Here is a 121,896-nt window from a genome sequence, read left to right as displayed (position 1 = left end):
GTGTCTCAGGCCTGCAACCCCAGGATCCAGGAGGTAGAGTCAACGTGATCAGAAGTTCAAGGCCAAGGTCATTTTTGGCTTCTTAAGGAGTTTGAGACAAGTCAGCCTGGCATACATGAGACCCTGTCCCCAAAATTGTTGATTTTAAATATGATACATTGTGTTTTCAGATAAGGAAATATTAGTGTTACCAGGACAGTCCTAAGCTACTTATCACTCAGAATTCAGTATCAGGGACCCAAGAGTTGGTAGGAAAGGATCAGATTTATTCATGGGCTCATAGAAGCTGAGTCTAGGAGCTGGAGAGATGGCTCAGCAGTTAAGAGCACAGGCTGCTTTTCCAGAGGTCCTGGGTTCAATTCCCGGCACATGACAACTCACAATTGCCTGTTACTTCAGTTCCAGAGGATCTGATACCTTCCCACCAATGCACATAAAGTTAACTAAACTTAAAGAAGAAGAAGAAGAAGAAGAAGAAGAAGAAGAAGAAGAAGAAGAAGAAGAAGAAGAAGAAGAAGAAGAAGAAGAAGAAGAAGAAACTGAGTCTATTGACTTCAAAGACCCATCTTGGGAGCTTGGAGGCTCAATGCATCTTGACAGTCAGGGAAAGGAGGGGCAGAGTGGGAAGAGGCTGTTGAGCAGGGCTTTGCCGCTCAGGACACAACTGCTTTCCACTTTCCTTTTTTCTACCCACTCCAAAATCTTCTCTTCTCTTCTCTCTCTCTCTCTCTCTCTCTCTCTCTCTCTCTCTCTCTCTCTCTCTCTCTCTCTCCTATTCATTTGTTTATTCACTTAGGAATTTTTTTACATACATACATACATTTGCTTGTTTTGGGGAGAGGGGCATGTGTATGCCACAGTCTACTTGTGATGGCAGAGGAGCACCTGTGGAAGTGGCGCTAGCCCGAGCCTAGAAGACAAGCTGTGAGTGCTGCAGAGGGCAGAGCCGGAGAAGTGACCCAAGCCTTTGGAGGAGCCCAGAGGATCCTAAGTGAATCCCACATAATTGGACATCTACTGGAAGCCTCCATAAAACCCCAAATCTGAAAGGATAGAGTTCATATTATCAGACACCTGGAGGATTATGGACCAAGAGAAGACTTGGAAGCTGCAGTCTTGTCCTGTGCAAATCTTTATCTGTATATTTTGTATTCTGCTCTACAATGAAGCAGCAGACGTAAGTAAAAATGTTTCTGAGTTCTTGTAACAACACTGTAGCAAATTAGAAGAGCGCTCTAGTTAACAGTTGGTCCATTCAGAGGCACAGACACAACACTCTGGGGCTTCCATTTGGCCCTGGAAGTGGAGGGCCAGATTGGATAGAGCCTCTGGATCTGATGCTACTACCTTGGAGTTGATAAGGTCAGAACTGAATCGAATTAAAGTACACCCAGCTAGTGCCCACCATGGAACTGAATGCTTACTCAGTATCAATATGAGTGAAGAACTCCCACACACCTGCTATCAGCGTGTTGTGAAAGTACAGGAGGAAGAAACTGTTTATTTCCTACAGTCTCAGAACAGGTTAGGAGATTAACACATTAATTGGGTATTCAGTTAAGCAGAACAGTCATTTGATTATGGTTGCTTGAGGTCCAGAACCTAGCATTAACCATTATCACAGCAGCCAGAAGATTGTCTTATACTACATATTGGTACCCTAGGGGCCTGGCCCAAAACAAAGTCAGACTTGCTTCTCTTTGGGCCTCTGTTAATCGTGAGCAGCCAGGAAAGAGGGAAAGATGCTGGGAGCGCATGACTGCCAGGGTTCCTGGAGAGGCTGAGAGGCCCGTCTGTCTCGCAGCTCTCCGGCTTGTGTTTTGGGTTAGTCCTATGACCTTTCTTGGCTGAGTCCTGGACAGAATCTGGTAGGGCAGCTGGCTCTGGCACTGGCCTCTGTTCATCTAGGGGCATTTCAGAGACCCAAAGGCCGATGCCAGTTGCAGGGGTGGAAGGAGTGAGCTGCAATTAGTTGATCTGGTTTAAGTTTAATTGCAGGTCTCCAAATTCCCAATGTTCGCAGGAACCAGGCAAGGCATATTCCTGGGGAAAGCTTCTGGGTTGGAACTGTAGTGCCTGGAGAGCCAGAGTCTGCCCAGTTCTTGGTGGTGATTTCCATAAGAAATGAGGACCAGCTGCCAGATATCCAAATTTCTCAAAGAAGCCAGGCATCTAGGTTTCTATGTAACATTCTTAGTTGTTTTTTCTTTGCTTGCTTATTTATTTATTTATTTATTTATTTATTTATTTATTTATTTATTTATTTATTTATTTTTGGTTTTTCGAGACAGGGTTTCTCTGTGTAGCTTTGCGCCTTTCCTGGGACTCACTTGGTAGCCCAGGCTGGCCTCGAACTCACAGAGATCCGCCTGGCTCTGCCTCCCGAGTGCTGGGATTAAAGGCGTGCGCCACCACTGCCTGGCCTACTTGCTTATTTTTGTTTGTCTCTTGCTTTGTTTGGTTTTGTTTTGTTGAGACAGGGTCTCACTATGTAGCCTGGGCTGTCCTGGAAATCACTATGTAGACCAGACTGGTCTCAAACTCAGAGATCTGCCTGCCTCTGCTTCCTAAGTGCTGGAATTAGAGGCATGTGCCACGTGTCTGGCTTGGTTTTTTCATTCTTCTAAGGCTGGTTTTGAACTTGTGATCCTCTTGCCTCGGCCTCCCATGTTCAGAGATTACTGGTTTATATCACTATTCCCTGTTTTTTTTTTTAATTTTCATTTCTATTTTTCTTCATATAGGTCTCACTGTATAGGCCATGCTGACCTCAAACACTTGGACTCCGGAGGCCCTTCGGCCTCAGCCTCCCGAGTAGCTAGGCAATGCCTTTTCATTTTCCAATGCTTCTTTATCATCCACCTTTCCCCACTTTTGTTCTCAAAGTGCAGGGACAGGAGGGCTTCTACTCACAAGGTCTGTGATAAAGACCTGGGAGACAACACTAAGGACAATAGAATCTGTCAGACGGAGGAGGACAGCTCAAGTTCCGATGGAGTCACTGACTGCAGAGGTCAAGGGACAGAGTAATCGCTATAGTTACAACGTGTCAGTGTTGGAAGACGCTAGGAGGCTCTTTCTTGCCTTTCAATGACTGTCTTACCCTGTTTCTTAATCATATCTTCCTTACAATTCTTCAAGGAAAGTTTGCTAGATCCTATGGGCGCCTCAGCTGTCTAGCGTCTTGAAGAGCAGTGGCCTCAGGAATGTGGGCTGTGTGCATCTTATCTCCTTCATGTAGGCTGGCAAGAGTTGCAGCCCAGTGGATCTAAAGAGAACACAGACAAAGTGTCTGTGCTGATTAACAACGCTTGAGTCTGGTTTTTGTTTTGGTCAGCATTTCTGGCTAGCACCCTTCCAGGTGTGACCTTGTCCTGTAGCTTGGGACTAGGGAGGGCTCAGGAAAGGAGGTTTCATGTATTCCTAGCTGACTTCAATGGGCAGTTAATCTCTAAAAGACAGACTTTAGTGGCCCGCTAATCCTTAGCAGACAGAGCGAAGAGGAACTTCTGAGAACTTTGTCTTCGCAAGGACGGGAGGAGTCTATGTATTTTCCGAAGGAACCATGGAATCTCACCGTCTTATTTCACTGATGAGGGACCTTCCCAGGGTCATGGAGGTCAGTGCTGGAGTCAGCACTGGGAGCTAGGGCTCTGTCCAGGAAGAACTTTGGTCCCAGTGGTCAAATTAGAGAAAGATTTGCTGCAAAAATTGGAGGTCCTTTTGTGGAAGTCCCCTGGCAGTGGGGGTGTGGGACTGCTTCTCGGTAGCCTTCCTTCATGGAAACACTATTCCACTCCCACAGAATTCTCAACTGTCTGCTCTATCTGGCACTCAGTTCTTGGGGGTAATCCTAGGACACTTTAGGAATTTGATTTGGTGAATCTGGCAGTGTTTGTGCGGGCGAGCGTGGGCGCGTGCCCAGTACATCATGTTGTAAGCTAAGGAAGCATTCTACCACTGAGCTAATTCTCATTGCCCCCTCCTCGCCTCTCTCTCTATATTACATTTTATACTACACGTATGGGTGTTTTGTCTCATGTATGTCTATGTACCACATGTGTGCCTGCTGCCTAGGGAAGTCAGTAGAGAGATCAGATCCCCTGGAACTGGGGCTACAGATGATTGTGAGCCATCAAGTAGGTGTTAGAAACCAAACCTAGGTCCCCTGAAGGAGCAGCAAGCCCTCTTAAAGACTGAGCCATCTTTCCAGCCCCTCCCTGCCCTTCTTTTGAAGGAATCTCGTTCCCTAGATGAGCGTGGCTCTCCGAGCAAGGAGAGTGTGGCAGAAGTTCCAGAATGCAGTGCGGCTTTCCGTGGTGAGTGACTGTGTGAGTTCAGTGATAAGAATGAGTTCAGTGATAAGAGTTCATTATTGTGTGATCCTTAGAGAATGCAGTGAGTGCCTTTGATGAGGGTCACAGGCTCCCCGGAGAGTCCTATCTTCCCCTTGAGTCTTTTTCCCACGACCACAATCCAAGCTGGGGAGACTGGGGAGTAGAAGAGGGATGGATTTTACGATGGGCTGCCAAGGATAGACAGCTTGTACTCTGTGTTGTGCTTTTTCTCAAAATTTGTTCCCTGACAAATTTCTTTTACTTTCTCTCCCTCCCTCTCTCTCTCTCTCTCTCTCTCTCTCTCTCTCTCTCTCTCTCTCTCTCTCTCTCTCTCTAAGACAGGGTTTCTCTGTGTAGCTCTGGCCTCTGCCTCCCGGATGCTGGGATTAAAGGTGTATGACACCACTGCCCAGCTCAAATTTCTGTTGAGGAGAAAAAAAAATAACAGGGGTGGGTGGATCCTAGGGCTCCCCATGTCCCAACCCCTGAAATGATCAGAAGAGGAGAAAGAGACTCAAAAGTGAGTATCGAGGTGTCAGAGAAGGTAAAAATTTGAACTGCAGGTCTGAAGGCTTGGCTGCCAGGCTGCCAGTAACTGCTGGTGACCTTGGTAAGTTACCTTCAGTTGCCTTTCATTTTAAGAGTGTTGGGTTAGGAGCCTGGAGAGATGGCTCAGCGGTTAAGAGCATTAGCTGCTCTTCCAGAGGCCCCAGGTTCAATTCCCAGCACCCATATGGCAGCTCACAACTGCCTGTAACTCCAGTTCCAGGGGATCTGACACCCTCACACAGACATACATGCAGGCGAAACACCAATGCACATAAAATTAAAAAATAGATAAAAATAAAGAATGTTCGGTTAGATTAGGTTCTCAGGAATGTTTTCATCATCACCAACACAAAATGGTCAAGGAGAAAGGAAAGTAAACTGCAGAGGAAGAAATGGTGTCTGTATGAGGGGCTCGCTGCAGCTGGCCTGACTAAAGCTTTTCACAGTCTGTACACACTCGGGAATTTCACAAGGCCCCACCTCAAAGGGCACGCCACTGTTTGTCTGTGTCCAGTCTCCCCTCCACCCTCAACTTCTCTCAGTCCTTCAGGCCAGTTAGGGTCAGCTTTGTTCCCGTTCCAGAATGAAGCTCCTGTATAAAAAAACATGCATTTGAGATGTGTCTCTCTGAGATTGAGATCTGAAAGAAATACCTCACCACATCTCTGTGACATGAGAAAAGGCTCATAACACTTACATAAGAGACTTGACCCAGCCTGGCAGTGGTGGCACATGCCTTTAATGCCAGCATTTGGGAGGCAGAGGCAAGTGGATCTGTGTGAGTTCGAGGCCAGCCTGGTCTACAGAATGAGTTCCAGGACAGCCAGGGCTGCACAAAGGAACTTTGTCCAGGAAAAAAAAAAAAGACTTGGCCTCTGACTTCACTGCTGGTCAATTTTAATTTTTGAAATTATGTTTGTGTGTGTAAAATGGGGAGGATGGGTGACATGTGTATGAGAGGATAACTTTGTGGAGTCAGTTCTCTCTTTTACCTTTGCACAGGTTCAGGGATTAAACTCAGACCATCTGGCTTGTATGGTCAGTGCTGTATCTTTTGAGCCACTTCATCAAACCTGAATTCTACTTTTTGACCCTGTGGTGGTTTGAATAGGAATGGCCCTAGCGGACTCATGTGTTTGAATGCTTGGCCTATAGGGAGCAGCACTATTAGGCAATGTGGCCTTGTTGGAGGAAGTGTGTCACTGTGGGGGTGGGTTCTGAGGTCTCATATATGCACAAGCTCATATATGCCCAGTGTGGCAGACAGTTCACTTCCTGTTGCCTGCAGACCAAGATGCAGAACTCTCAGCTTCTTCTCCAGCACCATGTCTGACTACACACCACCATGTCCCACCATGATGATAATGGACTAAACATATGAAACTGTGAACTAATCCCAATTCAGTGTTTTCCTTTATAAGAGTAGCCGTGGTCATGGTATCTTTTCACAGCAATAGAACCCCTAACTAAGACAGACCCAGAAGTAAATTCATCTCTGAGCTGAGGAGGTCTTGTTTTTCTTTGTCAGCAATGTCATTCTGCCCACCAGGGCCACAATGGATCACCTATGCCACCAAGAACACATCTTTCTATATGTGACTGTCTTAGTTACTTTTCTGCTTCTGTAAAGAGACACCATGGCTAAGACAACTTATAAAAGAAAGCATTTAATCTGAGAGCTTATGGTTTCGGAGGGTTAGAGTCCATGACCATCATGGTGGGAAGCATGGCAGCAAGCAGGCAGCCATGACACTGGAGTTCACATCCTGGCTTGAGAGAACTGGGAACGGCCTGGGATTTTGAAACCTCAAACAAGCCCATCCCCAGTGACACATTTTCTCCAACAAGGCCACACCCTCTAATCCTTCCTGTTTTAGTTAGGGTTTTTATTACTGTGAAGAGACACCACGACCTCAGCAACTCTCATAAAGAAAATATTTAATTGAGGGTGGCTTACAGTTTCAGAGGTTCAGTCCATTATCATCATGGCAGGGAGCATGGCAGAGAGATGAGGTGCTGGAGCTGAGAGTGCTACATCTTGCAGGCAACGGGAAATCAACGACGGACTGTCACACTGAGGGAGGTTTGAGAAAAAGAGACCTCCCCCACAGCGACCCACTTCCTCCAATAAGACCACATCTCCCAATAGTGTCACTCCCTTTGGGGACCGTTTTCTTTCAAGCCACCACACTTCCCAAACAGTTCCACCAGCTGGGACCAAGCATTCAAACATGTGAGCCTACGGGGGCCGTTCTCATTCAAACCACCACAGCCAATGGTGACTCAGTTATCCGCTGCCTGTGAAGCGGCTCTCTCTGAGGCGGGACATGTACAAAGAGAAATCATGCTCCTTCCTTGACCCCCTACTTTAACCTCAAACATCTCCCTTCCTCTGGACCTGTGCGTCTTAATGTTCGAGGCTTTCTCTCCAGCCTCCCTTAGCAGGCGGGGGAACGGTGGACATGGCCTCTGGTATCTCTTCCTTTGTCTTGCATTCTTACTCGGCTTTAGCCTGCCTATCTAGCTCTGTCACCTCCAACGATTATTTCATTTTCTATTTTCTTTCTTATTGACCCAGAGGCCGGGAACCCCCAAATCCTTTCCTTTCACTGCCTTTGTGTGTGGGTAGCTGGGTGGCCTATCAAATGCACACTTGTGTGTGGAGGCCAGAGGGCAGCAGCATTAAGTGTCTCCCTCAATAGCTCTCCACCTTGTATTTTGCGTTAGGGTCTCTCATGGAACCTGGTGTTCACTGGCTAGACTGGCGGGCCAGTAAGCTCCGAGAATCTCCCGTCCCTGCACCCACTGTGCTAAGTTCCAGACATGTGTGATCAAACCTGTTTTTACACGGATGCTAGGGACTTGAACTCAGGTACTCATGCTTGCACACAGTACTTCACCCACTAAGTTGCCTCCCCAGTCTCTCGCTGTCTTTTCTGAAGGGGAGGGTGTAGATGGAAAGGACTGACACTATGGGGGAAGGCAGGAAGCACAGCAATAAAGAGGAAACCCCAAGCTAGATGGGAGTGGGGCGAAGAAGAAGAAGAAGAAGAAGAAGAAGAAGAAGAAGAAGAAGAAGAAGAAGAAGAAGAAGAAGAAGAAGAAGGAAGAAAAGGAGCCTGGTGTAGCGATCCAAGCCTTTAGTCTCAGCACCCAGGAAGCAGAGGCAGGAGGATTTTCGTGAGTTCAAGTAAAGACTGATCTACATAGTAAGGCCCTGCCTCACAAAACAACAACAAAAGGCCGGGAGGAAAGGGAACAGGACAAAGGTGATAAAAAATGGTACTTCTTAGTACCATTGAGGGCACTGGAGAGATGGCCCAACAGTTAAGAGCACTGGCTGCTTTTCTAGAGGACCTGGGTTTGATTCACAGACCCCACATAGTGGCTCACAGCAATATCTAATTCCAGTTTTAGGAGACCCGACACCCTCTTCTGGCCTCCATGGACCCCAACCAGGCATGCACAGGGTGAATAGGCATTCATGCAGGCAAATTACCCATACATATTAAAAAAAACAAAACAAAAAAATGAGCTGGGTGTGGTGGTGCACTCAGGAGGCAGAGACAGGTGGATCTCTGAGTTCGAGGCCAGTCTGGTCTACAGAGTGAGTTGCAAGACAGCCAGAGCTACACAGAGAAACCCAGTCTCGAAAAACCAAAAAAGAAATAAATATAAAAAATAAGGAGTTTTAAAGACGTCATGGAGAGAAACCCGCCCCTGGTCCCAGCTCTGCTCCCCCTCACCCCTAGTCCTTGCCCTTCCTGTTAGTGTATTGTTTCTCCTAGCTTTTCCGGCACTCCACACCGCATCAGACTTCTGGGCCAGTTGCCCACTGCCCATTCTTTCTTCTGAAGTTGATCCTTGCTTCTGGATACTTTCCATTCCTTTCTTTTGTAGCTCCATTTGGTTGAAGCTCATCCTTCACTGACTCTCTAAGAAAGGTTGCTCAGAATGCATATTTATTTGCCCTTTGATTACCTGAACATGTTTTTATTTTGATTTCATATTTATCAAGGGTCTGGTTGCACACTGCAACCTAATTCAAATTTTTTTTTCATTTAAAAATTTCAAGCAGGGGGTTGTGAGATGGCTCATTGGATAATGGTGCTCGCTGCCAAGTCTCACAGGTTGAGTTGATCCCTGAGATTCATATGGTAGAAGGAGAGATCTAACCCCTGGAAGTTGTCCTCTGACCTCCACACAGGCGCTGTGGCATGACCTCCCCCCCAATAAATAAGTAGATGTAATTAAATGGAATTAAAATTGATTTGATTACACATATTAATTTCTGGGAACAGAGGCATGTGGAGGTCAGAAGACAATCTGTGGGAGTCAATTCTCTCCTTCCATCATGGGGATCAAACTCAGGTCATCAACCTTGGCAGCAAGCCCCTGTACCTGCTGAGCCATCTCATCGGCCCTAATAAAAAACGCCTTCTGAAGCGGCTTGCGGTGGTGATGAGAACTCCCTTTCTACTCACTCTCCTGATGTCATCCACTTTTCAGAAAATTGACCCTTTTTCCTTTATTTCCAATGTGTGGAATACGTTCTCTCAGCTCTTGGGAGTCTTAGGAGGAGGATTGTGAGTTACAGGCCATGCTGGACTCCATATACACACCCTATCTGGATAAACAAATAAGCACACAGGTGCTTTTTTGTCTCCTTGCCATTTCCAACTTTTGTTCTACAATAATTAATTATTGGGGCAAGAGAGATGGCTCACTGGTTAAGAGTACTTGCTGCTCTTGCAGAAGACTCAGGTTCGGTTCCCAGTACCCACATGATGGTTCATAGCCATCCATAACTCCAGCTCCAGGGGATCTGACACCCTCTTCTGATCTCTGTGGGCACCAGGTACACATGTGGTGCATATACATTCATGCAGGTGAAACACCTATACACATCAGAATTAAAAATAAACCTTTTTTTTTCGAAACAGGGTTTCTCTGTGTAGCCCTGGCTGTCCTGGAACTTGTTCTATACACCAGGCTGGCCTCAAACTCACAGGGATTTGCCTGCCTCTGCCTCCTAAGTGCTGGGATTAAAGGTATGTTCTACCATGCCTGATAATAAATCTTTTTAAAAAATAATAATTATTTTTGAGATGTGTCTTCCTATATAGCTCAGGCTAGCCTTGAACTTGTAACTATACTGCCTTAGTCTCCCAGAGCTGGGATTATAGATATACACCACTATGCCTGGATTGATTATTATAATTTTAATTTTGAGGTGTTATTCATTATTTTGTTCACTTTAAGAGCATCTTTTATTTTAGTTTATGATTATAATACCTTCATGACTCTGTGTATTAGTGATAGGTTGTCATCTCTCTGTCTCTCTATACTTTCTTTAGCTTATCATTATTTTTATTTGTATTTTATATTATTATTATCTAATAAATAAATATTTAGCATTATATATTTATTTATTATTTGGCTTTTTAAGACAAGGCCTTGCTATGTAGCTCTGGCTGTCATAGAACTCACACTGCCATCACCACACCAGTCCCTTCTGTCTATGTTAAAGCTGTCCCCTCTAAATTCCTTTCATCTGTAGCTAGAGTTTTCCTGCCTGGCCCACAGTCAGAACAAATCTCTGTCACCTGCCAGTCCCACAGCCGCTCAGACCCAACCAAGTAAACACAGAGACTTATATTGCTTACAAACTGTATGGCCGTGGCAGGCTTCTTGCTAACTGTTCTTATGTCTTAAACTAATCCATTTCTATAAATCTATACCTTGCCACATGGCTCGTGGCTTACTGGTATCTTCACATGCCGCTTGTCATGGTGGTGGCTGGCAGTGTCTCTCTGACTCAGCCTTCCACTTCCCAGAATTCTCTTCTCAGCTTGTCCCGCCTATCCTTCCTGCCTGGCTACTGGCCAATCAGTGTTTTATTTACTAACCAATCAGAGCAACATATTTGACATACAGAACATCCCACAGCATTCATCTGTGTTGGAGCTCTTCCCTACACTCTCTGCAGAGCTAGGGTTGTTCAGCCTTAGCCAGGCAGAAAGCCTACATACCTTGCTTTGAATTATTTGCCAGCTGAAGCCATCACTGTAGGCCATTGGGTAGGGACCCACTCCTCCCACGAAGCTATCTGGAGGCCTTTTGGCGATTCATTTGGCTTCCCTATCTCCTACCTCCTGTATGTTTATAAACCCGGCTTGCCAGCTTTTCAGAGCTGTGAACGAGGGACAGACAGAGGTCCGGCCAGTTCAGGGTGAAATTCCATATACCTATCCTGGTTTGAGCGCCTTACCTCTTCCCACCCTCTGCAAACCTCGGGAGCCACATTCTAGGAGTCTAGATTGTGCCTGGAATAAGAAGGAGGGAGTTCAGAGCCCGGGTGGACTAGAAGTAGGGTCTGAGATGGGGCTTCTTGCGAACTTGACTTACCGGAAGTGTGGGGAAAGCCAGACAAGGCGGTGAGGAGTGATGTAAAAGTGCGCTCTCAGCCAGGTGTGGCGCTGTGTGACTGCAGTCCTAGCACTTGGAGAACTGACTGGGACTGCCTTGTCGGGGTCAGCCTGGGCTGCAGCATAAGACCCCCCAAACCTCCAAACCACACAACAACATACCCCGCTCTCAACGGAGCCTGGCTCCCATCTGATCATAGAGGTGCTTCAGATGTCCAAAGTTAGTCCTCCTTTGAGGCCAGAGCTGGGGTGGGGGCCTGGGGCTCCCCTCAGCCAGTCAGTCTGTGCCTGTGTCCTCCTGAGAAGAAACTGAGAAACCACATTACACCTACACAAGGAGAATTGTTTGAGTGTCTGATTTCCACATCAGACTGGAGGCTGTGGCTTTGAGGTGGCCCTGCCCTAGCATAAGGGTGTCACTCAGATGTACCAGAGTGACTCAGAGACCTGGCGTTTCCTCGGAGAGGGCCAACTCTCCAACTCCATAAACAGAAATTATGCAAGGGAGCCCTCTATCTTCTGAAAGGGAAACTGCAGTTGCTTATTTTTTTTCCATGCAGAGAAACACCCAACACGGTATCTATTTACCAGGCACTCCATATTAATTAGTCTCTCGTAGATCTCCAATGTCTTATTTATAAGGTGGCACCACTGCCCCCTCCCATAGCTCAGAAAAAGGAGGCTCAGACTAGTAAATCAAGTCAGTACCCAGAGCCTTGTAAGGGCTCTGCGGAGGCAGGACAACCCCAGCCCTCGAGCACTGTCTTTGTGACTCAGCTTTGCCCAGCGAGTTATGCAAATGAGGTCAGTGACTATGTTCCTTTCAGATAAACAGGCCTGGTGAGGTGAAGATTGCTCGGTCTCCTAGCCAGCAGGCACTGACCACTTGATGTGGATTGGCTGAGAGAGGCGGAGAGGGCTCTGAGATCTGATGTGCGTGTCTGAATGGGGACTGTGAGTCCCTGGCTTGCCCTGTGGTGTCAGAGGTCATCGTGCTGGCTGACAGTGCTCTCTGGTCCTTGTTGACTTCTACATGATAAGAGTGCTGTCTGGCTCCATTGATGTGACCTGTGCAACCCGGTTAACTGTTTAACTTCTCTTGCTGACCCTTGGCTTTCTTCAGAGTTGTGCACCCAGATGGAGTTGATGTAAAAAAGTGTTAGCAAAATGTGAGAGTCCAGCAGGTGCTGCCTCCACTCAGCTGCTGAGCACCTGGCTCCTATGGCTGATGCCTGATCCATGAGAAGACGACGCCCTGCTGCCGTGGAGCTTATGGTCTCATGGGCAGACATTGATCCTTAATGGTGTGGCACATTAAGATGGGGGCAGTTCCAGTTCGAGGCATGGATGGGTGAGTTGGGCTGCTAGGCATGCATGTCACCTTTCCACCCGTGTTTGTAGGGAGACAGGGAAACTCATTCTTTAGTGCATGGCCTCCCAGTCAAGACAGAGTGAAGGCCCAAGGCTGTTCTGCCTCCCTAGCCCATTTGAAGAGCTTCCTCTTTGGAGGCTGAGCTCCCTTCCTCGTTGAGTATTTCTGGAGCAGCAAAGGGAGTTGCAGGAAGCATGGTGTCTAGACTGATCCCAAAGGGGAGCCAGAGGTGCATCCCGAGTATTCTAGTTTCACCTTGGCCGCTCTCCCACACGCAGGCAAGGTTCACCTACACTAGCCACTTCTTAGCTCTTTAAGGCATATTTCTCCCGCTTCAGGACCTCCACACATAGAGTGCTCACTGCTTGGAAAATTCTCCCCACCTTCCTCTACTCAGTTAATCCCTACTCAAGAGTCAGGGGGCCAGCTCAAACATCACCTCCTCCAGCAAGCCCTCCTGAACTCCTCAGACAGATCCTAAGGCCTCTGCTGTAATTTTGACCCAGAATGTCCCCACTTTTGTTAAAGATTTCTTCTCCACCCTGTGGAGCTGAAGACAGACCATTAAGATAAGAAGTGGAAGAAAGTTTGGTCCTGGGGTATGCCTTTGAAGAGTATATCAGGACTCTAGACCTTTTCTGTTTATATTTTCAGGCAGGATTACAATATGTGTTGCTCTAATTGCTAAATGGACTTTTTATAAAAACAAACAAACAAACAAACAAAACAAAAAACAAAAACAAAAAGAACAACCAGTACCAGATACTGGTGTAAATGCTGAAAGATCAGAGACAAAGGAACAAGCCACCTCTTACCTCTAGGACTCCTCAGCCTGAAAAAGCTTTCCTCAGCCGAAAGAATTTAGTTCCTGTCTCCTCACGCCTTATATAGCTTTCTCCGCCACATCATTTCATGTCTCAACTTTTCTAGTGCTGGGATTAAAGGCGTGTGACTCCTGAGTACTGGGATTAAAGGTGTGTGCCACCACTGCCTGGCTTCCACGTTTAATCTAGTGGCTTGTTCTGCTCTCTACTCTTCAGGCAAATTTATTAGGGTACACAATATATCACATTATTGAGACCTTCCCCAAGCACCTGATGCTAGAATTACAAGTGTGCCACAACTGTCTTCATGTCTTTTTTTCCCTTTTAGCCACGATGATGTCCCCTCAGCTGCATGCTCCTGCTATGACATAATTTGCCATCTTGGATCCAGAGCAACAAAGCCAAGTGGTCAAGGACCCAAATAAACTTTTCCTCCTTCTAAGTTGGCGATCTCAAGCATTTTGTTCCAGTGACAGAGTTTATACTGCCCAATCCCAACACTCAATTTTCCCTCCTTGGGACTTCCATCAGCTTTCAATTAGACCTGTACTGACGGCTCAGCATTTAGCCTACCCTGCTAGCCTGTCATCTTGAGTGCAGTGACTCTGTCCCCAGCCAAGGCAGGGCCTCTTCTGCCTCTTATAGACCCAGTGGATGCGGAGGAGACTGATGGCCGTTCCGAGATTGCAGTCAAGCGGGGAGGACATGCATCAGAGGGACTGGCTGATGTCATCAAGAAGCAGGGGACAGAGGGAAAGCTTGAGTTAGGACAGAAGCAGAGCCCAGAAAGGACATTCTCCAGTCAGCAGGGAAAGATTCAGGGGAGGAAGCGGGAAAGGGAGGTGTCCAGAACCTCCTGCAGACGCTTGCCTGGTGCCATTCCTGGTTGTACACAGTCAAGTGTCATCGACTCATCCCACCCCAGGCCCCCTTCCTGCCAATTTTGGGCTAGTCTCTGTTCCAAGCACACGACAAAAGACACAGTTCAGCAGTGCGAGCTCCTTTATTAGCCATCTCCACTTCTCCAAGTGTGCTCAAGTAGAAAAGAACCAGCAAGACACTGGCTGAGGACAAGGGGCAGGACGGGGCGGGGTCCTGAGATCAAGCTGAAGCTGGGTTCCGGTCAACTGTCTCAGCTGGCCTGTGTCTATGCCAGGCCCCCAGCTTTATGCCTGGCTGCCCCTGAGAGGCAGCACTTGGAGGCTGAGGGAAATGAGCATAGGGGGACCAGAGGGGATGGGTGCCAGGAATGGATGAGAAAGAGCAGCAATTCAGCTAGTCTGGATGCCAAGCCTCTGCCACCTCAGCTGGACTGACTTGAGAAGAGGGGCTGCTGGGAAGGCCTCCACTCACATCTAGGATAGTTGTTTTAGGCAGAACAGATGGAGAGAAGTATGAGGAGAGAGACCACTTCTGTACCTGGGACTTACAAAAGTGAGCAGGGGTAGCTGAGAGGGTAAGGTAGTGAAAATACAAAGTATCCGGCACGGCCTCATTTGGGGTAGGTATGACTCAGAGGGATTCCCCGGGCACTGAGGCCAGGCATGACAGATGTGTGCAGCTGGGTAAGCTGATGTGACAGGGTATGGTGCCATCCCCTCCCCTGCCAAATAACAAAACCCACCCATAAATGAAAGAGAAGAGACAGGGTATTGGGTTGGGGGTGGGGTGGGGGTGGGACAGAAGGAACAGCAGGGTGGAGATAGTAAAGGAAATGCCCAGGGTCTCCAGGCTAACTTCCTTCTGGGTTCCCGGGCCAGGTTTAGCTGGGTAGGAAGAGGACAAGTTTGGGAGAGTGAAGTATTGGTGCTGCAGCTTCCAGACCTTGGGCAGCCCAGCCTGGAAGGAAGGTCCAAAAGTCCCAAGCCTCTCCTGTGACCCACCCTGAGCCTCTGAAAAACCACACACAGTCCCTCTGTCCACGTGGAAAGTTAACGGAAGAGTGCCCACAGCACCGTGGCAATGGCAGCCCCTAGCCTGGAGCCAGGCTGGCACCATTTGTAAACATTAGACTTAGTGATGTCTGGGGACACAGGAGAAGGATACCCAATCTGGACCATTAGGTTTGGACAAAGTCAGGGCAGGGACCCTAAAGACTTGGGAGGCTACCAGAGGCTCACGGGGGGCCCACAGGGGAATGGACATTTATATGCTATCAGCGTCTCCTTTGGAAGTTGCCAGGTCCCAGGAGAAGCCATCATTGGCTTCTGAGGGACATGGGCAGGCACTAAACCCCGAGGTACTGGGCACAGTCCTGACAAGCTCTGTGGAGGATACAAGCTCTATGCACATGGTTTTGTTTTTTTTTTTTTGTTTTTTTCCAGAGGGAAGTCAGAATGGACTCTTCTTCTGAGACTTACTGACCCTCTCCATTCACAGGTCCTAAAGGCTTGACGTTGAGACCTGGGTGAAGGGGAATCTCCTGTGATATGGGACTTCCTGTCACCATCCATGACAAGGCCAAGACTGGGGAGCAGGAAGGCAGCTGGGTGGGAGCTGCCCACAGATTCGAGGCCAATTCTATCCCACGACTGTCCCTGGAAAACTGTGTCCGGGTGTCACCAGCTGGAACAGGATGTGGGACTTGGGGTAGCTCCACAGCTCTGAGAGATGGCTCTTGGTCACGTTTTCTGGGAGGCAGTGTTTATGCCAAGAGGTCCACAAAGATGGCATTGGCTGTGGTTTGACCAAAGATGAAGGCTCCCAAGGTGACCAGAAGGACTCCATAACTGACCAGTGCCCACCAGCTGTAGGGCAGAAGACAAGAGATTTCAGTCATTTTTTTTCCAAGTCTCTGCAGACTCCTATCTGTAACAGCCAATATAATCAGTCACCCCACTTCTGTAAACAGAACACCTCAGGCTTCCCAAGGACTTTCACATGCAAAGCTTTGCGACCCTAGTTCAGTTAAGGAGACCAAGACCTAGAGGAACTAATGCTCAAGGAAGGGCCCTGGGAAGACACTGAGGAAAAGCAGGAGACAGGGAATGAGATCTGGTTCATTCAAAGCAACAACAAAAAAGGCAGGGGGCTGAGAGATGGCTCAGTGGTTAAGGTCACACTGTGTTTTTCCAGGGGATCTACATCAAGAGGCTCACAACTACCTGTAACTCCAGCTCCAGGGAGATTGAGATTGGATAGCCTCTGTGGACACACGGACGGACACGGACACACACACACACACACACACACACACACACACACACACACACACACATGCAGTCAAATAGAGAATTTAAAATAAAAAAAGAAATTAAAAAAAGAAAAGAAACAGAAGGCAGACATCTTTAACCACATGTAACAAAAATGCCAGGGGTTATCACTGGCATTGAGATGAAGGGTAATTTTATTTTCTTAAGATATCTTTTTTTTTTTTTTTTGGTAAGATTTATTTATTTATTATGTATACAGTGTTCTGACTACATGCCAGAAGAGGGCACCAGATCTCATTACAGATGGTTGTGAACCATCATGTGGTTGCTGGGAATTGAACTCAGGACCTCTGGAAGAGCAGCCATTGCTCTTAACCACTGAACCATCTCTCCAGCACCCAAGATATGTCTGTCTAAATTCTATAATAACTTTTTGCTTTGTATTTTTAGGGAAGGTCTCACTGTATCATCTTGGCTGGCCTGGAACTCACTGCCTTTCTGTCTCAGTCTCCCAAGTACTGAAATACAAATACTGCCATGGAATAAATTCATTTTCTCTCCCTTCCTTCCTCCCCTTTTTCTCTTTCTCTATCCCTCTCTATCCCTCCCTGCCCCTCACTCACTCTCTTCCTTGTCATGGTAGGGATCGAACCCAGGGCCTTGTATATTTTAGGCAAGCACTATCCCACTGAACTACCTTCCCAACTCTGGAATAATTTTTCTTAAAGCATGAAACCTTTTTTTCAACTATTACTCAGAGAAACATACATATAAGGAAACAATGTGTTTTTCCTTCACCAGATGACTTTTTGGTGGTGTCAAATGTTTGAGTCAAAGTCTCGCTCTGAAGTCCAGGCTGGTCTTAAACTCATGGAAATCTTCCAGTCTCAAACAACAAAATCATATACAAACTCCTATGTCTGTGTACACTGTACAGTTCTGTGTGCTCAGACACATATATGTACAGAAACAGTTTAGGTCATAGCCTATAGGGAAAACATGTCTTAGGAGAGGGGTAAGATGGGCTGTGAGAGAGGCACATACCCCACATTCCTTTTTTGGTTGAGACAAGCTAGCCCAGGCTAGCTTGAAATCATGTAGCCCAGGCTGACTCTGAACTCTAGAAATATTCTTGTCTCAGGCTTCCAGGTCCTGGGATTAGGGGATATGCCTGGCATGGGACTCTCACCTTTTCTTCTAAAGCCTTTCAGTAGTACATGAATTGTTATAAGTAGTTCAGGTTTACCTACTCAAAAATATACATTAAAGCTCCGTAATTTGGGGAGTGATACTAGGGAATTGAACCCAGGGTTTCACACAGGATGAGCACATGGTTTGCTACTAAGTTATACTTCCAAGCACCGAGAACTTTTTGTTTGTGTGTGTGTGTCTGTGTGAGTGTATGTGCACACATGTAGATGCATGCGTGGAGGCCAGAAGAACCCATCAGAGCCGGAGTTACAGGCATTTGGGGGATGCCTGGTTTGCTACATGGATGCTGGGATCTGAACTCTGGCCTTTAGGACTGAACAGCAAGCATTCTTCGCTGAGCTGTTCCTCCAGTTCCCTCCCTCTTTGGGACGGAGTCTGGCTATGTAGCTCTGGCTGGCTCTCACTACGTAGCGTGATGCTTCATTTTTCATTGTCAATTTGACTGGATTTGGAATCACCTAGGGTGTGTCTGTAAAGGTGTTTCCAGAGAGGTTTAACACAGACCCACCCTGAACAGGGGGCCATGAAATTCTATGGGCTGAGGTCCCAGACGGAGTAAGAAAGAACAGAGAAGGTAAGCCGAGCATCACTGTCTGCTTCCTGACTATGGACACATGACCAAATGCCACACACTCCCGGCACCACAACAGACTGTGCCCTCAGGAGCCCAAAACTCTTCTCTCTTTGAGCTGTTCCAAACTCCAGCAATCACCTTAGCCTCTGTGTGTGGAGGTGGCACCATGTGCCCCTGCCCTGAAAGCCCCACAATTTTAAGTGTTCAGGTCTCTTGACCCCTTGCCTATTTTAAGGCCCCCCTTTTATCTCTCTAAAAGGCTGCTCGGCTGGCCCTGCTTTACCTGGCTGGTTTGACCTCCTCCATCTCTGACAGTTTGGCTTGAATGAGGCACAGCCCTAGAAGAGAAGAGGTAACCCTGAGTTTGGAGGAGACAGGAGTTCCCTCCCTCAGCCCAGTCCCCCCCGCCCCAGGAGGCTGTGGTGGTGATGGAGAAAGGCCTGTTTACTCTACTCGAAATTCTGAAATCCAGATCCTCCACCCCAACCCACACCCAGCAGGACACCTGGCCTCTGCTCTCCCAAGACAGGCCAGCAGCTAACAAGCACCCTTCGGGCTACATTCAGGACTCAGTGGTAGCTCACACCATCTTGCCTACTCCAGAGCGGGCATGGCTCCCTTGCTCCATGTCCAGTGGGAAGGGCTTTTGAGGAGGAGGCCCGGGGATGGAAACAGGCTGGGTACAGTAGATCTCTGAGCTAGGCAGACAGGATGTATTTCTGTGGATCTGCAGCTGACCTGTGTCTAGACCTTGAGTCTCATGACTTTAGTCTCAAGGTGCCACCACTGGGTTTCCTTCCCTCTGGATTGGAATAAGCTAGCCAGATCCAGGGAGCCAAGGGTGCCGCACTTGAATGAAGGGTGAGAGTAGAGAGACCTTGGACCTGAGCCTATTGGGCTTCAAATGGGCTGTTGACAGCTGGGCTTGTTAGCCTCTGGGCAAGTTTGTACTCTCTAGTCCCAATCTCATCAGTAGAAGAGATCACAACCTTCCCACCAGGAGGTAATGTTGACTTGGTAGCACGTAGCTGAGCCACGTCAGTGAGCAACAGAGGCTGGTGGTTACTCCCGCCGGCAGGTTTTGAGTCCCTGGCTGAGGTTAGGGAGGTCCTGCTGCGTGGGGGGAGATGGGGGTCCCTGGGGTGCGCACCTGGGAAGACGAAGATGAAGCAGGCTGCCAGGCCTCCGATGACCGAGATGACCTTGCCGATGTCAGGGATAAAGAGTGCTAGCAGCAGGGTGAGCAGGAACCACACCAGCGTCTGCAGGACACGGCGCCGCCGCTCCCGCCCCACGTCCTCCTCCACTGGCATCCCCTTGTAGCGCAGCCATAGGCCTTCCACCACAGCCCTGCTCACATGAGGAGGGGCTCAGGGTGCTTTGGCTAGTGCATGGAGGGTGGGGGAAGATTCTGAATGGGCACGTATGAGCCTGGCTCCTCATCTGTGACCATCACGGTCCTTGGTTGCTATGGGCTACAGGTTAAGTTTATGAAGGGCTTTGCCTCTTTTCCTGGACACAGACACCATAATTCCCTTTATAAAAGGAATGAATTGGGGTATCCAAAAGGCTGGCTGGGTCCACACAAAAGCTCAGGAAAGGATCTGGACTGGAGATCCTTACAGGGCTCACAGAATGTTCTGGAACCAGTAAGACCTGGCATGGAGTATGGGTGAGGGCATCCTGGACACAGATTCTTTCTGTGGGCTTCAATTTTCCTTGCCACAAAATAGGTTCCCCATAAGGCCGTGTATCTTGCTGGCTCCCGGGGGCTCTGGACAGGATGGGGAAAGGGCTCACCGCCCACAGAAGTGGAGGATGGGGTAGGAAGTGAGCACGCTAAGGATGATGAAGGCTCGGGCCACGGCCACAGCCACGTCCTCCGAGGGGTAGGACCGGAGCACGTCAGGATCCACAGCAGCTCCGAAAGTCAGGAAGCCACAGATGCCTGTGGGCGAGGACAAGGGTGATGTCAGGGCGATCCTAGGAGGGTTGAGGTGGACTGTCTTCTGATGGGGCGGGGGGGGGGGGGGGGGGGGGGAACGACGACATCTTTCAGAAGGAATGTTGTAGCAGCTTGGGAGGTGAGGACTGAGCCTCGGAAAGGGAGCCAGGCAAGAGCAGCCGCCCCACTTCCCGCCTTCTCAGATGTGGCTTGCACCAGCACACACACACACTGCTGCTTTTCGGCAACTGTCTCAACTTCTACACTACCCATTACATCTGCTCAAACCGTACGCTGCCACCTCATCACTCAGGTCTCAGTTCAGATGTCCCCTCCTCAGAGAACGCTGTCCTGCCGATCCAGTCACCCCCACCGCAGTCATTTGTCCTACTCTCCTTGTATCATTCACCTCTCTCTAAATCACCTGTCACCCCGTCAGAACATGCAACCCACGGCAAAAGGGCCTTTAGCCTGTTTGCCTCTTGTGTTTCTTTCTTTCTTTCTTTTTTTTAAAAGATTTATTTATTTATTATGTATACAGTGTTCTGCCTGCATGTATACCTGCAGGCTAGAAGAGGGCACCAGATCTCATTACAGATGGTGGTGAGCCACCATGTGGGTGCTGGGAATTGAACTCAGGACCTCTGGAAGAGCAGCCAGTGCTCTTAACCCTAAGCCATCTCTCCAGCCCGCCTCTCGTGTTTCATGCTGTAGCTTCAGAGGCTAGGACAAGCCTAGTCCAGGTAGCTCCCGCCCTCATCTCCTACCGCAGGAGGATGGTAACTCCCAGTTCATCTCTGACCCCTTGCCCGAATTAACCCACGCAACAGCCAGAGATTTCTCTGCCTGGTCATTTCCCACCCAAGACATGCATCCTCTCGGGCTCCTGGCAGCACCCATCGCTGTCCCCTTGGCCGCCCAGCCTCACAGGAACTTCTTGCACCCCAGCAATGCAGACCTCCGTCCCATTCCTGCCACAGATGCCCTGCATTTGCCATTTCTCTCTGGAGCACTCTTCTTCAGTCTGGCTTTTCCCTCATGGGCCTCTCCAGGGGCCACATCCTCAGAGAGGAGCCTTCTGTGAATGCCACCCCTAGTCAGTCCCATCCCCCAACTCCTGGCTTCATCAGCCCCCTGCCGGGAATCCCTTTTTCATTATTATTACTTAAATACAACTGTTTCTCCAAGACTGTCAGTCCCGCCAGGGCTGGGGCCAGTTCCATGCATCCCTGTAGCAACCCTGCACTGGGAACAGCTTCCGATAGTCACTTAGCATCAGTTTAGAACCAGGGAGCCAATGGAACACACTCACCTTGATGAGGGGTGGCAGCCTTGGGCAGCCTAATTCTTTCTAATCAATGTCTGCAGAAGTGTTTATTGAGCTAAGAGTGCAGAGTTTCCCTGGGAAAGCTGGACCAGAAACCGCCGGGACTCAAGCGCGAGTGCGAGCACTCCAAGCCTGGCCTCTGGAAGAGAGCACTCACCTGTGCCCATGTAGACAGCCAGGGCTATGACCATGGCAGCTGTCACCACTCCACCCCAGGTCTTTATTTCCGGCTGCCGCATGCTGTTGAAGACGGGTACACTGCTCACGTGGCACTGTCCAGGTGAAGGGTATGGTCATGGTGGGGAAGTGACCTCATCTCCAGGTTTCAAAGGGAGGTACCTTGGGGGCTAAGGCCCCAGGGATAGGGGCAAGCTAGGGGGGCCTTGGTTCATCCATCCTCCCAGGAATCCCACCATCCTGTCTACAGTCTGGAGTCCTTCCCAGGGTGGGGGAGTAGGCTAAAGGGACAGCGGGGACCCTGGTGCTGGCACCTGAAATCCAAAGCAGATGGTGGGCATAGCATTGAACACAGCCATCCAGGAAGCTGGTCTGTGGGCAAACACAAAGTGGACCTGCCTGGGAATCCCACAGAGCCACCAACTGTCCCCATCACCCCCTTCTCCACTCTTCCATCAACCTCCAACTACCAGCACCCTACACCCTGAACACACATGTGCAGAGGACCCATGTCTATTTAAAATTCAGAGGACAGGCTCTGAAAGGTCATTCGAGGACCAGAGTCCAGAACTCCTGGCTCTTAAACTGGGACTCTGCTTTTCTGAATTGTTCTTTTAAAAAAAAAAAAAAATCAAAGGGGGACTGAAAAGCTAGATATTGTGGTGTGTATCTGTCACTCCAGCACTTGGGAGGTGGAGGCAGGAGGATCAGGAGGGTCAAGACCAGGCTACATAGTGAGTTTGAGCCTAGCCTGGGCTACATGAGTCCCAATCTGATAAATCCAAAAAGAGTAATTGGGAAAATGTGCAATTTTCCCTCTGGTAGTTCCCCTAGGTTGGGACCTTGCAATAGCACTGTGGCAGCTGCCAGATGTTGAACAGGCCCTCTCATCTCCTTCCTACAGTGATTGATGGGTAAGTGTCAAAGAGCTAATGAGCCTCAGGAGAGGCACCCATGTGACCTTTAGATGCCCGATCTGGGTAGCAGCTTCTACCCCATGTATTTCCCAGGGACCCTCACCTACCTGGTCAGGATGTCCCCTGGACGCATCTCTTTATCTGGCCAGATGTATTTGATGATTATAATGGCGGTGACGTACCAGGTGCCCACAACACTCAGGAAACTGCCAAGAAGGAGAGACTGACTTCCTACTTCCCAGCCCCAGCCACCCCTTGTCCAATCCCATCCCCAGATCTGCCACAGGGAGGAGCTTGTCAGCACTTCAGCCAGGGGACATGCATTGGCTCGGAGACCACATTGAGGAACTGGGCTCCAAAGCACAGCCACAAGCTCAGCCTGAGCAGCCCAGGCGTGGCAAGGGCTCACAGCTGGCCGTCCTGTGGGCCTGGCCCCAGAGAACTGGGAGATTCTGGGGTAAAGGGGGGAGTGCAGATACTGGGGTGCTAACACTTAAGGAAACACACTTGGAGATGGCCAAGTATGAAACAACCCCAACCCCCACAGCTTTTCAGATATGGGGCTAGGAAGCCAGACTCCTCTCTCTGAGCTCCATGGAAGACCCTACCACGCAGACAACATTAAGATCACCAACTCCCAGATTCTAGGAAAGCCAAAGCCCAGGCCAGGGTCTGCTCTTCCACTGCCAGCCATCACCAATCCCTTCTTTGACAAGGACATTTAGATGACACCTTTCAATGTTGCAAAGGGCCACTATCTTCCTTGCTATAAATGGAAAAGGAAAGTCCTGGGCCCAGGATTCTGCAGCTCTGGTCTGCCCTGGCTTGCCTGTTCTTGCTCCCCAAGGAAGATGCCATGGGAGAGGGGCTCCCCACCAGAAATAGCTCTCCAGTTGCCTTTGATCAGAGCCTCTGTCTGGCCCAGGCTGGGTTGGGACCTCCAAACCTGGCATATTTCTGGAAGCCGATCTCCCTGGGGATAGACAGGGGCAGGATGAAGAGGAAGGCCGTGAGGCTGATGGTGAACTTGCGGTCTGTGTACCAGGGGCCGCCGCTGGCCCCTTCAGGCTCCTTCGCCATCACAGCTATAACTGCACAGGGAGGAAGGAGGGAATGTCAGGCCAGGCCATTCAGGGCCTGGCCCTCCTGCTTTGGCAGGTCCTAAGACTTCCCTCTAAGAAGCAGCACTCGAAAAGCGGGCAAGGCCTAGTGTGTAGCACTCTTTCCCTCTACCCCAGGACCCTCAGGCCAAGGAGAAAGAGATGAGAACTGGGGGAGAACCTCACTCTTGTCCTGCTGGTCCCCAATGATGATGAGGAAGGCGATGCAGGTGCCGAAGGTGTAGACCGCGATGGCCACCTCACACAGCACGCCTGTCAGCTTGCCGCACACGGCCCACACCACCTCCTGGTAGGTCCTCTCATTGCTGGCCTGGGAGCAGTAGGCCAGAATGACGAGCCCACTGATGATGAAAACCAGCATGCCCTGCAGGCAGGAACAGATGAGAGGGTGTGGGAGAGGCATCCTGAGCTCATTTTGGGCATCTCTTACACCAGTGTCCAAAGCGGGTTTACAAATGGGTTTTATCTTGCAGGACAATTTTAACAGATAACTGGAGGTTACCAAGTTGAAATTTTCTTTAAAAGTGAGTTTCAGGTGCTAAAGAGATGGCTCAGTGGTTAAGAGCACTGGCTGCTCTTTCAGAGGACCTGGGGTTCAATTCCCAGCATCTATATGGGGGCTCACAGCCACCTCTAACGCCATTCTGTAGGGATCTACCACCCTCTTCTGGCCTCCGCTGGCATTGCGTGGCTCACAATCACACAAGCAGGCAAAATACACACATACACACGAAATAATTAAAAAAACAAAGGCAAACAACAACAAAAAGAGTTTCATTCAAAATTTCAAACATGCAAAGAAACTGAGAACAGGATGGACCTCAAACAGCTTCAAAACAATTTATAATTTTCTTTGCTTTCCTTTTTTTTTTTTTTCTTTTTTTTTGTCTGTTGAGATAGTCTCACTTGGTAGCCCAGGCTGGAGGCTGGATTATAATTTACTATATGTGGTACAAGCTGGCCTTGATCTCATGAAGGTTCTTCTGTCTCAACCTCTTGAGTGCTGAAATTATAGGCATGCACCACTACAGTAGCTCTTGTGACAGATTTTTTTTCCCCGATTTTATTACCTTTCCATTGTATTTTTGAGTCAATACAATGTTTAACCACAAAATCAATATAACACCTAAAGACCTAAATATGCAGGGGCTGGGCATGTAGCTCCATTGGTAGAGTGCTTGTCTAGCAGGCATGAACTCCTGGGTTTGACCCCAAGTAGTGCATAAAGCCAAGAGTGGAGGCACTTATCTGTAATCCCAGCACTCAGGATGTGGAAGAAGGAAGATCAGAAGTTAAAGGTCATCCTTGGCTCCATAGAAAATTCAAGGTCAGCCTGGGCTACGTGAGCCCCGTCTCAAAAAGCAAAAAATTAAATATGCAGATACTGTTCAAACCTCTGATTGTTAGGAAGGCTTTTGAAATCTTAACTGGCTTTAACGGGGACTATGGGGGTCCAACCCCTCGATAGTCCTCTCCCAGGGTCCGGAAAGAATCTACAACCAATTGATATTAATCTCTGATGATAGGAAATGAATCTATGTACACGAAACTCCTTAGTCCACACACTTTATTATTCTGTGTCAGTTCTCTCTCTACAAGCTTCTATTCTTTTCTTGCCTGATTTCTCTCTACCTTTATCTGCTGTCTCCTCTAAGCTTTATATTAATTCTCTCATCTTAATTCTGCTTCATCTAGGTCCTTCTCATCTCATACTTACTCATCTAGTACTTTCTATCTTAATTCTCTCATATTAGTTCTGCCCCATCTAGGTTCTTATCCATCTAGTTCCTTTCCATCTTAGCTCCTCTCCCATCTCCTTTCTCAACTTGTTCTTCCCCATCTGGCTCTTCCTCATCTTCCATCTTGTTCCTCTAGTACTCTCTTCTAGCCCTTCAATCTAGTTCCTCTCCAGTTCTTATCCATCTAGTTCTTCCATTCTCTTTTCTCTTTTCCGTCTCGTCCTTAAGTCCTCTCTCTCAGATGCCTCCTCTGAATCTCCTCATACCCCTCAGTTCTTCTCCCCCCCCAGTTCTCTAGGGTATCCAGTTATATACTCAAGCAATAGCAATCCTCCCTCCAGCCAGGTCACCAGGCTTGAATCCCTACAGGGTCATACAAGCAGGTAAGAATTTTCCTCAAGCACTGACTGTCAGGCTTTCTTTCACAACCCAAAAGGAGAGTGGTAAAGGAGAAGGTCAACCAAGAACTAATGATCGGTTAGTATATTAGAAAAAGGGAATTTGTGTGCTCAACTACATTCCTAGAAGTGGTTAGGTAAGAAGTTGGGAGTCTAGAATGTTAGTAAGGCTGTATAAGAAAGGAGGGTCTCAAGCCGGGCGGTGGTGGCACACGCCTTTAATCCCAGCACTCGGGAGGCAGAGCCAGGCGGATCTCTGTGGGTTCGAGGCTAGCCTGGACTACCAAGTGAGTTCCAGGAAAGGCGCAAAGCTACACAGAGAAACCCTGTCTCGAAAAACCAAAAAAAAAAAAAAAAAAAAAAAAAGAAAGGAGGGTCTCACCTTAAACTGCACAAGAAATAAAGCTATCCTGACCTAGGAGACAGGTGTTGTTTTGTTTGGCCTTGGATGCTAGATAGGTATTTTAGATAAATACACTGTTAGGAGTTCTTGGAAGCACACAAGAAAGTCATTTTAGGATACAAAAGCTAAAATATCACCAAGGCTTCTTAAGCCATGGCTTGACCTTCGGAAAAGTCCTTGACTTTTCCAAGTAGTAGCTTTTGGGTTAGTAGCTGGATTCCATTTCATTTTCCTGCAGCTCGCTGCATGGGCTCAGTGGGAAGAGTTCTGATACCTGACTTAGACTTCATTCTCTTCCCCTCTTCTACGCTCCTCTTTCCTCTGTCCATACTCTTGTATTGGTTCTGAATGGTAGCTTTAAAAGAAGGTTCTGGAATAGATTGGTAATGTCTATCTGTTATAAGGGAGGGAAGAATGACAGCGTAAGTCCTCTATCACTCAGCTCTGACTCAAAGCCTCCCTTGAAAATCAAAGGGCCCGCCCACGGGCACTGCCCACCTCTGCTGCCAGTGCACTCACCATCTGCAGGGCGATGCCAGCTGCCACGCCCCCGGCCGTGCTGAAGGCTGCTGGGAAGTTGAGCAGTCCTGCACCCAGGCAGGCGTTGACAACGATGAAGACAGCCCCAAGCGTCGAAGTGGTGCCTCTGTCTGGCTCTCCGGGAGATGCCTCCCCCTCACTCTTGGGGGCCATGTCCACACAGGGGCTTTGCAGCAAACGGGCCCGCTCCCCAGCATCAGTGCTGGAGCCCCACTCGCTGTAGTCGCTGTTGATGCTGACCTGGGCCATGGTCCAGGACTATAGTCTTCTGAAAGCTGTGGGTTCTGCCTCACGACCACATTCCTGGGGTAGCTGAGAGAATATCTGCCCCTTTAGGGCCACTACTCTAGGGGACCTGGGCAAGGCAAAGAAAGGCAGACATTATGTTTATCCTGGGACAGTGAATCTGGGGCACAAAAACATGATGCAGCTTTCCCAAGATCACACGGCTAGGATCCATATAAGTGCCAAGCACTAGTTAACTGCATGGCAGGAGCTCCACATGGCGCTGCTCTGTGCAGAACACGATACTGAGGTCACCGTGTAGGTGACAGACACAGAAACACGTCAGCCACACACTCAATTTGTTTTACTCTTATAGGCTAGAAAGGTAAATAAGACCTAAACATAAAAGAGTGGGGGCTGGGTGGTGGCGGCACACGCCTTTAACCCCAGCACTCCAGAGGCAGGCGGATCTCTATGTGTTCGAGGCCAGCCTGGTCTACAGAGCAAGTTCTAGGACAGCCAGGGCTACATAGAGAAACCTTGTCTTGAAAAACCAAAACCAAACAAAGAGTGGGAGAGGCCGGGGACACTGAGAGGCTCAGTGATGGAGCACTTGTCTACCAATGCCCAGTACTGCCAAGCCAATAAAGGACACAGAAGAGAGGGGTACTAAAATGTCAGCACCTGGGGAGGCCCCAGGGGACAGGTGTGTCACTCAGGTCTTAGATCACCTGCTCCCTGTGATCAGAAAGTTCAGAGAAACAGAAGCCCTGACCCAGGATGGTCCGGGAGTAAGCTACAACACAGTCTGGACCTAGATCCATCCGGCTTCCCAGCCTGTCTGACCACCACACAGTTCCAATAGGAGCTGATATCAAGAACTACGGAGTTTCAGTGCATCAGCCCAGCATGCGTTCCTGCCACCCACACATTAAACTGCATGGCTTTCAGGTCCTTCAAAATTCAGGTCAACCCTGTCATCTTTCACATGGCAATTCCTGCCATATGGATCCTCAGGATTTTTTTTTTTTTTTTAGTCTCTCTCTACGTAGTCCTGGTTGTTCTCAAACTCAGAGAATCTCTGCCTTTGCCTGAGTGCTGAGATTAAAGGAGTCTGCCACTAGTAGGAAAATGTTTTTTTTCACCCTCAAGACGGGGTTTCTCTGTGTAGCCCTGGCTGTCCTGGAACCTGCTCTGAAGACCAGGCTGGCCTCCAACTCACAGAGATCTGCCTGCCGCTGCCCCCAAAGTGCTTAAAGGTATGTGTCACCACTACTCAGTGCTAGGAAATCATCTCTAAAACTGTGTTTTATTTGTTTTGTGTATGTGTGAAGTTTGGGTTTCCTTTATTTGGGGTGTGGTGTGTGTGTGTGTGTGTGTGTGTGTGTGTGTGTGTGTGTGTGTGTGTGTGGGCTTGTGTGGAGGTCAGAAGGTAACTTTTGGGAATCAGCGCTCTCTTTTCACAATGTGGGCCCAGGGGATTGAACTCAGCTCATGTAGCTTGGCAGCAGATTCTTTTACACACTAAACTATCTCACTGGTCCAGAAAGATAATTCTTTTTTTCCCCCCTGAGATAGGGTTTCTCTGTGTGGCTTTGCACCTTTCCTGGAACTCACTCTGTAGACCAGGCTGGCCTCGAACTCACAGAGATCCGCCTGCCTCTGGCTCCTGAGTGCTGGGATTAAAGGCGTGCACCACCACTGCCCGGTGAAAGATAATTCTTGTGTGTTTGGAATATTCCCAGCCCCACTGCTGGCCACTCACAGGTTCTCTCTCTTCCCCACTTCTCGGCCACTCACTGAGTTCTTGGAGCCATTACAGAGCCCAGCACTACTCAGGCCCATTTCCTTCGATCATTTGTGTGCTAACCCTGTGCGCTCTAGGCTTGCTTTCTCAAGCTAGACTGCAAGGCTCCAAGGACAGACATGTGGTGTTTATGGTTACTACGAGCCACAACCGAGTAGACCGGACTGACACCAAAGATACCGATGTCAGGCATTGTGCATGCCACCCTTGGTCAAGCTGCAGTCACCGGTGGCTGGGATTCAAAACCAGGCTTGCTGAGACGGCTTAGCAGGTAAAGGTGGCTGTTGCCAAGCTTGATGACCTGAGTGTGGCTCCTGGGACCCACATGGTGGAAAGAGGGAAATAACTCCCACAAGTTTACACACACACACACACACACACACACACACACACACACACACACACCCCCCGGCGGCTGCACACGCCTTTAATCCAGCACTTGGGAGGCAGAGGCTGGCGGATCTCTGTGAGTTCGAGGCCAGCCTGGTCTACAGAGTGAGTTCCAGGTCAGCCAGGTCTACACAGAGAAAAAACTAAAAAACAAACAAAAAAACAGACACAGAAACACACACACACAGAGACACTGAATGAATGAACAAAAATCAACTAATAACAACATTCCCAGGACATTCTTCTGTGACCTAGAGCATTCATCCGTTTGCCTCTGCCTCCTTCCTGGGCCTGCTGCTGAGGACAGGCTTGGCACCTTCTCACTCTGGGTAAGCACAACCCAACTGCAGGCTTTCCTTTAGCCTTGCTCCTTCCTTGAAAACCAGGAGGTTCACTCTTCTCCAAATCTTGAAGTGCTTTCAGGAGCCCAGCTCTGAAAACCGAGAGGTTCTCCTCCCTCAGTGCCAGTCTGAACCTCCAAGAGGAATAATCTTTCATCTTTCTTTTTTTTGGTTTTTCGAGACAGGGTTTCTCTGTGTAGCTTTGCGCCTTTCCTGCATCTCACTCTGTAGACCAGGCTGGCCTCGAACTCACAGAGATCCGACTGCCTCTGCCTCCCAAGTGCTGGGATTAAAGGCGTGCACCACCACCGCCCAGCCTTCATCTTTCTTTTTTAAGATGTATTTATTATGTATACAGTGTTCTGTCTGCATGTATGTCTGCAGGCCAGAAGAGGGCACCAGATCTCACTACAGATGGTTGTGAGCCACCATGTGGTTGCTACGAATTGAACTCAGGACCTCTGGAAGGGCAGCCATCTGGTTAACTCTTAACCTCTGAGCCATCTCTCCAGCCCTTGAGTAATGTTTCTTATATTTTTGCTTGTGAGCCTAGCCTTTAACGGCTGAGCTATCCCTCCAGCCCCGAATAATGTTTCTTAAAGAGTCAAAGCTAAGCCCACACTAAGAGCAACCCAAAGGTGGGCACTGTGGCTCATGCCTATAATCTCAGTAATTGAGAGGCAGAGGCAGGTGGATCTCTGTGAGTTCGAGGCCAGCCTGGTCTACCAAGTGAGTTCCAGGACAGGCTCCAAAAGCTACACAGAGACACCCTGTCTCGGAAAACCAAACAACAACAAAACATATCTGAGTTGGGAGGGGCTGTGCTTTCATCTTAGACTCAGAGGGCTGAAGCCGAACCTCAACACTTCCTAAGTGCACGGCCTTGGGTGAGTCACGGTAGCCTGCTGAGCCTTTTCATGGCATAAATTCTCGTGAAGAGCATGCTGATATCAGTAAGCTGATATCAGTTACCAGGCAGGGATGGTGGGTGGTAGAGTCTGTGCTTACCATAAATGAGGCTCGGGAGTCAATTCCTAACAGTCACCACTTTGGGGCTGGTGAGATGGCTGAATGGGTAAAGGCGCTTGCAATCAAGACTCATGACTGGAGTTCGATCCCTGGAATCCACATGGTGGATAGAATGAACTCCTGCAGGTTGTTCTCTGACCATACAGGAACCATGGCACCACATTCATTCATTCATTCATTCATTCATTCATACATTCATTCATATTCTTATTCTCTATAATTAAAAAAAAAATCCCATTTCCTCTCCGCAAAGGCAATGATTCAGCCACAACTGTCCCTCTTGATAAGGTCAGCCCACTGGGGGGGGTCTAGAACAGACAGAGGCCCCCAGGAGTGTTTCCCAGGTGTTCCTTCTGATGGTGAACAAAGCTGGGGACATTACCCCAAGAAGAAAGGGAAAAGTGCAGGTGGTCTGAGACACCTGCCATCGAGTAACTAAGGGACACGGTCCTAGTGCACACACTTCTGCTGGAGCCAGAGTCAAGAAACACGTCTAGCCACAGACTTTTCCCTCTTACGCAATCTGCCCCTCAGCCAGCAACTCAGCAAAATCTCACAGTGGTGAGTAGTGAAGGCAGTCTGGGGACTCCCCAGGTCCAGGCAAAGCTCCAGAGAGGTCGAAGGCCATCCGTTCCACACTGCTAACCCCACAGAAACAGACATTAAGGTCGCACGGTCCCAAGCCTCTCTCTAAGAAGCAGGCTTCCCTTTGGCACCCTTGTCCCAGACCTGTGCCATGTGCCCAGCCTCTCCGGCAACCACACAAAAGCTCAGGCCGAGTGACTGCACCCCGTGAACTCTCACTGGTCTGAGAGCTCTCACCCCTACCCCAATTAATCAACCCCACTGTTTCCAACTTACCTGCTATCCTAGAAGAGGGCTGTTCTCTCTGCCTAAGGTATGGGGTCCGAGTCTTCTCACATCCCCTTTCTCAAGGCTTTACCTAAAATCTGCAGTCAGCACATGGAAGAGTCTGGCCTTTTGCAGCTGGCTGGGGGGACGCAGAGGCTGGGGTAAGGAGCTACACTGAATAGTTCTGAATAACCCATAGTACGGAGTGGAGTGCCAGATCGAACAGGGCAATGACCCATGGAGGGAAGAGATGAAGCTAAGGTCACAGTGAGCAGTTAGCGGGGTCAGAACTATAAGCACAACACACACATGCTTAGGTCAGTGATGGAACAGATTTTACCCGCTTCCCAGTCCAGCCTGGGGCCAGCACCGAAACACGAGGTTTGGTTGAATGGGAGGTGGGGAAGGGAGCACGCGGCTAGGGTGGGCTTGGGTGAGCCCCAGGCATGACGTAAAATCGGTGGGTTGCGTGTGTAACTCGGGAGCTGACTCGATCCTGGCCTAGGACCGAGTGGAGAGCCGCCAGACTAAGGCGTGGCTGGGCTGGTGCAACGGAGGACAACAGAGAAGACGGCCCTGGAGCCTTGCAGGGACCCGGCCACGGCACTGATCGGGGACTCCAAGGACCCGGAAACCCTACAGCCCCACCTGGCACCGCCCGTACCTCCCTTCACAAACCTCGTAGGTGTCTTGCCCGAGCCGACTCTAGAAACACGTGAGCTTGAATCACATGACCGCCCGGCTAGCACAAGCAGCAGGACACTCTGGGTATTGTAGTTTTTTAAGCTAGCGTCACCCTCGGACCGCAGCAGCTTCTCAAACCTACAACACTGTTCTGAGCCAGCTTGGCTCCCTGCCAACACGTTTATCCAGTTATTTTTAGGAATGGTCCCTTGGCCAAACCAAACATTGTTCCTTCCTCCTGGAAAGAGCGTTAAGAGGTTTGGCATCTTTGTGCTCGGGGACAGTGGGCCAAAGCCATTTGGCCTCATTTTCTTTGTTCCTGCATTCATTTCCCCACCAAATGACTCCAGAGTTTCTTTGACCGAAGAGTGTGAGGGACCATTGAACAAAAGAGAAAGAGTTTGAGCATTCATTAATCCTTGGCTACAACCTCAAGGCTAGATTTCAGAAGTGTTTGAGGCGTTGCAGGCTCTCAATTTATTGAATGAAGGTGAGACTGCTCAGAGCCTTGGCTTCTGTACTTGGCTGTATGCCGTTTACAAATAAAGCCAGTTTCTGCCTCTTTATTTGTGGTACTAGAGCTTGAAACCCGGACTCTAGGGAAGAGCTATATTTTTCAGTTACATCCTTAGTCTAGTTTAGTTATTTTTTTTCTTTTACACTTAGTTATGTGTGTGTGTGTGTGTGTGTGTGTGTGTGTGTGTGTGTGTGTGTACTCCACAGTGCGCATGTGGAGTTCCTAGAGCAACTTTTCATGAGTTGATTCTCTCGTTTCACCCTGTGATTCCTAGGGATTGAATTTAGATTCTCAGGGTTGGTACCAAATGCCTTTACGTGTTGAACCTTGCATTGGCCGTAAGTCTCATTTTAAAAATACAGAAAATACCAAGTTGGATGTGGAACTGTAAGCCCCAGAATTCAAGAGGCTGAGGCAGAAGGGTTGTGAGTTTGAAGCTAGCCTGGCTACACAGCGAAAACAAAACACACACACCACAACCCCGTCCACCCAAAAAAGATAAAAAAGAGATAATATTACTGAGATTACCAGAGTCAAGGGCAGTTGTAAAAAAAATAGTATAAAGAGATCCTGTGTGCCAGTTTGCCTCAATGAACATATTTTGCAGAACTCTAGCTACAGTATCATACAACCAGAATATTGACATTGACACAATCTGCTGATAATGTTATTATTTTTTAATTTATTTATTTTAATGTATGTGGGTATATGTTTGTATGTGTGTATGTATGTATATGTGTGTATGTATGTATGTATGTGTGCAGGGCATGCACGGCTGATGTGTCTACTGCCTATGGAGACCAGAAGAGGGCATTGGATCCCCTGAAACTGGAGTTACAGAAAGTCATCAACTGTCATGCTGGTGCTGAGAATTGAACTTGGGACCTCTGGAAGACCAATCAGTGCTCTTAATTCCTGAGCCATCTCCCACAGCCCCTGCTGATATTCTTTAAATCTCTCATTTTATTTGGCTGTATTTGTTCTATATAATTTCATCACACCTTAGTGAGATTGGATCTGAGTTCAGTTCCCACTACTCACAACCACTTGCATCTCCAGCTCCAGAGGATCTAACATCCTCTTCTGGCCTCTGAGGTCACACACACACATACACACACACACACACACACACACACACACACACACACACACACACACACATGCCCCACATGAATAAAAACAAATAAAAATGTTTATCATGAGAGTAAGGATTGTATATCCATATCACATGCAAGAGACCAAGCATTTCTATCAACACAGAGTTCAGTCCTTTAAAAAAAAAATAATAAAATAAAATACAGTGAGATAAAACAAAACTAACACATTGGAATCGGACAAAACATACAAAGAGAAGGAAAAGAACCCCCAAGAAGGCACAAGAAACAGAGACCCACTCATTCACACACTCAGGAATCCCAGAAAAACATTAAACTAGAAGCCATAAGATGTATGTATGCAAAGGACCTGGTGCAGACCAGTGCAGGCCCTGTGCATGCTGCCTCAGTCTCTGCAAGTTCAAATGAGCTTTGATCACGTTGATTTAGAGGACCATGTTTTCTTGATGTCCTCCAACCCCTCTGGCTCGTACTCTGCCTCTTACATCTTTCCATCTCTTCTTTGGGATTCCCTGAGACCCGAGGGGAGGGATTTGATAGACACATCCCATTAAGGGCTAAGTGTTCGAAGGTCTCCAACTCTCTGTACAATGTCTGGATGTAGGTCTCAATATTTGTTCTCATCTGCTGCAGGAGGAAGCTTCTCTGATGATGGCTGAGCAAGGCACTGATCTATCAATAGATAGAATAATAAAAAATATCTTTTTTTTTTTTTTAACAACAGTAGTATTTGGTTTTACTACAGGTCCCTGGTCTCTAGTCTCTAGTTCTCGGTCTCAGGTTCTCGGTCACCCATGCAGTGTCGGGTGTGGGTTCCATCTCATGGGCGGGCCTTCAACCAAATGATACCTTGGTTGACTGCTCCCACAAGCTTTGTGCCACCATCGCACTAGCATATCTTGCAGGTAGTAACCATTTTAGGTCAAGGTTTCGTGGCTGGGTTGGTGTTTACGTTTCTTCTTTAGTAGCGTCAGAGTACCTTCCTGTACCAAAGATACTAACATGTAAGGGGGAAGGCTCTATGCAGGTACTGTGTCAGCTTCTCCATGTTCAATGAGTAGTGTAGGTGTCGTCTTCAGTATGTGAATATGTATGTATATATATGTATGTATATATATGAATATATATATATTTGCATTCATTCTATAAGTTCTGTTACTCTAGAGAACCCTGACTAATGAAGTCTGGTAGAATTCTGTGCTAAAACCATCTGAGCTTTTTTTGAGAGGAGCATTTTTAATTACAGTTTCTATTTCATTAGGGTCTATAAATCTATTTAAATTGTTTATATGATCTTGATTTAACTTTGGTAAGTGGTATGCATCAATCAAAAAGTATCCATTTCTCTTAGATTTTCCAATTAGATGGAGTACAGGTTTTTAAAGTATGTCCTTATGGTTATTTGGATTTCTTCGGTGTCTGTTATGATGTCCCTTCATTTCTAATTTTGTTAATTTGGATTCTCTCTCTCTCTCTCTCTCTCTCTCTCTCTCTCTCTCTCTCTCTCTCTCTGTTTTTTGAGACAGGGTTTCTCTGTGTAGTCCTTGCTGTCCTGGAACTCACTCTGCAAACTAGGTTGGCCTTGAATTCAGAGATCCGCCTGCCTCTGCTTTCTGATTTCATAGATTTCTTTAAGGGATTTTATTCATTTTCCCTTTAAGGACCTCTATTATATTTATAAAGGCTTTTTGTTTTGTTTTGAGACAGCGTTTCTCTGTGTAATAGCCCTAGCTGTCCTGGAACTCACTCTGTAGACTAGACTGGCTTCAGAGTGCTGGGATTAAATGCGTGCACTACCACGGCCTGGCCAATAGAGGCTGTTTTAAGATCTTTTTCTTGTGCTTCAGCTATGTTGGAACACTCAGTGCCTGCTGCGGTAGGGTTACTGGGCACTAGTGGAGACATACTGTCCTGGCTGTTATTGATTGTGTTTTTATGTTGGCGTCTAGGCATCTGTGTTTGGGAGAATTGTAATTCTAGGTGCTGATATCTGGCCTTGTCCTTTTTAGGTGGTGTTTTGTTTCTTGGTTTCTCTTGCACTTTCTGGTTCTTAGGAGAGTGTAGTGGCTGTGTGCTGCCGGGTAGGAAATTCTTCTGGGATCCTGACGGGTAGGGCTACTGGGAGGTTCCAGGTAAAAAGTGTTCCTAGGTATTGGGAGCTGACACTTAGGGGTTGGGATGGGTTAAAAGGTGTTGTAGGAGTCCAGAAGAGTTACTGTATCAAGGGCAGACATTGGAACAGAATAGTTGTTTTCGTTTCTAAGGTAAACATCACAATGAATACTTGTTTTCGGAGTACTTTGACATTGAAGAAATCTCAGTGGAAAGATTGTTTTCTTTCATTCAAACAGTGATTGTTTTCTGTCCTTTTTAGAGTTGTTTTTCTGAAGCAGCTTTACGGCCTTTGCGTGACTTTGTCACAAGATGTTCCTGGTCCACCTGGAGCTCTTGAATTATTGGGTACTGCAAATAGTAGCCAATAAAGGCTAAAGTGTGGGGTGTGCATGTGATCCTTTTCTTCAGAAAAACATATAGATCAAGGACTTTGGTATGATGAACTTGTTTATCCAAAAAACCAACTTTGTGTAACCATCAATAAACATGCCTTTGAATGACTGTTTGGAGATCAGTCCATCAGAGGCTTCATGTTCCTGCTGCCACAGGGGCCTAAACTTCATCTTGGAGTGACCTCCTTCTTTGATCATCTCATACAACACAGAACATCTGGCATGGAGGAGGGGCTGGGGGTGGGGCACAGGAGGGAGGAAAGCAGGGTGTTCATCAGGATCTGCTTAGTCCCCTAGGCAGAGAGCCAGGAGAGGCCAAAGTTGATGGTCTGCTACAGAGCTGGGGATGAGACTGGTGGATTGGTGTGACAGGGCTAGACAACACAGAGGTTCCTCCATCTTGTACTCTTGCTGAGGCCATTTTAGGTTTAAGTGGAATTTGATCTCCTTGATGGAGAATCCCATGGAAAATTACCCAGCTCTATTCTAGGAACCCGAGGTCAAGATGCTCCAGCTAACTTATCTCAACTTCTAGTAACCTGCTTGCTTCCCAAAACCTCCCTCTGTAGCTGCTGAATGAGATGCCAGGATGTGGTTTTTGCCTCTAAAAGCCCCTTGCTCTAAATGCTCGAAACTACTCTTGGGTCCTGAGTACCTGAGTGTAGTTCTAGCTGGCTGTAATAAAGACTTTCAGTTGGCTATAAACTGTATCTGAGCGGTCATCTCTGGTGGGCTCCACGTAAAATGGGACTTGGAAGAATGGAGGAAGAGGTGAAGATCGGCAGTTAGCTTACCTGCTTTCCTCCTGGCCAGAGTGGCCTGCAGGTTCCCAGGGAATGCCTCTTGGAGTTAGGGGCTGGGATAAAGCAATGTGTAAAGTTTAGAGAGGGGAGGAAAGATCTGTGTAATCTGCTGGAGGTGGGGGTGGGGGAGGAGGAAGGCCGCAGCAGGTGTTCTGCTACAGAACTAGAGGTAAGGCTGGGGGACTGGATTTGAAGGAGAGGGAGAGTGAAGATTGAGGGTTAGCCCCCTTGCTTCCCTGATCAGAGTGGCCTGTGGGTTCTCGGGGAGTGCTGTTGGAGTTGGGGGCTGGGATAAAGCAGTTAAGTCGGGGGTGGGGGTGGGGAATGGAGGTTAGGAGGGGAAGATCTGTGTGATCCACTGGAGAGGGGAGTGGGGTGGGGGGAAGGCTGAATCAGGACTACAGAGATGGGGATGAGACTGGGGGATTGGATTTGGAGGAGGGGAGGGAGAGGTGAAGATCTGCAGTTAGCCTACCTGCTTCCCTGGCTGGAGTAGTCTTCTTTTCATTTTTACACTTACCCCCCCCCCCCCCCCCACCAGACGCCTCCTAGAATCTCAAATCCACCCCCTATTTCCTTAGGTATGCGTGTGTTGTGTGTGGTGTATGGAGGTGTGCACATGTATGTGGGTACACGTGCCTGTGGGCAGAATGTGGAGGCTAGAGGACACTGGGTGTCTTCCTTCATTGTTTCCTGCCTGTGACTGACCTGGAAGCTGGTCGTTTGGAGTAGACTAGCTGGCCAGAGAGCTCCAAGGACCTGCCAGTCTCCACTTCCTCATGGGTTCTGGGGATTCAGACTCAGGTCCTCATGCTCACAGAAGTGCTTAGTGACTGAACCCCCTCCCCGGACCTTTGTTCTCTATTCCTAAAGGCTTTTCACTTTAAAAAGGTTAGAGTAGGACATGGTGTCCTAAACCTTTAATCCTAGCACTTGGGAAGCAGGTGCATCTCTGGCAATTTGAGGCCAGCCTGGTCTACACAGAGTCCCAGGGCAGCCAGAGCTACATAGTGAGACCCTGTCTTTAAAAAAAAAAAAAAAAAGTTATTGAAATCATACATTCTCCATTCGGGTTGCTGTAACTGGATGCTGAGCTGGGTAGGTTAAACAATGGAAGCGGTAAGTCGAGTGTATTTGTTCTAGAAAGATTTATCCCATGACTCCAGTCTGGTTCTGGAGAGACATTCATAGGTTAAGAGCACTTGCTGCTCCAGGAGCTGGGAAGTCTGGGATTGGGTGCCAGCAGGGAAGCTTCTGGTGTGGGCCTCCTGCTCTGCTCCATTCTGTTTCCTATGTAGAGAGCAGAGGGAAGAAGCAGGCTGACTCCAGCCTCTTATGAGGTCCCTGACACCATTAGAGGGTTCGATACATCTCCAAACGGCATCACAATGAGGATTTGAGTTTTCAGAAAGTTCTTGCCCATTCCTATATCACAAATGTTTCCCTATGCTTTCCTCTGGCAGTTTACAATTAATGTCTTCGGTTTACTACGTATTGAGGGTGTCTGTGTGAGAGGACATCTCACTGTGTAGCCATGGCTGGCCTTGAACTCAGACAGTCTGCTTCCTGAGTGCTGGGACTAAAGCTGTGTGCCACTGTGCCAAGTTTATGATTTTTTGGGGCAGAGGAGATGCAGATTTCATTTCATTCTCTTTTCCAGATTTATGTGTGTTGCATGCAATGTGAATTAAGTGGGTTCCTAGGGCCCTTGTCAGAAGAGTATACCGGATACCCTGGAACTGGAGTTACAGACGGTTGTGAGCCGCCCTGTGGGTGCTGGGAACCCACCCTGGGTCCTCGGCAAGAGCAAGTGCTGTGAACACTTGTACCATCTCTCTGTCCTTATTTCATTGTTCCATCTTGCCAGGCAGTGTAGGTTTTCATATCTTTGTTAAAAACTGGATGTTTAAGCCAGGCAGTTGCGGCACAAACCCTTAATCCCAGCTCTCCAGAGGTAGTGGCAGGCAGATCTCTGAGTTTGAGGCCAGCCTGATCTACAGAGGGAGTTCCAGGAGAGCCTGGGCTACACAGAGAAACCCTGTATTGAACTCCCTCCCCCCAAAAAACCCACTAGATGTCTGTAGCTGTGTGGATTGATTTCTGACCCTCTGTTCGTTCCCTTGGCCTGTCCTTGTGTCCACATGGTGCTGCCCTTGTTGCTATAGCATACCATGTAGCACAGTCTGAGATCAGTATTATGATACAGCTGGTAGTTGTTTTTCCGCTAAGGATTTGATATCTGTGGTCTTTAGTGTTTCAATGTAAATTTGGTTAATTTTTTCCAGTTTTGTGAGGAATGTCAGTATTTTTTCCTTTGTTACACTCTACCCTCTCATCTCCTGAGGTCTGAGGAATTACACCCATCTGGTCAACACCTTTGGACCAGACCGCCTGAAAGGCAGGATGAAGAGCCAGATGCATTTCTAGTTGGGACTGGAAAGCTGATCCATCTTTTGGCTTCCGTCAGCTGGACATGACTCCAGACTTTAGAATGTACATCCACCCCTCCCCCTTCTTCCCATTAAGTAGAAGAGTGGACAGTGGCTGGGTCTACAGCAACTTTATTGTAACAGAGAAACCAGGCGGCAGCCAGTCTACAGGATTCGAGCAGATGGTGGTCAGCTTTCCAAAGGGTGGAGTCTGAGGCGGGCTGGCAGCACACAAACCCCAGAATATCTCCTGATCCTACCCTGCACTGTCTGACTCATGTGAGGAGACAGGCTGTGTAGCCAGGATGCAGGAAGAGGTCCAGCTGGGCAGAGGCCCCATCCAGTAGGAGCCAATCACTGACAGGGACTGAAAAAGTACAGGTTCCCACTCCCCACTGTCCTTTGCTGAGAAAGGGGGGCTGGCATGAGCCATTCTTACAGAAATCCTGACAGGATGAAGTTAATGGTCAGTCAAGCAGAACGGGACGAGACGCCAGAGAAGCGCAATGACAAGAGACAGGCTGACGAGACAACATTTACTGTCCTCGCTGAACGGGCGACAGACTTGGTGGTTTTGGTAAAGCATGGTTTCTGTATTGGGATCTGCTGACACAGTCACTCCACACTGGGACAGCACACACACACACACACACACACACACACACACACACACACACACACACACACACACACACACACTGGGACAACACACACACACACACACACACACACGGACATCTGCTAACATCAGAACTAGGTGTTTTCCTCTCACAACCTCTAATATGGCGGTCTCAGGCGGGTCCCCGGGGGAGCCCCTGGCACCATCTGATGCTTCAGTAAAGCCATGGCTGACAGGTTTTTGGTGCTGCGATGTTCTTGCATGTGTAAACTCTTTCAGAAAAGTTGGAGACAAAAGGACGAGGGAGTTTGGTTTGGAGCCGACGAAGCTGCAGACACCAGCCGTGGAGGCCTCTGCCCGACCTCTTTTCCGAGGAACACATTCCTTATGCACTGCGGTTGAAAACATGATCTACTCACCACCATCCACCCCCCCCCCATCCCGCACGTGACTCTCACGAGAGCAAAGGCTGAAGGGAAAGGTGGTCTCTGCTCCTCTGCACCCTGGTCATTACTTGGTGACCTGGTGAATGGCATGGGCAAGGTAGCCCACGTTGCCAGAGGTGACCCCTGCCACGGAGATGCGGCCATCCTTCGTCATGTAGACTGAGAACTCCTTGGTCAGCCGCTCCACCTGTAGAGGGAAGAGACACTGACAATTCCCGGCGGGCAAACTTTTCCAGCCCCGACAGGGCACACAATAGCCAACTTGTTAAAAAAAAAAAAATAACAAAACCTTAACTTCCTCACTTGAAACAGAACTCGGTGTGTTTTAGTAAAAGAGGAATAAAAAGCTATTTTAAAGTGGAATGATGGCCTGTGAGGCGGCTGAGCAGGTAAGGGGCTCGCTGTCAAGCCTGACGACCGAGTTCATCCCCAGGACTTATGTGGTAGGAGGAGAGAACCGACTGACTCCTGAAGGCTCTCTTCTGACCTACCCGCATGCCATGGTGTGTGCATTCACACAGACAAGAAAAATAAATGTTAAAGTAAGATTGTGATTTCCAAGGCATAAACAGGTAAGAATGAAATCCCAAACTAAGCAGCCTTAGGATTCAGTTATGGTAAGCTAACTTCCCTTTCCCTTTTGATGTACCAGCAGTCAGCATAGACACAGCAAACAAGCTATCACATGCCACACGCGAAGCCCTGGGTTTGTTCCCCAGCACCACAAAAAACCGAAACACAAAACCCCCACAAAAGTCCCCTCCACCCCAACAAACTAGAAAAACAACAAAACCCAAAACCAAAAAAATAAAGAAACAAACAACCCCCCCCCCCCCCCCCCCCCCCCCCCCCCCGGCCCAGGTATGTACTTCAGAAGACTGCAGCATCATGGGAGATTCAGAGAGAAAAACAAACAGTGGAGAGAACACGCTGGGGGAGGTGGGGGGTGGGGGGGTGGCACACAGCCCTCATCAGTGACAAGGACTGCAGTCCCAGGTACGGGGGGAGGTGGGGATGCTGGAGCCTGAGTGACCGGCCTGGGCGACACTAGTGAACCCTCATCTCACAACACAGCGGCACCACCAAACCCAGGACCACCACGGGCCACCTGTACCTAAATGGGCTCTAATTAAGGAAATGATTTCGTAGGTGACCACTGACAGATTCTGGCCTGCCTTCAATGGAGAGGTCTACTGTCTACCGGCCGGCTGTGACAAACAGCCCGCTCACCTGCTCAGGCTTCAGGCCAGTGAAACAAAACATGCCGATCTGGTCGGTGATGTGCTGCCAGTTGTGAGCCGAGCCCTCTTTCTTCAGGTTGGAGACCAACTGGGTCCTCATGCTAATGATGCGGTCGGCCATGCCTTTCACTTCTTGCAACCTGTTAGGAAGCAGACAGGCGTCTTGCTCTGGCCAAGCATTGTGTTACACTTGAGTTCATCTTCGGAATGCCTGAATCCCTAGTCCTTAACCGGGCCACAGCCAGTGCCTGGTGGACAAACATTTTAAGTGTTTTTTTTTTTTTTTTTTTTTGGTTTTTCGAGACAGGGTTTCTCTGTGTAGCTTTGCGCCTTTCCTGGAACTCGCTCTGTAGACCAGGCTGGCCTCGAACTCAGAGAGATCCGCCTGGCTCTGCCTCCCGAGTGCTGGGATTAAAGGCGTGCGCCACCACCGCCCGGCAGTGTTTTTTTTTTTTTTTTTTTTTTTTACTGTAAGTACTTTGCTTGGCAACTTTAGAAAAATAAGTGTAAGGGTATTGTGCCTGCAGTGTATATATCACTTGTGTGCTTGGTGCCACTGGAGGCCAGAAGAGAGTGCTGAATCTCCTGGAGCAAGAGTTACAGGGGGTTGTGAGCCACCTTTTAGATGCTGCAAATTGAACCCAGGTCCTCTGGCACAGAAGCCAATGCTTTTTTTTTTTTTTTTTTTTTTTTTTTTTTTTTTTTTTTTTTTTTTTTTTTGAGACAGGGTTTCTCTGTAGCTTTGAAGCCTGTTGTGAAACTCGCTCTGTAGACCAGGTTAGCCTTGAACTCACAGAGATCTGCCTACCTCTGCCTCCTGAGTGCTGGGATTAAAGGCGTACACCACCAGAGCCTGGCTAATGTGACACTTTTTTTTTTTTTTTTTTTATTTATTTATTTATTATGTATACAGTATTCTGCCTGCATGTGTCCCTGCAGGCCAGAAGAGGGCACCAGATCTCATTACGGATGGTTGTGAGCCACCATGTGGTTGCTGGGAACCGAACTCAGGACCTCTGGAAGAGCAGTCGGTGCTCTTAACCACTGAGCCATCTCTCCAGCCCTAATGTGACACTTTTAAACTTGGAACAAACATTCTTGTCTTCATAATAAAGACAACAAACTGTAAGTCTACATGGTCTATGCCATACAGTGGGTGCTGAGGACTGAGATGTGGTCACAGCCCTTAAAAGGTTATAATGGAGGTTAAAGACCAAACTTGTAAAAAGCCAATGGTGGCACAAGGCAGCATGGTATGAAACAGAGCAGTGCTGGATAACGGAGGGCCATGGAGAAGAGAGGGCTATTCTCACTGGGGACTGGAGAAGACAGTCCTGTGTGCAGACAGCCCCGCTTGCTTGATTCCCAAGTCTTCCCTCTTCTCAGAACTGCTCTTAACTGCTAAGCCATGTTTCCAGTCCAAAGAAAATAAATCTTTTAAAAATTATTTTTAAAAGATTAACATTAGAGAATGGGTATTGAGACTGAGTATAGATAATAAAAACCCAAAGTATGCAGAAACACTGATTCAGTGTTAGCCAGTGAGAAAAAGGCACAGGGCCAGGGACATAGCACAGCGGGGTGCTTGTCCACAGGCACGACACCCTGGGTCTGACCTCCAGCACCACAAACAGAAGTATCTTCTGGAGGAAGTTTCCTATGCCAGGTACTTCAGCTGAACTCAATTTTAAGGGAAGGCAGGTTTTACTAAATGCAGAGATTATAGAATAAAAAAGGCTGCCATTTCTGAATTTATGGGGAAATACCAAGCTTAGTTGTGCCAACAAAATGCACACCTCCTCTTCATCTTCCACACGTGGAACCGTAAGGTACAGCATGGAACAGCAAGGAATCATTACCATTGCTTTCTCAAGTCTGGGGAGGTCAGGATGGTCGCTGCGATCCTGGCGCCATTGAGAGGTGGGTTGGAATACATGGGACGGATCAGGATCTTCAGCTGCGACTCCACCCTTTTGGCTTCATCTGCGTCTTTGCAGATCACAGTGAAGGCTCCCACACGCTCACCTGAAAAGACAGTGGATACCGTCTTCTAGCATGTTAAAACAAGCAGTGATAAAATTTGCTACATGGTGTCTGTTCTGTCAGAAGAACCACAGCATTAATGTATGTTTGAGACAGAGTATCACTTTGTACCCCAGGTTTGGAGATAGGCGATTCTCCTGTCTCAGCCTCCAGAGTGATGAAATTACAGGTATGAGCTACCACATCTGGCCTAATAGTTCCTTATTTTTTTTTGGATTTTCAAGACAGGGTTTCTCATGTAGTTTTGGTGCCTGTTCTGGATCTCGCTCTGTAGACCAGGCTGGCCTCAAACTCAGAGATCCGCTTGCCTCTGCCTCCCGAGTGCTAGGATTAAGGGTGTGTGCCACTGCTGCCCAGCTAGTTCCTTATTATAAATAGTCTTTACTGTTTAGAATGGTGAGTTGTGAACTGAAGCACAACAGAAAATATCTTCTCAAAAAAAAAAAAAAAAAAAATTTTTTTTTTCTTGTGACAAAGTTTCTGTGTGTAGCCCTCGCTGACCTGGAACTGGCTCTATAGACCAGGCTGGCCTCGAACTCACGGATGTCCTCCTGCCTCTGCCTCCCAAGTACTGGATTAAAGTGTGCGCCACCATGCCTGACATTATCATTTCTTTTTTTACTATTTCTGGGGTTGGAGCGGTGCACGACTGCACATGTGAAGGTCAGAGGGCAATGTGTGGGAGTCAGTTCTCTCCTTCAGCCATGTGAGTTGAACTCCAGCCATCAGACTTGGTGGCAAGCCCCTTTACCTACTGAGCCCCACTGCTGGTCCAGGATGTCTTTTTTTTTTTTTTAAGTTTATTTATTTATTATGTATACAGTGTTCTGCCTGCATGTGTCCCTGCACTCCACAAGAGGGCATCAGGTCTCATTACAGATGGTTGTGAGCCACCATGTGGTTGCTGGGAATTGCACTCAGGACCTCTGGAAGAGCAGCCAGTGCTCTTAACCGCTGAGCCATCTCCAGCCCCCCAGGATGTCTTTTTAATGTATTTATCCTCTTGGCTCCTGTATCAGTTACTTTGCATACAGAAAGAATCAGTTGTTCTTTTTGCTACAGGAATTTAAGGAGACTGAAGATATGGCTTAGAAAATCGACAGTACTTTTTCTGTCTTAGGAAGACTACGTATAACCAACACACAAGTGTGAGCACATACAAACCTCCCCATTCAGGGACTACCTTGTCCCTCTAAATTTTCTGCTTTGGGGCATTCTCCCCAAGCTCTCCTTTGAGCTCATCAGAATACACCTGGGTCCTCTAGCTTACCATATAGGCCCATGTTCTTGGCATATGACTGACAGACGCAAACATTAATGCCCTGCTCGATGAAGTAGCGCACAGCCCAGGCATCCTTATCACCGTCACCACTGGCAAAGCCTTGGTAGGCCATATCAAAGAATGCAAACAGATTCTTTTTCTGGGAAGGAACAAGACCAGAGTTTGAGACAGGCACCTGCATATGCCCAATGATTACATGTGCTGTCATAGACCACATTTGTTTCACCCAAACACAGTCAACAGTTTCTCCACACATGGAGGAAGGGAAGATGTCTGAATTCCAGAGTTAATTTATCAACATACTTCAAAGTATTATTATTATTATTATTATTTGGTTTTTCGAGACAGGGTTTCTCTGTATAGCTTTGCGCCTTTCCTGGATCTTGCTCTGTAGACCAGGCTGGCCTCGAACTCACAAAGATCCACCTGCCTCTGCCTCCCAAGTGGTGGGATTAAAGCCATGCGCCACCACCCGGCTACTATTATTTTTTAAATACTTTGATGCTATGGTTCCTCAACAAACACTGACAAAAGAGAACCTTTAACATCCAGTGCAGGAGGCATTTCTAAGGCCTACGGTAGTCTGGGATATTATTTTTGGGCAGGACTAGCAGGACTTTCTGATGAAGCACTATCCTATACCTGGGCTCATAGATGACCCTATGAAAGCGCTCTCTGCAGGCTCCTTCTGTGTCTCACTCTATTGGAAGCTGAGATTTGATAAATCTGCTAAGAATGGGGGTAGGGGATGACAGGGTATTTTTCTCTCTAGGAATTCTGATTAGTGTCTTCCATCACAGCCAGCTCTTCTGAAAGAGAAGTCAATGCTGAGCAGAGTAGCAAGAAAAGAAGGGGATATGAAGACGTGCTTAAAAGGATGAGCAAGTAGCCGCTGACCGGGACAAACGGAGGCGCCACCAGCAGGCCTCTTGGACCAGAACAGCCCTTGTGCCAAAGGTAAGTTTTTGACAGTTTTATTACTACATCTGGGCTGAAGGATGAAAATCATTTTCAAACTGTTCACATATCGTCTATTACGGAACCACTAATTTTGCAAAGGAGGAACCCCTTCCTGGCAGCTTATCCATGTGTAGGTTTGGGGCAGGCTCAAGGCTAAGCAATGAGTTACTGACAATTCATCCCGCTCACCTTCACCACCGCCGCGATCTCCTTCCACTGCTCTGGACGCGGGTCCACGCCTGTGGGGTTGTGTGCGCAGGCATGCAGGAGGACGACGCTCTGCTCTGGGATTTTCTAAGGGAAACAATGGAGATTTTGCTGCACAGCTTTAAAGGAAATAGCCGGCACGCTACGGGTCACTGTTAGCTGAGAGGTGACAGAGGACCTGAGACCTGGGAGTCAGGTGGTCCCCTCTAAGTCAGATGATGAGAGCAGCTGGGAGATGCCAGGCTGGAAAGGCACACTTACTGAAATGTCTTCCATGGCTCCTGTGAAGTCAAATCCACAAGTCTTGGGGTCATAGTATCGATAGCCTTGTAGCTGCATGCCGGCATCCCTGAAGATGGGCGTGTGGTTTCCCCAGGATGGTTTGGGCAGAAAGACATCTCGGCTGAACTTAAAAAACCTTTGCTGAAAGATGGGAGGAAAGGAAATGAAGAAAGAGGGCAAAATGCCAGGGTTTTTCTGAGAGGAAGTTTTTTTCTACTGACAGTAGCAAGATGGCCTGGGTGGGGCTCCAGGCTCTGACAGTTAACATGGCTATGTGGTGAAACACCTATGCAGGCCTCACGGACTGAATTTCCTTTATAGGGACTGCGCTGGCTAGTCTTAACGTCAACTTGACACAGAAGCTAGAGTTATCCGAAAGGAGGGAACCTTAATTGAGAGGAGGCCCCTATAAGATCCAGCTGTAAGGCATTTTCTTAATTAGTGATTGATGGGTGTGAACCCAACCTTTTGAGGGTGGTTCCACAGACAGAGCAAACCATGGGAAGCAAGCCAGTAAGCAGCACTCCTCCATAGCCTTTGCATCAGTTCCTGCCCTGTTTGAGTTCTTGTCCCGACTGCCTTTGAAAATGAAGAGCAATATGGAAGTGTAAGCCAAATAAACCCTTTCCTCCCCAACTTGCTTTTTAGTCATGGTGTTTTTGATGCAGCAATAGAAACCTTAACTAAGACAGGGACTGAGTAAGTTAAAACACATGCTTCCTACTAACGCTACATGCTGTGCAGGGCACAGTGGCTCATTTTTAATCCCAGAACGCAGGAGGCAGAGGCAGCCGGATCCCTTTGAGTTCGTAGCCAGCTTGGTCTACATAGCGAGTTTCAGGACAGATAGAGATACATAGTAAGACCCTGTTAGAAAAGAATAAAAAAAACCAAAACCAAACCCAAAGACCTCCCCCCGCCCCCCCACAACCATATGCTCAATACACTGACTCATTAGTACTTGACTCCTTATAATTTCTCCACAGTACTTTCTTTTTTTCCACCAGAGAACAGAAAACCTGCCAGTTCTGTGGAAAGAGGAAGGCTGATGTGGGTGAGTAGCCACACATAGGCTAGAAAGTCCTGTTAACCTTTAACTTAATGTCCTTTCTTGAGGGAGTTCCACTCACCAGGAAGCTGGCTCCGATTCTTAAGGCTCCCGTCCCGGAAATGGTCTGCACAGTGACAAACTGTGGGGAGACAGAGGGTCCGTCACTCTTCCCTCTGCACTTCAGAGCTTAATTCTTTCATCTACTGACTTGATTATTTATACAGGGATACTTATTTACTCTCTATACATGAATATCTTGTCTGCATGTTTATATGTGCACCATGCTCACGCCCAGTGCCCTAGGAGGTCAGGAGGAGGTGTCAGATCCCCAGCAACTTAGGATCTGGGGTTACACATGCTTGTGAGCTGCCACACAGGTGCTGGGAATCAAACCCAGGCTCTCTAGAAGAGCAACAAGTGCTCTAAAGCACTGAGCCAGCTCTCCAGCTCCATTTAGTTACCCGTACCGTGTGTGTATGGGGGATGGGAACATGCCATGGCGTGGATATACAAAGTCACCACATTCAAACATCATTTTAGAAATATGCAAAATCCAACAACCCTCTGACCAAGGTTCTTTAAACAATTAGATCATCACCAAGTATATTGGGATAGTGTTGGTATAATTTGTTTTTATTTTCTGTGGTGCTGGGATTGAACCCAGGGCTCTTGCACATGTCAGGCCAGCATTCCACCATTGAGCTATTAATACACACTACCCTCTATGTTTTTACGTCTTAGGTAGAAAAGTAAATATGGGAGTGTATCCATTAAGATTCCTTCCTTTTTCTTACAAAAGAAGGTAGGCCAGTCTGCACGTGTGTCTTTTGGGATCTTCTTCTCTTTGTCTGTGCCCACCTGGGCTGTGACAGTGCAGTAGGGGACACCACACCTGTCCCCTTCCCTGCCCCCAGTCTGCTCATGGCTAGTTCCCTGGTGTTTCTTCTGTCCCAGCTGGAAGCTTAACACATGATTGTGGGAACTAATTATAGGCCTAAAACTAGGCACAGGGAGGCATTTCTAATTCCTAGTCAATATAAACAGATGAAACTCATCAGCACCAACAGCAAACTGGGCCAGAGCTATCAGCCAAATTCTGTCAAATTTTCAAGATAACCGATAGAGTTAAACTTCCTCTCTAGAAAGTAGTTATCAGTAAGTGTGGCCGCCTCAGGCATTACACACATAGACACTGAGTTACAATCGCTAGGTATTTACACGGAGCCTGCGTGAAGCTCAGGCCCGCCTGGCTTACCCGGCCACTTTTCAGCACTTCACTGTTCTCACCCAGGGCCAGTTCTGCAGAAGCCTTACAGAACTCTGCCAGCCCCCCGATGGGCAGGTACTCTTTGTCCAAATTTTTTGCAGCAATCTGGGCCTCTGCCTAGAGAAGAGAAAATATGTTTTAGTTTCTTTTCCCTCCTTCCACCTACATACAATAAATGTTTTATGAGGTAAATTTCCGAAGCAAATCCATCCACATCCCTCTTCCACTCTGAGACGTTTCTGTTTGGGCGGACTATGAACTCCTGGGCCTTTGTGATCTTTCTGCTCAGCTGGCAGGCCTTCTAATTCATTTGAAGTTATTGTTTAAGAAGAAGAATAAGCCTGGCGGTGGCGGCGCACGCCTTTGATCCCAGCACTTGGGAGGCAGTCAGGTGGATCTCTGTGAGTTCAAGGCCAGCCTGGGCTACAAAGTGAGTTCCAGGACAGGCACAAAGCTACACAGAGAAACCCTGTCTCAAAAAAAAAAAAAAAAAAAAAAAAAAAAAAAAAAAGAAACGAAACAAAAAAAAAATAAAGTGAAATATTTGATATTTTGTACATCAAATTTTTGTATATATTTGTATTATATATATATAAATATATATATATATAGTATTATATTATATATATATATATATATATATATATATAAAAATCTTGGGAAATAAAAATTCTACTATTATAGATCAGGTTTCCTTATATGGACCAGGGTGGTGGTTTGAATGAGAATGCTTCCCATAGGCTCATATGCTTGAATACTTGGTCCCAGTTGGTGGAACTGTTTGGAAGGATGAGGAGGTGTGGCACTAGAGGCAGGCTGTGAGGTTTCAAAAGACTCCCGCCATGCCTGGTGTGCCCCCCCCCCCCCACCCCTCTTACTTGCAGATCAAGGTGTGAGCTCTCAGGTGCTCTCCCACCATGACCCTGCTCTGCTGTCATGGACTGAAACCATAGCTCAATTAAACACTTTCTTTTATGATTTGCCTTGGTCAGGGTGTTTTGTTAACAGTACCAGAAAAGTAGCCAAGACACGCAGGTTGGCTTGGAACCTATTTTGTTTTGAGACAGGTTTGTCTATGCAGCCCTGGGTGTCCTGGAACTTGCTACATGGAACAGGCTGGCCTTGAACTCAGATCTTCTTGCCCTTGACTCCTGAGGGCTGGGATTAAAGATGTGCTATGCCCGGCACAAGTATGTGTGTGTCATCAAGAGAGGTTTTTACATGGAAAGATATTATGGTAGTTTGAATGTAATTGGCCTCCATACACTCACAAGGAGTGGCACTATTAGGAGCTGTGGTTTTGTTGGAGTAGGTGTGCCTTTGGAGGAAGTGTGTCACTGTGGGGATGGGCTTTGAGGTCTCCTATGTTCAAGCTATGCCCAGTGACACAGTTCACTTCCTGTTGCCTGGGGATCAAGATGTAGAACTCTTCTCCAGCACCATGTCTGCCGCACATGGCCATGTTTCCTGCCATGATGATAATGGACTAAACCTCTGAAACTGTAAGCCAGCTCCAACTAAATGTTTTCCTTTATAAGAGTTACTGTGGTCATGGTGTCTCTTCACAGAATTAGAAACCCTAACTAAGGTATAGACTTTCCTGGTTACCACTTAACATAATAGGGCTCTCTTGAATGCATAAGAATAAAACTTGGGGTTGGGGATTTAGTTCAGTGGTAGAGCGCTTGCCTAGCAAGTGAAAGGCCCTGGGTTCAATCCTCAGCTCCAAAAATAAAAAATAAAAAAATAAAAATAAAACTTACAAGCAACATGTTAGGTATATGTGAGATGACAAAATCAAATTAAATGTATAAAAGGAATGCATTTCAGGATATATGTTAGTCCAAGAACTTTCACTATTTGTGTGACTGTGGGCAAAAAATAGTCACCCTTCCCAAGTCATAGGGTTGTGGTGAAGTGTGCATGAGATAATGGACAATAGTGTTTGATTGTGGTGCAGCCTGCAACAATAGCTTATCAGTCACTGAATACAGTTTTAGGATTTTTCTTGTGATGTTGAGCATCAAACACAGAACCTTTTGCATGTCAGGAAACACTCTACCACTCACATCTAGTATCTCCAGCCCTGAATAACTTTAAAACCAATAGAAATAAAAATGTGACAAAAGTAGAGAATGAAAGAAGTTATCATGTAGTTCAGCAGGAAGGGTGGACAGCACATGCCTCTATACATGGATTTCACCCCAGCAATCAAAATGAGAGGAATGGAAAATAACAACGGCAGCCTCATCCACAGGTGGCTGTTCCTCTTGTTAAGAGATGATGTTAAAATTCTAGCCCTCTTGTACCCTCTTAGGATTAGGCACCAGGCCCGACTTTTGATCTTGGAGAAGACCATGTGGCTGTGATCCATGTTCACAGCTAAGAAAGATCATAGCCTAGAAAACCTGGGTGATTGACAAAACCAGTGCTAGGACCAGAACCTGGGGCTCCTGAGTCCTGGTTCAGCACTGCCTTCATTCCTTTCGGCTCCCTTCAGGTTCCACACCCTATGCAAACAGGACAGGTGCCAAGCTCACCTTCCGGACACTGGGGAGCACGTAAGGCTTCCCATTATCATCTCGGTAGGCACCAACTCCCAGGTTCATCTTTTTGCTGTTGGTATCTCTCTTGAAGGCTTCAGTAACTCCCAGGATGGGATCTGGGGGTCCCATTTCTACATGGGCCCACCAGGAGCTGAAATGAGAAATATTTTGTCAGCCACATGAGCTAGATTCCTATGGCCAGATAGGTCTCCAATCTGCCAAGGATCCATTTTGCCACATGTGTTACACAGAGGTTACAGAAACAGGGACCAGTCATCCAATAGCATAAAAGCCTTTAGAGACAAGAAAGAGATCAGTATCTTCAACACAGATATGACAAGGTACAGAAAGGGAGCACCCAGGTTATTTTGGATAGGATAAGGTTTAAAAGAAAAATTTCTGGCTGGGCGTTGGTGGCGCACGCCTTTAATCCCAGGACTTGGGAGGCAGAGCCAGGCGGATCTCTGTGAGTTCGAGGCCAGCCTAGTCTCCAAAGTGAGTTCCAGGAAAGGTGCAAAGCTACACAGAGAAAACCTGTCTGGAAAAACAAACAAACAAACAAAAAAAAGGAAAAAGAAAATTTTCCTTCAACCGATTAACGAATAACGAAATCATGAAATTTGCAGGTAAATGGGCAGAACTAAGAAAAATATAAGTGGGGTAACCCAGACCCAGAGAGACAAATGTGGCCTGTTCTCTCATCTGTGACTCCTAGCTCGAAATCTTTAGATGTAAGTACGTAACCTGGAGTCGCCACATAAAACAGGGAAGACAAAAGGGACCATGTGGGCGAAGGAGAACAGATACTCTAGAGAGGGGGATGGGACACAGGTGCCATGAAGGGGGAAATGGGGAAAAAATGGGGATTTAATTGGGAAGTGGAGATGGAAGAGGGATAAGTAACATTAAGAATGTTTGAATATTTTACGTACACACACACATATACACAGAATGAATCTATGCCACTTGGGCGACAATGTTCCCCAAGAGAATCAGACTAGCCAAGAGCATTAGACTAGCCAACAAAAGTCCCAGTGCCAGGCATGGGAAACTTCCTTCAGGCTGTTGGTCAAGGGAGTCTAAGAGACTCTCAAAATAATATGGCTATTGCTGTTGTCCTTGATTGCTTCCCAGAAATTGAAGGGAAGGCCCTATTGCTGGAAATACCACATGTCAGGCATATGGCTTGGAGAAATCGGGCTGGAACTGATCTGGAAGCCTCCTCCTGTGGACTAGCTCTCATAGTATCCTAAAATGCTAGGCAAGCCGTCAAGGGACAGGAGCAGTCCTACAGTAGCCCTACCCAGCTGTCAAACCTACAAACCACAACAATGACCACCATGGCAAGGTGGCGCCACGGATGCAGTCCTGGCACTGTATCCTGGAGGCAATCAACAGCGGTCCAGTCGGACTGAAGGTCCACTCCACAGGAGGGAATTCGTGCTTGGCACTGTAAGTCCAGCCTACTATCTGTGCCGTGTAAGATCAAGGACCCTAGAGGAGAACTTATTACCGTCACTTTCCTAAATCAGTACACTTTTTAACTGAGTTCTAAATCTTTACCCTTCTGCCCAGAGCTAAGTGGCTTATGCTTTCTTCATTAGGCTTGAAGTCAGCAAGCTCCAACAATCCTTCAGTCTGCACCCTCCCAAGAACTAGGGTTCCAGGGTGTGCAGGATGGCCAGCTGGGTCGGCGCTGGGATCAGAATTCCTAATGATTGCGAAGCATGTCCTCTTAACCCTGGACTGTCTCTTCAGCCCGACTCCTCCTTATTTTGGAGACAAGGTTTCTTACCAGAGCTGGAGCTCGCCATTTTGGCTCGACTGGCTGGCTAGTGACCCCCAGGTTCTACCTGTCTCCACACACATCCCACGGTTACACACATCTACCACTGTATCCAGCTTTTACATGGGTGCTGGCAATCTGCACTCAGATCCTCATGCCAGCCTGGCAAGGACCTCACCCACTGAACCACTTCCTCAGCCTCTTCAACAGTCATCCACCGATGCCCACCGGTTACCTGAGCCAGGCGACTCCACTGCTAGAGCAGTGCCCCTCATCTTCCCTTGTTTCCTGGTAAATCACAGGATGCAACATTCAGTACCCACTTCTCAGCTTTCTTATATAGCCTCTTTTGATTTTATTTAGTTCACATGTGGCCAACAGGCTAGTGGCCACAATCAATGACTGGGTTGGTTTTATGTGCTATGTATTCTACAGAGTTCTACAGAAGGATTGGCAGAAGTTTACTGTTTATTAGGTAAGAGTTGACAATCTCTCTCATGTGCGTGCGTGCATGCGTGCGTGTACACACACACACACACACACACACATACACACAGAATGAACAACCGCACCGCCATGTCTGGCGTATGTAGTCGCTGGGGCTTTGCGCATGCCGGGCAAGCACTCCTCCAACTGAGCTGCACGCCTAACTCCTTGGTTTGTTTTTAAACCTTCGGTTCAGGGACTTCTGTCAATCAGGAGCTTATACTAGGATCTCTGCAGCTTAAAAAAAGAGAAAAACAAACCTCACCATGTGTCAATAATGTGGAAAGACTAAGAACCAAACTGACATGTTTTCCACCTCTCGACAGTACTGATGGACTAGATTACAAAATCCTCAAATAAAAGGCTTTTGTTAGACTTCTCAATACTTAGAGCAATCAATTCATACATTTCTGGGCAAATGAGAAACCACATCTCTATACTCTGAATGCACTATTCTACAATTTGTTTTTCAGCTTGTTTCATCCTCACCAGTGTTAAGTTTAGGAAAAACAAAGGCTGCATTAGATAAATACTTAACACAAGTGAAAGGCTTAGCTGTCTTGAATAAAAATTAAATTACTGTTACCTACCAAAGACTTAGTTACATAAACTCAAATTCCTAAAATTTTTCTAAGTTCATTTAAAAAAATCAGTGGGGTGGGGACATGGGAAGAGGGAAGGTTGGAGAGAGAGAAATTCAGTGTACTCATGCATGAGATTCTCAAGAAATTAAAAGAAAAACAGTAATGAAAATTAGTAAAAATCAAACTTATATGAAATGGGATGAATTATTATTTGGGAAAACTTTAATTTCAATAGTAATTATTTATTCCTAAATTTCATTAATATATTTTATTTTTGAATTATTTGCTAGTGAAGGGTTCCACTGCTGAGCCATACCCTAGTCTAGATTTTATTCTTTATATGTTTAGACTTAGAGGAGTTGAAGAGGTCCTATTTTGTACGCGTCCTACCCCCAACTGCTAGCACCGGGAGTTACTATGGCATATACAGTTACAGAGCCCTAGGACACCCGGCCATTTTCCTTGTTTAGTTTTTGCTTGTTTCTCTTCACTACTTTCTCTGGGACACCACACCACACTTCGTTCTCTATCTCCTTAGGCTTCTCCTGGCTGTGAGCTTTCCTTCCCTTGTCTTTGATGACTTGGATGCTTTGGGTGAACTCTAGCCAAGTACATGCCACTGGCCCCGTGGTAGAATCTTGCTTTAACTAGGCAAAGGTGTGATATGTTTGTTTCTGCTACAGAATATTACTTTAACTGTGTAAAGGTGTGTTACTTTTGTTTATGCTGCATTTGTTTAATTATGTAAAGATGTGATACGTTTGTTTCTGCTGCAGAATATTAATTACTTTAACTGTGTAAGGGTGTGTTACTTTTGTTCATGCTGCACTTGTTTAATTATGTAAAGATGTGTTACATTTGTTTCACCTTGCCTGACTAAAGCACCTGATTGGCCTAATAAAACTCTGACCAGCCAACAGCTAGGCAGAGAAAGGGTAGGCGGGGCTGCCAGGCAGAGAGACTAAATAGGAGGAGAACTCTAGGCTCAAGAGAGAAAAAAGAATGAGAGCGGAGGAGGAGGAGGAGGAGGAGGAGGAGGAGGAGGAGCAGCAGCAAGGGAGATGGCCGGGGCCAGCCTGCAGACATGAGAAGCAGTGAAAGTAAGATATACAGAAGGAAAGAAAGGTAAAAAGCCCCCTAAGTTAAAAGAGCTGGCCAGAAAAAAGCTAAGCTAAGGCTGAGCATTCAAAACTAATAATTCTCCGTGTCATGATTTGGGAGCTGGCTGGTGGCCCGAAAGAAGCAGCCTGGCACGGGCCCCTTTTGAGGCTTTCACATGAACAGGTTTTAAGAACAACAAATATATTTCATTATATGTCATTGAAGACCATTTCTAATAACCTTTACGTGCTCAATGTGTTAATGGATTGGTTATGTGGTGGCTACATGGATATTTCTGTGACCGGGCAGACACTGATTTCTAAATATATTTTAAAGTTTATATACTTCTGCCTCTTTTGACATGCTCTAGGGAGAGCAGAGCTGTGGTCATGGTATAGGCATGCTTTCTGCTGCCACTTTAACAGGGGATAAAGGGCATGTGTGCTGAACTCTGTCAAGAGCATTCTTGTTTAAGATGCCTGTGTGGGGACTCACATCCCTGGACACAGAAGTTAAAAGATGATTAACAAGTGGTCGAGACCATATTGCACCACAATATGTACAACTGGTTTTGTTTCACAGGGGAGAAAAAAGTTGAGTTTGTCCTGAACTTCTTACCTTCCAGATTCCTTTTACTCTTAAAACTTTGAGGAGTCCAAAGAACTTTTGTGCATTTTTCTCCCTCACCTGAGATTTAGTCACACAAACATCAAAAGACGATGGCAGCCTTGTGCAGATGGCAGTCCCGGAGTCAGCCGGTCTTAGCCCTCTCCTCACACGGGGACACAGAGAGGCCTGAGACCCTTGCTTGGCTGGAATCATAGTGCTTCAACCTCTGGCTGGAAGAGTCAGTCCACTTGGTACTGTGGGCTATGTGCTCTCTTCTGTCCCTCTCACCACGTAGGCCAGGGTGGCCTGGAACTCTTAGGCCACTTGCCCACTATTCCAACTGCTGGGATTACTGTGTCTGGCTATAAACACAGTTCCTGAGCTTGCAGTGGGTGGTGTAGGCGAGTTGACTGGCTAGCTGAAGCTCCTCAAAAAGCTCCTGTTTATGTGGGCTGGAACTATTACTATTTACTGCACTGGAAACTAAAACTGAGAAATTTGTAAGCTATTAATCATTTGAAAACAGGAAACAGAAACCATGTGCAGCCCAAGGTGGTGGCGCACACCTTTAATCCCAGCACATGCAGAGGCAGAGGCATGTGGATCTCTGCGAGTTTGAGGCCAGCCTGGTCTACAGAGTTCCAGGACAGTCAAAGCTACATAAAGAAACCCTGTCTTCAAAAACCAAAAACCAAGAAAGAAAGGAAGGAAGAAAGAAACTTATGGACATTACCATAAATAACACCAAATATTGCTATGAAAAGTTTTGACCTGCCAGGTGTGCATGTTTATAACTCCAGCACCTGATAATATCTGTGTGTTTCAAATATGAAAGGATGTATGAGGACAAACTTGGATGATGAATCTTGTTTCAATGTCTTTCCTTCCATCTTTTTGGTTTTATAATCTATGACAGCAAAGTTTTCATCTCCAATGACTATCTTTACATTTTTGAAAGTAGTAATGTGGGCCTAGTTAACTGGAGAGGTAAACCTTCACTGTATCTTCAGAAGAACCACAGAGATACGGTATGGGACATTCCTTATGCCCCTGGCAGACAGCTTTCAGAGCTCAGTATGTATGTGCATATCTGGAGTCCCTGTCTCCTTTGTGGCAAAGGTCCACATCTCCAAGGGCTCCAGGGTGAGAGTGCATTTGTCAGCGTTGAGGGTGTGGCCTCATGTTGTCACCTTGCTGTCCTCAGAGCAGCCTTTCTCCTTCCTAACACTCTTCTGGGCAGGAGCCATCCTGCCAGGCCCAGGATGGAAAGCAAGTGTCCAAGAGAATGTGGGAGAAGCCAAGCTGTGGTCCCCGGTTTCTAACTCCGAAAAGAAGCTACGATGTGCTATCATGTATCAAGTTTTTTCAGTCTGGATGGGCCAGTTCCCCTGGTGTAGTGATTTTGTGTGTGTGTGTGTGTGTGTGTGTGTGTGTGTGTGTGTGAGAGAGAGAGAGAGAGAGAGAGAGAGAGAACATGTGTGCACATGTATGTTTAAGACAGTGTCTTACTATGTTGACTGGCCTGGAACTCGCTCTGTAGACCAGGTTGGCCTCAAACTCAGATCTGCTTGCCTCTGAGTGCTGGGATTAAAGGTGTGGGCCACCAGGCCTGGCTATATAAACAAAATCTTTAAAGCAGTGGTTCTCAACTTCCTAATGTTGAGACCCTTTTAATATAATAGTTGCTCATGTTGTGGTGGCCCCCAACCACAAAATTATTTTGTTGCTACTTCGTAACTGTAATTTTGCTACTGTTATGAACAATAGTACAAACCCCTAGAGGGGTCTTGACCCACAGGTTAAGAACCACGGCTTTAAGGTGTCCTAAATTGACGATTATAAACTTGCTGTGCGCTAATGTGCTAGGAGCTAGGACTGTAAAGAGTAAAACATTAATCCCTTCCCACCAGATTAGCTGTGGGGTGACAATCAGGGAGGCACCAACAGGGCAGCCTGGCTGTGATTCACAGTGACGATTTAGGTCCAGGGAACTGAGTATGTTTTGGGGGAAACCCAGATAAAGTCGACCAAACTCTCTGAAGGAAAGTAGAGTGTTAAGGGGGCTTCCGAGAGGAAGGGACCTATGAGCTGAGTGCTAAGGGTAAGAGGGGCCGGAGGAAAAGTGCATGCCCCACAGGCTGAAGAGTAAGGTGGAGGGGGGGGAGCTAGGTAGAAAACGGAAGTTAGGAAGGCAGACCCCAAGTGACTTAGGGAGTACTCAAGTTCTTTCTGTAATCATTCTATGTCTCGGCCAAATGCTGCTTTGGGCCACAGTGAATCATTCATTAGGATTTCCTTCTCAGCAATGTCCCACGGAACCTGCAGCCAGTTAGTACTCACCAGCCAGCCTCACTCTCCATGAGTAATGCTGGTTGGCAGGGTTGGCAGGCTCGGCACGGCCGGGTAAGGCTCCCAACAGGAGAACCTCAGCCTCCATAGCTGGGCTCGGTGGGCTGGTAACTGTTCTTAAGAGCAGAGTTTTCTGGTGTGGGATTGATTTCCCAGGGTTTGACTTCTTCCAATAGTCTCTTTTAACAGCTTGCCCTGGGTAAACCGCAGGGACTCAAACAGCTTACCACTTAAGAACTGAGTAGAGGCAAGAGAAGTGACTCCACATCTCATCTGCTAAATGGATGTAATCATATCTACCTCACAGGGTTGGTAGAAGAATGAAAACACCCAGAAGAGCCGGGCAGAGTGAGGACCTGATGCTAACTGGCATTAGTTTCTATGTCACTACTATTCTGTCATTTGTCACCGTTCATCCGCTGGTACAGAGCCCTGCAAGCCCAATATGTAGTGAATCCAAACAGTATACAGCCATAGGAACTTATGGCCAAATGCATGTCTTTCTGGTTTTAAAATTATTGTTACTATTATTTTACACTCTCAGGTGACATTATCTTTTCCCATCCTTAGCTCTAGGCCAGGAATAAAAAACTTAGTTCCCTTCCTCTTTTTAACTATTGCTGTAAGCTGTGAGGAAGAAATACAAACTTTGAAACAACTCAAATAGGTTTTGGTTGTTTCTCTTCTCCAGTTCAGACAGAAACCATGCAGCCACCTGCCTATCGACATCACTGTCATTAACTGCTGAGTGAAATGAATACTTTGAATGTCAAGGACGTTCAAATGTCCAGAGAGCAACTTTCATTTTTAAAAAAGGCCCTTAAACAATGACAGAGTTGCCCCTAACCACAAGGACAGACATATTGTTGTTCAATAGTGTGAACAACACTTACATAAAATATGTAGCATATACATTTTTCTCTAGAAGCCTCAGCCATGAATATTCTTGCATACCTCTTAAAAAGAATCTCCAAACAATTTCAAAACACTGAATTTTAGACATTCTAAGCACAGGAGCAGTAATCCTTTGATTAGTTATGAGTGATTAAGTTCCAGGTTCTCTATGTCCCTCATTATCCCACGCCTTAAACTCAAGATTACAGACATGAGAGAACTCTCCTATTTGTAAAGTGATGGCATTAGACGAAAACAAGAGTGCTCTGGGGGAAAACTGATAACCTATGGCCTACAGAGTGATTCCTACCCATGCCCTTTGGACAGAAGTGCAGGGCCACAAACATTGAGCAACACTGACCACCCAACCAAAAGATGCTAGGTACAAAGTATTCAGATAAGCACGTCCAGCTCAAACGCGTTGTATTTCCCAAGGCTTAAACAGCTTTGAAAAGCTTCCCCTTAGCCATATTTATTTACAGTCTCACACTATAGCGCAGGTTGGCCTGGAACTCACTTTGTGTAGCCCAGGAGAATGGTCTTGAATTCAGGGTACTTCCCCTGTCTCAGCCCCCTAACATTTTGGTTTTGGTACATATTTTGCAGCACTATGGTTCCCTTTATGTGAAGATTTTGATCTAAAAATGCAAAACAAGAAAATACTGCATTTCTTTAAAAATGAAGGCTTGGAATAAAAATGTTTAAAGTAAAAGGCATTCCAGGCATATGTCTCAGGGGCAGAGTGCTTGCCTAGTATGCAGAGGCTCTGGGTTCTATCCCCACTGGGGGATGGGAGAAGGCAGCTGAGTGGAGTAACACTGGGAAGGTACAGGCAAGATCACTGCAGCATGTTCCAGGCCAGCCTGGTGTATGTAGTAAGTTTCAGGCTAGCCAGGGCTACATAGTGACTCCATCAGTAACAACAAACACAAACAAACAAAAACCAGACACTGATGTAAGTGCTTAGCTACAAATCTGAACAAAGTTGCCAAGGTCTCTGCTTTCCCGTACCTTAAATTCCACCTGGGAAAAGACAGACAAGGGACATCCATCAGGCTCTCACACCGAAAGAATCACTACACTGTCATACCCAAAAGGAACCTCCCCAAGCAGTTTAAATGAAGCTCAGGCCTTTCAGTTATTATACATAAGACAAGGACTATTTTAATGTTAAGATAATGGGAAAGAAGATTTTCTCTTGTCCACAGAAGCACTCCTTTTTGTTCTCCAAATTTGCAGCATAAATAACTTCTCTAATTCTTCTCATCAGGGGGCTAGGCTTAAAAGGGCACACAATGGCAATGAACCAAAAATGGGCTCTGGACAGGACAGACTGTTCTGCTGGCTTGAAGACTGCCTGAACACGTTCAAAGGAAAGGCCAAGGCAAGTATAAAAGGTTAAGTAGGCATTGCTCCTAGTTAGTACGTGCTCCAGGTAAGTTTCTGCAGTACTCAAGGAGAGTGCCTCAAATCTGCTTTCTTGGGTGAAAGGTTTCTCTTGGCTCAGGGAAGAATTAGGAGTTACTAGCTCCATTTAGGCCCTCAACCTTCTCTCAGCACATCTCAGTTCAAGATGACACATTTGTCATTTTTTTTTTCTTTTAAGCGAAGTCACTCCTCTCTGTGTTGCTCACAGCTGCATCTCCAGCAACTGGTCCAGTGCCTGGCTTGGAGAAACTGGGTTACGAAATATTTAAGGGACCAAAGGGCCGACTGAGATGGAGAGAAAGATTAATGGCTCCCAGTCAGTCAGCTGAATCTCCCAAGGGCTTAAAACAAAGAAAGAGCTCAGCTCCTTCCCATCCAAAAGCCAAATATGTCTGACACGGAGGGAAGGATGCACTACGCCAAGGTCACAGATGCAGGAAGAAAGGCTAAGTCTCGGCACCCGGAGAACCTCGCTCCATATGGCCACATTTCCCTCGGATACACACGCAGCCGTCAGCTTCCACGCAGCACGGTCAGATATTGCCCTCTGGACCCCGACAGGTGGGCCAGCTGCCCCAGAGGGTAGCTGGTCAAGGGCATGCGCGCCCCCCAGCGCCACAGCCAATCGGTGACACGCAGCTCCGGCACCATGGCCAATCGGCGAGAGGCTGGCCCGGCGCCGCCGCCCACGTGCTCACCCCTTGCCCCGCACCCCACTGCGCGGAGTCAGCATCTTGGACCCCCATCACCCGCTAGAATGGGGATCCGGGTGCAGCGGAGAGCCACAATTCCCGTCCCCGGGGACTGCGCTGGCTCGAAGTCCAGCGATGCAGGGGAGGGAGGGATGATGGGTCCTGAGGGGTCACCGCAAGGCGCGGACCATCAGCCCTCAGTCCCGAGGCAGGGACCCCTTGGGAACACGGGAGAGTGAGGGTGCGTGCGTGTGCTAGCACGCGGGGCCGGGTGCAGGTCTCGCAGCGCCCACAGCTCGGCTGGGCAGGGGCAGGCCCGTGGTCCCGCTCCATCTCGGTATCCCTCGGCTCACCTGGCTCTGGCAGAGGCTGCGGCCGCAAGGCCTGGGTGAAAGGCGGCAGCCACCCCGGAGAGGACGCGGCTGGAGTGCAGCAGGGCCATGGTGGGTGGCAAGGCGGCAGTGGACAGAGGCAGAGCCGGGAGCACGGGAAGCGTCCGCAGGAACCGAGGCGCGGGCTGCTAAAAGGTGAGGACACTGACTTCCCTGGGCGTGGCTAGAGCGGCGGGAACGAGCCTTGTCACAGCGGCCCCTGGCGGTCCGGGGCAGAACGAGGACGCCTCCGTGGAGGTCATGGAAACCTGCAAGGACGCCGCCAATTACCGTCTATGAACCTGCGAAGCTTGCAGTGTGTGAGGATGCGCAGAACGAGGCGCTCAGCGCTCTGCGTCCAGTTAATCATCCGGTATGTCAGAGGATGATGCTAGCTAGTGTGCCAGTTTGAAAGGTGGGAAGTAATCTGACGCCAAGGAAGTATTTTTTTTCCAATGCCGCACAGACTTTAAAACACAATGTAGCCTTTCTTTCAACACTTTACCCACCAGCCGGACTTCCCTTAAGTGCACGTCTCTCTCAATGTCCGGAATGCTTCCATGTCCCTGTAACAGAGAGGAGAGCAGGTGTATTTTGTGGGGCAGTTGTGAGGATTAATGGAGATTAGCCGATTATGCCTAAAAACAGGGCCTGATTAGTAAATTCAAAATAGCCCATGACCAACGACAAACTGTTGCACAACAAATCTTATTCATTTCTTCCAAACATAATTATTAAGTTTTTAAAGGGTAGGGGAATGAATTTGAGACAAGCAAGTTGACCAAGTCCATTCTGAACATAGGATATTTCCCAGGCATTCTCTTAGAAATCTGTATAGAATTGAATCACTTGTCAATCTAATGTATCCTCTGTCACTCTAGCTGCCTGTGTGATTGTTATCAAGTTTGGGGCCGAAGCATGTGCTGCAAAACGGGCCCAGCCATCCATCGTCAATAAAATTTAAAAAGTCAAATAGCCGGGCGGTGGTTGCACACGCCTTTAATCCCAGCACTTGGGAGGCAGAGGCAGGCGGATCTCTGTGAGTTTGAGGCCAGCCTGGTCTCCAAAGCGAGTTCCAGGAAAGGCGCGAAGCTACACAGAGAGAAACCCTGTCGCGGGAAAAAAAAAAAAAAGTCAAATGGGGGGAAAAAAGATTTACTCAATGTGGCCACATTGGGAAGCTGGACAAAGCACCAGCGAACCTCCTTTCCCGAGTCTGTCTTCAGGGTTCTGGGGATTAAAATTTAAATAGGGGGTCAAGGGTTTCCAGTCCAAGTGTGGTCCTGCCTGCCATTGACCCACCCTTAAGGTGGTTTGAGAAGTTGTTAGAACTGTGGAATCTTGCAGGACATGGTGGCACATGCGCCTTTAGTCCCAGCATTTGGGAGACAGGCAGGCAGATCTCTGAGTTTGAGGCCAGCCTGGTCTACAAAGAGTTCCAGGACAGCTGGGGGTTACACAGAGAAACCCTGTCTCAAACAAAACAAGTAGAAAAGAACTATGTGAAATCTCTTTCTGCGAGATGAGTTGTCCCTCTGGCTGGGGCCTTTTCCTTCTTTCAGTATGAGATTCCTGGAGAAATTCCCATTTCTTTGGATTCTGTTGTCTCAACAGTCAAGAGAGACACAGTGTCTTTAGGATGCCTTCACTTCTGCCAGGCCTGTTGCATGATGAAGTCCAGATCCCTACATGGAGTCACATGGTAGGCCCTTCTGGTCTAGCCCTAGCTTACTGTCTCAGTCCTATGGTGTCTCACTGACAGTGGCCTGTGTTCCTATATGCAGTGAGTTGAGATTCCTGCACTACTTAGTGTATATGGTTTTTTACCCTCTGGTGCAATAACATTATCATTCTGTGACTATCTTGGAATAGGGATAGTGTGCTGGGTACCCAAACCTAGACATATGTGGGAAGAGGGAATCTTAATTGAGAAAATGCCACCGTTAGATTGGCCTGTAGACAAGTCTGTGGGGGTACTTTCTTGATGGATGACTGGTGTGGGAGGGCCCAGCCCACTATGGGAAATGCCACCCCGAGCAGATGGTTCTGGGGTGTATAAGAAAACAAACTGAGCAAGACAGGAGGAACAGACCGGCAAACAGCACTCTTGTGAGGTCTTGGCTTCAGTTCCTGCTGTCAAGTTCCTGTCCTGGCTTCCTGTCATGGTAGACTGTGATTGGGACAAGTAGCCCAAAATAAATTCTTCTCCTTCCAAGTTGTTTTTGGTTGTGTTTTATCACAGCAATAGAAACCCTTACCAAAACAGACAGCTTTGGTCCAGTTGCCATGGCAACTAAAGAAACCCACCAACCTGGCAATAGAAGAAAGCTGTTAACACTACATAGCTGTGATGGCTATCTTCATTGTCAACTTGACTGCATCTAGAGTGAACTAAAACCCAAATGGCTGGGCACGCCTCTGGGAGATTTTTTTTTCTTAAATCATTTGAAGTGTGAAGACCCCCTCATCCGGATCTTTGAAGTGGAAAGATCCACCTTTAATCCAGATCTTTTGAGGTGGGAAGATCCACCTTTTAACTGGGCCATACTTTCTTCTGGCAGCCTATAGAAAGGAAACGGGAGAGGGAAGCTTGCTCTCTGCCTGCTTGCTTGCTCTCACTCTTGCTGGCAAGTCCGTCCCTTCACTGGCATTAGGGACTATTTCTTTGGGAAATACTCCAATGTATACTGAAGACCAGCTGAGATAGCCAGCCTCATGAACTAAACAACTACTTTGACCTTCTGGATTCTTGGGCCTTCCGTTCATAGGCAGCCTGTGTTGGATTAGCTGGACTTCAGCCTGTAAGCCATTCTAATAAATCCCCTTTATATATATGACTTCCCTGGGCATGGGTGGTCCAGCAGCAGTGAGAATATATGAATATATGTATAGTCATTCTAAGTACTGTTCCTCTAGAGAACCCTGCCTAATACAACAGAAGAAGATGGACTGGAAGAGGAGGGCCACTGACTCTTCACATGGGATTCTGGCCTTACTTCTCAGCCTTCAGCTGGTATCTGAGAAGATACTAGCAGTACGTGGAAGGTAGAAAGTTAACTAAAAGTGGGACCCCATGATACACTTTCTGTGAGACTGACATCTGTAATGGACTAGGACTTTGCAGCTGCTTTGGGGTCACCTGCACACCTGCAAGTAATCACTTACCCATGCTCCTGTAAGTCAATAAACTCACTTGTCCACCAAGTTGGACTTTGGTGGGATCATTCCTTTGGTCTGTTGGTGGCCTGTTTGCAGTGAATAGACATTTATCAACATCATCCCAGAAGTTAACACAGCAGCTACTCTGTTAGTTCACTTGGGCTGCTGTGACAAATCCCCACCAATCCAATACTTTAAAAACAATAGAAATTTGGGGCTGGAGAGATGGCTCAATGGTTAAGAGCTCTTATTGCTCTTGCAGACCTGGGTTTGGTGCCTAGACTCACAAGGCAACTCACAACTGCCTGTAACATCAGTTCCAGGGAACCCAGGGTTCTGACCTTTGCAGGCTTATGAACTTTAGGAGTCTCTGTCTCTCTCTGTCTCTCTGTCTCTCTGTCTCTCTCTCTCACACACACACACACACCAACCCCCAGAAATTTCCTCTCTCCCAGTTCTGGAGGGTGGAAATCCAAAATAAAGGTGTTGTTAGGCCCCTGTCCCCTGTTGGGGAGATGGGATTCTTCCCTCCTAGCTTCTGACATTTTTGCAGATCCTTGGCTTTCCTTTCTTTATAGATTTACCACTGTGGTCTCTGCCTCTGTCATCATGATGGTGTTTTCCTCTCTTCAGTATGACACCAGTATGTGTCTTCAGTTTGACACTAAGTATGATGCCCACATGTAATATCAGTACTTGGAAGGCTGAGGCAGGAGGATTAGGTTTTGTAAATGGAGTGCCTGAATATATGTTGCCTGTAACTATCAATGCCAATAGACAAATACAGGAGTCTTTAACGTATGCTTTGCTCAGTAACAATCTGGGAGGATAGTGTTAATCCCACTGAATGAGAGAGTAAAGATCACCACCCAAATTAGCCAATTTATGGCACGCTTTGTTATATATGCACAATATAGCTGGCCCAGTGACTGCCTCTCCCTAAATGGGACTTTAGAGGTCAGCTTTGAACACAGGAGAAAGTGCAAGACTAGGAAGTTTCTAAGGGGTTTTGGTTATGTAGGGACTTGTCAGAACATCTCAAAAAATTTGTTTTTTTTTGTTTTTTTTGTTTTTTTTGTTTTTTTTTTTGTTTTTTTTTTTGTTTTTTTTGGTTTTTCGAGACAGGGTTTCTCTCTCTGTGTAGCTTTGCGCCTGTCCTGGAACTCACTTGGTAGCCCAGGCTGGCCTCGAACTCACAGAGATCCGCCTGGCTCTGCCTCCCAAGTGCTGGGATTAAAGGCGTGCGCCACCACCGCCTGGCCTCAAAATTTTTGACAGAACATCTTATCAGGGTGGAGGTCAGGGGATAGGGTGGGAAACATGTCAGATTCCAGAAAATGGGTCAAGACACAGTCAAGCCTAAGTTTTACTGAAAGCAGGAATGAACTTATTTTGACCTTGTAACAAAATGGCTTCTAATCTTAAAATGGAGTCAGGCTGGTTCATCAATAGAAGATTACTTCCTCAACTTTGACATTTCTCTCATCTCCAGCTAGCATACTTTACAGAGAGTGGGAACAAAGACAGCTGGGCATTCCAAAGGTCAGTCTTGTCTTTGAGATTTGGGTGTTTATCTTTTGTCCTTATTGCCTCCTTATTATTCTGTCTGTGGCCTAAGGTCTCCATGCTCCCAATGCTGAACAGACATACTGATAGCAGCATGTATGTTTAGACAAGTCTCTAAAATATGAAATGCAAATGTGCCTCCATAGTATGTGATACAAATTTGTGGCTACCCAGCTTTCTTCTCTAATATCAATTTGAGGCCAATGTATGCTATGTAGGATCCTGTCTCAAAAAATATCCATACTTGTTATTTTGGGGGTTGGGTATTTGTGATGCTGGTATGGCATTTGTGATTCACAAGACCCTCAGGAATGTAAATCCATCCAGCTCTACACACACACACACACACACACACACACACACACACTCGGGGCAGGAGAAGGGGGAGGATTGAGAGAGATATATTGAGATTGTTCTAAAGTGTGACCATCATTTAGGGCCCAAGACAACTACAGTCATCACTGGGCACACACCGGCTGCCATTTCAGAGTTGGGAGGAGGCCAAGGGATAAAGCTCGGAGAGCAAGGCAGGAGCACACCAGGCAGGGAGGTCTTACAAAACCTAATCCTCCTGCCTCAGCCTTCCAAGTACTGATATTACATGTGGGCATCATACTTAGTGTCAAACTGAAGACACATACTGGTGTCATACTGAAGAGAGGAAAACACCATCATGATGACAGAGGCAGAGACCACAGTGGTAAATCTATAAAGAAAGGAAAGCCAAGGATCTGCAAAAATGTCAGAAGCTAGGAGGGAAGAATCCCATCTCCCCAACAGGGGACAGGGGCCTAACAACACCTTTATTTTGGATTTCCACCCTCCAGAACTGGGAGAGAGGAAATTTCTGGGGGTTGGTGTGTGTGTGTGTGTGTGTGTGTGTGTGTGTGTGTGTGTGTGTGTGTGTGTGTGTGTGTGTGTGTGTGTGACAGAGAGACAGAGAGACAGAGCCTCCTGTGTAAATTAGGGTTCCTTCATGAGAGAGAGGCCTTTGAGCTGGACTGGACTGCGCCAGAGGCTGTGGGCAGGTGGAGGCCTGACAACCCCAAAGCTTGGTGTGGAGCATTTAGGAGGAAGGAAGGGAGTCTGCCTTCCTCTTTTGACTCATCTACCCTTTCTGGCCACTTCCCGGGGTTCTCACCTACTCACCTATACTCATTTTATTTCTTTTTAATGATGCAAGTCTTTAACATTCTAAAACTGCTCTAAACTTATTTTTTTGTGTATGTGTGAGGGCGTGTGTATGCTGTGCTGCACATGTGTTGGTAAGAAACAACCTGTGGGGCTGAAGAAATGGCTCAGTGATTAAGAGCACTGACTGCTCTTCCAGAGGTCCTGAGTTCAATTCCCAGCAACCACATGGTGGCTCATCTGTAATGAGATCTGGCGCCCTCTTCTGGCATGCAGGCAGAACACTGTATACATAATAAAAATCTTAGGGGTTGGGGATTTATCTCAGTGGTAAAGCGCTTGCCTAGCAAGCGCAAGGCCCTGGGTTCGGTCCTCAGCTCTGGAAAAAAAAAAATCTTAAAAAAAAAAAAGCAAACCTGTGGGAGTCAGTTCTCACATTGCGCTATATGGGTCCAGGGATTGAACTCAGGTGGTCACGCTCAGTGGAAATGCCTTTACTGGCTAATTCAGGAAGGCCAGAAAATGTTTATGTACTTCTGAAAATATTAAAATGTCTTGCTCTTAAAAAAAAAGTTTATATTCTCGAAGTTCCAAGCAATTACAAAACTCCTCTGCTGTCCTTTTCTTTAATTGTTGCTGCCTTTTTTTTTTTTTTTTGGTTTTTCGAGACAGGGTTTCTCTGTGTAGCTTTGCGCCTTTCCTGGAACTCACTTGGTAGCCCAGGCTGGCCTCGAACTCACAGAGATCCGCCTGACTCTGCCTCCCGAGTGCTGGGATTAAAGGCGTGCGCCACCACCGCCCGGCTGTTGCTGCCTTTTAAGCCAAGCTGTCTGAATCAGCGACTGCAGCTCCACCGCTGCCAGCAGCTGTTAGGCCAGAAGGGCCATAGCTGGAGGGAATTCTGTCCCCTCAGGCTCCAACTCTTTTAAAGCTAGGAAGGGACCTTAACTAAACCTCTGTCCCTCTAAAGAACTCAAGAGTCAAAGGTTAAGGTGGAATTCTGCTCTTCAGAGAGACTGAATAGCAAGTAGCTCACCTTTCTTTGTTCGCATCCTCCAAAAAGCCCCCGTGCTTCGCCTTGCCCCCACTTCAAAGCCCTTCTCCACCTGGCTCCTACCACTTCCATCAGCTAGTTGCTGACTCAGCCTCCTGACTGAAGGCTGGCCTTGAACTCAAGAGATCCCCTGCCTCTGCCTCCCAAGTTCTGGGATTATAGGAGTAGCTACCACGGCCTGGCTCCTGGCTATTTACTTGGATTCATGAATCTTGCTTTGCAAGTTTTGCTTCAGATCTGTCACTCGACACCTGTAGGTTCTTAAGGCTATTTCCTGTCCTTGTATTCTCTGGAGCATCGGCAGCCACAATCTGCTTCTTTGTGTTCTGTGGTATAGAGAAAACACTTAAGTTTGTTTGAAGTATCATATAGCCCAGGCTGGCGTCAAACTTACTGTGTAGTAGACCTTGAACTTCTGATCTTCCTGTCTCTCTTTCCTGCGTGCTAGGATTGCAGACATGAACCAGCATGCCCAGTAAACGCCATGCTGGGGATGGAACCCAGGGTTTCCTGCAGGCTGAACAAGCCCTCTACCAACTGTGCTAGTCTCCACTTCCACCCCAGAGGTCTATCAGCTTCTTTTTGTTCGTCCTAGATTCACCAATGTTGCTGTGGTGAAACACTGAGCAAAAGCCACGTATGGGAGCAAAGAGTGCCGGGAATCTAATCCAGGTCCTCTGGAAGAGCAGCCAGTGCTCCTCACTGCTGAGCCACCTCTCCAGCTCCCAGGACCTTGTTCTGAGTCTTTTTTAATAAGAGCATGACAGCCTCTGGACTAGGCAGTCTGAGTGACGTTTGGGTTCAGGTGCTAATAGTACCAGGCTCTGACACTTAGAACATACTGACCTCTGTACTGTCTTCTGCTGGGTCTGGCTCCCAGGAATCCCTCACTGTTCCCGGCTGGCTCCATACAGCCCTTCCAGAATGAGTTCAGGAAAGGCTGCTCAGGGGTCTGGGTTGCTATGCATGTGTGGTAGTGGGTGTTTAGTAGTGAGGGGTCATGTAGAGAGAATTTCTTCCTTTAGCAGGCTCACATTTTTTTTTGGAGGGGGGTGCCCCAAAACAGCTTGACCACACAGCTGTCATGACAGGCTTAAAGCCCCAGACACAGCTTCTGGCAGACAACACCTGGATCCAGGAAGAGCCATAAGCTGACCCCACCCAGTGGGGTCTGCATCTAAGAGGAAATATTTGACATTCCAAACATTCCCTGTACCCCCCTAACCTCTGCTATGATAAAAAACCCCACCCCACCTGAGCTCAGGGCTCTCTACTCTTACTGCTACATCGGATAAAGAGACCAAGCCCTGGAGCTTGAAAATAATAAAGGCTCTTTGCTTTAACATGGGATTCCATTTCCGTGGTGGTCTTTTGGGGGTCCCCAAGATCTGGGCATAACAACATTTACCAACATTTGTATTTTCTCTCATTCTCTGTGTGTGTGTAGGCCAGAGTGATGTCTTCAGTGTCTTCCTCAGTCTCTGTTCTACTTTATTTTTGGGGACAGAGTCTCTCATGAACCTGGAGCTCACTGATTGGCTAGACTGGCCAGTGAACTCTGGGGATCTGCCTGCCGCTGCCTCCCCAGTGCTGGGGTTACAGTGGGGTTGCTGTGCTCAGCTTGTTATGTGATCTGGGGGATCTGAACTCAGGTCCTCACACTACAGCAAATGTTTCATCCCCGGAGCCATCCTCCCAGCCTCATTTATATTTGAACATTTCTCTTGACCATGGCTGGAAATTCTGGTGAAGTTACTGAAGATTCCTGGAACCACATTGCTGGTTTACCAGGAGCAACACAAAATTCTGTTGGCCAAGAAATGACTCCTTAGAGCCCAGAGCTGATCTCTCTGAGCTGCCCAGTTGAGATTGGAGAGTCTAGGACCTCAGAGCTCATTTAGTACGTGATTTCTCATGCTATAAAGTACACTGGACTTGCTTAGGAAGCTGGCTATGATGCAATCCGATTCAGCAGACCTGGGTGTAGACTGGGTTCCTGGAATTTACATTCTATCAAGCCACCAGGTGAGCCCATTGTTGCTGACTAGTGGACCTCATTTTGAGTGGCATATACCTAGTTCATGGCCAGTGTGGTCTGAATAAAAATTGCCCCAATAGGCTCATAAGGAGTAGCACTATTAGGAGGTGTGGCCTTGCTGGGTGAAGTGTGTCACTTGGGGTGGGCTTTGAGGTTTCAAGTGCTCAAGTCATGCCCAGTGACTCTCTCTCCCTGCTGCCTGCTGATCCAGATGTGGAACTCTTGGCTACCTCTCCAGAACTATGTATGTCTGTGTGCTGTCATGATTTCCGCCATGATGATAATGGACTAAACCTCTGAACCTGTAAGCCAGTCCCAATGAAATGAAATGTTTTCTTTTGTTAGGAGTTGCTGTGGATGGGGGGCAGGGGCAAGAGAGATGGCTCAGTGGTTAAGAGCACTTAGCCGGGCGGCGGCGGCGGCGGCGGCGGCGGCGGCGGCGGCGGCGGCGGCGGCGGCGGCGCACGCCTTTAATCCCAGCACTCGGGAGGTAGAGGCAGGTGGATCTCTGAGTTCGAGGCCAGCCTGGACTACAGAGTGAGTTCCAGGAAAGGCGAAAAGCTACACAGAGAAACCCTGTCTTGAAAAACCAAAAAAAAGGGTTGGGGATTTAGCTCAGTGGTAGAGCGCTTGCCTAACAAGCATAAGGCCCTGGGTTCAGTCCTCAGCGCTGGAAAAGACCACCACCACCAACAAAAAATTTGGCTGGGCGATGGTGGTGCACGCCTTTAATCCCAGCACTTGGGAGGCAGAGGCAGGTGGATCTCTGTGAGTTTGAGGCCAGCCTGGGCTACAGAGTGAGTTCCAGGAAAGGCGCAAAGCTACACATAGAAACCGTGTCTTGAAAAAAACTAAAAAAAAATTAAATAAATTAAAAAAAAAAAAACACTGCTCTTCCAGAGGTCCTGAGTTCAATTCCCAGCAACCATCTAATGTGATCTGATGCCCTCTTCTGGAGTGCAGGTATACATGCAGAGCACTCTTTCATAAAATATAAATAAAATTTAAAATAAAAAAAGAGTTGCTGTGATCATGGTGTCTCTTCACAGCAATAGAAACCCTAAGATAGCCTGCCAACTACTTTTAGAGATCAGACAGTTCTCAGGGAGAGGAAACCATGCCCCAAATCCCACACTTCCCACTCCAATGTAGAAGTACTTGAAGACAAGGAGGGAAATATTGCTTACAATGTTGTGGAATATTATTTTAAGATGTGTTGCATTTGTTTGCACTGTGGAACATTTATTTTAATGATGCAAAGATGTGTTGCATTCTTTTATGTTGCAATTGTTTAACTCTGTGAAGCTGTTATTTTGCCTGTCTAAAACATCTGATGGTCTAATAAAGAGCTGAATGGCTAATAGCTCATCAGGAAAGGATAGGCAGGGCTGGCAGACAGAATAAATGGGAGGAGAAGAGAGAGCAAAAGAACAAGGACAGGAGGATGCTAGGGGCCAGCCACCCAGCCACACAGCCAGCCACGGAGTAAGAGTGAAAGTAAGATATACAGAAGTAAGAAAAGATAAAAACCCAGAGGCAAAAGGTAGACAGGATAATTTAAGAAAAGCTGGCTAGAAATAAGCCAAGCTAAGGATGGGCATTTATAAGTAATAGTAAGCCTAGTGTGTGTGTGTGTGTGATTTCTTTGGGAGCTGGGTGGCAGGCTCCCTCAAAAGAGTAAAGAGCCCAAAGAGTAAAAAACAACCAACTAGAGCATAAGGACATGGAACATGCTGGGGTCTGAGACTGAGACAAGAACACGATCAGATGAAAAAGCCCGCGGTGGTGGCTCATGCCTGTGATTGTGGCACTCAAGAGGCTGAAGCAAGTCTGGACTTCAGAGAGACTCTGTCAGAACAAAATGAAGCAAAACAAAACAATAAAATCCACCTAAACCCAAAAGGGGCTGGGGATGTAGTTCTGTGGTAGAGGGCTTGCCCGTCATGCTTGAGAACTGGAGGTCAGTCCCTAGCACCAAAATAAAGGAATTCAATTGTTTAAGGAAAAAAAGTGGGGGAGGCTAGTGAGATGGCTCAGTGGGTAAAGATGCTTGCCACGAAAGCCTGGCACATGAGTGCACACATTCATGTACATCCACACAGTGATAGTAAAGTTAAAAACAGAACAGGTGAAAGGTAGATTAACCAGTTTCATGATTATACATAGACACCCACAAGGACCCTCTGATCTGTGTCTAGCCCTTAACTTTTGTGCCCTTGCTGGGAACTCGGAGCTTTCCCTCCAGCCCAGGATACAGGATCAGTTCTGCAGGTTCCCTAGCCCTCGGTTGCAGGAAGAAATGATTAGTCCCTGGGGAACTGAACGGTGTCTTCTGCAGACTCACACTGTTGAGGAGTGCTCTTGAGATCCACACCTGTAGGGAGTTAAGAAACAGTGACTCCTATTCATCTTGCTGGGTGACTGCCAGGGCAGCCCAGTGCTTCAGTGGAAAGAGGTGGGTGGAACAATCTTAATGGCTTGAATCTGGACTATCCCCAAAAAGCTCACGTGTTAAAGGCCTGGTCTATGTACAGCAATGATCAGGGGTGAGGCTTTGGAGAATCTTTGGATCACCAGAGCTCTGAGCTCATGTGTGGATTAATCATCTGAGGAACTCATAATTTGATAGCGTTATTGGAGGGTATATACATGAGACTCTGGGTTCAGTCCCCAGCAATAACAACAAAACCAATGCAGAAGTTCTGGATCGGATCCTACCTCCTGCTATTGCTTGCCAGAAGCAGACATCCACAAAACACACCACAGCATTTCTGCACAAAACCCAGCGGTCTCTTCATTTAAGTTCAAAGGAAACCACATTCTTCCAGCTGGCTGAGAATACAGTGATCGCCTAGCTCAATCGCTTCACTTTCTACATGGAAAAATACAGGATTTGCCTCGGAAGGTGACTTGCTTTGAGTTAGGTGTGAGTTCATGCATGGCACGTCAGAATTTGGAATCCATTCTTTCAGATTTCAGATAATCACTTTTTAAAAACTTAGCTGATTGAAAGCAATAAAAAAACCTCTGACTCAATCTGGAGAAATAGCTGAGTGGTTAAGAGCACTTGTTGCTCTTGCAGAGGACGTGAATTTGGTTTTCAGCACCCATGTGATAGCTCACAAACATCTGATATCCTCTTCTGACCTCTCTGAGAGACCTAGGTGTGCATGCAGTGCATATATACACATGCAGGCCAAACACTCATTTACATAAAACATATATTAAAAACAACAAAAAACCCCAAAACCTAAATTTTTGTCTTAACTTTGGCTTTTTATGTGGATGAAAAGAATCGAATTTGGGCCGGACGGTGGTGGCATACCCTTTAATCACAACCCGGGGAGGCCCAGGCAGACGGATCTCTATGAGTTAGAGTCCAGTCTGGTCTACGTGGGTGAGTTCCAGGACAGCCAGGGCTACACAGAGAAACCTTTTCTTGACAAAAACCTACCAACCAAATAAACAACAATACACCTTCCCACCCCCCCTAAAAAAAAGGAGAAAGAAAAAAGAAAAGACTGGACTGTGATTATCAAAAGAAAGGCTTCCAGAACACAAGAGGCCGGTGGCAACAGGAAGAATGCTCTGAGGCTCATCCACGAGTTTTTTTGTCCCTGTCCTCTCTGGCCACTCAGTACCAAGTGCATCTTCTACTAGCACGGCTTAGTGGTCCACGCCTTGTGATTGAGAAGTGGGAAGTGTGGTTCCTGTCAAGAAGAAGACCATCCCCATTCATTCCTGGGCCTGACACCATATAAAGAAACTAGTGTGTGTGGCCATTGATAGGGAAAAAGGGCGTTAGATAACATAGTCAGCATTTCTTGCAATTAGCTCATGAGGTGCTAATTTGCTATCATGAAGTAAAAAGGATCCCACAGGCGATGGAAACTTAAGACTCAATTCAGATGAAACAGGCATCTTTTCTGCTTGCCAGAGCCTTTACTAGCTGCATTTGTGTGTGTGTGTGTTCATGCACATATATGAAGGTACATGTAGAAGATAAGACTACCTCCAGTGCCATTCCTTGGGAGCTATTCCACACCTTGTTTATTGAGACAGGGTCGCTCACTGGCCTGTAGCTCACCAAATAGGTTAGGTTGATGATGTTGTCTGCCTTTTTTTTTTTTTTTGAGACAGGGTTTCTCTGTGTAGTTTTGGAGCCTGTCCTGGATCTCACTCTGTAGCCCAGGCTGGCCTTGAACTCACAGAGATCCTCCTGGCTCTGATTCCTGAGTGCTGGGATCAAAGGCATGCGCCACCACTGCCCGGCTCTGTCTGCTTTTTATTATTTACGGTGGCTGCCCCTTAAGCAACTCTGCCGTTACCAGCAGCAGTTAGGCCACAAGGGCCACAGCCTGAGGGAATTCTGTTCCCTTGGGCACCAACTCTTTCAAAGCTACTAAGGGAACTTTATCTAGATTTCTGTCCCTCTAAAGAACTCACCCTTTAAAAGTTGAGGTGGAATTCTGCCACTCAAAGAGGCTGAGTAGCAAGTAGCTCACCTCCCTTTGCTTGCGTCTTCCAAAAAACCCCACGTCCTTCTGCTCAGCCTCCACTTAAGAACCCTAGCTACACAAGGTTCCTCCCTAACACTTCCTGTCAGCTACTTGCTGATTCAGCCTCCTGCTCACAGGTTAATTTTATCTAATCAAACAAATGTAACACATCTTTGAATTGTTAACAAAAGCAGTAGGAAAAAATGCAACACCTGTCAGAATGGCCATGATCAAAAACACTAATGACAGTCAATGTTGGAGAGGATGCAGAGCAACGGGAACACTTCTCCACTGTTGGTGGGAGTGCAAACTTGTACAACCACTGTGGAAATCAGTATGGCGGTTTCTCAGAAAATTGGAAATTGATCTACCTCAAGACCCAGCCATACCACTCTTGGGCATATACCCAAGGAATGCTCAATCATACCACAAAGATACATGCTCAACTCTGTTCATAGCAACACTATTCGTAATAGCCAGAACCTGGAAACAACTTAGATGCCCGTCAACTGATGAATGGCTTAAGAAAATGTGGTACATATACACAATGGAGTACTACTTAGCAGAGAAAAATAATGACAGCATGAAATTTGCAGACAAATGGATGGAACTAGAAAATATCCTGAGTGAGGTAACCCAAACTCAGAAGGACAAATATGGTATGTACTCACTCATAAGTGGATACTAGATATAAAGCAAAGAACAATCACACTGCAACCCACAGAACCAGGGAGGCTATAAAGCAGGGGGGACCCTAGGATGACTGTGGCTTATAGTAAGTTTTGGTTTTACTCAATTACTGGGCAAGCCTCAATGAAACATTTCACTATTAGGATAAGAATTTGTACTATATCAAGCTGATAATAGGAAAAAAGAAAAGAAAACAAACAAACAAAAAAGGAAAAAAAATAAAAACAAAGGGTGAAATCAGGTGGTGGTGCACACACATTTAATCCCAGCACTCGGGAGGCAGAAGCAGGCAGATCTGAGTTTGAGACCAGCCTGGTCTACAGAGCGAGTTCCAGGACAGACAGGGCTACACAGAGAAACTTTCTTAAAACGAAAACAAAAAGGCTGGAGGAGTAGCTTAGTGGTTAAGAGCACTGGCTGCCATCTAGAGGACCTAGGTTCTATTCTCAGCACTCACCTGGTGGCTCCCAACCTTCTGTAACTCTAGTTCCAGGGCACGTCCCCTTCTGGCCTCTTTAGGCACTAGACACACATGTGGTGCACAGACATACATGCAGACAAAACATTCATGTATGTAAAACAAAAAATTTTTAAACTAATAAAAATAAAATAAGCCAGAAAAAAAATGCAACACACTTTAAAGTAATATTCACAACAGGTTGACTGGCCAGTGAGCTCCGGGGACCTGCCTATCTCTCACTTCCCAGCACTGGGATTACATAATCATGTACCATTCTGCCTTTTTTTTTTTTAATACCTTTATTTCATCACCTTACTTGATTAATGTGATAATTTGTCTGAGAATGTAATTCTAAGTTGGAAATTACTTTTTTTTAAAATTTATTTATTTTTATTTTATGTGCATTGGTGTTTTCCCTGCATGTAAGTTTGTGTGAGGATGTCAGATTTTGGAGTTACAGACAGTTGTGAGCTGCCATGTAGGTGCTGGGAATTGAACCTGGGGCCTCTGGAAGAACAGCATGTGCTCTTAACCACTGAGCCATCTCTCCAGTCCTGCAGGACCTGCCTTTTTAATGTCGATTCTGGGGATTGAACTTGGGTCCTCACACTCGTATAGGAAGCACTTTACAAACTGATTTATTTCCCCTGTCCCTGCATTATCCTTTTCTATGGCAAGCTTTACGATGCAAATGTCTTGGACTCGGACTGTGGTGTCCATGAACCACTTTTGCTCCAAGAATAATCTCATGGGTCTCATGTTCCTTGGAATGAACTTTTATTTTTCTGATAAAGCTCTTCCAATATTCTGATTTTACAGATGAGATAACAAAGGCTCTGAGAGAGATCTCATGTGCTTTAGGTCACGTGTTTGATTCAAGCTCAGATTTTGAGATGGAAACCCAACTACTATATCCCTTTCTTGCCTCTGCTCTATCTCTAAGATTAATGAGATGGCAGGGCACAGGGAGGGAGAAATGATAGCTCCACACTTTTTGTGCGTGTTTCACGTGGTTTTGGTGAGAATGCTAAGGAGTAGGCTCTGTTATTATCCACTTAATAAAATGGCCAACCAGAGGTTGTCAATGGGCCAGGGTGTGACTGCTCACAAGCTTACCAGTAATCGTGTTTCAGTTTTATATCCACGTACTATCAGAAGACACAGGCTCCCCAGGGCTACAACAGAGGCTGATGACTGACAGGTAGACAGCAGTCAGAACAGTGTACAGGTTAGCCAGTGGTACCTGAGTGTGCAGTGGGTGCCCCATGCAGAGGAAAGACTGAGCATTTTTGCCTGGTGCCCCATGCAGAGGAAAGACTGAGCATTTTGCCTGAATGGCTTTGGTCTTGCTTTGGTCCTGTGTTTCCTTGCTATGTCCCCACTCATCGACACCTGAACAGCAAACAGCCTTGGCAGCTAAATGGCCATCTCCAGTCTTGCCATTGTGTGCCGGAAGTATGAACATTGTTTTCGCTTGTCTGGGGACTTTTATTTGAGAGATTGCCCTGTGCAGAGAAGAGACTCTGCACCTATACTTTGAGCCAGTGTGGGAACTGTTAAAGTTGGACTGTTGAAGTTGGACTGAGTGCATTTTGCCCCGTGAGGTGGCCACGAGCCTATGGAGATAAGGGTTAGAAGATTATGGCTTAAAAGTGATCGTATTTGGGTGTCAGGTGGAAATTAAGAAACTGCTGACCTGCATGTCCCTTCTCACACCCTGGAGAGATTATTCATTACCCTGGAATATTAGCCAATATCCTCCAAGGGGGAGAAGGAGAAAGTTTATTTTTACAGTGTGGAGACATCTCTGGGGAGCGACATTTCCAAGTCTCTCAGGCAAAATTCACTGTCTTTGGTTGCCAAGGCAGTTGGCTATTCAAATGTCTTCTGCTCAGAAGACACAGACTGTGCAGAGGTAGAAGACTTATCTCTAAACAGTAGTAAGAAAATGGAAGCTTAATATATGAATGGTTTGACCTCAGGCATGTGGAAGTATTGGGGAAAGAAGTCAATCAGTGGATGGCTGGTGTAAACAAAGGTACTTCCTACTATAATGTAGTAATCAGTCTTTGTTAGAAAAATGAGAGACGAATCCACATTGTAGCATAATTGATCTCAGACCTGTATGACCTGGGTGGATTCTTTGCATTTTTAAAATTTATTTATTTATTTTAGTTTTTTTGAGACAGGGTTTCTCTGTGTAGCTCTGCCTGTCCTGAAAATCACTCTGTAGACCAGGCTGTCCTTGAACTCACAGAGATCCACCTGCCTCTGCCTCCCGAGTGCTGGAATTAAAGGTGTGAGCCACCGCCACCACCTGGCCCTCTTTGCATTTTAAAATGTGTGTGTGCATGAATGTCCTGTGGGGAGGCCAGAAGACAGACTCAGGCATCATCTTCAGCAACTTGGGCCACCTTCTTTGAGACAGGGCCTCCCACTGGCCTGGAGCTCACCAATTATGCGAGACTGGCTGGCCGTGGAGCTCCGGATCCTCCTCTCCTTGCCTCCCCAACACTGCGATTACAGGTGTGGGTGGGCCATCGCTTTGTTTGTTTATTTATTTACTTGTTTAATTTTTGGAGACAGGATTTCTCTACATAGCCCTGGCTGTCCTGGAACTTGTTTGTAGTCCAGGCTGGCCTCAAAGTCGCAGAGCTCCACCTGTCTCTGCCTCCCAAGTGCCTGGGATTAAAGGCGTGCACCACCACCCGTCAGTGTGTGCCATTTATACAGATGGCCTGCCAGAGATGACCACTCAGACACAGTTTATAGTCAACTTAAAGTCTTTATTCCAGCGGGCTGGGACCATATCAGCTCTTTGGGGACCTAGGTGTGGCCCCAAATGTCCAGAACACGGGGTTTTTGATGGCAGAAACTACATCCTGGCATCTTGTCGGCAGCTGCAGAGGGACTTCCCAGAAGTAAGCGGTTTGAAGCAAGCAATTTTTGTTTTTGTTTCAATTTTTTTCGAGACAGGGTTTCTCTATGTATCCCTGGCTGTCCTGGAACTCACTCTGTAGACCAGGCTGGCCTTTAATACAGATCTGCCTGCCTCTGCCTCAAGAGTGCTAGGATTAAAGGGGGTGTACCATCACCAGCCCAGAGAAGTAAGCAGTTTTAACAGAAGCTAAGATAAGCAGTTGTCTGGAGGATGTTCCTAAAAACCGGCAGTCTTGGCCGGGCGGTGGTGGCGCACGCCTTTAATCCCAGCACTCGGGAGGCAGAGCCAGGCGGATCTCTGTGAGTTCGAGGCCGGCCTGGTCTCCAAAGCGAGTTCCAGGAAAGGCGCAAAGCTACACAGAGAAACCCTGTCTCGAAAAAACCAAAAAAAAAAAAAAAACAAACAAAAAAAAAACCCGGCAGTCTTAACAAAGACTAAGGTAAGTTAGATAGGGCATCCTGACCTTTGGTTCTTAGAATAGGTGTTGTGGTTTCAATGAAAGTGGCCCCCAAAGGGAGTGGTACTATTAAGGGGTGTGGTCTTGTTGGAGGAAGTGTGTCACTGTGGGGGTGGGCTTTCAGGTCTCATATATGCTCAAGCCATGCTCAGTGTGACACTCAGTCCACTTCCTGTTGTCTTCTGATCAAGATGTAGCCAGCACGCTGGGCGGTGGTGACGCACGCCTTTAATCCCAGCACTTGGGAGGCAGAGCCAGGCGGATCTCTGTGAGTTCGAGGCCACTTTGGTCTACAGAGTGAGATCCAAGAAAGGTGCAAAGCTACATAGAGAAACCCTGTCTCAAAAAACCAAAAAAAAAAAAAAAAAAAAAAGTTGTAACCAGCACCATGTCTGCCTACATGCCCCCATACTCCCAGCTGCCATGTTCCCTGCCATGATGATAATGGACTAAACCTTTAAAACTGTAAGCCACCACCTCATTTAAATGTCTTCCTTCATAGGAATTATTGTGGTCATGGTGTCTCTTCACAGCAGTAGAAACCTTAACTAAGATAGTAGGGTTGGGTAATTTTCCACAGGATTCTCCATGAAGGAGACCAAATTCTACTTAAACCTAAAACGGCCTCAGCAAGAATACAAGATGCAGAAACCTCTGCACTGTCTTGCCCTGTCACACTGTCGCATCTGACACTTTCCCCCTATTCCTTGTTGCCAGGTGAACCTTGTGACTGATTTTGACCGACACAACGTTGTGTTAGTGCTAGGCCTGGGCCCTGTGTGACTGGAAATACCCTCCTTCACTTCCAGGGCTGCCTTGAACTGAGCCCACTGTGGTGGAAATCGTCTCTGCCTGCCTTTCCAGAGGGCGTGACACTGTGAGAAGAAGTAGTGTGTCCCAGGGCCATAGCACCAGCTGCCAGGCCTGCAAGGCCATTGGCTTAACCTGCCTCAGGAGCTAGTGGAAGGCAATGGTCCCCAGTGAGCTGTTCCCAGAGCGGTTCTCAGGTGAGCCCAGGTCAGATGAAAGTGTTTTAGACAGGAATAGCCCCACAGAAGCTCATGAGTACAGGTTTGGCCTCCAACGCTGTGTTCAGAGGTAGTACTTCTGAGCAGTCATAATGGGGATGTCATTTCAGAAGCCACCAAAAGCAGTGTACATGGCTCTCGTGGATCACGAAGGCACTGACGGATGGGGATTCATAGCCTGATGGCATTATTTGGGGGTGGTAGGAAGCAGGATGTGGGGCCCAAATGAAGGAAGATCCCTGGGGTTACGGCTTCGAAGGCTGCGTCTTGCTCTAGCTTCTCCCTCTGTCCCTCTCCGTCCAGCTGCCAGGCGAACAGCTTTGCTCCCTGCACGCTCTCACCGCCGCCATGGTCAGTCTCTCTTCTGATCCCAAGCAATTGAGGCAGGGTAGAAAACCAGGGAATATTAGAGCCATATAGGAAGGAAAAGAGCCCCACTCTGGGGCTGGTTGAAGCCTCCCAAGTGGAAAAATAAGAATTCCAGCAACAGGGTTCGGAGAAATGGCCCAGTGTTCAAAAGCGCTTGCTGCTCTTGCAGAGGGTTCAGTTCCCAGAACCCACATGGTGGCTTCCAACCATCCTTAACTCTAGTTCCAGGAGACCTGATACCCTCTTCTGACCTCTGTGGGCTTCAGGCACAAATGTGTTACATATACATACATGCAGGCAGAATATTCATACACATAAAATAAATTTAAAAAATTTCCAGCACAACTCATATTTGTTGAGAAGGCTGCTATCTGGATACAATATTCCTTTCATATGTAAATGTAAATGTTATGTTAAAATAGCAACTAACCGTGCCAATGATCTTCAGTTGTGGCCTTATTCCTTTCCCAGATCTTGACAAGGAGATAGGCAAGGCCAGGTGGTTTAGAGGCAGGGACCTCAGATTCTTGTCCTTGGCCGGAAGCTGGTAATGTTCTAGTCAAAGGCCAGAAATCCCGAAAGTATTCAGGGTTCTGGTAACTGCTCCAGTTTCTTATCTTTCTGCCTGTTCTTTCGCAGCTGCCTGGAAGCTACTCATGAGGAAGCAACAGGAACTCCCAGCCATATACCTGGGCTGGAGATGCATATGGACACCGGTGGATGAACCAGACTGACCAGCTCAGCTCCCATGCCTCAACCCAGTTTCCAAGGGAGTCCTATAAAAGCCCCTGAGGCAGCAGTTGGGTGGTACCCCTCTCCGGGACCCGCTTCTGCTGCTCAGGAGCTCTACTTACTGTCTCTTGAGTGTGAGCCTATAATAAACTCCTTTCTAAAATCTCTTTCTTCCTGTAACTAGTGAATTTCTTTTTTTTTTTTTTTAGGTTTTTCGAGACAGGGTTTCTCTGTGTAACAGCCCTGGCTGTCCTGGAACTTGCTTTGTAGACTAGGTTGGACTTGAACTCACAGAGATCCACCTGCCTCTGCCTCCCAAGTGTCCTGTGTTGCTTCTGGAACCCCAACTCCTGAGTTAGATCCACCTGCAGCTGGGAAGCTGCCATCATATTCAAGGATCTCGGGCTTGGTTTTCTCTGCTTCAATCTCTTTTAGGTTTTTGTTTGTTTGTTTGTTTTTGGAGACAGGGTTTCTCTGTGTAGTTTTGGTGCCTGTCCTGGATCTCACTCTGTAGAGCGGGCTGGCCTCAAACTCGCAGAGATCTGCTTGGCTCTGCCTCCCTAGTGCTGGGATTAAAGGCATGCACCACCACCACCCGGCTCTTTAAGGTTTCTTAACAACCCTACAGATGGGCTGGGTGGTGGTGGTGCATGCCTTTAATCCCAGCACTCTGGAGGTAGAGGCAGGTGGATCTTTGAGTTCGAGGTCAGCCTGGTCTACAAAGTGAGTTCTAGGATAGTCAAAGCTACACAGAGAAACCCTGTCTTGAAAAATGAAGCCAAACACAAACAAAAAACAAAACAAGAAAAACAAAACCAAAAACCACCTCACAGATGTAATTTCAGGAGCCAGCAAAAACAGGGTATGTGCGAAATGTGTTTACCTTCCTGCCTCCTCTCCCTCCTCCTCCTCTTTGGTGTGGTGTATGTGTATGCTTGCATCTGTGTGGGAGGCCAGAGGAAAAGGTTGGCTATCTTTTTCTATTGCTCTCCACCTGAATTATTTTTTTTGTTTGTTTTTTGGTTTTTTTGAGACAGGGTTTCTCTGTGTAGTTTTGGTGCCTGTCCTGGAACTCGCTCTGTAGACCAGGCTGGCCTCGAACTCACAGAGATCCACCTGGCTCTGCCTCCTGAGTGCTGGGATTAAAGGGGTGCTCTGAATTTTTGAGGCAGGTTTTCTCACTGAGTATGAAGCTAGACTGGCTGGCTAGGGAACTCAGGGGACGCACCTGTCTCTGCCCTCCCACCACTAGTTTATAGGTGAGCCACTGTGTCACTGTGCATGGCTTCCACGTGGCGTTGGGGATCTGAACTCACGTCCTCTGCTTGCACAGCAGGTATGTTACCTGTTAAGGTATTTCCCTAGCACCTCCTGAGCGCCTTTCTTTTTCTTTAAAATAAACTCCAACTGTGCTTTACACTGGCTTATCCTGAAATTCCTTTCTGTGTTGCAGCCAAAGATGTAGCTTTATCTCAGTTGAGGTCTCTAACACACTAAGTGAATTCCTCAAACCACTACAGGTGGTGGCAATGAGCTACACTTCTCTTCCTGCTGCCGCCATGCATTGAAACCTGGAAACCATGTCACAGCAACAGGACATGGGTCAGTGCACTCTTCTTGCACTAGTTCACTTCATACTTTATTATGCAACTTCCTGTATGTCCGGTCTGTTTTTACCATGAAGGCCTGTGGAGGTAGGGACAGAGCCCATGCCGAGCAACATTGTACATTCAGAATCTGGTCCAGTGCATCATGTCTATGCAAGTGTTTTCCTTCTTACATATCTCATGGGGCCATCAAAATCTCAATGATATTCTCACCACAGATTGCATTGTGAGGCAGAACTGGATTTGGTAGTGCTTTTCCTTACAACCACATAAATCTGTCTGTGAACCTTCTATTCACAGGCTTTCATTGGATCACTAAGCCAGAAAGAATAGCCTATAGACTTGGGACCAGGCACCAAATTTACTAAAGCCATCTCTTCTTAAGCTTATGGAATAGGACATAGCTGAGAGCCTGGGTGTGTTTGGTCGGGACCCCTGATCATTCTAACCTCTTTCCTTCCATTGATAAAACCTATCTTAAATGTCATAAAAAAGCTGGGCACAGTGGGGCATACCTTTAATCCTGTTACTTAGGAGGTAGAAGCAGGTGGATCTTTGTGAGTTTGAGGCTAGCCTCATCTACAAAGATTTCAGGCAATCCCAGGGTTACATAATAAGACCCTTTCTTGAAAAAAAAAAATGCCACCATAGGCCAAGTGCAGTACACTCCGGTAATTCCAGCTACTCTGAATGTTGAGGCAGGAGGACTGAAAATTCAAGGCCTGCCTGGGTGGCATGGTGAGTTTAAGTCCAGCCTGGACAGTCTCATGAGACCCTGTTCGAACTTTGACCTTTCGTTAGTGAAACTTAAGCCCATATTGATTTGCTGATGGTAATGGCCCTATGGCCAGAAGTAACTAAAGTCAATAAGGAATTCTCCATCAGAGTTTGTATGAGAGACTTTTCCTGGGGAGATGCACCCCCCCCATTTCTACTCATTCTAGAAGGGTCCAAACTTGGTGATCAATGAGTTTTTATTGGGGTCACTAACAGGAATTTGGGTGAGAGGCTATTACAGGGGCAGGAATGACTCCAGGGCAGCTGCAGAGCCCACCCTGTCACAGGTGAGGACTCAGTGAAAACAGTGACCCTGGAGCTTTGGGCACAACCTGTGGGCAGCCCCACAGTTGAGACATCTCTGCCTGGAGCGGAACTGGTCAGTCACCTCTTCTCCTAGCCTTGTGTATGGGGAGGGGCCCTCCGAATCTTGCAAATTTTCATCTTTCAGGATGTGGAGGTTTGTTTACTTCCTGTGAGCCTTCCCCTCCCTCCTGGAGGGAATTGCTATACCACAGCATTCCTTCAAACTAAGAATGCACAGTTCACCTTTAAAGAACTTTATTCTTTTATTAATGCAATGCAAGCACACACCGATTTGCTGATAGGACGATGGTCACATTTATAAAAAAACAACATCTAGGTCAGAGTTTCCTTTTCTGTCCGTTCACTATTTTATCTTCGGTGTATGAGGGTTCTGCTTGCATGTATGCCTGTGCACCACATGCCTGCAGAACTGAGAGTAGGGTATCAGATCCCCTGGAGCTGGAGCTCTAGATGGGTGTGAGCTGCCATCTGGGTTCTGGGAATCAAACTTAGGATGTCTGTAAGAGCAGCCAGTGCTTTGAACCACGGCACCATCTCTCCAACTCTGTGTCTGAGTGTAGACTAAGAACACACATTTCAATTTATGGAATAGAACTTGAGGAATGTCTGTGCTGTGAGGCACTTACATTGCCCCTTAGGCAGCACCTGTGTGGGCAAAGAAAGCCCTCAGTGTTGCCCAGAGGAGCATAGGAACAAAAGCGATAGTAACTCGCAAGACAATTTCTTTTTGCAAAAAGGGTGCACCAGAGCCTACGCTGGCCTAGCGAACACACACTCAGCCAGAACGGCCTCTGCCTTTTATCCCTGGTGTGGGTGGTGACTGTGTCTCATCCCATGGGTGGGATCTCTGTAAGAATTAAGTTTGCAGGAAGAAATAAAGAATGAGGGCTTTATTTAATGTGAGAGGTGGTACGTCAAGATCGGGTCGCAGTGTGATCAGGGTGCAGGACCAAATAACACACCGACCAGAGCTGGAGTGCGGGTTCCAGGCTTTCAGCGGGTGGTTTTCATAGCCAAGGGAAGAGAAGGGAGAGGGTTCCCATGGGGGCAGATGGGGGGAGTTGGCTGTTTTCCTTAGATAAGGTGTTTTGAGGTGCAGGGTCTGTGCTCTCCTTGTATCACTGTGTGTGTGTGTGTGTGTGTGTGTGTGTGTGTGTGTGTGTGTGTGTGTGTGTGTGTTGGTGGTGATGGGGCAGCTGCTTTTCATCTTCAGTTCCCAAATAGCTGCTTCCTGGAGCTATGAGGTCAGTTAGGGCCTTAGCTATTTTTGGGGATGGGGTAGGGGGTGGGGATGTTGTTCCTTTAATATCAACTGCATGATCTGATGTGATTGGCTAAGTGGTACAAAGAAGGTGGTGGGGGAGTTCAGGAAATTTGGGCCCTTGTCAGGCTGACTACCTTGGGAGGGAACGTTTTTCAGTAAGACATAGTATCTAGAATTCCATTACACATTCCATTTTAAACAGACTTATCTCTGGTGAAAAACATCTATTTGGCAATTTTTTTTTTTTGAGACAGGGTTTCTCTGTGTATTTCTGGTGCCTGTCCTGGATCTCGCTCTGTAGCCCAGGCTGGCCTCGAATTCACAGAGGTCCGCCTGGCTCTGCCTCCCAAGTGCTGGCACTAAAGGCGTGCGCCACCACCGCCCGGCTGCCATTTCTTTGTTTAGTGCAACTGTGGTTGATCTCAGACTGTCTAGCTACCCTTCACATCTCCAGAAATCGGTTGTTCCCCCCCTCCCCCTTCCGCCCCCTGAGAGTGAAGAGGTCACCAGTGCTAACTCCCCCTTCAAGCTGCAAGACCTGTTTATGACCTACCCAGAACCTGGCTCCCCGTTATATTGGCTAAGCCAGACTAAATCACGTGAGGTTGAATTTACCACTAACCCTCTAAACTATAAAAGCAGAAAACCCCCTTTGTTTAGGGGGTCTTAAGACTTTTCCGTCAGGACTCCCCATCACACTGTGCATAGTGACTTCCCTCCCGCTCTCCCACCGTCAAGCTCTGTCCTCATTAAGGTCCTCTGGTGTGGTGTTCACGCTGATGTTCCTAAGACGTTCTGTCCTCCCCAGCCCGCTCACCACCTCACAGGGCTCTCTCCTACTGTAGTTCACTCTGAAGGTAATGTCCCGGCAGCTCTTTACAAAGTAACCTCCTGTTCCCCTCTGATTTGTAACAAACTCATCCTATTTCCGGAGGATGAGAAACAGTTAGAAGTAAGAGAGTGGTGGTGGTTGGATCAGGAGAGAGGGGCTGACCTGAAACGACCCTTCAAGAGTGAGTCTTAGTAGGAGAGAGGGTGTCAGGACCACAGGAATCCTGATTGAACTTTAAGGTGGGAGAGCATTATAGGGGAAAGTGCATCCTGCCAGAGACAGCGTGGTGGGGCTTTAAAGGGGCGAGAGATTTCCCTTTAAGACTCGGAGAGGAATATAACCAAGAGGAATAGTTGAGAGAGATCAAGAGCGCTGCTATGGACCGGATGATGATGGGAGCCCCGGAGGAGGAGCCGCCAGAGAAATCTTCTGAATAAAGGAAAACCTCTAACTTTTAAATCCTCCTATGGGGTGGTGAGAAGATTCCCCGCCATGTGATTTAGTTAAGATCTCCTGATGTGAAGAGGAATATGGAGGAGCCAGGTAAGGGGTAGGACCATAATTAAGGCTGTAAAGCCACAGCACAGTGTGGCTTCTTAACTCTCTGCTCAGAGAGAAAAAGGGAGGGGGAAGGAGAGGAGAGGAGAAGACAGAAAGAGTGAGCTGCATGGACTCATGACCTGGTTATGATGTTCCAGAACAGCCCGAACTACACAGAGAAACCCTATCTCAAAAAAAACCAAAATGATGATGATGATGATGATGATGATGATGATGATTTACAATTTAAATTTTTAGCTTATTCACAAATTTATGCAACTATCACCACAATTAACTTAAGACATACAATGTTGGAGGTTAACCTGACCTGCAGGACTGCCTGACATCCCTGCTGAGAAAGTTAGGTGAAAAGCCTGGAGTCCTTGTAGGGTGCAACCTGAAACATGACCACCAGATTTTATTCTGAGACAGGGTCTTGCTGTCCAGGCTGGTTTTGAACTTGTGATCTTTCTGTCTCAGCCTCCTAGAGTAGCTGGGACTATAGGTGTGTACCATCACACCAGGTTACTTCTATGTGTAGAGGTAAGTGACAGGGAGGGCCAGTGTGCCTTGGGATTTGGCAGTCCTTGGCCTTTTTTCTGCAAGGACAGCTTGCCTAGGGTGGTGTGTGTGTGTGTGTGTGTGTGTGTGTGTGTGTGTGTGTGTACTTGAAATAGCAACTCTTGGAACTGAGGTTGTAGTTCAGTGTCAGAGAAGCTGCTAAGAATGCATGAGACCCTGGCTTAGATCCTCAGTACCAAAACAGAGAGCCAGACTTGTATACCTACATAGTGTATCATAGGGGCTGGAGACATAGCACACTGCTTGCTGCCCTTGCAGAGGACAGGAATTCTGCTCTCAACACCCACGTTAGTCATGTCACAACCTTTTGTAACCCTAGTCCTTGGGGATCTGATGCCCTCTTCTGGTTTCTGAGGGCACCCATATAATTAAAAAATAAACCTTAACGAAGCTTTACAACTAACAGCATTTCTAAGTGAATGGGGATAGAAATGTGTACAGCTGGCTGTAGTGGGTGGAGAAGGCTAGCTCTGCCAGGAGATGCTCTCTGTACCAAACGCTACCCCTATACCCAGGAGGTGGGTCTTAGGGAACCTTTTAGCCTTTTTAAAACTTGTCTGCAGGCTTCTTCAGAGGTTTGTAGCGTCTGTAGGCCGAGGCTGCCATCTGGTGGTCATGTTTCAGGTTGCACCCTACAAGGACTCCAGGCTTTTCACCTAACTTTCTCAGCAGGGATGTCAGGCAGTCCTGCAGGTCAGGTTAACCTCCAACATTGTATGTCTTAAGTTAATTGTGGTGATAGTTGCATAAATTTGTGAATAAGCTAAAAATTTAAATTGTAAATCATCATCATCATCATCATCATCATCATCATTTTGGTTTTTTTTGAGATAGGGTTTCTCTGTGTAGTTCGGGCTGTTCTGGAACTCACTCTGTAGACCAGGCTGGCCTTGAACTCACAGAGAACTGTCAACCTCTGCCTCCTGAGTTCTGGGATTAAAGGTGTGTGCCACCACTGCCTGGCAAATGGTTAAGCATTTTTCTGGTAGTGAGGAATTGAATCTAGCACCTTCTGTATGCTAGGCAAGTGCTCTATCATGTGCTACGGTCTCAGCTATGGAGATGTTTTCTTTTCTTTTTTTTTTTTTTTTTTTCGAGACAGGGTTTCTCTGTGTAGCTTTGCGCCTTTCCTGGATCTTGCGCTGTAGACCAGGCTGGCCTCGAACTCACAGAGATCCGCCTGGCTCTGCCTCCCGAGTGCTGGGATTAAAGGCGTGTGCCACCACCGCCCAGCGGAGTTGTTTTCTTAACTGAGTTCCGCTCTTCCCATATTACTCAAACTCCTGTCAAGTTGAAAAAAAAAACCCAAACAAACAAAACAAAACAAAAAACCCCCAAAAAACCACCACCACCACCACCACCACCACCACCACCACCACCACCACCACCAACAACAACAACAACAACAATACAAACTCAAAAACTAACCAACACAGGAGAAAACAATAAAAATCACATCTTCAAGCTTCCTGAGATAGGTGTTATTGGTAGCGTATCAAAAGTCCTTGATCTTGTAACTTAGTGCCCATAGATCAATCTTTCTCCTCCTCCCTTTCCCTCCTCCATTTCCCCTCCTCCCTTTCCCCTCCTCCCTTTCCCATCCTCCCTTCCCCTCCTCCCTTTCCCCTCCTCCCTTTCCCCTCCCCCCTTTCCCTCCTCCCTTTCCTTCCTCCCTTTCCTCTCCTCCCTTTCCCCTCCTCCCTTCTTTCCAACTTCTGGTAACCACTATCCTGCTCTCCACTTTGTAAGGACGTTTTTCTTATAACCATGTGAGAGTGGATGGTATGTGTCTTTTCATGCCTGGCCTATCTCTCTTAACCTGATGGTCATCAGTTGCGCCGATGCTGTCATAAGGAATGGAGTTTCATCTTTTTTTCTGGATGGAGAGTGTGCGGCTGTGCATGCATTTACCCTTCCATCAGTTCACGGACACTTATGTTGCTTCTGTGTCTCGGCTGTTGTGAATAGGGATGCGATGGACATGGATGTCTCTTCAACATCCTTTCTTCATCTCATGGCCCTTTCACTGTATACCCAGTAGAGGAATTGCTGAATCACATGATATTTCTAATTTTAGTTCTTTCTTTCTTGACAGGATCTCACTGTGTATCTCTGGCTGTCCTGGAACTCACTGGGGAGAAGAGGCTGGCCTGTCTTTGCCTCTCAAGTGCTAGGATTAAAGGCATGTGCTACTATGCCCAGCTTGTTTTTAATTTTCTAAGGTGCCTCAATACTGATGTAGATGGCAGCTCTATTAACTCCCTCTCAACATTCATTTTTATGTGTATGGGTGTTTTGCCTACATGCATATCTTTACACTATGTGTATTCCTGGTGCCCATGGAGGCCAGAAGAGGGGGTTGGTCACCTGGAACTGGAGTTACAGATACTTGTGGGCTGTCATGTGGGTGCTGGGAATTGAACACCGGGTCTTCCAGAAGAGCAGCCAGTGCTTTAACCGCTGAGCCATCTCTCCAGCCCTGTGCAGAAGCTTTTAAGGTGGATGTCATCCCACATCTGTTTCTGTTGCCTGAGCTTTTGAGGTCATGTCTAAAAATCCCACAGCCATTCCTGTGTCCGGTGGCCTCTGTCCATTTCCTCCCAGTAGTTTCAAGTTTCACTTAAGTCTTTGATCCACCTCAAGTTGATTTTTGTAACTCCCGAGAGAGGGAGGTGTAGTCTAATTCTTCCACGCTCGGATATCCAAAGTTCTCAGCCCCGCTTACCGAAAAGCCTCTTTTCTCCAACCTTAACATCTGTGGGCGCCTTTTAATTGCAGTTTCAATTCGCTTCTCAGACAGGGCTTTTTAGGTTATCTACTTTTTCCTTAATGAACTTTGGTAATTTGTGTCTTATAAGGATGTTTTTCATTTCTTTTTGAATTTTATGTTATTTATATTTAAAATATATTTTAAAAAAACTTAAAAAATTTTAGGCATTTTTCTATGTTTGTCCATGCATAAGAAGATGCTTGGCTGTGAGCCAGCATGTGGGTGCTGGGAACCAAACTCAGTCCCTCTGGAAGAGAAACAAGTGCTCTTTAACTACTGAGCCACCTCTCCCTCCTTCTATTGCTGATTTCTGATTTAATTTCTTTCTAGTCAGAGCATTATATGAGTAAAATCCTTTTCATATAATTGAGATTCGATTGATTGCTGAGACTTTTGTTTTGGTACCCATCCTGTGTGCACTGGAGAACATTATCCTGCTCTTGTTGGCTTGAGTATTGCGTGAGGTTAAGTTAATCAATCGGTGGTTGCTCAACTGGCCCATATTTTTGATGATTTCCCGTCCACTTGTTCGATAAGTTAGAGAGAGAGAGAGAGAGAGAGAGAGAGAGAGAGAGAGAGAGAGAGAGAGAGAGAGAGAGAGAGAGAGAGAGAGAGAGAGAGAGAGAGATTAAAGTTTCCAGTAGTAACAGTGAATTTATCTCTTCTCTTTCTCTTTTGAGACAGGATTTCTCTGAGTAGCCCTGGAACTCATTCTGTAGACCAGGCTGGCCTGGAACTCTGAGATCTTCCTGCCTCTGCCTCACTGGAGTGCCAGGATTAAGGTACGCACCACCATGCCTGGTGGATTTGCCTGTTTTCATGACTACACCTTCAGCGCAAAGATCTGGCGTCATTGCTTCTTTCTTGTCTTTGAAGCATTTGTCACTTCCCAGCTCGATCCACAAGGAGGCGCTCTGCAGCACACAGCAAACTTAACACAGTGTTGTTAAGTTTCTGTCAGTTTTTCTGTCTCTTTTCTGACTAGAGCATTAAGTCCTCGGCTACAGTGACTGCATTTTGTCACATATTTGAGGGGCTAGGAACTAACTGATGATGTGAGAAAGACAGTTAAGACGCAGTAAACAGTTGCCATAGTTAAAATCGGGAACAAGGCCGGGAGGGACGTCTCAGTGGTGAGGAGCAGATGCTGCTTTTGCAGAGGGCCTGAATTTGATTCTCAGCACCCACATTGGGCAGCTCACAACCACTAGTAACTCCGGCTCCCGGGGACCCAATGCCCTTTCTGGCCTCTGAGGCTACTTGCATTCACACACACACACACACACACACACACACACACACACACACACTCACACATTAAAAAAGCAAAAAAAAACAAAACAAAAACAAACCCAAAAAAACAAAAAACCTTAGCCAGTCATCACAGTGCAGCACACCCTTAATCCCAGCACTTGGGAAGCAGAGGCAGGAGGATCTCTCTAAGTGTGAGGCCAACTGGTCTACACAGCGAGTTCCAGACCAGTCAGGGCTACACAGTGAGACCCACCCATATGTAACATATAAATCTTAAAAAAAAAAAAAAAACAAACAGAGGTGACAGGGCGGCGGCGCTGGGCTTCGAGCTCCTGGGTGGCTAAGGCGCCTGCGCAGCGGCAGGCACCATAGTAACCTGCATGAGCAATGACTGGCCCCAGGACACACCTTCCCTGCTCTCTGAACAGCGGTGGCGTCGACATCATTGGCCACCACTGGAGGAGAGGTGGCAAGGTACCGCAAGAGGACATGCTACCTGACCTGCAGACGCAGGACACGGTGGACACAGATGACCGCTCTGGGGAATATTCCTTCATCTTCCTTCCTGAGCCCGCGGGCATGGGCGACATCCATGTGGAAGGGCCACCTCGGATCAAGGTCGGAAAGAAGTGGGAGCATTCCAGTGAGGGAGAGAAGGTGAGACTGGTCTGCAAATGCGATTCATTCCACCCTCCTGTCCCTCAGTGAACTGGTTTAAGACCTCTGACTCTGGGGAACCAGCTGATCATCAATGGCTCTGAGAGCAAGTACGTCGTGGTATCCACCGCTGAGAGATCTGAGCTGACCGTCAGCAACCTCGACACAGATCGTGACCCTGGCACCTACATGTGTAACACCACCAATTCCCAGGGCACTGTCCAGGAGCGGATGACACTGTGTGCTAAGTTGCCTGGCCTCCCTCTGGCCCTTCCTGGGCATCGAGGCTGAGGTCCTGGTGTTGGTCACTATCATCTTCATTTATGAGAAGGATGGAAGCCCGACCAGAACCTGGACGGGGATGACCCTGGTGCTGCCCCACTGAAGGGCAGCGGGCATCACATGAATGAAAAGAACAAGAATGTATGCCAGAGGAACGCCACCTGAATAGCGGAGTGGGGCCGGGGCGGGGGGCGGGGGTGGTGTTGGGGAAGCGCCTGACCCCAGCCAAGCCTCTACCTCCACTCCCTGTCCCATCTGTCCCATCTCACCCGACCTGAGCCTACCCACCCCCGACCTCCTATCCCAACCCGGCTGAAGACAGAGGCTCACCTTGCAGAAAGCCCTCCTGGAAGAAGCAAGCCGCCCACAGCACCCCTGTTTCTAGTTTAAACTAAACGAGGTTTCTATGCAGAGAATCCGTTCCTTAGGGGTTTCTGTTGTTTGATTTTTTCCTTCCCCTTTTAAGCATGTCACTATAACCCTGTGGAGTGGGGGAGTGGGGCCTTGTCCTTGGCCAGGAGGGAGAGGCCAGGGCAAGCTCTGACTTCTTGGTGGAGGGGGCCCCTGCCTGCTCCCCTGTATGGGACTGCCCATCCCCATCATGGGCAACATGGCTGGGGCTGCTGGGACCCCGCAAATAAAGACCTACCCCACCAAACCAACCAACCAACCAAGCAAGCAACTCAAATCCAATGAGGAACAAGAATTTAGCGCAGTCAGGGAAGTACAACAAGGACCGGTAGAGGGAATGCATGGGCTTTAGAAATCCAGTTCCCAGGGAGGACGCGACTTCTCACATGATAGAAAAAAGGCAGAGTGAAAATTGATGACCACATCTGACCCTTACTAGGGCAACCCTATCTGGAGCCCGTGGATGCACATGAAAGATTCTAAACAGCAGAGATGTGAAAAATCAAAGTAAGAGGGAGGTGGTCCAGGACGTGGCTTTGAGAAGGAGTAAAAATAGCCAGAGATGTTTTCTTTTAAGGCTTTCTGATGTGAACATGGGCCAAAGGCTTAAAGGGACCGAGCTTGGTTCTAACAGATAAGGCACGATCTTAAGAGGTGGCACACTTGCTGTCACTCCACAGGAGTGACATAAGGTTGCTCTTCGGATGCTGACAGACCCAGCGTGACATAGCCAAGGCAGATGGTGAGCAGCATCACCGGGTGAAGGGGAGGGAGATGTAAACTCCATCCTGCTTTTATCACCCAGCTGTCTCCCTCTGCGTTCTCAACCTGATCCAAATTCTCCACTTCCCGTTTCACGTCACCCGGGCTATCTCTGTCTTAGAAGTTGACAGGCAGCAAGAATAGTTTGCGGGATATAACGGATTCAAGATGTTCAGTTCTGACTTCGCAAAGAAGGAGTCTCCTTGCTCATGTTGTTATGCTAATGTTTTCCTGCACTGGACCTCAATTTGGTGTGTTTGGTATTCTTATATGGAGACAGGAGAGCATTTATTCAATAGCTTTGTGTTCATGTTTCACCCATAAGCTCAGCTCCACTAATGCACTGATGTATAAATATATTCAGAGCCTGGTAATAGAACAATTTGATGTAATGTTTGTCTTAAAGGAGCTCATGGCTTTATAGGAAAGAAAGTAGATATTTAGATATCTGTACGGCAGTTAATGACTCCCCACAGATGTGTGGGCCTTTTAAGGTTTAGTTGAGAGGCTCTTATGATATTCTTTCTTTTTTCTTTCTTCAAGTCAGATATCTCTGTGTAGCCCTAGCTGTCCTGGAACTCGTTCTGTAGATCAGGCTGACCCCAAACTCACAGAGATCCGTCTGCCTCTGCCTCCCAAGTGCTGGGATCAAAGGTGCATTCCACCACCGTCCGGCTCTTCTGATTTTCTTACATGGTCTCTGTCTTAGTTAGGATTCTATTGTTGTGAAGAGATACCCAGACAATGGTAATGCTTATAAAGGAAAACATTTGATGGGGGCTGGCTTCCAGTTTCAGAGGTTTAGTCCATATCGTCATGGTGGGAAGCATGGCAGTGTGCAGGCGGACATGGTGCTGGAGAAGGAGCTGAGAGTTCTGCATCTTAGTCCACAGGCAGCAGAAGGAGACTGTGCCACTAGGCTTAGCTTGAGCATATGAGACCTCAAAGCCCACCCCCACAGTGACACACTTCCTCCAACAAGGCCACACCTCCTAATAGTGCCACTCCCTATGGGACAAGCATTCAAACACATGAGTCTATGGGGGCCATTCCTATTCAAACCACCACAGTCTCTCTCCTTCCATTTTATTTTATTTTATTTTATTTTTTTATTTTTTTTTTTTTTTTGGTTTTTCGAGACAGGGTTTCTCTGTGTAGCTTTGCGCCTTTCCTGGAACTCACTTGGTAGCCCAGGCTGGCCTCGAACTCACAGAGATCCGCCGGCCTCTGCCTCCCGAGTGCTGGGATTAAAGGCGTGCGCCACCACCGCCCGGCCTCTCCTTCCATTTTAAAGGAGTGCTTCATATACCCCAGGCTGGGCATAACCTCATTTTGTGGCTGAGGATGACCTTGAACTTCTGGTTCTCCTGCCTCCATCTCCTGGGTGCTGGGATTACAGGCATACACCATTACACCCAGCTCATGTGATGCTGGAGACAGAACCCAGAGCCTCGTGAATGCTACACGAGTACTCCACCAGCTAAGTTACAACCCCAGCTCATGCATTGTGGTCTCCGAAGCAGATGTGTTCAGCTGCAGTTGGGTTCAACTGGAAGACTGGTAGGGCTTCTTCCACCTGTCTCAGTGTTTCCCCACGTGTCTCAGCATTTTCCCACGTATCTCAGCATTTCCCCACGTGTCTCAGCATTTTCCCACGTATCTCAGTGTTTCCCCACGTATCTCAGCGTTTCCCACGTATCTCAGCGTTTCCCCACGTATCTCAGCATTTTCCCACGTATCTCAGCATTTCCCCACGTGTCTCAGCGTTTCCCATGTGTCTCAGCGTTTCCCACGTATCTCAGCGTTTCCCACGTGTCTCAGCGTTTCCCACGTGTCTCAGCGTTTCCCACGTATCTCAGCATTTCCCACGTGTCTCAGCGTTTCCCACGTATCTCGGTGTTTCCCACGTATCTCAGCATTTCCCACGTATCTCAGCATTTCCCCACGTATCTCAGCGTTTCCCATGTATCTCAGCGTTTCCCACGTATCTCAGCGTTTCCCACGTATCTCAGCGTTTCCCACGTATCTCAGCGTTTCCCACGTGTCTCAGTGTTTCCCCACGTGTCTCAGCATTTTCCCACGTATCTCGGCGTTTCCCACGTGTCTCAGCGTTTCCCACGTATCTCAGTGTTCCCACGTATCTCAGCGTTTCCCACGTATCTCAGCGTTTCCCACGTATCTCAGCGTTTCCCACGTATCTCAGTGTTCCCACGTATCTCAGCGTTTCCCACGTATCTCAGCGTTTCCCACATATCTCAGCGTTTCCCCCACGTATCTCAGTGTTTTCCCACGTATCCCAGCATTTTCCCACGTATCTCAGCGTTTCCCACATATCTCAGCGTTTCCCCCACGTATCTCAGTGTTTTCCCACGTATCTCAGTGTTTCCCACGTATCTCAGCGTTTCCCACGTGTCTCAGCGTTTCCCACGTATCTCAGTGTTTTCCCACGTATCTCAGTGTTTTCCCACGCGCTGTCTCGTTGTCCCATCACTTCAGTAGTGTTTTAGGCACTTTCCTTGCTGCTGAGGCAAAACACCTGCAAGGAGGAACTTAGGTGAGGGGGGCTCGCTTTAACTCAGGTATCGGGGCTGCCGCTCCGTCATGACAGGGAGACTGGCAGCTGGCCTCGCTCTGACCCGATGAGCTTGAAGCACTGTTTATTTACATCGTGGCGGAGCAGGAAGTGGAAGAGCTGGAATAGAACCCTCAAAGGCCTGCTCCCAGGGACCCACCTCCACCAACCAATGGCCCCCTCACAAAAGGTTTCATTACTTTCTAAAACAGTTCCACCATCGGGGACCAAGTGTTCGAACACATGAGCCTGGGAGAACACCCCACACCAAAATCCTAAAAGGAGCCTAAGGTTATTCCTTTCTTAGATTTTTATTTTTTTTATTTTTAAGACAAGGTCTCACATACTGCAGGGATCCTGGAACTCACCATGTAGCTGAAGCTGGTCTTAAATTCCTGTCTCTACCTCCCAGGTACTCAGATTTTAGGCCTGTACTACTTTATCCAGCTTCTCTTTAGATTTTTGAGGTAGTGTCTCATGGTGCAGCCCACGGTGGCTCCTACAGCCAGGTAGTCCAATTTTCCTTTACAGAGAGATAAACAACGTTACCAGAGAGCAATTGTGAGTTGGCGGGATTCTCAGGAGAGGGCCAGACATGGCATCGCTTTTGCTACATTTGATTGAGAAGTAACGTCACAATGCCAGCCTGGACTCAAGAGGATAGGAAGTTTGCTCAGTGGGTGAGTGGCTTGCACTTAGGTGGATGAGGGACTCGATAGTGACCTTTTTGAGGAGTGTTCACCACTGATGCAGCTAGCTAAGAGCCAGAGCTAAAATGTAGCGAGCACTTCTGAGTCAGATGACAGGCCACATATCTGACACATGTCGTGTAGCTGGAGAATTTCTCTCCAGCTCCCACCAAGTCCCGCCAGTCCCTGAGCCCACTTAAAAAATAAACACACAGACGCTTACATTATTTAAACTGCTTGGCCGTTAGCTCAGGCCTATCATTGTCTAGCTCTTACTCTTATATTTAGCCCATTTTTATTAATCTATACTTTGCCACGTGGCTTGTGGCTTACTAGTACCTTACATCTTGCTTGTCCTGGCGGCGGCTGCAGCCCATCTCCTTCTCCGCCTTCCTGTTCCCTCAATTCTCCTCTCTGTTAGTCCTGCCTATACTTCCTGTCTGGCTACCGGCCAATCAGTGTTTATTTATACAGAGCGATATCCACAGCAATGTCATCTCATGGAATCCCTCTATATGAAATCTCCATGCCCAGTTGAATTCAAGACCAGCCTCAGGTAGCTCAGTTGAAGGTTTCGTGAACTCCCCACCCCTCCATGAGAGCATGCACACAGCCTAGCAAGTGGGAAAAGCTAAATGCCTCAAGATAGCAGTTGTTTGGCTGTGAGGGAAGTCCTATATAACAGTACCACAGTCATATCAAGTCCAGAAGACAGCATTTCCCGACTCTTCCCCATCTACCTGTATTCTCAGCACACAGGAAACAGAGATGAATGGTTGTTAGTTTGAGTCCAGCATGGCTGTTGTTGAGCTCCTAGTGTAAAAGATAACTAAATCCCTTGGAGTTGAGGGTATGCTCAGTGTTAAGAGTGTGTACTTATCAATGCACAGGCTCTTGGTACCATAATAAAAATACATTTTTTGGGGGTTTAAGATGTAGGTGTAGCTGTGCATACCTTTAATTTTAACCCTCAAGAACCACCACCCAAGCTCTTCCTGCTGCTGTCTGCCGATCTGGATGTAGAACTCTCAGCTACGCCTCCAGCATCGTGTCTGCCGGCATGCCACCATGTTTCCTGCTACAACTGATAATGGACTAAACCTCTGAATTACTGTGTAAGGGCCAGGAGGCCATCGTGTTAGCAAGCTAAGAGAGAAACTGAGGCAAGATGTCAGGCCGGAGCCGGAAGAAGAAATTGTCCAGGTTGTCCCGGTCAGTCACGGCCAAGGTCTTCTTTCAAGTAGGGCGGTTGGTGCATTACCCAGAAAAAGGGACGTTCATGTACCAGATCAGCGTGGAGCTACATGGCAGCCACCATTGAGTGCCTGGCAGTGGAAATCCTAGCATTGGCTGGAACCTCTGCCAGGGACAGCAAGAAGGACCCGACAACCCCCAGACACACCCTGCTGCCCACTGCCAATGATGAGGAGCTCAACCAGCTGCTGAAAGGAGTAACTACCCCCAGTGAGGGTGTCCTGCCTGGAATTCACCCCGAACTGCTGACCAAAGAGCGAGGAAACAAAGGTAAGCCAGAAACGATCCTCTTCCCACCCACAGAGAAAAGAGGAAGGCAGCATCAAGCAAGAAGCGGGGTAAGAAATTCAAGGCCACCAAGCCATGGACATCCAAGATGCCCAAACCAGATGACAATGATAAAGGCAGAACGTCAAATTCCACCTTGGAAGACCAGCCAGGGGAAGGATTCACCGTAGGGTGAAAAGGGCCAAGAAAAAACACCCTGACCCTGACTTGAAATCACACCAAGCCCTGAGCTTGCCACAGAGTCAGGCTGCAGAATCCCACCAATCCCTGAGGTCCCTGAGCTCAAAATGTCACCAATCTCTGAGCTTGCCCCAGAATCAGACCATCAAAATCCACCAATCCCAAGCCACCCTGGAAAGCTCTCCCCGCCTCCAAGAAATGCTATCTAAGATCGGGTACCCGGTTCAGTTTGCTGCTTCTCAGCGGAGGCACCCACCCTCCTGGATTTTTCCTTCCCAACAAATCTCTTGAGTGAGGTTTGTTGTGTGATGTGAGCAGAGCCCAGCTGTACCAACTTTTGCTGGAGCAGAGCAGAGCAGAGAAGAACTTCTAACACTTTTTCTGGGGGAAAACCCTCTGTAACATGAGTCTTAAAAGTTCTTATTAATAAAATCAAACCCGAGGCCAGTTATTGGGGTCAATGCTGGTAGATCAGAGAGACAGAACAAGCCACAGCTATCTCACCTTGCCAATTCCTCAGCTGGTCTTGTTTCCTTAGACTGGAAGCTTCTGTGTCCTCATCCCAATGGCTTTCAGCTGAACTGCTGCTAGAAGCCTGAATGCTTAACCAGCCAAATGCTTAACCAGGCAAACGCCTTTAGTTTCTGGTCCTCACGCCTTATATACCTTTCTACTTTCTACCACCACTCCCTGGGATTAAAGGCATGAGTCACCATGCTTAGCTGTATCCTTGAACACATGGATTTCTGCCTCTGGAATGCTAGGATTAAAGGCGTGTGCTACCACTGCCTAACTTCTGTGTTTAATATTGTGGCTGTTCTGTGTCTGACCCCAGATAAGTTTATTAGGGTTCACAATATTTTGGGGAACACAGTGCCACCACAACCCTCCCCTGTAGGAGCAGAGCTGTTGCACTTGCATTGGAAACCTTTTCCTGGAGCAGAGCTGTAAGTTGCTAGGCTTGCGGTGACTTTGTGGTATTCCCTGACTCCCGACTGCCAGGATACCTTTCCAAATCTGAGCTGTAATGCTTACATTCACCATCCTGTCTTTGAAGAGCCTTGGTTTGGGGCAAAAGCTATCCCTGACCCAAAGTAATGTCAGCCGTATTGGCTCCACGAGGGTGGGGTCCAGCCGACCGCAGCCGAAATCGACCTCAAAGAAGACATAGATGGGTAAAGAAAGGGAGCTCTGCAAATCCCAACAGCCCTTTGAAAGCTGCTTGAAGTGGCTGACAGCCAGTTCGGTGGACTCGCAGCCAAATTTGTCATCCACTGTCACATCCCCCAACTGGGTTCTGACAAATGTGAAGAATAACTGGGAGAGACCATCAAAACCTGCTTGTCGGCAGCAGAGGACAAGAAGCTTAAGTCTGTCACCTTTCCACCTTTCCCCACCCCCGTGGAAGAAACTGCTGTCCCAAACAGATAGCAGCCCAGGTGACCCTCAAGGCTATCTCAGCCCATGTCAACAACTGGAGCACGTCCTCTCTGAAGAACGTGTATTTCCTGATCTTCGACAGCGAGAGCATCAGCATCTACGTACAGGAGGTGGCCAAACTGGACACCAAGTAGCTCTCCAGAGGGGATGGAGAAGGATCAATGTCACATCACAAGAGTAGGGATGGGGGTGGGGTGGGGTGATGGGGTGGGGTTGGGGTTATTTTTTAAAAGAATTGGGGAAGGGTGACATGGTAGGGAGGCATTGGGAACAGGTCCTGCCTGCCTGGAGAAGGGGCCCAGCACATTTTGTATTCTTTACAAAGGCCTCTTCTGCAATTAACCAGGTCTCCACCAGAGTTTTCCTATTGCTTTAGAACTTTTAAAAACAAACTAACGGGTTGGGGATTTAGCTCAGTGGTAGAGTGCTTGCCTAGCAAGCGCAAGGCCCTGGGTTTGGTCCTCAGCTCCCGGAGGGGGGAAAAAAACTAACATAAAAATAGACCCTGTTTAGATTTATAGCATTGACTTTTACACACTCTCACACACACGCCAATCCTTTCAAATTTCTCAAGTCTTTGGTTCCTCTTTTTTCCAAGTGAAGAGCATGTGGCTGCCACTTGGATGTACTGGCTGTCTCCCTCAGTGAATAGGAGATAGGAAGACGTCATGGGGTGCTTTTCTCTTCTGTTACAGGGTCTCCTTCCCGATCCCAAAGCATTTGTAGCCACACCTAAAGAAGTCTGCTTCTGGATTTTTGCTTGCTTGTTCAGTTTTGTTTTCAAAGAAAAAGAGAAATGAAAGAAAAAACAAATCACCTACGTCCCTCTCTGCCCTTGGCCATCACTGACCTGTTTCCTGCTTCTGTGAATTTTATTATTTTATATTTCACATTCAAGCAAGAGCTTGTAATATTTCTTTTTCTGATAATATTCTTTAAAAAACTTTAAATTTATTTATTTCTTATGTGTGTGAGTGTTTTGTCTGTGGACCACATGCATGTCTGGTGCCTTTGGAGGCCAGAAGAGGGTATCAGATCCCCTGGGACTAGAGTTACAGATGGTTGTGAGCCTTCTTGTGGGTGCTGAGAATTCAATCTAGAGCCTCTGGAAGAGCAGTCAGTGCTCTTAACCACTGAGCCATCTCTCCAGCCCTGTAACATTTTTTTTTTTTCTTTTTTAATGCCAGGGTTTGGTGACTGGATCAAGGTGGATGGGTAGGAAAGCAGAGAAACTGTACCTTTAACAGTATCTCAGATGTGTGTGTGGACCCAAGGAAGAAGAGAAAGCATGGGAAGCCATGTAAATTTGTAGGGAGAGAGGGAGAAGACGGTACAGACAATCTGAGTTGTGGGACTTCTGGGTCACTTAAGGAGAGATGCCTTTGAGTAGTGTATATAGGATTCGTGACTCTGAAGATAGGGGACATTAGCTTTCATTTCACACTTAGAAAATTTGAGATTCAGAAGAGAAATCCTTTGCCCAGGGTTCACAGATCTTGCCCGTCTGCCTGGTGCTTGTTTATTCTTCACACATTATATTTGCCTTCTCGTGGGTAAAGAGATTAATGAAGAATTCATCAGTAGAGTACAGCAGTGCTGCACACTGAGCGCAGCTCTCCTTCTGGTCACCCTCGACTCTTAAGAAAGAATGGAAGCTATATTCAAGTGACTGTTCATTTTCCTCCATTATTTGTGATGCTGGAAATTGAACACCAAACCTGGAAGGTGCTGGGTAAGCATTCTTATATTCCTAGCCCTAAGACAATATGACTTTAAAAATTTTAAAATCATAGGCCGGGTATGGCGGTGCATGCCTTTAATTCCAGCACTTGGGAGGCAGAGGGCTGGCAGATTTCCATGTGTTTGAGGCCAGCCTGGTCTACACAGTGAGTTTTAGGATAGCCAAGACACATATATTTAAATTAATTAGTGCATGTGCTTGTGCATGTGCCGTGGTGAGTGTGTGGCAGTCAGGAAAACTCGGAGGAGTTGATTCTCTCCTTCCGTTATGTGGGTCCCTGGAAGTTATACAGGCAGGTTCTGTGGCAAGAACCTTTATCCTCCGAGGCCTCTTCCCGGGTTAACAATATTATTTTATTTTAGATTTCTTTATTTTAGTTTACGTCTATGTATATTTTGCCTGCATGTGTCTATGTGTACCTCATGTGGGCCTGGTGCCCACAGAGGTCAGAAGAGGGGGTTCTAGGCTCCTCTAGATCAAGAGTCAGGAATAGTTGTGAGCCACCAGGTGGGTGCTGGGAACCAAACCTGGGTCCTCTGCAAGAGGTTCTTAACTGCTGAGCCATCTCTCCAGCTCTGACAAATACTACTATTATAAAAACGTAGAACCCTTTGGCTGCATATGGTCATTTAGTGCCACCTCTCCCTTTTTATGTGTCCTAGGGTGGCCTCGGATTGGCCACGTAGCCAAGGACGATCTTGTACTTCGATATTCCTGCTTCCGTCTCCTGAGTGCTAGGATTATAGGTTTGAACCACTATGACTGGGTATTGAACCCTGGGCTTTGTGCGTGCTGGGCAAACACTCAGCCTCCCTGTGCCCCAGCCCCTCTGCTGCTGTTTACACAGGACAAGTCAAATGAAGAGAAGTCAGATAAATATTAAAAACACAAAAAGTAAAAACATAAAAATCCCAGCACACCTGAGGGAACACAGAAATGGAAATGGTGAGACGCAGCCACTGGGGCACACCTTCTCCACACTGCCTGCTTCCACCAGGGCACACCTTCTCCACACTGCCTGCTTAGCTGAGCCTTGTGTCGTGGCACATGCTCGTAAATCCCAGTGCTTGGGAGACAGAGGTGGGAGGATCAGGAGTTCAAGGCCAGCCTTGGCCACATTGCTAATTCAAGGCCGGTTTGGGTTACATGAGACCCTGTTTCAAAAACCTGAAGATGGGGCTGGGGATAAAGTGCTCACCATGCAACCACGTGACCAGAGTTCAGACCCCCCAGAACACACATGAAAGCTGGGCAGGCATGGCAGCTCTCTGTAGTCACAGCGCTTGGGAGGCAGAGAGGAGGGATCCCTGTGACGAGCTGGTCGACAAGCTGGAATTGGTGACCTGTGGGTTCAGCAAGAGCCTGCCTGAATCAATAAAGCAGAAAGCAATTGAGGAAGACTCCCGACGTCAACTCCTCATATACTCCTCTACGTATGTGCACACCTGTGAATACACATGCAATGTGTGTACATATACACATACATACGCAAATCTGCACCAAACCCACAAACAAGCAACCTCCCCAGCCCCCAAACAACACAATATGCTCTGCCTAGCCCTACTGTCTGCTCCTTGTCTCTTTTGAGAGCCATTTGTCTAGTAATGGTTTAAAACTTAATTCCTGCAAAGCCAAATAAACTCACTTGTTGGATGCAGGGAACTCGGGGGTGGGTGGGTGGGTGAGGGCAAGGCTGCATCTCCCAAATGAGGGGCGGCATGTGGCATGGGGACCGCCTGTACTCAGGAGGCCAAAGATTATGCCCATTCACACATATCTCTTTCTCCACCATGGCTGACATGTTACTGACTACACATGTGCATGACCATGTGCATAGCATACATGGACACTCACATGCTAAACAGAGCAGTCCACTGTGAATCACTGAACCCCATGCACTTGCTCTCTTGGGACCTAGTTTTTCTTCTTGGGGCAAGCACACACTTCACTTTTTTTTTTCTTAAAGAAATATAATTTTTTTTTTTGAGACAGGGTTTCTCTGTGTAGCTTTGTGCCTTTCCTGGATCTTTCTCTGTAGACCAGGCTGGCCTCGAACTCACAAAGATCCACCTGCCTCTGCCTCCTGAATGCTGGGATTAAAGGCGTGCACCACCACCCCGCAAGAAATATAAATGTTGTGGTAAGATTTGTGCTATCTCTCTTGAGTCTCCTTAAATACTGTAAATTCTGTTAATTACTTAGAACTTTTTCATTTTGGTACCTTTAAAAAACTTAAAATTTCATTTTATTCATTTTATGTACACACACAAAGACACATGCATGCAGAAACACATAAAGTCAATAAAATGTAATTAGGACAATATAAAGGTGCCATGGTGAAGACCAGAGGACAGATTTCAGGAGCTGGTTCTCTCCTTCCACCGTGTGGGTCCTGGGGACCAAACCCAGGTGCTCTGGTTTGACAGCAAGCCCTTTCCCCACTAAGCCACCTCTTCATCCCAACATTTTGGTACTTTTCCCCCGAGGCACAGCTTTTCAGAATTCAATTCATTTATTTATTCGCTCATTCATTCTTTTTTCTGGGGCTTGAAATAGGGCCTTAGACATGCCAGACAAGCCCTCTTCCTGAACTATATCCCCTGGCCTCTGCTTAGAGGTTTTTTTTTTTTTTTTTTTTTTTTTTTTAAAGAGTCTATGATGGATTTTAGTATATAAGCATGAAATGAAATCTTAGTCAAATGTATTCTAAGTCAGGAGGGCTTAACTCCTCTGTTGGCTCTGTCACTTGCTGTGTGGGACTCGAGGATGCTGTCTATCTATCTATGTAGCAGAAAGTCTATCTATCTACCTAGTAGAAAGTCTTGGATTAAAGGTTCCCTATGTCCCCTTGTGGCTTGTGAGTAGACCCAGTGAGTATGGAGAATGCACATTAAAAATTATAATGCTTCAATAGAGGATTGTAGAAAATGATTACAAAGGACTTAATCCAACACTCCCTTGTTTTACATAGAAGGAGTTATGAGATTTTAAAAAACACCATTAAATGTAAAATCAAAAGTAGAAACTTCCTCTCTAGTCTGTGTTCTGAGCCCTTCTCCCAGACATTTCAGAGTCACAGTCATGTGTTTCTTTCTCCATCTTACCTACCTTGCCAGAAAAAAGCAGAGCATATCAACCCTGTTTCTTTTCTATTTTTTTTTTCCAGTGCTGGGGATAGAACCCCAGGCTTCATGTATGAGAGGCAAGCCTTCTACCACTGAACTACATCCCCCATGCTTGACACTTTGAGACAGAGTCTTGGTCTATCGCCCAGACTAACCTCAAACTCATCCTCCTCCTGCCTGAGTGGTGGGATGACTGGTGTGGTCCACTATGCCCACTTTGAGAACAGCTTTTGAAACAAGACCATGAAAGTTCAAAATTGTCTCTTTCTTTATGGTGTTGGAGAGGGATTGCATGGATACACACACAGTCCTTCCCTGAAAGGACTCAGTCAGGGAAGCCTCTCATGATTATCGTGGTTTGCTTTGCAACCTTGAGTGCTAAAAACAGAGTCTTGAGGCTTGGAAATGGAGATTTCACTGGGATGGTAGCCTTCGTGTAGATAATGGCACCTGGTGAAATGATCTACAGGAATCCTTACGATTGGGATGCACTTAGTAATTGACACATCACCAAGGGGCGCTATCTGTTGGGATAACCATTTCCTACCCCCAGTGTGCGAGTTTGAAGGAGCCTAGTTTTAGTGTTTCATCCTCTCACAAAAAGAGCTGTTCTGCAGACGCTTGAAATAAGCCTTCTGAAGTCTTGCAGATTTTCATTCTAGATTTTAATTGTTAATTCTTACAAGGCAAATGGGCAACTATCACTCGCTATGGTCTGATCCTTAAGCCCAGCATGAATTACCCACACTGCCTTAAGAAAAGCTTTATATGTAAAGAGTTTTAAAGAGGTATTGTAACACATTGTCATTGTGTTGGATTTTAAGTTTCCTTTTCATTGCTGGGAATTGAACCAAGTGCTCTACCACTGAGCTATACCCTCAGCTCCATGTGAGATTTTTAGATTGATATCATATAGGAAAAGAAAATTCCACCTTCTCTAAAATGTTTTGCCTGAATACCTAAAACAGTATTTTTACAACCTGAACTTGTCTTTTCTCAACCTGCCCCACCCCTACTGCTGATAGTCTCCTGAATCACAGACTGGCCTGGGGATGACCTTGACTTTTTGACCCCTATGCCTGCACCTTTCAAGGGCGGATAGTACAGGCATATGCTACCACACTCGGTTTTGAAAGGTATCTTAGTTACTTTTCTATTGCTATGATAAGTCACAGTGACCGGGGCAACTTAGAGAAGAAAGAGTTTTCTGAGAACTTGAGTTTTCAGAAAGTGTGTCTTTGCCCATCATGGTAGGGAGCATGGCAGCAGGCAGGCAGGCATGGTGCTGGAGCAGTAGCTGAGAGCTTACATTCTTATTTGCGAGCACAAGGCAGAGAGCGAAGTGGGGATGGTGTGGACTTTTGAAACCTTAAAGCCCACCCCCATGACACACTTCCTCCAACAAGGCCACACCTCCTAATCCTTCCTGAACAATTCAATTAACTGGGGATCAAGCATTGAAGTATATGAGCCTATGATAAACCATTCTCGTTCAAACCACCATATACGGTGTTGGGGATCTAACCCAGAGCCTTTTGAATGCTAGGGAAGCATTCTATTAACTAATCTACATTCCCAGCCTGTCTTAGTTAGGGTTTCTATTGCTGTGAAGAGACACCGTGACCACGGCAACTCTTATAAAGGAAAACATTTAATTTGGGCTGGCTTACAGTTCAGAGGTTTAGTCCATTAGCATCATGGCAGGACATGGCCATGTGCAGGCAGAATGGTGCTGGAGAAGGAGTTGAGAGTTTTACATTTTGATTTGTAGGCAGCAGAACGAGATTGTAAGCCACACTGTGCATAGCTTGAGCATATGAGATTGCTCAAAAATCTGCTTCCTCAGTGACACACTTCCTCCAACAAGGTTACACTTACTCCAACTAGGCCACACCTCCTAATAGTACCACTCTCTGTGGGACAAGCATTCAAACATGAGTCTATGGGGGCCATTCCTATTCCAACCATCACACATTCCTAAGAATTTGATATAATCTGTAGTTGAAATTTTCTTTGGGCTGCCAACCAGCTCCCAAATAAAAGCATGGTGACTTATTATTAATTATGAATACTCAGCTTTAGCTTAGTCTTGTCGCACTAGCTCTTTTAACTTAATTTAAGCTGTTTCTATTAATCTATATTTTGTCTTGAGGCTTTTTACCCTTATGTCACTTTATATGTTCTACTTTCCTGCTTCCTCTGTGTCTGTCTGTCTATCTGGCTCCTGGCATCTCTTTTTCTTTTTTCTTTCCTTGAGCCTAAATTCTTCCTCCTACTTTCTCTCCCTGCCCAGAAGTCCTGCCTATACCTCCTCCCTCATGATTGGCTGCTCAGCCTTTTATTAGAACAATCAGGCAGTCAAGGTAAAACAGCAACACACCTTTACATAGTTAAATGTTCTGCAACATAAACAAATGCAACACATATTTACATAGTTAAACAAATGCAACACATCTTTGCATCGTTAAACAAATATTCTGCAACAATATCCTTTTAAAATATGTATTGTTTTAGGTGGTGCTAGAGACTGAACCCAGAGCCACTGGCTCACTGGGGTAGGGCTCTACCATTGAGCTATACCCCAGCTCTACCATGACTTTAGATATTTCTTTAGGTTTATTAGCATATGCTTTAATGTTTAAATGATTTATCTATTTTTTTAAATTGTGTGGGTATTTTGCAACATGTGTGTGCGTGTGCCATCTGCATGCAGTTCCTAAGGAGACCAGAAGAGGGAGACAGATTATCTGGGAGTTAACAGACTGTTGTGAGTAGCCATGTGGATGCTGGAAATCGCACCTGAGTCCCCTGAAGAGTAGTTTAATACTTTTTGATTATAAGATAATATGTGCGGCCAGCTAAATGGCTTTAGAGGTAGAGGTGACCTGAGTTCTGATCCCTGGAACCTGCAAGAAGCAGCTCTTACAAGTGGCCCTTTGGTCTCTGCCTGTGCTTGTTGGCATGTGTGCACCCATATGCACACCTTCCAACCCACACACAGACAGCAAATAAATAAATAAATGCAAAGTGCCCATTTTTTTGTTGAGTTATAATTCATATAAACTATGTAATCTAATAAACTTACAAATAATTTTTATCTAAGCAGCTACCACTTCTAATGTTCTTTCTCTAGAAAGAATTTCTACATATTAATTCTTTCTTGTTGAAGGAATATTCTACATATTTCCACCTAACATCATTTTCCTTTTGCTTGAAGGAATGCTGGTAACTATTTTTAGCTTTTGTATTTCTGAATTTTTTAAAAAGTTTTTGGTTTGTTTATTTCTTTGTATGTGTGTACACATGTGTGGATGTTCATGTGCCACAATGTGCATTTGGAGGTCAGAGGATAATGTGCTGGAGTCCGTTCTCTTCTACCATGCAGGTTCTGGGGATCAAGCTCAGGCTTGGTGGCACCTTTACCTGCTAAGCTGTCTTGCAGGCTCTTTACTTCTTTAATTAAAAAAAGCATACTGAGACACAATGCACATATTATATCATTTCACTTCTTTGAAGTATACAATTCATTTTTAGTTTATTCGGTGCAATCGCCATCCTAGTTAATTTCAGACCGTTTAAGTTGTATTTATTATTATTATTTTGTGTGTGCATTTGCACACGTGTGTGGGTGTGTGCACATGCATGGCATGCATGGATGTTGGAGGATTACTTTGTTGAGTCGGCTCTTTCCTTCCATCTTTACTTGGGTTCTGGGAATTGAACTCAGGATTTCAGGCTTTCGCAGTGAGTGTTTTTTACTGGCGGAACCATCTCACGTTCATCACCTCAAAAAGAAACCCATAGATAACCCTTCGGTTACCATCCCCGCCCCCGTGGCCCCCTTGACCTGAGACACCACCGTCCGCTTGCTCCTGTGGCTTACCTCTCTCGGACGCTCCCGTCTTTACCGCTGTCTCCCTTCACTTTGAAGCTTTCACGGTTGTCTTCGCTGACTTCCACTCATTTTCAGCAAGATGCTCTTCCTTGGTACAGAATTCCACGCGGGCATTTTTCTCTTAGTGCTTTACAGATTTTGATTTATTGTTTTTTCTCTTGCATTTATTACCAGTGAGGAATATGCTGTCACAGTTATCTTTGTTTCTTTCAACACAGCATACATTTTTTTCTTCGATTGAACTTAGTTTTCTTTTCACTACTGGTGGGAATTATCTGATTACATATGACTTGATTTAAATTAAAAAATTAAGATCAACATTAATGAACAAGTGAACATGTATGCTTGTACAGACATCTACACAGGCCAGAGGACAACTTTCAAGAGTTGACTCTCACTTTTCAGCTCATGGAGGCAGGGCCTCTCTTGTTTCTGTGACTGCCACACTTCCTGCTCTGAGCTAATTGGCCCTGGGGCTTTCCATCCTGCTGCAGGAGTGCTAGATTAAGATGCACCACTGACCTGTTTCTCACACAGTTCTGGGCTTGGAACCAGTCAGTCAGGCTTGCGTGGCCAGCACGTCTGCTTGCTGATCTATTTTATACTACCTCGCTGCCTGCCCCTCTTAAAATTCATGTGTTTTTTGTGTTTGGGGTTATTTGAATTGCTTGATATGTGAGTTTGTGGTTTTTACTTAATTTGGAAGCAGTTTAACCATGATTTCCTCATATAGTAATGAAAGTTTGAGGCCAGACTGGACTACATAGTAACTTCCAAGCCAACCTGGGCTACGTATTGAATATTTCAATTCATACTCTTCTACTTTGAATATTCCAACTTTATATACATACACATACACACATATATACACATATATGTGCATATACACACATATACACATATTATATACACACAAATCCACATCCACACACATCCACATATACGTCCATTTACACATATACATATATATCCACACACATATTTATACACATACATACTCAGATAAATACACATACATGCATATACACACATATGCATATACATACTTATGCAAATATATACATACACATATTCACACATATATACATATAATTAAATATATATACTATACACATATATGCACACACATATGTACATATACAGATATACACATGTAAGCATATACATACATGTATAAATGCATATACACATAGCACAAATGCATATGCATATATATACACACATGCGTATCAACACATATGCTCACACATACGTATACATACACAGGTACATATACTCATTTAACTACCTGAAGTTGTCCTACAGTCCACTGACACTCCGAATTTTCTGTCTTTTCTCTCACTGTGTTGCTCTGAATCCTCTGTTGCTCCCAATTCACTGACGTTCTCTCTGCCATGTTCAGTCTGTTCCTCCTCCCGCCTAACACTGTTTTCCCCCAATATATTCTGTCTTTTTTTTCTAAGATTTATTTATTTATTATTATGTATACAGAAGAGGGTGCCAGATCTCATTACAGATGGTTGTGAACCACCATGTGGGTGCTGGGAATTGAACTCAGATCCTCTGGAAGATCAGTCAGTGCTCCTAACTTCTGAGCCATCTCTCCAGCCCCCAATATATTCTGTTTTGTTGTTTCTCAATGTGTGATTTGGATTTTTTTTAAATTGACTTCAGTTTGGAAGGACATGGAATGCAGGCATAATAACCATTCTGTGTCTGTTAATTCTATTTCTTTTCCTTTTTGAGATAAGGTCTTAATTTAATGTAGCCCAAGTTGGCTTGGACGTTACTGTGCAGTACAGGCTGGCCTCGAACTCATGGTGATCCTCCTGTCTTAGTCTCTCCAGTTCTCAGATTACAAGTGTGTGCCACCACACCAGGCCTTGTCTGATAATTCTAGCACATTGTGGTTCTCGGTTATTTTTTTTAAAAATAATGATTTATTTTTATGTGCATGTACATCTGTGTGAAGGTGCTAGATCCCCTAGAACGGGAGTGACAGACAGTTGTGAGCCATCATGTGGGGGTGCTGTGGGATGGTCTGTATGTCAAATGTGTTGCTGATTGGTCAATGAATAAATCACTGATTGGCAGTGGCCAGGCAGGAAGTATAGGCGGGACTAACAGAGAGGAAAATTGAGAGATCAGGAAGCTGGGAGGGGAGACACTGCCAGCCGCCATCAGGACCAGGAAGATGTAAAGTACCGGTAAGCCACAAGCCACGTGGCAAGGTATAGATTAATAGAAATGGATTAATTTAAGCTGTAAGAACAGTTAGCAAGAAGCCTGCCACGGCCATACAGTTTGAAACCAATATAAGTATCTGTGTTTACTTGATCGGGTTTGAGCGGCTTGGGACTGGCGGGTGAGAGAGATTTGTCCTGACTGTGGGCCAGGCAGAAAAACTCTAGCTACATGGGTCCTGGGAATTGAACTCAGGACCTCTGGAAGAACAGCCAGTGCTCTTAACTCCTGAGCTGTCTCTCCAGCCCCCTCTAGGTTAGTTTTGATTGGTTGTTTTTTCCCTCTTTCTCTGGTGGTTCAGGTTTTACTTTAAAATCTATTCATTTATGTGTGTGTGTGTGTATGGTATGTATGTGCTTGGTGTGTAATGTGCATGATGTGTGTGTGTGTGTATGTGCATGGTGTGTATGTACTTGGTGTGTGTGTATATATTTGTATGTGCACGGTGTTTGTATGTGTGCATGATGTGCATGTGTGTGTATGTGTGTGATGTGTATGTACTTGGTGTGTGTATGTATTTGTATGTGCACAGTGTTTGTGTATGTGCATGGTGTGTATGTGCATAATGTGTGTGTGCGCGCATGTGTGTACAAATGTATGCAGTGGTGCACATGTGAAGCTCAGAGAACAATTTTGTGGGGTCAGTTCTCTCCTTCTACCTTTGAGTGGGTTCTGGGGATCAAACTCAGATTTGAACAGGAAGTGCCCTGACCCACGGTGCCACCTCCCTGACCTTCTGGTCTTACTTTTAAAATAGTCTTTTCTGTGTGCTTCTACTAATTTCTAATCTGATGCCAGACATGAAATTTACCTTATTGAGTACCTCTGTCTGGACTGCTATAATAAAGTTCCTTAGACTGAATAGTTTATAAGCAACAGAATTTTGTTCCTCGTGGTTCTGGATGCCGAGAAGTTCAAGGTGAAGGCGCCAGCAGATTGTCCGGTGAGGGCTCCCTGCTCAAAGAAAGCATCTCCTTGCCTAGTCTTCACATGGGGAAAGGCGAAGGGGCTCCCTCAAATCTGAGTGACGTCACAGGTCCTTCCAAGGGTTCCCCAGTCAGCTTCCTAAGTGTCCCATCTCTTATTAGCAAGTGGTGATGGAGTTGTGGTCTGAGTGTGGAGAGACGCAATCATTTAGAGCATTGCATTGCATTCTGGATACAGCTGTTATTTCGGTTTTTTGTGTCTCTAGAAATATTTAGATAAATATTTGTTTGGGAATACATGTAAGTTATTTGTAATTAGTATAGTCCTTTTGGGTATTTCTTTCTAAGAATTATTAAGTGGCTTTGGATCAGAGCTCAGCTTGGGATAATTATTTTCAGTTTGTGAGGCAAGGCCATGCTGTTTACTCTACTCAATGGCCTGTGAGTCCTGTGGTCTTCTGGTCTGCATGGTAGGGATTAGGCTTTATTCCCAGACCAGGCTGAACCTCTTTAACCCTGTCTGGTGGTTCTTTAGCTAGGCCAGGTACCTTCCTGCCTCACACATGCTGATGGGCTCTTGTCCAGGTCCCTGTGAGGCTCCCTGGAGTCATCTCTCTGTACTTCCCAAGTCACTGGTACTTTGTGTGGTAACTTCTAGTCCCCCGAGTCTTCACTGCATTCAGATTTTACTCTTCTCTTTTAGAGAGTCTGCAATAAAGCACTCACTTCCAAAACAAACCCAGAAACAAGGCTGGTAGACTGGATCACGAAGCCCGTGGATCCAAAGACACACATCTCAAACCACCGTGGTGCAAATTTGGCAATGGTAGTTTTGCCATTTACAACCTTGGCACTTGGATTTGGTGGCAGTTCAGACACATGTGTAGTTGGTTTGCATGGGGAGTGCAGTTGGGTGGAGGAGCCCAGCAATCAGCCCTGAAGACATGTGGGAATGGGTGTCAGCCTGCCAGAATGACTGTCCCAGAAAGAGACAGCAGAGGCTGAGTGAGTATAGTGCTACATTCTGAGTCCCAAAATCCAGGGAAGACATCAGGCGTGATGTCCACATCTGTAATCTCTGTCCAAACGGGTGAACTGCAGACTTATTGGCCAGCTAGTCTAGCTGCAACAGCCAGCTCCCGCTTCAGTGAGACATCCTATCTTTTTTTTTTTTTTGATTTGTTTATTATGTATACAGTGTTCTGTCTGCATGTATGCCTGCAAGCCAGAAGAGGGCGCCAGATCTCATTAGAGATGGTTGTGAGCCACCATGTGGTTGCTGGGAATTGAACTCAGGACCTCTGGAAGAACAACCAGTGCTCTTAACCGCTGAGCCATCTCTCCAGCCCGAGACGTCCTATCTTGAGAACTGAAGTGGAAGGCTAGACAGACAACGGTTCAGTGGTTAAGAGCATGCGATTGCTGCTCTTCTAGTGGACCCAGGTTCAGACCCAGCAATCATGTTGGGTGACTGTAACTCCAGCTTCATGGGATCTGATGCTCTCTTCTGGCTCCCATGGGCACTCTCACATAAACAAAAATAATAAATCTTAAAAGAAACAAATTGGAGAGAGATAGAAGACACTTGATGTTGACCCTGACCTCTGTGTGTGCACATACATAGCACTTGTGGAGGTAGGAAGGGAAGGAGAGTATAAGACAGAGAGAGAGAGAGAGAGAGAGAGAGAGAGAGAGAGAGAGAGAGAGAGACAGAGACAGAGAGAGAGAGAGACAGAGACAGAGAGACAGAGAGAGAGACAGAGAGAGACAGAGAGACAGAGACAGAGACACAGGAACAGAGAAAAAATACAGAGAGAGACAGAGACAGACAGAGAGGAGGAGGAGGAAGATCAGAGCTTGAGGGATGATGTAAAGTTTCCTCTAAGCATCTCTAAAAATAAAACCCATTCAGTTTCACACACAGGTAAAAGCCAAGCCCATTCAGACATCCTGGCTCCATTGGACCTGTTCTTTGGTTCTGGAGTTGCTGGTTCTCTGGACAGAAGGGAAAGGGGAAAGGTTGTTTCTAATGTGAAAGGACCAAGCAGACAGCAAATGCAAGTGCCTTTTAAGCTCTAAGAGCCGTATGAGTAATACGATTTAGCTTTTTTTTTTTTTATTACCCTTGACTGGCTTCTTTTTATCATCAGATCATAATTGCTGTTGCTACTAGTGACAACTTCAACTTCCTATCTTGGCCGGGCCAGTCCTGGTACAGAAGGTGACTCAAGGTCAGCCATTCGGTCTGTGGCTCCTAAGCTATCGCTCTGTGGTCTTTCTTCTGTAGATAAAAGGGGCCCCAGAGCATTGTCGTGTGTTGAGTGACTTTCATTTATGACTTTGAAAGAGGTTGTCTGAAGGCTTGAAAGTTTCCCAAGATGGAGATTTTAATATTCAGAGATGCAGCCTGCTTCTGCAAAGCCGAATTCTTTTGTTGCTGATAAAAATCCTTTAAAAGCTCTAGACGTTGGCAGAAAAGATTCCTGTTTTTAAAATTTAAAATTCCCGAGTTTAAAATAAAATTTTGAACTCATGCATTATTGTCAGGAAAATGTTGACGTGGTGGATAATGGGGGTAGAATTTCCATCCCCCAACTTGCCCTGTCCCCAGGGGCTCCCACCTTGTGTTTCCAGCAGTGATGGGATCTTTGTATCATCTTTCTGAGATAGGGTCAGGCATACCCAAATCTCTCTTTTTATTCAACACAGTTGCCCTGTGATATATCTTTAAAAATGATCTGATCACCACCCCAAACTCCTAAAAGACAAAAATCAGACACATGGAAGCCTCCCTCAGGCTTTAGGATCAGGACAGGCATGCCACCAAGAGTAAGGCCTGAACAAAGCAAAATGGCGCCTCATCTTGGAACCTTTCCTCCACACCTCCTGGTCGTATGGCATCACGCGGGGTTAGGTAAGTTTGGCAACGCTGACACATCTGCTAAGGCTCTTATTTTTATTTCTCATGCTGAATATCTATTTCTGAAGACATATCATTTATGTCAAAATAACAGAGAAACATTTCAACATGAATACAATGATCTATAGTAAATTGTGCTAATACAACCAGAGGCTTTGGAGATACGCAAGAGCATGAAGAAAAAAGTTATGCAAGAAACTGATGTGAAAATATAAAATCTAATAGTATACATTGACAAAAACATGAAAAACAAACCATTTTACTAAAAGATACTGTCATGGTTAGAGTTTCTGTTGCTGCAAAGAAACACCATAACCAAAAGCAAGTTGGGGAGGAAAGGGTTTATTTGACTTACCCTTCCACATCATAGTCCATCATTGGAGGAAGTCAGGACAGGAAATCTAACAGGTCAGGAACCTGGAGGCAGAAGCTGATGCAGAGGCCGTGGGGGGGTGCTGTTTATGGGTTTGCTACTCATGGCTTGTTCAGCCTGCTTTCTTATAGAATGCAAGGCCATCAGCTCAGGAATGGCACTACCCACAATGGATTGGGCCCTCCCACATAAATCACTAATCAACAAAATGTCTTACAGCCAGGTCTTGTGGAGGCATTTTCTCAACTGAGTTCCCTCCTTTCCAGTGTGTCAAGTTGACATAAAAGTAGACAGTACAGCCCTGAGGTCATAAGAGCGGGAGAGCTGCCCCTGTTCTCCACCAGCTGCAATACTGGGAAAGCAGGCCCTGCACCTCGTCTGGACAGCACAATAGAGCCACCTCATTGGAGGAGGTGTGGGTTAGCCAGCCCCGAAGTTGTAAGCATGGGAGAACTGTCCCCATTACTCATCTGTCATGTGGTGGCATGGGCAGGGGAGAAATACAGCACTTGGGAGAGTGGCCCCTACACCTCACCTGGGCAACACAGTAGAGCTGGCCTTGAATGTGTAGGTGTGGGAGATAAGACCCTGAGAAAGGAAAGCAGGAGAACTGGCCCTGCCCCTTGCTCTTCCCTGCAAAGGGTGAACTTGCCAGGACAAAGCAGGAGAGCTCCCCCTGGTGGTGAGGACAAGGGAGAGCTGGTGGGCTGACCAACCCTGCAACTACCCAGGCCCAGAGCCAGGGGTTTGAGTTGAGCCACCCCAACACCCACTCCATTTTGATCTGCTGGAGCACGTGAAGGGATGGATCCTGCAGATCCAAAGCTGCAGAATCTCCACGACACAGAGCAGTAACAGGATGACCAACAGGAGTTCCTGTGAGGGCCCAGCATCGATAGTGTAGTAGAAACCAGAGGCCTCAAACCAGACCAATGACTCTTTGCAATGAACACTTGGAAGTAAATATATATATATTTACATGGATAAAAGGGTTTCCATACTACAGCTTCTACAACGAGGTTGATTTTTCTTTTTCTCTTTTTTCCCTCTTAAATTTTATTTTATTATTTTTTTGGGGGGGGAGGTTACAAGGGCAGATGGCAGATATGAAGGGACAGGGAAATGAATGGGATGGAGATGTATGATGTGAAAGAAATGAAGAATAAATAAAAAAGAAAGTTAAAGCCGGGCGGTGGTGGCGCACGCCTTTAATCCCAGCACTCGGGAGGCAGAGCCAGGCGGATCTTTGTGAGTTCGAGGCCAGCCTGGTCTACAGAGCGAGATCCAGGAAAGGTGCAAAGCTACACAGAGAAACCCTGTCTCGAAAAACCAAAAAAAAAAAAAAAAAAAAGAAAGTTAAAAAAATTAGCCATCACAGACACTCTAGCTAGTGATGCCTCTTCATTTTACTAAGAGTGGGGTTCGTAGATGTTTTCCTCCAAGTGCTTTGACCGTATTCGCCTTCCCATAATCTCTTCTTTCTCCCCCTTCCACTCGTCTCTTTGTCAACATTTTATTCTAGAGAATTTCATACACGGACACAGTGAAAATGATCACCTCTACCTTCATTTCCCTCCACTGTATGATTTCTCCCTCTGTACTATTGCTTCGGTTCCCTCCCTTGATCTCTAACAACGTCCGTCAACTTCCGCTGCCCCACTCTTAAAGCACTCAGAATATTTTGATTTGTTCACTAAGATGTGATCTTTTCTTTCTTCTCTCTTTTGGCTTTCAGAGATGTTCTCAGTTTGTTAGCCTAAGCTGGCCTTGAACCAGTGATCTTCTGCCTTAGCCTTCAGAGTTCTGGGATTATGAGCATGTGCCACCATGCTCAGCCTGATGTCAATTTTGGTTGGCATCGTTTCTGGCCTATGACATCTCAGCTGGTAGCTACTTTATTCCACTGACAGGATTTGGGCATGAGAGGACCTGGGTAGCATTTGTGAAGTCCTGCTTAAGTTATCCAAGCTACCCTCTCCATCTCTTAGAGTCCCTTGTATTCCAAGGACTAGGCACACACATGAAAAACATCAGGAGGACAAGAACAAAACGTTTAGTTTCCTTCCTTCCCAATAAGACTATGAGAAAATCTGTCTGGAGCAAGTTTTGAAGAGGAGTAGTGAGTTCCACTCCAGAGTCAGCATTAGAACCCAGTACGAGCTCCACAGTCAGCAGGGGAGTGAGCAGTGGAGAGGAATCTGACTCATCGCCTCCCCAACGTGTGCATCCGACTTTGCTGCGGCATTCCCGGCTTGTGGCTGTCACTTCTCTTCCTGAATACTTTCATAGCTGTGGCTATTGCCACGTTCTCTGTTCATTTCATACCAAGGCTTGTGGGATGCTTCAAATGCGACGAGGGGCCAAGATAGACTTGCTATGAACCACCACTTCATGGACCGTCATCGTCTCTGGAATTGCATTAGACTAAATCTCAGAGAGATGGCTCCCTGTGGTCAGTGTCTTTTCAACAAATCAAATCTCCCTTCAGACCTTTCTAGGGTAGTCAGTGTTCTCAGGACATAGTCCTTCCAGATGTGGAGGTCATATTCCAGCTGTCTGAACAGCTGAGAGTGCCTTCAGAAATGAAACTTAACTGATTGTCCCACAGATAAAGTACAAGACTACATTAAAATGACCTCATATATTTAGCTCTTCCCAGCTGAGGGCTTTTGGGCTTCTTTCCAGTTTGGGGCAAGACGATAGAAGCTGTGTAAACATTTGTGTGTTTGGCTTTTGTGTGATCACAGGCTTCCGTATCGTTTGGGTAAACACCTCTAAGGAGGAGTTCTGTCACCTGAGAGTACACAGCTAACTTGATAAGAAACTACTAAATTTCATGCCAAAATTCCAGTGCCATTTTGCATGTCCACTAGCAGTAGAAGACTTTTAGGTGCTCCGTGTTCTCAGCCACTCTGGTACCATCACGTTTTCTTCCCTCTCTAGATGTTCCAAGAGAAGTGTGGCAGTTTCTCACCATGGCGTTGATTTGCATGTACTCACTGGGCCTTCTTCCATAAAGCCTCTGCTAAAATATTTTCCCGTCTCTTTAATTTCACTGGGGTCTTTTGAGGGCTGTAACAACCTATCACAGACTGGCTCACTGTGTGAGCTTCTGGTTGCTGTGACAAAATACTTAGGGAAAACAGTTTAGAGGGGAAAGATTTATTTGGAGCATGGTTTCAATTTCATTGCCTTGTCACTCGGCGCTGATGATCTGTGGTGAGGCAGAACATTGTGGCTGTGGCACAGCAGAGATGCTTCATAGAGTCATGAAGGAGAGGAAAGGAGAAAAGAGGGAAGGGGAGAAAAGGGGAGGAAAAAGGAGGAGAGGGAGTGGGGAGAGGAAAGAAAGAGAATATGGGATTAGGAACAAAACGTATCCTTCCAGAGCATGCCACCATCACTTGCAACTGGACCCTACCTCCCAAAGTTTCTGCCACTTCTAATAGCCTTTTAAGTTGGGAATCCATCAATGAATGAAACAGTTTATGAAATCAGAGCCGTCAGGATTTATGTATCTCCCAAAAACCTCGACTGAGAACATGAGCTTCCTGGGGATACTTCAGATGCACAGGCCCTATAGCTTCTGGACGTTGGTAGTTTAGTGGATGAAGGCTGCTTTCTGGTCCACAGTACCTTACAGTGGTGCCCTTACAAGGCAAAAGGAGCAAGACCTGGGTCTCTGTTGTTGGTTTACTAGAAACTGCTCTTCCTTTGTTGCCCAGACTGGCTTCAGACTCATTCTCTTTCCTTAGCCTACCAAGTGCTAGATTATAGGTATGCACCTTCATGCTGGATTATTTATTTATTTGTGCATTTAAAATTACATGTGTGTATGTCATACCTGTGGGTATGTGTGCATGTGTATGGGAATGCAGGTATCTGTGGAGGCCAGAAGAAGGCATCAGAATGCCTGGATCTGGAGTTACAGGTGGTTGTGACTGTCCAATATGGGTGCTGGCAACTGAACTCAGGTCCTCTGGAAGAACAGCAAGTGCTCTTAACCTCTGAAGCATATTGACAGTGCCTGGTGATAGATACATCTTTTACCCAATCTGTATTTTTTTTTTTTTTGGTTTTTCGAGACAGGGTTTCTCTGTGTAGCTTTGCGCCTTTCCTGGAACTCGCTTTGGAGACCAGGCTGGCCTTGAACTCACAGAGATACTCCTGCCTCTGCCTCCCAAATGCTGGGATTAAAGGTATGCACCACCACGCCTGGCTTGTAAAGTCAGTTTCTTATGGAAAGCATACTATAGGTTTTACTTTTAAATCTTGTATTATTAGCCAGGCATGCTGGCTCACACCTTTAATTCCAGCCCTCAGGAGGCCGAAGCAGGTGGATCTCTGTGAGTTCAAGGCCAGCCAGGGCTATGTAGAGAGACCCTGTCTCAAACAAAACAAAATAAAGAACAAAAAAGAAATCATATATTACTATCTCTATCTTATAGCTGGTGTTAAGACTTTTCGTATGATTGCCCCACACCTTGTGTGTATGGGATGCATGTGTACTGCAATGTGTGTGTAGGTTTGAAAGTCTCTTTGGCTGTTGCTTCCATGTTTGAGTTGTGGGGGGGGGGTGTCAAACTTTGTTGGGGTCTCTGTGTTTGCTGCACACTCCAGTCTGGTTAGCCTGTGAGGATTCATAGTTTCTCTTTTCTTGCCACCAGAACACTGGGATGATAGATGCATACTTCTCTGAGGCTTCCCATGGTTCTGGGGATACGGCTCAGGTCCTCCACTTGCAAGACAAGCTACTTTATGGACTGAGCTATCTTCCTAGATCCCAGATATGTTGCTAAATACTATAATATTGTTTCATGTGTAAAAATCTTAAAATGATCTATGCTGATCCCACCTCCCATCCTTTATCAACAAGCATTTTAGTTTGACACATACTGTTTTATAATATTACTTTTGCTTTAGGCAATCTGTTTTCATCTGGACAGTGAAAACAGAACCCTAATTACATATTTACCTTTATTTATTTGATTTCTGTCAGTATCACATTTATTCTGCCTGAACAATGTCCCTTGAAAAGTCTTGCAGTGCACGTCTGTGAGCAATGAAGTTCTTTTGGTTTTTGTCTGAGAAAACTTTCCCCTTCATATTTTGAAACATTTTTTTCTTGGAGTATAGAATTTGGTGGGTGTCTCCCCCTACCCAGAAGCCCCTTAAAATGTTATATCACTGTCCTCTAGCTTGTGTGGTTCCTGTCAGGAAGTTTGCCAGAGTTCTTATTTGTGTTCCTGCCTGTGTGATGTGCCTTTTTCTACCAGCTGCCGTACTGTATTTCCTCTGTGCTCGTTTGAGTAATTTGTATACTGTGTATGTAGATTTGCTTTGCTTGATGTTTATCTTGTCAAACAACAGGTATTATAATGAATTCTGGAATATTCTGCACCATTATTTTTTTTTTTTTTTTTTTTTGGTTTTTCGAGACAGGGTTTCTCTGTGTAGCTTTGCGCCTTTCCTGGGACTCACTCGGTAGCCCAGGCTGGCCTCGAACTCACAGAGATCCACCTGGCTCTGCCTCCCGAGTGCTGGGATTAAAGGCGTGCGCCACCACCGCCCGGCCTGCACCATTATTATTATTATTATTTTGGATTTTCAAAACAGGGTTTCTCTGTGTAGTCCTGGCTGTCCTGGGACTCACTCTGTATACCTCGAACTCACGGAGATCCACCTGTCTCTACCTCTCGAGCACCAGGATTAAAGGCATGCACCACCACTGCCTGGTTTACAGTATTATTTTATGACTATTTTTCTATCTTATTTTCTCTTCTCCAGGAAAGGAAATCGAATCTCTTTCTGGGATTACATGTTTATTAAACTGTTGCCTTTCAGCTTTTGGTGTTTCATTCTGCTTTCTTCTCCTCATTCTGAGTTTGGGTAATTCCTATTGACTGTATCCAGACTTACAGACAGCCCCCACCCCAGGACCATGGGAAAGACAGGCACACCTATTCCCAAAGATGAGGCTGTTGTTCATAGTTAGTTTCCTCCATTCCCTTCTTGATGATCAGTCTTCATTGTTAGTTTGCCCGGATTTGAATCACTAGAAGACAACTCTGGGCATGTGTGTGATGTTTAACTGGGGTGGGA

At 46.7% G+C, this 121,896-nt stretch overlaps 2 protein-coding genes, 2 long non-coding RNA genes and 2 pseudogenes across 6 annotated transcripts in view; 3 read left to right on the top strand and 3 right to left on the bottom strand.

The window, feature by feature from the left end:
- Positions 1-14,494: 14,494 nt before the first annotated feature.
- Positions 14,495-32,408, bottom strand: Slc38a7 (solute carrier family 38 member 7). 2 transcript variants are annotated; one of them, XM_052728404.1, is made up of 12 exons: positions 32,338-32,408; positions 31,669-31,798; positions 26,995-27,370; positions 24,101-24,299; positions 23,761-23,905; positions 22,922-23,020; positions 22,212-22,269; positions 21,878-21,992; positions 20,249-20,396; positions 19,599-19,798; positions 18,732-18,786; positions 14,495-16,257 (listed from the first exon to the last, which is right to left on the bottom strand). In XM_052728404.1, exons 3-12 carry the CDS (start codon positions 27,262-27,264, stop codon positions 16,155-16,157), a joined length of 1,392 nt encoding a protein of 463 aa, XP_052584364.1. In that variant the 5' UTR covers positions 27,265-27,370; positions 31,669-31,798; positions 32,338-32,408; the 3' UTR covers positions 14,495-16,154. The 2 variants fall into 2 exon arrangements, with proteins under 2 accessions (XP_052584364.1, XP_052584363.1); XM_052728403.1 differs by lacking the exon at positions 32,338-32,408 and having other exon boundaries at positions 31,669-32,324.
- Positions 32,409-39,830: 7,422 nt separating this feature from the next.
- Positions 39,831-62,133, bottom strand: Got2 (glutamic-oxaloacetic transaminase 2). The gene is made up of 10 exons (XM_052728125.1): positions 61,941-62,133; positions 51,653-51,809; positions 49,101-49,229; positions 47,925-47,984; positions 46,774-46,935; positions 46,495-46,599; positions 45,334-45,484; positions 43,880-44,045; positions 42,010-42,160; positions 39,831-40,966 (listed from the first exon to the last, which is right to left on the bottom strand). The coding sequence occupies exons 1-10, from the start codon at positions 62,027-62,029 to the stop codon at positions 40,844-40,846; spliced, it is 1,293 nt and encodes a 430-aa protein (XP_052584085.1). The 5' UTR covers positions 62,030-62,133; the 3' UTR covers positions 39,831-40,843.
- Positions 62,134-62,219: 86 nt separating this feature from the next.
- On the top strand, positions 62,220-82,250 carry LOC128103604 (uncharacterized). Of its 2 annotated transcripts, XR_008215735.1 has the most exons (3): positions 62,221-62,331; positions 80,763-80,960; positions 81,990-82,250. It is a non-coding gene; the product is annotated as an uncharacterized LOC128103604 (long non-coding RNA). The 2 variants fall into 2 exon arrangements; XR_008215734.1 differs by lacking the exon at positions 80,763-80,960 and having other exon boundaries at positions 62,220-62,331.
- Positions 82,251-84,715: 2,465 nt separating this feature from the next.
- LOC128104585 (basigin-like) lies at positions 84,716-93,139 on the top strand (annotated as a pseudogene).
- Positions 93,140-98,576: 5,437 nt separating this feature from the next.
- LOC128104782 (core histone macro-H2A.2-like) lies at positions 98,577-100,704 on the top strand (annotated as a pseudogene).
- A 16,522-nt stretch (positions 100,705-117,226) lies between these two features.
- Positions 117,227-121,896, bottom strand: part of LOC128104348 (uncharacterized) — a 9,647-nt gene continuing 4,977 nt past the window's right edge. Inside the window, exons 2-3 of the long non-coding RNA XR_008215968.1 lie at positions 121,755-121,896; positions 117,227-119,051 (exon numbers count right to left, since the gene is read on the bottom strand). The exon at positions 121,755-121,896 is cut by the window's right edge and continues 45 nt beyond it. This is a non-coding gene — a long non-coding RNA (uncharacterized LOC128104348). The remainder of the gene's footprint in view (positions 119,052-121,754) is intronic.

Source organism: Peromyscus californicus, unplaced genomic scaffold, assembly GCF_007827085.1.
Source record: "Peromyscus californicus insignis strain IS unplaced genomic scaffold, ASM782708v3 Scaffold_8__1_contigs__length_139910024, whole genome shotgun sequence".
Lineage (NCBI taxonomy): Eukaryota > Metazoa > Chordata > Mammalia > Rodentia > Cricetidae > Peromyscus > Peromyscus californicus.
Note: the sequence above shows the minus strand (reverse complement) of the source record. Positions and strands in the feature narration are given on the sequence as shown.

Bases quoted from the DNA above. Each gene is read 5' to 3' on its own strand.
- Got2 (XM_052728125.1), bottom strand. From the start codon at position 62,029: ATGGCCCTGCTGCACTCCAGCCGCGTCCTCTCCGGGGTGGCTGCCGCC. The intron at 46,600-46,773 runs GTAAGTGTGCCT...TGTTTCCCTTAG, and splicing joins GAGCCATGGAAGACATTTCA to AAAATCCCAGAGCAGAGCGT. The intron at 44,046-45,333 runs GTAAGCTAGAGG...CTGTCTTTTCAG, and splicing joins CAAGAACATGGGCCTATATG to GTGAGCGTGTGGGAGCCTTC.
- Slc38a7 (XM_052728404.1), bottom strand. From the start codon at position 27,264: ATGGCCCAGGTCAGCATCAACAGCGACTACAGCGAGTGGGGCTCCAGC. The intron at 23,021-23,760 runs GTTTGGAGGTCC...CCTTCTTGGCAG, and splicing joins GGCTTCCAGAAATATGCCAG to TTTCCTGAGTGTTGTGGGCA. The intron at 16,258-18,731 runs GTAAAGCAGGGC...TCTGCCCTACAG, and splicing joins GAGGAGGTCAAACCAGCCAG to CTGGTGGGCACTGGTCAGTT.